This window comes from Megascapheus bottae, chromosome 19 (genome assembly GCF_031878675.1).
Source record: "Megascapheus bottae isolate mThoBot1 chromosome 19, mThoBot2.hap1, whole genome shotgun sequence".
Classification (NCBI taxonomy): Eukaryota; Metazoa; Chordata; class Mammalia; order Rodentia; family Geomyidae; genus Megascapheus; species Megascapheus bottae.
Genome location: NC_143527.1, coordinates 332,059 through 456,968, shown reverse-complemented (window position 1 = coordinate 456,968; position 124,910 = coordinate 332,059). Strand labels below are relative to the sequence as shown.

At 49.3% G+C, this 124,910-nt stretch overlaps 1 protein-coding gene and 1 pseudogene across 6 annotated transcripts; one reads left to right on the top strand and one right to left on the bottom strand.

The window, feature by feature from the left end:
* Window positions 1-56,839: 56,839 nt before the first annotated feature.
* Ctdp1 (CTD phosphatase 1) lies at window positions 56,840-114,723 on the top strand. Of its 6 annotated transcripts, none has more exons than XR_016538801.1 (14): window positions 56,840-57,272; window positions 66,221-66,304; window positions 66,946-67,039; window positions 69,310-69,438; window positions 72,402-72,552; window positions 75,044-75,134; window positions 77,316-77,482; window positions 78,475-79,509; window positions 81,121-81,262; window positions 82,168-82,377; window positions 89,324-89,486; window positions 104,332-104,519; window positions 108,155-108,400; window positions 113,880-113,957. XR_016538801.1 is itself a non-coding variant. In XM_090352945.1 (13 exons), exons 2-13 carry the CDS (start codon window positions 66,264-66,266, stop codon window positions 114,019-114,021), a joined length of 2,553 nt encoding a protein of 850 aa, XP_090209071.1. In that variant the 5' UTR covers window positions 56,840-57,006; window positions 66,221-66,263; the 3' UTR covers window positions 114,022-114,723. The 6 variants fall into 6 exon arrangements, 3 of the variants coding, with proteins under 3 accessions (XP_090209071.1, XP_090209069.1, XP_090209070.1); XR_016538802.1 differs by having other exon boundaries at window positions 108,155-108,391; window positions 113,880-113,953; XR_016538803.1 differs by lacking the exons at window positions 108,155-108,400; window positions 113,880-113,957 and adding an exon at window positions 103,309-103,550 and having other exon boundaries at window positions 104,332-104,417.
* Window positions 66,031-66,150, bottom strand: LOC150049535 (small nucleolar RNA SNORA40; annotated as a pseudogene).
* Window positions 114,724-124,910: the final 10,187 nt, after the last annotated feature.

The following is a 124,910-nucleotide window of genomic DNA, read 5'->3' as shown; positions in this document are numbered from 1 at the left end:
CCCTGCTCCCAGATCCCTGTCCTCCCAGCCCCCAGGGGCTGAGTCACCCCCACAGCCTTAGTGGGTCCCCGATAACCTACAGATGGGGACTCTGCAAAGGCAAATGTCCTGGGTGCTTCCGTGGAATGAAACATGGCTACAGCTTTGGCTCCTAGCTGTGAAGGCCCCACCTGTATCCTTAGATGTGATTGTCGTTGGGGTGCAAGATGGAGTCACATGGGCATCACCAGACCTGCGCATCTGGTCACACATTGGGGAAACTTCAGAAGTGATGGCTGGCCTCCATCCGCCCACTCATGCGTCTTCTGCTCAGTCCATTAGCCACCGTGTTCTGAATTCTGTTCGGATGGGACTGCTTTGACTCTAGGCAGGCTCCTTTAATGAGGGCCGGGACAAGCCCCCACGGGTTCCACACCCAGGAGACATGTCCCACCACACTCACAAGATCCAGCGGCAGGCTGGCGGCCCCCTCCGCAGAGAAGACCCAGAAGAGCCAAACACAGCTCCGTGGCAATGCAGGCAGAGCCCCTGGCATCAGCGGTAAGACAGGGCATGTGTACGTGCACGGGTGAGCAGAGCGAGGGGTGTGTAGGGGCTGGGGGGGTCAATGCCAGAGGCAGCACACGTGGGCACAGGCTGCATGCCCTGAGCATGGACATGACACTGGCTATGCTCTCCTAGGGTGTGTGTCTTCCTGTGGGGAGTGGCACCCACAGAGCCCTTGACTACACGGCACTGCCCAGCCCTACCCAACCCTCATCTCCCACCTGACCCTTCGCCGCTGGGACAGACACAGCTGGTGACAGAATGGGGCTGCCTCTGGCTCCATGCATGGAAGGACGCGCGCCACTGGCCTGGCCTACCTCAGCTCCTGCTCTGCTCACTCTAGCTTGCATCCAGGGTTTGTGCTACATTCTGTGTTCTTGGACTCCAGGAGCCCAGACCAGACCAATCAATCCAAGGCTAGGAAACAAGTCTTGTGGGTACACTGCACCCCACTCCCCACACGTCCCATTAGCCCACTGTATCGTATGAGCCCTCTGCACCCCAACTCCCCATATGCTCTGCCAGCCCACTGCCCACCTGCCTGTGTATTCTCTTCTTGATAAGAATCACACTGGTGTTTGATGCACAACTGCGCAGATGGAACGTCCCCACAAAGCCACCGTGAGGGGCGCTCACTGGGTCGTAATGCTCACTTTGCCCACACTCAGAGCCACCGCGGAGAAGGCGGAGAGACACACAGAACTCAGGCCGGGTCTCCGCCAACAGCCATTCAGGCTTTTGTAGTGAGAACCAGAAGACAGGTGAACTAAGTGCCAGCTTCACGTTTGCGGTCGGTGGCGCTCGTGCCTGTGCCGTGGCTCTGCACATCTCTCCATGGCGATGCGTGATGACCTCCACATCGTTCTTAGTGGCCCACCTTCCTAGGCTTGCGCTCCTCTCGCCTGTGTGTGGTGCTCCTCCTGCCTTGCCCTGGCGGTCCTCACTCTGTGCCTGTGAATCCCACACCTGTGCTGTGTGTAGTGAGTCACATCGGTGCTAGGTGGGGACGGAGTTTCCGCGGCTCACACCTAGGGAGGCTCCTCTACCACTGGGACCAGAGTGTCCTGGGTGTGGACCAGGTGACTCACGAGGGCAGTCACTGACTCACCTTCCTGGCACCTGCCCAGTCATGAGGAAGCTGGCCCGCCCCATCCAGCTCTCACCTGACTTGCTCTTCCAATGGACAGCACTGACTCTGGCTTTCCATGTCAAACAAGGGCTCGATAGCAAACTGTCACTCGAGTATTATTGCATCTGAATGAATACACAGGAATAAACCAACAAGTGAGTGCATGAAAACGTTAGTAGGCACTCTGGAAAGGAAGAGGGCACTCGAAGGCCTGTCTGCCCTAAGGGGCGCTGTGGGTGTCGGCAAACCCTGTGGGGTATTGTATAAACCTAGGCCAAGATTTCATTATAAGGTTTATTGTAAGAGCTCATGGTGGGTTCTCTTAAACAATAGGCCATGCTCCAAGAGAGCTTGGGTCCCTTCCTGACCCTTTGGGGGTCCTGTCCAACTCAAACCACTCTAGTCACCTAAGGCGAGGAGGGTCACATCCACAGCTGTGCTGCCAAGGTGTGCAGGATTACAACAGCATGCGGAATCATGGCGGCAAGCTCCCAGCACACAGCACATAGCACACATGTCTTCCGCACTATGCCACGGATGCCCCATGGGGACAGCTGGCATTGCTCTCTGCACCAGGTGCCCAGATGCTCCTGAACAGATACCTTGGAAATCACTATCAGATTGGGTGGCCCTGCGGCCTTGTGCCTACAGCTGAAAGTGATGAAGAATTTCACGTGGCTGCATGAGGACTCCAGAACTCCAAACCAGCCTCACGCCTCTGCCACCCTCCCGGGTCAGAGCTGCCCAGGCATCCCAGCACTCTCCTCCACTGCTGCAAGGTGTGATTAATGCCATCGTTGAGAGCAGAGGGTGGCATCTCCCCCAGGATGGCCACGCCATTGTCAAGCACCTGCACTGTTTGGTTTGAGAACAAACAATGGCTCCACATCCCAAACTGATGTGTGCCCACACCTTTCGATCGCTGGTGCCAGGCCAGACACACTTCATGTTTTTTCAAAGGCAACTGGGTAAATGAAGGCAAGTCGGCAATGTCCTTTCTCGGGGCCTTGTGTCTTCCGAGACAGACCTTTCTGAAATGCTACTTCTGGCACTAACTCGATCCTTTGTGAAGTTCCCTGAGATACCCAGGATTGAAGCGCTGCTTAAGCTCTGCCTTGTTCATTTTCCTAAATGCTAATGGAAAGCACATTTCAGACAAACCAACTTTCATCCACATGAACGCAGCGACATTTTCAGATTCATCCCATCCACATGGATGTGGCCACGTTTGCAGATTCCTTCCATCTACATGAATGTACCCATGTCTTCAGATTCGTTCCATCCACGTGGATGTGGCCATGCTTTCAGATTCCTTCCCATCAGAAGTTTCTGCTACCTGTGCTCATTTTTAAGGCAGGCTTTGTCCTGGAGCACTGCTGCTCCACTGCTGTGCTGCCAGGGTTTGCCATGACGTCAGTGGCTTCACCCTCTTCTCTTCCCTCCATTTCTTGGTTTTCTACAAAACAAAGCAAAACAAACAATCAAGATGCATTGTGTTCCTGCTCAGGCAATGGTCTGAGAGTGGCCTTGTAGCTGGCAGCTCCAGCAGAGGCCTGGACTGGTGGTGTGGTGGGGCCTTTTGAAGGCCAATGGACTGCAGTAGCTATGGGTCAGCCATGTGGTCATTTGATTGTCACATCCTTCGTGAGCTCAGGGCTTTTCCACTTGAGCTGTCTCCAGTACTATTCATTTATTTAGCTTTCTGATAGTGTTTCATGCTTTTACCCAGAACTGACCTTGTGCTACTACTGTCTTCCTACCTCTACCTCCTGAGGTATGTTCTACCATGCCTAGCTCTTGCACCCTTTTGAGAGAGTAGTTTCAGGAGCGTGGAGATGGGGATTATGTAGGCAGGGCAAGTTGTGCAGATCTACCCAGCCAAGCCGGGCCATCCCAGGCTCCTCCAGGCCACACCGGCCCTCTAGCTCTGGACAACTCCATTCTACAATGGGGTAGTTCTGGAGACTCATGGTTGGTGACATCAAGCCACCACATCTGAAAAGTCATTACTTGCCATTCCTGGAGGCAAGTGACAACTGGAATGCCATCCTGGAAGGCTGGGTTTGTCCCTTCAGGACTGTCGCAATGGAAGCAGGCAGTGCAGCCATCAGGCCTGCTGGGGGAGAGACTTTGAGAGCCGATCTGTGTTTCCTGGCCAGGTTGCACTTCCTGGGCTCAGATCTTCTGAGACAGGAGGCTGATGTGGCCTCTGCTGGGCCTCTGCTGGGCCCCGGTTCCCTCCCTAGAACCACCCAGAATCCTCTAGACTCAGCCAAAGGCCAGTCCTCCCCAACATGCTGCAACACAGGCCCCCACACAGGTTAGAGACTCCGTCCTATCGGGAGAAGCATGTTTACAGCTGAAAGTCCCCTAAGAAGCTGGCTAAAAGCATTTGAAGACCAAGAAGTACTATGCAAAATAAACACCCCTAATCCACGTGAGCCTAGGATCGAAGAGTTGGGATGGTGAAATATTTTGGCTAACTGGTGATTGACCAAAAAACTCTTTTTTGTTTTTTTTTTTTCATTCCTTGGGCCTGAACTCAGGGCCTGGGTACTTTTTGCTCAAGTCTAGCACCCTGTCACTTGAGCCACAGCACTACTCTAGCTTTTTCTGAGTATGTGGTACCGAGGAATCAAACCCAGGGCTTCGTGCATGCTAGACAAGCACGCTACCACTAGGCTATGCTCCTGGCCCTGAAAACTTTTTCTTTTACATCTTATAGAATTATATCCACTGTCCTCCTAAGTAAACAAAGCAGAGCACACAAAAGCTTGATTTCCAATTGCTAATGTCTTCTCCTGAAATCCCTAAAATCCAGCCAGGGATTGACCCAGGCTTTCTGATGGGTGACTCATGAGGTAGTGGTCCCAGCAGGTGTGTGGTGCACAAAGCAGGCACGGTGGAAGCAGAGTCCGGCTGGGCACCACCACAGAGCAGCCATGCTGAGCCCCAGAATGGCAAACCCCTGCGCCTGGGTCTGCATGAGGTTTCTGAAAGGCGAGCGAGGCTACCCTGTTGAGGGTTCCCACGTCTCAGCCAGATGCCAAGGTCAGCTCCCCGCTAGCCTCAGTCAGGCTGGCATGAGACTAGCAGCCACTACACAGTCCTACCACGTGGGCCTCTCTCATGTGGCAGCTGGCTTTCTAGCGCTGGATCGTGAGGGAGCACCCCGCAAGGAAAGGTAATCCTGGACCTGAGCTGTCCCTTAGTGGGGCCACTGCGCCTGTGACACCGGGCGGGAGCTGGTTAACAGAAAGTCTGCTGCTCCTGGGTGTCAGGCTCTGGGTGAAGGCTAATGGAGTCCCACCGACGTTCCTAATTACCTGTGAAATTGAGGATCTATTTTCAGACAAGACTCAAAAGCGATTCCACCAGAGGGGTTGAGGACACCTCCCCCCCATCCCCCCCCCCCCCCCGTCCACAGGAGGAGGCCTGCCTGCCCCGCAGCTTCAGAGGTGCTGTGCACAGCAGCAGCAGAGGAACACAGCTCTGCTGGGAGCCCGCACACCGCCATCGTGGCCGCAGCTGTGGACAGAAGCGGGCTGGGTCTGGCGCCTGCCACAGAGCCCACTGTGCAGCCCACTGCATGGTGGTGAACACGGGCCACATCTTGCAGCCGTGCAGGCGTGGTGACGTGCTGCACACCATTCTGTAGATAGCACCACCAAGTCCTGGCCTTCAGAAACCCACAGCCCTGCTGCAGCAGGGCACACACAGCACCCTGAGTGGGTTTTTAATTTAAGAGAAAAGGCAAAATGTACAAAAAGAAGAGAGGTGGGGGCTAGGTGAGCTGGTGCACACAGAGATGGAAAGATCATGGTTTGAGACCAGTGCTTCCCTCACCCCAGAAGTTACTGAGCTGCACCAAGAGCCGGTTCTGGTGGCTCACAAGTGTAATCCCAGCTGCAGGGGATCCCAGCTGGAGGTGGACGCATCTAAGTGACACCTCACAAACTAAAAGCCAGAGGGAAGGGAAGTGGCTCAGGAGATAGAGCACTTGCCTAGCAAGTGTGAAGCCTTGAGTCAGTCTCCAGGACAGCCAAGGAGAAGGAGGAGTGAGGGGAAGGAGGGAGGCAGAGGAGATGATGAGAGGAGAGGATGGGAAGAAATGGAAGAGGCATCTTAGGCCCCTCTCAAAACTTAAAATTTGGCTTTGCGACTTGTAAGAGGTGCTGCTGATGGTGACTGGCTTAGGGGAGACTGGGCTTTCAGCTCAATCTTATACCCAGGTCCTTATACCCAAAGTGGTGGCCTTTAGTAGCCCGTTGATTGGCTGTTTGCTGAACAGCTGATTAGTCTCAGAGGGACGAGCCCTCCCCGCAGGGCGCCCGGTGCCTGAACACCCACAGCCTCCCCACAGGACATCTGTGCAACCAGGAGCTCCATCAAAGGCCACCATTCCCTGACCGGGAGCCAGTGGCCAGGTCCCAGTCTCAGGGTCTGTTTCTGTTTGGTGTCACAGTGGACGGGTGAGGTGGGACAGGAGCATCCCCAGGACCAGAAGGCCAGACAGGACACAGGTGATGGCCAGGATGGCTGCACGTGGGAACCACTTCTCACCCGCAGCACGTGGCCTGGCTGCTCTCTGACCTGGAGGTGGGAGCAGCGGGAGACACCCAGGAACTTCCGAAGACCAGCCAGGTGAGGGGGGGTTGGAACCCTGAAGAGGCACTGAGTGTGTCCCCACTACGGGCAGCAGGGACTGCTGCACGCCACTCGCCACCATGGGCACTCAGCATCCCACCAGTGCCCCCTGGACAGCACACCACCCATGTGGTCCCTCCTGGTTGACAAAAAGGCCTGTCCCCATTTCTCCCCATTCACCTCAATGCATTCCGTGGGGCCTGCGGGGGCAGAGACGCCTCCTCCCTGATGGAGTCTGGTGGCTCTGCTCTGGCTGCGTCTACCTTTCGGAGATTTACTGCATTTGTCATGTGGTAGTAGTTCTTCTTCATGTTTTCAGAGGTCCTTGTTTTTCATAGACAAGTGTCAACGTTTATCATATTTACCAGCAAAACTGCACAACATCTTGGATTCATTTCAGATAGAGCAGGGAGAGAGCAGGCTGGTGAAACTGGATGGTCTTGAATCAAGTGGTGGAGCAGCCCAGAGTTAGAACCTGCCACCAGGCTACAGGCCCCACGCCGACCTCCTCTGCCTCTTTCAGAAAACCTTCAAGACAAGAGTTAGCGAGGCTCACCATGTGTCACAACGCGGCTTCCAGAAGAACCTCGGTCACCACAGGCTCGTCACATTCCCCTGCTCCTTGTGAGCTGGCACCCCGCTGCCCTTCCTCAGCTGGCCTGGATGTCCGCAGGGTGTGGACATCAGTGACCCTTGGTGTGTGCTGCTCTGCCTCACTATCCCTAGGTGCGGCCCTGCAAATCTGCATGCAACACACATCTGGTCTCCTTCTACAAGTGCTGCTATGTCATTGTTAGAGATCTGTTTTACGTAGGAAAAAAGCACCGTCTTAAAGCACAACCCTATGTGTTACTCTGTGTAGCTTAACGTGCAAATACACAACACCTTTGGTTAAGAGCATGTCTCACAGGCTTCAGGAATGTGTTTAGTGGTAATGAACTTTACTGCAAAAATATTACACATATGAGCACATACCTTCCTAGAACTCTCCTTTCATTTGTCCAGCCCTAGAGAAGCTGGGAGACATTTGTGAGGCTCAGGGTCCTTGTGCTCTGGTCCATAGACCATTCTGGAAGCAAGTTTCCATGACTCCAGTTTACTCTTTTCTTCCTCCAGTCCACAATGAGATGTACACGTGCATGCATGTCTGTGTGCGTGCATGTACATGTATGAGCCTGCCTGTGTCTGTGTGTGCACGTGCATGCATGTGTGTCTCTCGCATACTTGGAATATGGACAGGATGTGCTTTACTGGCAGCAGAAAAACAAAGGGATGAAGTTGGAATTGTTTGAGTTTTCAGTAGTTCAGCAACTTGAGACAGAAGAAAAAAGGAGATTCTAGCAGGCAGCCCACTTTCCACAGCCACACCTCAAGCTGTGGGCAGCTGTGGTCTGTCTGGTCACTGCCCACACTGCCGGCGAGTGACGGGCCACCCTCTGGCCAGGAAAAGCTACTGCTCTCTATTCCTAAAGGTTTTCTGTTTTGTTTTAGTTTTTTGTCACAGGAGTTTGGGGCTGTGACCTTCACCTTGCTCGGCAGGCAGAGGTCATTTGTTTGAGGAAGAGAGTAGCGAGTTCCTGGAACACCAGCCCCACAGAGAACGCAGGGCTCATCTTCCAAGTCCAGGCCGCGTGGGCCTCCGTGGGCCTCCGTGGGCCACGCCCCCACGTGCCAGGCATCCTTGTGAAGGTGGCCAAAGAGTCCACGCCTAAGAGTCCATCCCAGGAGATTCACCATACAGTCTGTGGGCTCTGGACCCGTGGCATCTAACCCCTTGTTTTTTGCCACTGTTAGAGGTTGTTTGGGGCCTTAGGGAAAGCATGTGGCATGCCACCCACCCCAGACCCCCAGTGAGTAGGACTCTGCTAGGGCAGCTTCTGGGGTCAGGAATGGGGACACCCAAGAGCCCCCCACAACCATAGCCCCCAGGTCCCCATGCTCTCTCCCAGGACTCCTGGGCTTGCTGGGCCACCCCCTGTTATGTTCTGCTATGAAGTCGGACAATGTCAGAATTCCTTCTTCTAAGCCATGCCTTTACAAACATTGTTGAAAAGGATCCCACCCCGGGAAGCCTGGCCAGCACGTACTTGCTGAGGTGGGACGCTGGATGTGGGAGCCCCGATGGAAACCCTGTTATGATAATAGAAATAGATAGTTCTGTTCCATTCTATTCCATTATTTTAAAATGCTAGTTAGAACTCATTAAATTGATTTCACAACCAGTTAATTGGCTGTGACCTGCAGTGTTCAGACTGCTCTGTCATCTGCCTCCTGGAAGCTGTGCTGAGGAAGCGGGCAGCCCCGACGCCAGGCTCCGGCTTGTTTCTGCCTCTCCTGCCTTCTTTCCCACCAGAGCCAGCATCTGCAGCACCCTAATTACCCGGCTGTGCAGGCATCCTGCTGCCCTCCCCCACCCTCCCAGCCACCCAGCCCTGATCCTGGAGCTCAGCAAGCAGCCTGCTCTGAGCCTGCCTGGCGGGGTCTGGAGGGGCCCGTGCCTGCCTTGCACAGAGTCCCGAGGGTCCCCAAAGCTCATCCTCCCCCAGAGCCCAACAGTGGGGTGAGAGAACGCAGCAGCAGAGCATTTCAGCCACATCCCAGGCCTAGAGCTGTGAGCGGTTTGGAGAACTCTTTTCATCTCACATTTTCCAAAGTGCATCATAGTACTTATGGAACCAAAAGGAAAATCAATGTTAAGATAAAGGTATTTTGGGTTTACAAAGGTACTGAGGTGTACTACTTCTTTACTTTTAGGTCCTATATTATTTTAGGCACTTCTAAGTACCTATATTTTATGGAATCATATTTGAAGCCAATTCAAATATGATAAAGTTCTATCTAAATTTCTGCATTTCCCTGTTTATAATTAAAATTAAAGAAAAAAAAGATAAAGGTAAAATGAGTTGCTTCCTCTGCAGGAAGGCATAGGGCTCAGGTGAGGAACAGGAAGAGCCCACAGTGAGCACTGGACAAGAGACAGGGCAGGGGTGGTCATATGCCTGGAAAGCCACGAAGGTGACCGCCGCCATTGCCTGAGCAGGCTCGGGGGGCCATCTGGCCATCGTCTGTCATGTGATGAGGGTCTCCACAGCCCACAGGCAGGATGGCTGAAACCCTGCTGGACTTGAGGTCTCGGGCTCCCGAGACTGGAGAGCAGTGTCTTCACAGTGGGGTGCTCCCAGAATTAGAGGATTGCTCCCCAACATGTGCTCTAGAAGGCCGGAGGAGGGGCTGCACGTGTGTCCAGCTGCACCCTGAGCCCGTGAGTCTCCACGTTTGATCCACAGACAGCTGGTAGGTTCTATTTCATCTACACGGCCCCTTCTGGCTCCAGCAACACTCAGAGTGGAAACACAGGTTAGGGGTTTAACCCCAGCATGGTTGGAAAGTAGAAATGAAACCTGGCAAGTGGTTGAACTAAACTGCAGACCTAATTGCTTTCACTTAAAACAATATTACAGCAAATGTGATCTTGTGTTTAACTTGGAGGGGCTCTCTGTTGGCAGCCCAGCTCTGCTCTGATTTCTCACAAGGGAGGCCTTGCCCTGAAGAAGGCTCACACAAAAACACTATAAAGTGAAGAACTCTGTGGGGTTTTCTTTTAGCTAAAAGAACCTTTTCAGATGGAGCGAATGGCCACTGCACAGCTGCTCTTGACCACGGGAGGGGCCGTGGATGCACTGACCCTGCTGAAGGCAGGGAGGGCTATCCCTGCACACCACAGCTGTGTGGGGCCCAGAGGCGGAAGACTGTGTGAAATCCACCAGGACAGTGAGTCGGGCAGGTCCTGGGAGGAGCTGGGAACTGCAGAATTGCACGTTCATTGAAGGATGATCCCTAACCATCTTCCTACACACTTCACAATTTCTGTGTTCACTCCCAAGTTGAGCTTTTCTCACAGTTGCCAAAACAGCTGTTCACACGGTAGAGATGGGGCCCTGGGGCCTGGGGCCCCTCCCAGCCGCCCACAGTGTGGCAGCAGCCCCAGTGCAACACCGGCTGGGGCCACATCTGGGTGCTGGGCTGGAGGTAAAATCCTTGTGGGTGAATGGGGGGGTCCTGGAGCCTCACACAGCTGACCCACTGTGTGGCCATGTGTCCTCTTAGAGAGAGAGAGACAGAGAGACTGAGACAGACAGAGACAGAGACAGAGGCAGAGGCAGAGAGACAGAGGCAGAGACAGACAGAGACTGAGGCAGACAGACAGAGGAGGGGGGAGGGAGAGAGAGGGAGACAGAGAGAGAGAGACAGAGTTGTTAACCTGGGACCTCTATTTTATTGGTATTCAGATTTCCAGTTTGGAAACACTTTTATGCATTCCAAGCATGTCAGTGATGGCTGAAAGATGGTGACAAATGCCAAGTGGGAAAGGAGAGGAAAAAAGATTTTCCAACATCCAAGACAATGCATTCTAGAAAACTGCAGCACACCTGAGGCCCCATGTGACCTCCAAAGGAAACAGCTTGCTTCACCTCCGTCAGTTTAACTGTGGCCCTGTGGAAAGGCCTGGGCACTGCCACAGGTGGCAGCTTTCCTGAGGGATGGACCAGGAGAGCAGGGCGGCTGGCTGGGCGGCTTTGTGGGGAGCTCCCTGCATGGGGAAGGCGTCCGATGGCCCACAGGGAGAAAACGGGAATGTGGGGAAGTGCTGTGCAGTCTCTGAGCTTCCTGAGGAGACCGCGGCACGCGTGCCTGGGTGAGGGGAGCTCAGGCTTTGTGTTTCCCGGCATAAATCTACACTGGGGGAGGGGCCCCGGCGGCACAGCGAGGCCTGAGCAGTGTGCCCAGCCCGGCCAGCACCCCTCCACCACAGGGAGCTGGTACAGTAACAGTAATGGCCATCCTTGGAAGCAGCTGAAAGCCATTTGGTCATATAAATTGAAATAAGAGGATGGTGAAAAATCCAAGCCTGCCTGCTGCCCCCTTCCCCAGCCGCACTCACAGCTCAGCAAGACAGCCACCCAAACAAAGCCAGCGCCTTGGCCTTGGCCGGCTGACAAGAGGAAAGAAAGGAGATTACTATAAGCCTCAGGTATTCTGGTGAGCTGAAAGCCGGCTGGGGAGAACTTGGGCGCCAGTGACACCTCCGGCTGGCAGCATTCTTGGCAGCCCATCTGCCAAGGGCATCCCAGAGAGCCAGCCGTGTCCACGGGCTGAGGGCCGCCAGCTGTGCAGAAGGCAAATGTAGCAGGGAGGCTCAGAGCATTGAAGGAACCCAGCTCTGCGCTCCACACATGCACGGAATCAGGCAGAGTCCCCATCCTTGCCCTGTGGGTCCTCCATGCACTAGTCCCTCCTAAAGTGACCGCTAAGAGATCAGTAGAGCGTGGATGGGGCTGGCTCCCAGAGGTCCATGCCAAGTGACTGCCGGGAAGGAGGGGAGGCAGCTGGAGCTGGCTGTCAGCTTGTGAGACCCAGGCCTACGCACAGCCCCCCTCTCCGGGTGAAGAACTCCTGGCTTGCCTGTCCCATGGTTAGGGAAGCTAGGGGTCCTGCACGGGTGTGGCATATGAGGCTGTGTGGCCAGGGGGAGCCCTGGGGGAGCCTTGGGAGGGACAAGAGTGATGGCCGTAATTCTGGTGGTGACAGTGATGGTGGTGATGGCAGCAGTGAGGGTAGGGAGGGTGGAGGTTGTGGTGATGGGAGTGAAGATGGTGAGGGTGGTGAGGATGTGGTTGTGGTGGTGGTAGTTATGATGGTCATGATGGCAATTGTAGTGGTGATAGTGGTGATGGATGATGATGGTGATGACCGTATTGGTGGTAATTGGTTGTGGTGATGATTATAGTTGTAATCGTTGTATAGTTGTAGCAATGGTGGTTTTGGTGGTGGTGATGGTGGTAGTTATGGCAGAGGTGTGAGGATGATGGTTGTGATGATGGTGGTTGTGGTGGTAGTTATGGCAGTGGTGATGATGGTGATGATGATGGTGGTTATGGTGATGATGGTGGTGATTGTGGTGATGATGATGGAGGTTGTGGTGATGATGATGGAGGTTGTGGTGATGATGGTGGTTGTATGATGGTGATGGTAGTTGTGGTGATGATGGTGGTGGTGATGGTAATGGTGGTGATGGTGATGATGATGGAGATTGTGGTGATGATGATGGTGGTGATGATGATGGAGGTTGTGGTGATGATGGTGGTTGTGGTGATGATGATGATGATGGTGATGGTGATGATGGTGGTGGTTGTGGTGATGGTGATGGTGGTTGTGGTGATGATGATGGAGGCTGTGGTGATGATGATGGTGGTGATGGTGATGGTGGTTGTGGTGATGATGATGGAGATTGTGGTGATGATGGTGGTGGTTGTGGTGATGGTGATGGTGGTTGTGGTGGTAGTTATGGCAGTGGTGATGATGATGGTGATGGTAGTTGTGGTGATGATGGTGGTGGTGATGATGATGGAGATTGTGGTGATGATGATGGAGATTGTGGTGATGGTGGTTGTGGTGATGATGATGGTGATGATGATGGTGATGGTGATGATGGTGGTGGTTGTGGTGATGATGATGGAGGTTGTGGTGATGATGATGGTGGTGATGGTGATGATGGTGGTCATTGTGGTGATGGTGATGGTGGTTGTGGTGATGATGATGGAGGTTGTGGTGATGATGGTGGTTGTATGATGATGATGGTGGTTGTGGTGGTAGTTATGGCGGTGGTGATGATGGTGATGGAGGTTGTGGTGATGATGATGGTGATGGTGATGGTGGTTGTGGTGGTAGTTATGGCAGTGGTGTTGATGGTAATGGTGGTTGTGGTGATGATGATGGAGGTTGTGGTGATGATGGTGGTTGTAGGATGATGATGGTGGTTGTGGTGGTAGTTATGGCAGAGGTGATGATGGTGATGGAGGTTGTGGTGATGATGATGGTGGTTGTGATGGTGATGGTGGTTGTGGTGATGATGGTGATGGAGGTTGTGGTGATGATGATGGTGGTTGTGATGGTGATGGTGGTTGTGGTGGTAGTTATGGCAGTGGTGGTGATGGTAATGGTGGTTGTGGTGATGATGATGGAGATTGTGGTGATGATGGTGGTTGTAGGATGATGATGGAGGTTGTGGTGGTAGTTATGGCAGTGGTGATGATGGTGATGGAGGTTGTGGTGATGATGATGGTGGTTGTGATGGTGATGGTGGTTGTGGTGGTAGTTATGGCAGTGGTGATGATGGTGATGGAGGTTGTGGTGATGATGATGGTGGTTGTGATGGTGATAGTTATGGCAGTGGTGATGATGGTGGTGGTTGGCTGTAGTGATGATGATGTTTGTGGTGGAGGTGATGGTGATATGGTAGTGTGGCAGTGGTGATGTTGATGGAGATAGTGGAAAAGGCCATAACAGTGGTTACAGTGGAAAGGCCTATTGGTTGAGCCTGGAAAAAGTCGGAGTCTCTGGTCCTCAGTGTGTTTGCTCATATTACTCCACGTACCATGTACCAGCCCTCTGCTGAGGGGCAGCACAGAGGACAGCCATCCTTTCCAGCCTTGGTTTCAGAGAAGAGGTACACTGTCCAGGACAGTCACCACCAACGCTGTGAGAACCGAACACACATGCACTGACAGAGACGACGAGCCGAGTGTATGAAATACATGCTGAAGCTAGTTATAAAGAAGGAATATAAAATTTCTAGTAAGGCTTATTCGTTATAGATTAAAATGATCATGTTTGATAGGTTGGGTTCGATAAAAATTAAATGTTAAAACATTTTATTTTTCTAATGTGGCAGCTAACACTTAAAATTACATGTGTGTTCCCCATTAGATTCTGTCATGTCAAACGTGTCTGGAAATCGGCTGGTTTACGGGAGTCAGGCCTGACCCCCAAATGTAAACACGTGTTAAGAGGAGTGCTCACGGGATTTGGGTCATAGGTTTGATCTTTGTTTTGTTTCCTCATTTTAAAAATCAGTAGCTAAAAAACCTGAGGTATCAAATGGTCTAGGGAGGATTTTTCTGTCTAGATGCAAGCCTTCTTCCTCCAGAGCTGTGAAAATCAAGCTCCTGTTGTTAGTGGAAGTTTGACATCACAGTCCCAAGTCCCCTCCTTCCTCCCTCAGACAAGGCGATGTCTATCCTGCCAGCACGAGACCATGACCCCCTCTTCACTGTCTTCTTAGGGAAAGCCAAGGGCTAGAAATGCACAGACGGACAGCAGAGGGCCACTCAGGCTCCTGTTCCGGCCTCTGAACCCCCAGTGGTGTATGAGAAGACGGGACTTAGGGAGGTAATAAAGTTGAGGGTATCATAAACAGGGTTAATGACATCATAAGAGGCACTGGAGGGCCTGTCTGTAAGACAGGAAGAGGCCTTCACTAGACCATGGAGCCACCACTCAGCAAACCAGAACTTACAGCCACCAAACCTGTGAAAAACACTTAAAAACCATGCACCCCTTAGCACTTTGCCACCACAGCAAGAAAAATTTGAGACCAGGCCAAGCAAGGGTCATGTGCTGAACTCTCAAGGGCTGGATTTCGACGGTTTGAACTCTCAGAATCTGGGAGAGTGTCCTCAACCAAGACAGTGCTTTCAGCAACACTGGCCACGGTATGGACTTTCCCACATGGTCAGCGGGTGACTTCCAGGTAGAGTGGCTGTTACATGGCCAGGGAGTTCTAAGACATGAGGTGTCTCAGGCCTCACTGGGCATTGAGTGAGTGATGGAGATGACCTGAAGACCAGACTCCTCTCAGGACATCGTGAGTAGGGGAGAGCTGGCCTGAGGACCACAGGCCTCACTGGGCATTGAGTGTGGGGGAGAGATGGCTTGCATTCCAGCTCTGGCTCCTCACTTTCCAGAACTGAGTCTTCAAGCCCCAATCCATGAAGCTAAGCTCTCCACTTGATGTAGCAAATGGAGGCTAATGAGCCTCTGTAGATAGAAGGGCAAGGGAGAGTCTGTGTCCCCATGGGAGCCAAATGGCAGCTCAGAAGAGGAGCCTGGAGGCCCGTGCCAAGCATAGCAGGTAATGGGGGCATAGAAATAAGCAAAGTGGTACAACCCCACCCCAGACAGAAAACAGGTGATAAGATTTAGTCACAGGACAGGGAGCCCAGGGCAGGAGCCAACAGATCACATCCAAAACGAAAGTTCATGATCCAGCCGGAGGCTTAGCTTAAGCACTTGGAGATAGAGTAGGTGCCTCTGGGGGAGGCACGCCTAGGCCTTTGTTCCTCCCTTACCAGTTTTCTCCATGCAGTTAAGGGGTGCATAATCACACATCTAACCTGACGACCCTCACCTAAGCCCAAAGCCAAGGGTAGGGGTGCAGGGAGCCCCTGATTATGAGACAGCCTTTCCTTCACAGAGTCGGGGAGGGGTGAAGGGGGTAGTACCCTCTCTGTGCCAGGTGGACTTCCCTGGAGCTGACGGAATGCGGGGTGAGGAGCTGTGTACTGCAGGGGTTGCCCCTGGGGAGTTGCACAGGGGTGCAGAGCCAGGGGCACTGCAGGGGGCGTGTCATGGCGGGGGCACTGCCGACAGGCCCAGCCCCAGAGCAGGTGCCAAGAGCACCAGAACAGCTGGCCCCAGGCTCCTCAGCCCCAGAACCGTCGTGTGCTCTGGGATGGACGAACCAACCACCATCCACAAAGCCCGCCCTGTGCTCCCAGGGCCAGGGGAGAGGTCTTGTATGAACAGTTAGGCAGAAGAAGTCAGGAATCTCTGGGAGCTGCAGAGTTCAAGTCCTCTGTCTCCAGCAACGCCTCAGCAGAGAGGCCACATCTGGGGAGAAGAGTGGCTACTGACTCTTGGGGGGGGGTCTGGAAAACAATTACGTGAACTTGAAGGGGCATTAAGCTCAGCAAGATCTTCTTGTTTCACCCTACTTCACTCGCTCTTGTGCGTTTAATGAATTTTCCAGTAAGACTGGAGTTTTAGGTTGCTCTGGGAGGTTTGGAGTCTGCTTTGTGATCTGCCTCTGTGAGGTGACTTGTGCCCTGAACACCAGTCCCACCCTACCCGCCCTCTGTGCCAGGCCCACCGAGCAGACCCTGGGCCTGGAGGATCGCCTTTTCCAGAGAGAATTAGGGAGTAAGAGAGCTGCAGATGGTGCTTAGGGGCTCCCACTGCCAGGACCCCACACGGGCAAGGAGCCCCACGGAGCCCCACGCAGGGTGCACAGAGACACCCCTTGCTGTGGCCATCCTCACAGCGCTCAGATACGCTGAGGCCTTGGAGGAAGGGAGACGACAGAACATCACCAGGTACAGCCCTGTCACCAAGCAGACAAAGAAGCCACCTCAGACGTGTCTGGGCCTGGGGGCAGGAGTGGGGAAGGTGTGCGTGAGGTGTCACAGAAATCACATGTTAGAATCCCTGTGTCAGCTACCTTCCCCCGCACCACAGCAGGCCCCGCAGCCTCCTGGCAGGCCAGGGGCTGCCTCCATGCAGAGAAAGCAGGAGCCCTGGGAAGGAGTGGGCTCCAGAAGGCTCCAGAAAGCTTAGCCAGGACACATGGCATGCCATCTTATCCTAAGGCACTGGCAGCCCTATGGGCTCATGCGTGGGGCAGTACTGCAGGACCATCCAAAAGACCCTTCCAAGCTGGTGCTCCAAGCAGCATGGCAGGATGGAGCCATGGAGGCACCTACAGGGGGCAGAGGTCACAGCCCTGAGCAGACGAGTGTGTTGACAGCCATTCCGCTTTTCTGTCGTTCGGAAGCACACAGCATTCTAGAGACCCTCCCCTCAGTGGCCCTCAGAGCTCACCTAGGCTTAGAACACTGCCCAAAACCATGGCTTGGGGTCTTGATGAAATCCTGTACACTGTGCTGTGAAGGGGTCCCTGGAAGACCTGCGTGCCAGACGTGCCATCGGTGGGACAGCAAGGCCGGGCCCCTCTGGGGAAGGCCTCGCCCCAGGTCTTGCCTGGCCTGGAGTTCAGCAGAGCGTGTGGAGCAGGATATCTTCCTCTGCGGTCCGAGAGCCGTGCTCTTGCTGATGGCCCTGGCTGCTGGCCTCGGAGGTAGTCTCAGATGTCCACAAGCAAGGCTGCCTCATTTCCAGCAGGACCTGGCCCCATGCCCAGGCTGCCAGGGCATAGAGAGGCCTTGAGTGGTCAGGTGCCAGGCCCTGCCGGCCACTCTGGGTTTGGGAGGCCTTTGTGGGTGCTTTCCCTGCAGGTTAGCCCTCCACACTCCCAGGTGACAGGGGTCCTTCCTGCCACCCTCTTCCTGCTCTTGGCCTGGGTCACAGGTTGCTAGTCCAACAGCCCAGCTTGGCCCCTCCAGCCAGCCAGCAAGGCAGCTCGTTCTACAGGTTCCAGAAACCCGAGCAGCCCAGGCACAGAGCCAGGTCTGTGGAGGGGCTCCCCGTGGAGCCGAGCCTGCCTCTGGCCTCTGAGCCTCACTGCAGGCTGTTGTGGGTGGACCAGGTGGCTCAGAGAAGAGAAGTGCAGGGAAAAGGCCCAGGGAGGCCACCGTGACCACTGCCAGTGAGCAAGTGCCAGCTTTCTCTGTTGAGCAAAGCTTCCTCCAGTGCCCGGGCCCTCCCTCCCCCAGAGACTGACAGCTGGAGGAGGCCACGTCACCAGCCTCACCAGAGTGACCAGCTTCTATTTTGTTCTCACCAGCACTCGTCTCCAGCCTTGCCCTCCACATTTTATGTAAACTCTGAGGTCCTGCTGGCTGAAAGCGAGTTCTGTGTTTCAGCAGCCCTGTGGCTTTTGGACTTAACAGACCTGAAATTAGTTCATGGCGACCCAGACACACATCACAGCTCAGAAACCACACGGGAGCTGTGCCGGCAAAGGCCGCTGCAGCCAGACTGAGATTTACAACGCTGACCCGGGCCTCGCCGGCCCCACGACAGCAAGTAAAGTGAGCTCCTGCTTACTCACCAGTTTGTTGGCAGCCGCTGGATTAGGAAATACATCAAAGGTCAGACAGTAGGAGTTCGTCTAGACGGGTCTATTTCGGATTTTACACTCACTCCATGTGTTTCTGTAGCAACCTTTGCAAACACTGATATTTCGGTCCTATCATAAAGAGCTTTGTTCTAGTATGCAACGTGTAACTTTCACCACATCCAGCATCTGCGTTTGGTGCAATGTCTTCAGCTCCCTTCACTTAGAGACCATCGGGGACAGTGGAGGGAGGCAGCCCTCCACCCTTCATTATTCCATGGAGGAGGGCGCCTTCCAAGGGCCAAGAAGCACACACAGAGCACCGCCGTGCCCTCTGAGCATAAGCAGAGCAGCGGGGGGGAGAGGTACACACTGGGGTCTCTGGTGCAGGACCCCGGAGTGTGCAGCATGCGGCCCCAGCTGCTGAGCCCGGGGGATGGGCACACACGGGGACATCAGTCAGACATTGTCATGACTGGGGAGGGCCGGGTTCTGAGGCTGAAGCCAGAAAAGCTGGTCCCCAGCATCGGCGTTGAGAATGGGGAAACCTATCCCCAGAGAACCACCAGCGCCGAAGAAAAGGCCCACGCAGAGCCTTCCAGAAGCCCTCGTTTCATTCCCATCACCAGCAAGGTGTAAGTGGGAATGCGTGTGGGAGTTCGGGCATGAATTGTGAGGATGTATATATCATACGTGCATGCAGCTATGTAGTGTGTACATACATGTGCATCTATGAGTGAGCGTGTATGGGTTTGAATGTGTCACCTGCACAGGTATGTGTGTGTACAATGCATAAATGTGCATGTGTGTGTTCACATGGGAGGTGTGTATACCTATGAGTATGAGTGCATGCACACATGGGCCTTGTCTTTGTGTGGGGGAATGTACCATACTGTGCGTCTGCTCATGGGTAGGTGTGCACCATGCATGCTCACACACTGCACAGGATACATAAACGGTGGTCTGCGTAGACAACATGGTGTGTGTCTGCGTCTGTACACGTGGGTCGCGTGGGTGGGTGTACATTAGTTTGGATGTAGTCATACGTGTATGTGTGTATATTGTGTTGCACATGGCACCTGTGTGAATATACATCTTGTGTGGATACATATATGGGCTTGTGTGGTATCTGTGCCTGTGTACAGTGTGCGCGTGTGGGTGAGTACACGCACGTCTTCGTATGTCCACATGTAATGTGTGTGTAGGAGTGCCCGTATGTATGCATGTTCGTATGTGTGGTGTGTAAATGTGTGTGCGCCATGCGTACATGTGTGAGCATATTTGGGTATACACACTGTGTTCATGTGTGCCTGTGCACATGTAGTGTGCACCATGTGGTGTAGGCATGTGTGTGTATGTGCAGATCTGTATTGTGCGCTGTACTGTGTGTGGTGTGTGCATCTGTGAACACGTGTACACTTGGGAGGTATCAGCACATGTGGATGCAGCTGCACTCACCATCCGAATTCCTCAAAGGAAACGTGGGCTCCTGTCCTTGCGTGGACCATTCCCCACCTCCATCCTTCTGCCAGGAGAGGGTACCAAGTGTCCATGTTAAATGCTCCTTCCCGCGCATGGCTGACATCCATCAGGCTCCCCCTGCCCCTGCCCCCGCCCCCGCCCCAGCCCCCACCCCCACCCACCCCTGCCCCTGCCCCTGCCTGGTTGTGGCCTGCTCAGAGCTGCTGCCCCAAGCCCTGGTGTGTCTGGGCCATCCTTCCCCCCCCCCCAGGGCAGTCTAGCGGCTGCTGGCCGAGGTGCTGCCACGCTGTGGAATGTGGCACCCCAACCCCCTCACTCATTCTGGGTAGGCTCTCTCCAAGACCACTTGAGACAGGGCGCACACACACACACACACACACACACACACACACACACACACACACACACACTGCACTCGACAGTCACATGCACACACTGCAATTAACACACACTCAGCATTTGGCACACATGCATGTCATCCAGCACACATACATACACGGCACTCGGTGCACACACACTGTATTCAGCATGGACACACACTTCACTCGGCACTCACGTGCACACTTTGCACTTGACAGATACATACACACACACATACTCTGCACTTGGCACACACAGTCTACATTCAGCATGTATATGCACGAGTGTGTGTGCGCACACACACACACACACACACACACACTGCGTGCACGCAACCTAGAGCATCAGGTCTGTGGGTGCATGCTTAGGCTCCTGGAACCCCCCAGTCCCTCCCTTCCTCTCAGAGGCTGCAGGCCTGCTCTTTCACCTTAGTGTCTCCAGAACCCAGTGGTTTGGGTTTCTTTCTTGAGTCGTGGGCTGCTGCCAGCAGCCGCCATGCACAAGCCTTGGGTTGGCTAGGGGCACAAAGGCAGCTCTGTTGGTACAGCCTGGGGCCGAGGCCCCAGCTGGCTCCAGAGGGGTCTGGCCCAGACCGGCGTTGGCAGGAGACTGCTGGCAGCCTCAGGTGCCAGCGGGAGCACTGAGGACGAGGGGCCTCAAGGCAGCGGGGTGAAGCGGGCCCCTGGTGCATTGGGGAGGGGCTGCCGGTTGGCTGCCAAGGGGCCCGGCATAGCAGCCTGTGCTAGAAGTCAGCCCATAGGAATAAATAAACAAGACTTTCTAATGGTTGTGCTTTCTTGCCCAGTGAGCTGAGCGGGGAGGGAGGGGAGGGAGGGGAGGGAGGGGAGGGAGGGCCCAGTGGGTGGGAGCGTAAACACCAGAGATATTTGATCAGCTCAAAAGCTAGCACAGCCCTGGCAGGCGCTTCCCAATTACCGCCTCAGCTCTGCGTCTCTCACTGTGTGGGCGCGGTGTCGTAATGGAATCCACCCCGTGTCTCTGCCACTAATTAGTAAATGGCCTTCGGCAACTTCCCTCTGCCTCAGTTTCCTTCTACAGGGGGAAGGTGACACTAGGGAATAGGCGGCCACCCTCCCCTCACTGCCCGCCCAATGCAAGTGAGGACTGGGAGTCTGCACAGTGCCATGGCAGCCAGGCTCTAGGGGTCCTGGACCCCTGGACAGGCATCTGACCGGCAAGGGGGGTCTGGGAGCCCCAGTCCTAATCTGCCCTGACCTCTGGAAGAGGGGGCTACTGTCAACCCCCCGCTGGAGGCCCCTAGAGTAGCTCTGCATCACCCCTCAGGGACTGTGAGGACACAGCCACGCCCACCATGCCGGAGAGAGGAAGAGCCCCATTCTCAGCAGGCTCCACCAGGCCTGGCTCTCACTAAGCCTGCCCTGCCCTTAACGTGAAGCCACGAAGTCGGGGTAGAATAAGGGGAGACCACACTTGGCAGTGGTCTCTGCAGGTCCTGCCCAGGGCCCGTGGGCACTGTCCCGCTCCTGCCCCTATGAAGTCACGGCCTCCAGCTCAACAAGATAGGGACATGCCTGGGTCCACCCCTGCACCAGGACCCCGCCGGCCAGGCTCCAGGACTCAACGACTCCCCTAACCGTGGGAACTTCCAAAGGAGCCCGGGGTGGGGGGTGAGTTAGTGTCTCCTGAGGAAAGCTGGTATGCAATCTCCTTATCCCATGACCAATTCAGCAACTGCATGCTGCCCTAGAAGCGTGTTCAAGGACACACGTGCTCATCCCTCTCCGTCCCAGCCCGCCGTGTCCCTGCCCTGCCTCGCACTCAACATGGGGACTCAGCAATCAGAGGCCTGTTCGCTGAGATAGAAACAGTTCTATAAGCGTCCTGCATGCCGTGTGATCAATTAAATGATAATGGAATATGTGGACACCACAGAGCATCCACTACACTCACAGAAGTGCGTGATGAAGGCCTCGTGCAGACCCCTGCCTGCCTTGGGGAGAAAGCCACGAGGACTCCGTCCTAGCTCAGGTCAAGCTGTGACTTGAGCGTGGCTCTGATGTCCTTGAACACCATTTTCTCCACACTAACAGATCCTTTCTGTGTGTGCTATGAGGCCTGATGAGCGGGCACAGTTGAGAGAGGTGTGATGTCCATGGCATCACTGCAGCTCAGGCACCGCCAGAACCATTTCAGGGTGGCAGGCTAAAGACCAGAGCCCAGGCCCACTTCGTAGCACCTGCCCCTGCCCCTGGGGGAGAGCTGTGTTGCTGACAACACAGATGGACAAATCCCTGAGGCACACACAGTTTCCTGGCCTGGCCTGAAGCTCACAGCCCTTCATTTCTGGTGCAAGGAGTCCACTTTATTACCAGATTCCTTTTCCTGAGGGCAGGAAGCAGGTGGGCAGGAGAGGAGTCCCACCGACCATAGGTAAATGAGGAAGCAGAGAGTTTGAGTCAGCAAAGTTTCTACGCAAAACATAAGAAACTGCAGTTATGAGAGCACTCGAGGTTAAAGCAAGCCTGCCTCCCGAGCCACCAGCGGCCTGCCCCTCTGGCCTCCGCAGGCTGGAGCTGAAAGAGGGAAATAAGAGCTCCTGAGCCCAGATGTAGCAAGTTGTATGTAGATAAAGAAATTCATACAAAACAGAAGACAGGAAAGCTAGCTTTCCAGGGGGAGTCCAGGGGAGAAAAGTTGCAGGGCAGTCGTTGTTGGGTGAAACCCTGTGGAGACACCCACTCCTAACCCGAGTCCAGCTGGCTGGCCCCCCTCTTAGCCAGACCCTCCCAGAAGGGAGGTGTGCAAGCCCATCTCTCTCCCACCCAGCTAGGGAAGCCTGTGAGGCCATAGCCCCCTAGGGCACCCGGGGGGAGACCTGGCTAGTGACTCCAGATGCACTAAAGACTCCTAGGGCCTAACCCTCAACCCAGCACACGTGCATTGAAAGCAAAAGCACAGCGTGAAGAGCCAAAACAGTTGAGTCATGGCAGGGAGGCTGGCTTGCCAAACAGGGACTGTAGCTAGCTGCTTAGAAGGAATAGGTAGAATAGATGGAGGCTGAAACACGGCAAACAGAAGAACCGAAAAGAATCACTGAGGACCACAACAGCACAACAGCAATGAAAACTGCCTTAGTAGGCTTAGACAAGACATGGGGGGAAATGTATAACTTGACTCATAGCATGGAAACCTCTACACCGAAAAGCAAAGGGGAAAAGCCTGACGGGCGCAGGGTGCAGGAGCTCTTCAGAGAATGTGTAAGACAATCACCCTGGGATTCCAGATGGAGAAGAAAAACAGAGAGACCTAAGAGGAATCTTGGAAACTGTAAAGACAGAGAATTTAATCATTAATGCCAAACATCAACATATGCATGAAGGAAGAAAACAATAAACAGGATGAATATAGGAAAAAAATTTATCTCTTATCACCTATCCACTAAAAAGAAAGAAAAAGGCAGACATATAACTCAAGTGATGGAGGGCTAGCTTTGAGCATAGAAGCTAAGGGACATCGCCCAGGCCTAGAGTTCAAAGCCTGGTTAGGGCGCACGCGTGCACACACACACACACACACACACACACACACACACACACACACCCCTTTTCAAATCAGAAAACACCGGCCCCATATGGATTACTAGTGAATTTTCCCTAGGACTAAGGAAGAAGTCATTATCTGCTAACTATAATACCTTTCAAAATATAGAAGAGAATAATTCCCACTGTAAGGACAGCATCATCTTAATACTAAAACCAGACACGGAAGAGCAAAAGAAAACTATAGACCAACATCGCTCATGGACATAGATGCAAAAGTTTTTCAAAATTCCACACTGTAGAATCACACACTACTAGCATGTAGGATTTGCCATAGGTATGCAGGCTCGTTCAGAATTCAATCCATCAGGGGGCAGGGTACGGGACCCATTCCTATAATCCTAGCAACTTGGGAGGCAGAGATTGGAGGGACTGCAGTTTAAAGACAGCCTGAGCAAAAACTCAGTAAGACACTCCCCCACATCTTAATCAATCAAAGCGGAGTGAAGTGGCCTATACCTGTGGTTCTAGCTATGTGGGAAGCATGCATGGGAGGGTATGGCCCCAACAACAACATCTTATCTGAAAACTAACAAAGGTAAAAGGGCTAAGTCTGGCTCACTGGTAGAGTGTCTGCTCGTCAAGTACAAAGCCCTGAGTTTAAACCCTACCACATACATACGAAAGAATCAATTGACTTGTCACTTCAACAAACTAATGAAGAAAAATCACGTATTTTTCTTTTCTTTTCTTTTCTTTTCTTTTTGCCAGGCCTGGGGCTTTGAACTCAGGGCCTGGGCACTGTCTCTGAGCTTCTTTTGCTCAAGGCTAGCACTCTACCACTTGAGCCACAGCGCCACTTTCAGCTTTTTCTGAGTATATGGTACTGAGGAATAGAACTCAGGGCTTCATGCGTGCTATGCAAGCACTCTACCACTAAGCTACGTTCCCAGCCCCAAAACCACATTCTCAAATCAATAGATACAGGATAAATACTTGACAAAATGCAATGGTAAAAACTCAGCAAATGGGGTCAGGAGTTTGGTCTAGTGGTAGAGTGCTTGCCTACCATGCACGAAGACCTGGGTTCGATTTCTTGGTACCACATACTTAGAAAAAGCCAGAAGTGGTGCTGAGGCTCAAGTGGTAGAGCTCTAGTCTTGAGAAAAATCCAAGGACAGTGCTCAGCCCCTGAGCCAGGCCCAGGACTGGTAAAAAAAAAAAAAAAACTCAGCAAATAAACAGTATATCATTTTTTTCAACTTGGTAAAGAAAATACACAAAGCCACAAACCAGGATAATGCTTAGTGGTGAAAACCTTAAAGCTTTTGCACCAAGACCAAGGGCAAGGCAAGGACGCCTGTCCATCAACCCCTGCAACACTGTGCCAGGAGTCCAAGCTGATACTACAGTAAAACAGTAGAAGGAGGCAAGTGAGACATTGATCAGGAAATAAAGCATCTTTGTTTATAGATTACTTGATTGTCTCTAGAAAATCTAAAACAATTGACTCAAAAGCTCCTAGAACTAACAAGTAATTACAACATAGTTGCAGGAAGCAAGGCTAATATACACAGTCAATTGCTTTCTTATTTAGTAGTGACAAAGAAGTGGAATTTAAAATAAATAAACACAATACTGCTCAATTATCCATCCACCATTCCATGGGTTAAATACTTAAGTATAAATCAGGCAAAATGTGTACAAAATCCATATGAGTACTCCAAAGGAAAGTAGGAAGGAGGGAGGGAGGATAGGAGGGAGCAAAGGAGAGAGAGAGAGCAAAGGAGAAGAACAGAGATGAAAACCTACCTCCAGGCTTACTGTTAGTACAGCACTGAATACAGTGTGGTATTGGTGAAAGAACAGACAAATGGATCAATTGAACACAAAGGAAAGCCCAGAGATAGGTGTGTACCGGTCTTAGAAAAAGGGACAAGGAATAATTAATTATGAAGGGAATCTAGATGATTAACACCACGGGTATTCACAATGAGACAAAGAATTCATCTGAACTTTGTAATTACTTACAACACTGGGCAGGCAATGTTGTTCAGTGGCACAGCATGTTCCTAGTATGTGTGGGTCCCTGAGGATGAGCCACAAAAAAGTTGCTGAATTATCAACTTTTGGTCTGTGAAAGCTAATGTCAAGAGAATGAGAAAGCAAGTCACAGTCTGGAATCAAATATTTGCAAAAGGCCTATCCGATAAATGATTGCTACCCAAAACACGTAGAACACAGCAATAAGAAAACAAACAACTCAATTAGAAAACAAGTCAGTGACAGTAACAGATATGTCTCCAAAGAGGATATACAAATGGCAAATACGCATAAATTGTGCCATATCACACATCACCAGGGAAATAAGAATTAAAACGAGACATCATCATATACTTGTTAGAATAGCCAAATCAAAAAGACTGGCAATGCCAGATGTTGGCAAGCAACAGGAATGCCACTCACTCTTGTGGGGATGCAACATGGTGCTGTCAACTTAGGAGGCAGATTGTTGGCGTCTTATAAAGCTAAACCCACACTTAGCATGTGACACAGGAATTGTGCACACAGTATTTTCCGAAAGAAGTTGAAAACTCATATCCATATAAAGACTGCACACATGTATCTAAGTGTCTGTGCCATCACTCACAGTAATCCCCCAAACCCAGAAGCAACCAAAAATGTCTCTCCTTGGGAGAATGGAAACACTATACTAGATTCTGAATCATATTCAGCACTAAAAAGAAAAGTAATCAGGCTGGGAGTTTCGCCATATGGTAGAGTGCTTGCCTAGCATGCACGAAGACCCAGGTTCGATTCCTCGCCACCACATACATAGAAAAAAGCCAGAAGTGGTGCTGAAGCTCAAGTGGTAGAGCACTAGCCTTGAGAAAGCCCAAGGAAAATGCTCAGGCCCTGAGTTCAAGGCCAGGGCTGGCAAAAAAAAAAAAAGTAATCAAGTCATGAAAGAACATGGAGGAAATTTAAATGCAAATTAGCAAGTTGAGAAGACTGTAATAAGACCAGAGTACATAACACTGGGGTGCAGTTCAGGACTAGAGTGTGGGCTGTGGACTAGAGTGTGGACTAGAATATAGACTAGAGTGTGGACTAGAGTATAGACTAGGGTGTGGACTGGAGTGTAGACTAGGGTGTGGGCTGGGGTCTACAGTGTGGGGCAACGCCTCACACACCCAGGACCCTGAGTTCTCTCACCATCACAAAGTAAAGAAAAAGAAGGGAGGGAGGAAAGAAGAGTGAAGTGAGAGAAAGAAGAAAAAGTAAGTGGAAAGAGGAGATGGAAGAAGGAAGATGAGAGGAGAATGATGAAGGAAATGGAGAGAGGGAAAGAATGGAAGAGTAAAGGGAGAGAGAAGAGCGGGTAAAAAGAAGTGAAGGGGGAAGAAAGGAGCTAGAGGAGGAAGAAGAGGAGGGAAGAAGGAAAAGGAGGAAGGGGGAGATGGAGAGTTCAAGAGGGAAGAAAGGAAGGGGAAAAAGATGGAGGGAGAGAGGGATGGAAGGGGGGAAGACTTGATAGCTGTCAGTGTAGGAACAGAAAAGAGATGATCGGGTGGGTGATTGGGAGGGTGAATGGGTAGGTGAATGGGTGGGTAAACTAGTAGATAAATAAGTGATTGGTAGATGAATGGGTCGATAAATGGGTAGGTGAATGGGTGCGCTAAGACCTCCATTTCCAACTTCCAGCTCTGGGGCCTCACCCACAGAAGCCTGTCTATGTGAACAGGTGTGGATGAAGAAAAACAATCTGAAAGCTAAACTGCTGTGAGGCTGGCCTTTTCTGACCTGGGGCCTCACCCCCACCTGCCATCTGTCACTGCACTCTGACACTGATGTGTCTGTCCAGAGGACAAGCCCTGTCTCCAGGGTGTGCAAGCAGGGCTGGGGGAGCAGGACTGAGGCAGCGACAAGGCCAGCTCTTGCTGCAGTTGGCAGGCACACCCAGGGAGCATGGCTGAGGTGGAACAGGACAGGATGTAGCCGAGACTCACCCTGCCTGCAGAGCAGTGAGACCTCTAACAGAGTGTAACCCAACCCTCTGCCTCTGTGTTTGGAAAGGAGGGCTGAGGGAGGGCGTGGAGAGTGAACCCTGGTCACAGTGGCCACATGAAGCCCTCAGGTGTTGCCGGGTGGAGGGAGAGCTCACAGCTGAGGTCCAGAGGTGTATGGGACCACCGGGAGGGAGAGGATTCTTACTCTGGGGTGCCAGGGCTACATTTTATTTACCACTCTGCAACTATCCAGCCTCTTTCTTAGGGAATCTGTCTCAAAAGGCTTATTTGTGAAATGCAGCGGGTGCTGTCTGGCCTCCCAGCAGACAGCACTAGCTGACCTGGAGGACAGAGTGGGTGCTCAGCCCTGTGGCTGCTAGATTTTAGGGAGAAGCCCCTCTGAGCAGCTCTCAGAGGTGAGGAGGACATGGGGACAAGGCCTTCCACCCCCCTCCATCGATCCTTAGTGGAAAGCAACCCTCTCCCAGGACACATAAGCTGATGGTGTCTGCTTCAGTGTTTTGTTTTTCAACTTTGAGCATTCCTTTTTTTTTTTTAAGGTCCAAGACTGAGACTAAACTCAGTACCTGATGCTTTTGCTCATTAGCTAGCACTTTGCCAACTGAACCATGTCTCCAACCCAACTTTGGAGAGTCTTTAAGGTCAAACTCCAGGGAGGAGGGAAATCAGCAGAAGATTCAAATTCAATTCAATTCAAAGGGGAGGGGGACTCCAGTCACTTCTGTAGCTGGAAAATCAACCCTCACAAAGGCAATGTTTTATTTGAACTATGCCTTGTTCTGAAAGAATTTCATTAAAGCAATTATATTTTAATAAACGTGGCTGTGATTATGGATGGCACTTCATTTCACAACAGAACCTGTGTGCTGTAGCAATTAGCAGCCGGAAAATTAGTAGCGTGGAGGCCAGTGGTGGGCCTGTGTGATGTTTTCATTACAGGGTTACAAATCATCCATTAATCTCCCACCAAACACACAGGAACATGCATGAATTCCTGACCTCAACGTAAGTTCTGTGAAGTTGCTCTAAGTAAACAGAAAAAGATGCCAGAGGAAGCATGTCAGTAGGTGATTTATGGTGTGAACTGATCACCTCCGTGTGACTAGAGGAACAATTCACCCTCAGAAGCCAGGCATCGGAGTCAAAATTCACCACTTAGTCGGCCCAGAGTCCAGCCTGGCCCCCTCCCAGTAGGTCAGTGCCCAGGATGGCCGGTCTGCACAAAGACAGTCTCCACCGGGACGGTCACCCTGTATACACGGTCAGTCTGCACGAGTATAGCCAGTCTGTTCGATCTGTCTGTCCAGAAGGGCTCTGCCTATGGATGGTCAGTCTCTCTCGGGACAGTTAGAATGTCCAAGGATGGTCAGCCCACTCAATGGCCCCAGAGCCCTCCACAACCCATGTCAGCACCCAGGACATGGCAGCCAGGAACACTGAAGCACAACGGGCCTCCAGTCTACACTGGAGGCAAGAAGGGGCCGGTTCAGGACCAGACCTGCATTAAATGACATGCCACCATGCCAAGAACACGTCCTGACCATGTGACACACACCCCACGCAAGCCAGCCCTGGGCCAGCCACGGGCCCGAGGTTAGGACAGGGGTCCAGGGTAGGAAAGGGTACCTAGTGTCATGAGTGTCTCAGCAAAAGCTGCCTCCCCTCCAGGAGTCAAAATGAGGCTCCTGCTTCCTCTCCTCACTAAGCCCACTGTGTTCTGGTCACCACAGAGCCAGACGCCTATGCAGGAGCTTGGGGCCTCCGCCCAGAAGTCCTCCTGGGCCTCAGTGGCCTTGGCTGGTCTGTCTGTGGGGGACCTGGCCTGGTTGCTGGGCCTTCTCCATGCTCCACGGGCCTCGGGCCCACCAGGGAGCTGGAAGGAGTTCACCCAGGGTCAATCCGCGGGAGTCAAGGGGCCGTTGGTTCAGAAGCAGCAGGGCTGTGGGAGGGAGAAAATATCATAATCTAATGAAGTTTCCCTTCTCTGGCCCCAGTGATCGCATGCTAACAGCTACTCTCTCTTAATTAAGCTCAGCTCCCCAATGCCTTAGACCACGCAACGTTAAAAGAAACAAGTATCTTTCCAAATTAGTTTTGTATCTAAGAATGATAAGAGAGCAAGCAAGGGTTGTATTAATTAACTTACGAGTTGGCTGTAGAACTCATTTGTGTCTCTTATTTGCTCTAAAGGGAGCCAGCATTTATAAAGCAGAGACCACTACGGACCCCCCTGGGAACTTTTCTGTGACTGCCCCATCACTCTGCACAACACCCTAGTGGCTGCCATGGGAAAGCAGAGGTCTCCAGCAAAGTCCTGCCTGAGGCCTGGACACAGACCCGGATCCCCATCCAAGCACATCTCACCCCGACCTGCTCCTTGTCTACCTTGTCTAGATCCATGCCAGCTGACTCCTGTTTGTCAGATCTCAACACTGGTGAAAGCAGAACTCTGAGACTGTCTACACGTGTGCTTTGGATTGAAAAAGCCAAGAGGAAAACAATACATGAACTAAAAATGGATAAACAACACAAAAAAGATGAGTATCTGAAAAAGCCTGCAAAACATGCTTTTCAAACGATGGACTTTTCAAAGCTCTGCATGTAAGATTTCCCTGGGCCTGAAAATGTGTTTGTACAGCTTCAGCCAAGAGGAGAGACAAGGACAAATACATTTCCTGGCCCTGATCAGATCACATTCCCAGCCTGCCTGGGGCTCTCATCCCTGGAAGGCTCCAGCCCTACAGGTGGCAGGAATGAGCTGCAGTGTTCTGTCACCTTTCTGTGCAGGGAGAGCCAGGGACAGCCCACTGGAGGATGACTGACGAGTGACCCTGCTCCTGTTTCAGGAGCCTCCTCCTTGCTGAGACCCCGAGCCCAAACTCAAACTCCTCCTGCTCCAATGCCGACCCATACAAGATAAAAAAAAAAAAAAGGCCCACCCAAGCAGAAACAACCCCATCTCCACACTGACCTCAGGACTGGTCATCTGGAAGAATAAAGAAGCAGACAGCTTCCCAAACCATAGGGAAAGCAGGACCAGGAGACCAACAGGTCTACAGCCACAGCCTCTGCTCATTATGGTAGGTGGCAGAATGAAATGACTCCAGAAGGCCAAGAGGAAAGGCCACAGTGGTCACTGCTGGAGACTCACTGTGCTCCCAAACTCAGCACTGGATGCCACCTGTGAGCTACAGGCTGAGTGGTCCGACCATGGAGATGCAATGAAGAAAGCAGGCAGGAATAGACAAAATACACAAGAGGAGAGGAGGAAGATGTCACCATGACAGTCACCAGGGGGCCTGGCTAGAAGCAGGGCTGGCACCGGGCAGAGTGACGGCCCAGACACAAAGACAGACAAATGGTATGTTGCACTGAGCGGAAGAGCAGCAACAGCATCAGTGATTCGTGGGGAGAGACCCAGGAAATTACACATGATGCCCTCTGTTGAAGATTTAAGCATCCTTTGGAAAGAAATGGCTTGCTATGCTTTGTGTCTCCTCCTGGAAATCCCTCAATTCCCACAAGTATCCGAGAAAGGAGAGAGCCTCAAGAGAGACAAGGAGGCATCCTGGGCGTGATGGCAGAGTAACCCCACAGCCAGAGACAGGGTCCTCCCTGTGACCTCACCCTGGACCACTGTTCTGGTGTCATGTGCTCTGGTTTACAACCTCTACAGGGTCTTCCAGAACCTTCCTCTCCGAGTCTGGGGCCAGTTGATTGGGGAAGGGCCCTGACTGGGAGACTACACCCTTGGCCAGGGGTCCAGGCCCTGAGTACTCGGCTTTCTTTCCTCAACGCTAGCCAAGTTCCCGAAGTGTCCCCTCCTTGCCAACACCATGAATACATGACCACTCCCACCCAGAAGTCCTTACCAGTGGTGAAAGAACTTAACGCTGCTTACCAAACAGGTGCTTTTCTCTTGTAGAGAAACAGAGTCTGAGTACTCTAAACCTAGATGCCAGGCGAGGCTGCCCCAGCGTCTGGGGGCTGGCACTCCTGCCCCTCCCCAGCTGTTTCCTTGCACCTACTGGTCTTTCTGCTCCACCTCCAGGGCTGCACTCTTCTTATCTCTGCTCCTCACTGGACACCCCGGTCATTTCACAGCACCAGAGGTGATCACACAGTATGGTGGTTTCAGGGGGCTGGGGAAGTCTTCCTCCGATATTTCAAAACACCAAGTCAGTTTTGCAAGGAACAAACATTGGGAACAAGGGGACCTGTTTGGGTAAATACCCGCCTACCGTAATGTACACAGCTCATGAGTCACCACGTGAAAAGTCCATGCCTGGGGCCTTGCTGTGTTTTCTGTTGTGTCTGTCTAATTACTTCCCTTGTGTTCTGTAAGCACAGCAAGCCATGCCTCCACAGCAACCACCAGGGTCTTTCTGCTGCTTACCCAGGCTCTATGGGCACGAGCTATCCCCAGCCTTGAGTGATACGAGAGCCCAGAGCTATAGGGACCCAGTACCCTCCACAGAATGATGACATTGCCCATTCCCACACCTGTGCTGAGGGGGCCCACAGAACCCCAGTTCTCTGGCAGCTTCATTTGGTGACCAGGGACTAGGACCACAGGTGTTAACAGAACCAGCCTGGAAAGCTCATTAAATGGTTTTCTATTCCATATGGTGGCTAATCCTGAAGAAATTGCCTTTATCAAGTTCTTGTACTGGCAAAGGGACTGTTCACAGTGATCTGGAAAAGCTTGCAAAAGGTGTTTTCCTCTTTTCCAACAAGAAAATCTGAGGGCACGTGGCCAGTCATTCTTCCATAGACACACAGACAGAATAGCCACAGCTCATAGAGTCTGGAAGGCTCCAGGCAGGACATGGAAGAGACTTCCCACTGAAGTCTGCTACCCATGTCAGCTAATTTTCGTATCACTGCGACAAATGTCTGACATAAACAATGCAAAGAGAGAAAGCCCCTCTGTCTCATCGTTGCAGTCCAGGGTTCGCTAGTGGGGGGTTTCTTGGCCCCATGCACTGGCAGAATATCATGGAGCTCCAGGAACCTGTGGGGGAAGAGGCTCTCACCTCTTGGCCCAGGAGAAACACATGAACTTGATCTAGGGAGACCCAATGTCCCCAGCAAGGCCCCACTGCCCCAGCTTTCCACCACTTCCCAGAGCAGCACATGCTGAGAGCCAAGCACTGCACACAGGAGTCACCAGCACACCTGACCTGTCCTGGCCCCCAAACACATCTGGAGATCTCACAGTACAGAAGGCATTCGCCCCTGGAAGTCTCAACAATTGTGACATTGTTCAAAAGTCTAAGTGTAGAGTTTCTACTGAAACTCAAGAAATCTCTCAGCTGTGAGTCAACCAAAGCTACACACCTCCACATGCCATATTAGATTCTCCCCATCCCATAGGGAGGAAGGGGGCTTGGCAACAGACCCAACAAGGCAGGACAAACCCTGGGCTCTTTGCCCAGCCTCTGCACACTGGTGCCTGTGGGCTCTAGCCACCTTCGGCAGCCCTGCCTCTGTGGACTTGCCAGGGACAGCCCATGTGGCCTTATTCTTGGCCAGCACCACTCATCCATCACCTCACCAAACATCATCCATTCACCTCTGTCGCTCATTGCTTGTGGCTCTCCTCACCAAATGTTCTAGGTTCCTGGCACCAATCTCCAGTATCTCCAATGTAGCCAAGCCTTCACTCTTAGCTTCATGCATCATCTCTGGGGACACCAACTCTGTCACCATCTGCCTAACCATTCAGGGCTTTCCCTGAAACCTTATTGCAGCCTCCATGACCCTACAAATCTTGCATACTTCATGCTAGCAAAGAATGCCATCATGTGCACGCTGCAAAGATCTTCTACCAGCCCAAGAGTAACGACCCAATAAGACATGGCTGCCACAGCCTCCAGTGCCTGCTCTGCTGCTGAATGAGGGGAAGGGGTCTCAAATTCAGCTCTCTGTGCACTGCCTTCTGAAATCGTTCAAAATAGTTTGCCTTATCATACCCTTGGGCTTGCAATAAGCAAGGGCTGGCCAGAGATGCCTCAACACATCTTACCCATGATGCAAAGTAACTGGTACATTTTTAATGGCACAAATGGCTTTTTATCAAACATACCCTCAATGCTTAAAGTGCAGCTTTAAAATCCTTATGCTCTATTTTTGTTTCCAGTCCTAATTATAAGATTGACTACAACCAGCCAGCAATAACCACATCACAGCCTGATGCTCTGCTGTCTTTAAATGTTCTCTGCCAAGTTAATTAGCCCATTACTCTGTATGTGTGTATGTAAGTGTGTATGTGTATGTGTTGGTCCTGAGGCTTAACTTAGGGCCTGGGCACTATCCCTGAACTTTCATGCTCAAGTCTAGTACTCCATTACTTGAGCCACAGCTCCACTTCTGGATTTCTGGTAGTTAGAGATAAGAGTCCCACAGGCTTTCCTGCCTAGACTGACTTCAAACTAATTCTCACATTTCAGCCCCTGAATAGGGAGAATTCAAGTCATGAGCTACCAGTACCCTGCTGGTCCATAGCTTTTGAATGCAGCCACATTCAAAGTCTCAAGACATGGACAAAATGTAAGTAAATCATTTCAAATTGTTTGCCAGAATGTAATGTGAATGGCATCTAGTCCAACTCACAGCTCTCATTTCCACTGGCAACTTCATTAGCACAGACTTTATTGTCTGAAATTCTATCACTGTTCTCATCCTCTGAGCACCCTCCAGGATTGACTGTTAATCTCTGCCTACGGCATGGTTGGCTGCCTCTGGCCTGCTCCTCCAAGCTCTCCCAGATTCTGCCTAAGTGTGTATTACCATGGTGGCAGAAGCACACCAAGGGTCTGCCTCGTGGCCCCTGAAGCAGATAGGGTTGAAGGGCTCGGGACCAGATATGTACTTCCAGGCACAGCCCAGAGGCCCACTTCCTCCGAGGGCCCCACTTCCCACAGCTCCCAAACAGTGCCCCCAGCCTGCGCCAGGCCAACACACCCACCTGTAGACCCTTGTACTCCAGCGGTGACAATACCAAAGACGCTATCCACGGTGACATTTAATGGGCTCACATGGTTTTTGTATTTCAAATAAATCAAGCCATGAACACTCTGCATGTCTTGGTTTTAGCCCTAGAACAGAACACTTGAGTAGATACAGGGTAGTTCTCCAGAGCTTCATAACTTCATGAAACAGATCAAGACCTGTTCATCAAAGCAGTTTGGATTTAACCAAGTTGTGTTCAGCGCCTGCCCCTCATGCAACCCAGAGCTGAAGGGAGGCCTGGAGGCCCCAGCCTCGAGGGTCTGTGACCTGTGGGGTGACCATCCTGCCCTCCATCAAGCCTCATCGGTGCCCCTCTTCCACACAGTAGGATGGAAGTCCTTGTTGCCTCTCACCCTGTCTCCCCCAAGCCCTGAATCTGACTGAGCAGGACTCAGCAGGATCCGCTGTGGAGTCATATCTAGGAGAGGCCAATAGAGGACACTGAGGAAACCCCCTGGACCAGAATGGCATCCAGGGTCTGAACTGTCATGGAAAGGCACAAGGACCCCTAGGGGCTCCTAACATCACTAAGCCAAGCACAGTCTCAGGGTGACACCGAACCAAAAGATGAAAAGCAAGATCAAGCGATTGCTGCTAAATGAAACCCTCGCTGAAGCCCACATGCTCTGGACTGTCAACAGAGGAGCAACATACACTCTTTGTTCTGTGACTACATGTGTAACTGTACTAGTTGTACAGCCGGGAATACAGTGGAAATCATAGCCTTGAAAGTCCTAACCAGGCCCAGTAAATTGGCATTTAGAGGGGGGTGGATTTTCTTTGCTAAATCTAGTCAAAATTCACTAGTTTATAGGATTTGCAGCTAAGTGACAGCTCTTGAGTGCTGCCATTGTCTTCCTGTGGGTGGAGATGACTGATTTCAGCTTATAGAGCCTGCACAGGAACGTAGTCTGACACTAAAGCTCCTCGTTCTCATTGAAGAATATTCCAGTGATAACAACTACATCATGCTTCAGAGAGCAAACATTTGTTGTAGTTCTAACTCAAGAGGCCAGCAACAAGTTATCTTATACACTTTTAATCTATTTCCTGGTTAGGGAGCTTTAAACTAAAAATATGGAACTCACAGAGGGCTCAGAAGCGGGACTTTCCTCATGTGAGTATCCAATGTCTCACCCGCCAAGAGCTATTTCTGGGAAAGGAGAAACAATCAACTCATCGAAAATACCCATGATTGATCCATGCTTCCCCTTTCAAAGAAAACCGGAAGTCCCCCTTCCCCATTCTTGCAGGTGCCAGGACACAAGGCTGGGTGTCTGCTGAGCGACCCCTCCCTGCCTGTGACAGGCCAGGCCAGGTGCTGGCGAGTCATTCCAGTCTCATTTCTGACAGCACAAGGCCCTGGTGGTCCAGGGTGGGAGATGTGAATTGGCACTCGAGTGGACTCTCCCTTCGCTCCAGGATTTGGTCAGCAAGGCCCAGTGAACCATAGGAGGGCTCCTGCAGGAAGGGAGGCCGCCCGCTCCCACACTGGCCCGCGTGCCACTCACCTCTCTCAGCCACACGGCCCTCGCCCACGTGCTGCGTCCGCTCTTTCACTTGTCTTTCACTTATCTGATAGGTTTCAGTTCATGTGATCTCTCTCATCTATTCTGGTTTGCTGGGGTTGACTCTGTTCAGCAAATGGACAGCCACCCCATGGCATCTGGTGAGTGGGATTCAGTGTGTTGCTCCTGGCTGACCCAGTCCTGGGGGCAGAGGCTGGGAGTGACACTGTGGCTCCTGTTTCTGGGTCTGTCGCTCACAGGATGTCATACAGACACAGTGGGACCCACTGAGGCTGAGTAAGGTAGCTGTGCAGCTGTCCATCAGCGCCACGCCTCATCCTTGAGGGGATGCGGCCTGAGAGCTAAGTATAACCATCTCGTCCGGTCACAACCATCAGGAGCCAGGCTTTTCCCACCCACTTCCAGTCTACCCTCAGGAGAAGCCCTGTGTTTAGGGCTCTAACAGGCAGGTGGCAGCTGGGTGTCCCCCGGAGCCCAGCCTGCCCAGGGGAAGCTGTGTGACAGCCGCCGGCCCATGTGCCCAGCTGGCTGGGGAGGCAGTGGCAGGGCTCTGCCACGCTCGATTTGCCCTGCAGTGAGTGCCCAGCCCAGGCTCTCATTTGTCACTTCCAAATAAGCAAGTGTCAGTCTTCCTGCTAGAATCGGGGCTTCTGCATCTCAGCCGTCACCTCTTTCTTCTGCCTGAAACACATCAGCCAAGAGATGGGGGGGGGGGTTTCCCTGAGTTTGCACTGGGTCAAGCTCACCGAAGGCCACAGCTTCCAAGCATCCAGGAGATAGGGGCACAGGGAAAACACTGGCAGGGCAGGGGTGACCACACCGGTACATCCAGGGCAGCCAGGGCAGCGGTGGGATCAGGCCCTGGCAAGCTAGGCAGCACAGCTTGTTAGCCTGCTACAGGTGTGCTTGTGGCACCGATATTAAAGCAGAGGCCAGAGGCCTGGCCCAGGAGCAAGTGTCACAGAGGCAATTCCCATGAGAGACACCCTTGAAACCAGCAGCAATGAACATGAGAAAGGGCCCAACAGGGGTCAGCCTTTACCATGCTGGCCTGGACGAGGACCCTTTGCCCTCCATCAGTGAAAGCGCAGACGGAGGGCAGCTGACCATTCCACTCCCCGTGGATGGCAGGCGGTCACAGTGCAGAAAGTCCCCTCCCAGCCACTTTCCCTGCCACACTTTCATGATGCCAAACCAGAGTATCCCCTTCAGAGTACTCAGGGCCACCTACAGCTCCCAGCACAGACTCAACCCCTACCAACACCCCCAGGGCTTCTGGGGGAAGATCCTCCACAGACATCTTTTCCGAAATAATGGATAATGGCTGGGCTGAACTAGGCTTAATGTCCTCAGAGGCCTGCAGAGTTGTTCCCTTCACAGCTTCTTGTCTGCCTGCGGCCCTGACCCACGCTGCACTTAGCCAGCCAAGTCCTGTGTAGCCTCACCGGGTGACTAACCCCGTGTCACTGGAGGGGAAGTGACCCTGCCTGGAAGTAGAGAAAAGGCTTCCCAGACAGGTGCCTTCCGGGTGGCTCCTCATGCCAGGCACCCAAGGGAGCTTGAGAAAGTCTGGGCAGAATAAAAGTCATAGAACCTTCTGGAACATAGCATAGTGCTCTGCAAAATATCTGGTACTGGGTTTGCTAAGCTGGGTAAAGATTGAGAAAAATACATTGACTTCAGATCTCTTCTAAAACCTAATCACAGGGTTTTACAAAAGAGAACAGTACAAGTAGTTATCAGAGAGCCAAGACAGCCAGGAAAGACAAGTGGGGCTGACAGTGAGGAGTTGAGAGGGGCCTCTCAGTGCAGGAAGCCAGAGCAGGAGTGGCAGGCACAGGGAGGCTGGGCAGGGCCGAGGGACATGCTGGCCCGGGGGACGCACACCAGGCTCTGTCAGAAGATCCCTCCCAGGCTTCTCTCACCACAGTTCATGTGCTTCACGGAACCCCATTGTCCCTGTTACTCTTTCTCATGTTGTTGGGGACTGGGGGCAGGAAAATTAACCTGCTGTCTTCAGACCTTGTTCAGCCATGGACCTGGCTTAGGAAGAGCACCACGTAGACTTGGCAGGGCTGCATGTCCTCCCTGAGCCACCCGGGCCACTGTTGAGGGCTGTGAGGAAGGGAGTCCACACAGAACACAAAGGCACAGTGCCCTCAGCCCCGGGCAGCCTCTCAGGGCCAGACCCTTTCCCAGATCCTGCCTCATGCACATGGCATGCACACAAAACGGTGCTGTCCTCTCAGCTGTGCGAAGGCCTCACCATCGAGGGCATCCCAGGCCAGCCACACTGAGCCCAAGGCAGGGAGGCAGCCATGCACGCCAAGCCCGCCATGGTGGGGCCAGAACACACACCGAGCCTGCCGCAGTGAGGCCACCACACACGCCGAGCCCACCATGCTGATCCCACCACAGCGAGACCAGCACGCACAGCAAGCCACACTGAACCCCCCGACAGGGAGGCCACCACACAGGCTGAGCCTGCCACAGTGAGGTCTCCACAGACGCCGAACCGCCACGCTGAGCCCCACAACAGGGAGGCTGGCACACATGCCAAGCACTTCAGTAAAGCCCAGCATATGCACTGATCTATGCCTCAGTTTCCCATTGGTAAGATGCAGGAAACCGGACAGGCTTTCACCCCAGGGGCACTGCCGCCTGACTCTGACTGCCCCAGCTGTGACTCCCTCAGAGCCCCAGCCAGTCCCAGCAGTATTTGCTGGCTGCTTCTGAATCTTTGGAGAGATTTTCACCACTGAACTCAGCAGGACTGCGCGTGGCTGGTCAAAGGTGAGTAGAGGTGTGCGGGGTGAAGGAGAGCTGCATGAGAAATGCCTGCATGAGAGGAAACTGCCCAAGCTGTTTCAGAAGTAAGTCTAGAACCCCAGGTGAAGTTTCTGCTTATGACTTTTCATAAAGGGAATGTTGTTGGATTCAGTTAATAAGTTTTAATAAAGCTTTTCATTAGTATTTGTGACCTTTAAACAACACAGAATTGAGAAGTCTTTTTAGCAGCATGACACTCCTGCAGGCTTGGGAATGAGGTCACCACAAACCACAGGCCTGACCATGCTCTAGATGCACCTGGCCTCCGAGGGTCAGGCTCCTGCAGGACCCAGGGGCTGTCGGATGTGGCTTGCTGACCACTTGGCTGGTCTGCTGGCCAAGGGCCATGGAGACACTCCTCATCTACTACCAAGCTTCAGCATTTCTCTCAGAAACCCTGAACAGGATGGTTGAATATCTTCACTCAACAGCTGACCCACAGAGTCCAGAGCCAAGGCCAGCTGGAGGTGCTCATCAGAGGGTGGGGGTGGGTGCCAAGAAGTCAGCCTGAAGACTAGGCCAAAGGCTACTCACACGAAGCTCTGCTAAAACACCGTTTAACATCCTCAGATAAATAAGGAATGTGCATTATATATAAAGTCCACGGTAATAACCAAAATGCCAGGGTGGAGGCATGGCTCAAGTGTCAGAGTGCCAGCCAAGCAAGTCATCTGAGTGTGCAAAGAACCCTGAATTTAAACCCCTGGCAATAATAATAATAATAATAAATAATGAACTAGAATATATCTACAATGTCACCACCTTGAGGTTACTAATGACATTTTGTGTATTTCCTTCCAGACATGTACACATGCATGTCTGTGTATGAGTTGTGTTGCGTATGTATGTCTGTGTTATCTCTGTGAGTTTAGTGTATACATGTGTCCCTTTCCGTGTGACGTGAGTTGTGTGTGAGTTATATGTGATTATGAGAGATGTGAGTTGTATGTATATGTAGCTGTGGATGTAAACATGTACATGCATGTGAATCATAGGCGTGAGAGTATACCTTATGGCTATGGATCCATGTGCATGTGAGTGTGCATGTATGTGAATATGTATGAATGTGAGCATGGGACTGCGAATGGCGTGAGTGTGGCTGTGCAGTGAGTGTGTGTCTGCATACAATTGGACAGGAGTCTGTATTATGTGGGCTTGTATGTGAGTGTGTAAGGGGTACACTAAGAGCATCTATGGGTGTGTGTTAATGAGAGTAAGCCTATGTGCGTGCGTGAGGGTGTGAGGAGTGCATGGGTATGGATGTGTATATGCACACGTGTGTGACTCATGCAATGTGGGCCTTTCATGTTGCGCACATGTATGTACATGTGCAGGAATGTGAGTATGCACATGCAATGTGGGCATATACACACAAGACATCGCACTGTCCAGGTCAGGTCACACAGTGCCACGTCTTCTCTCACACAGGTCGTGCTGGAGAGACAGCTGTGGATTCACACATAGCCTACAACAGTGTGTGTCAGCCACACAGCAAGTGTTTAATAATGTTTATATACTCAGTTTACACACGGCTGCACACTGTCTTTTCCACACAGTGGTGTGATACCATCCCATGGCACTGTGATCTTTGAAAACACAAACTTTAATCTAGTACTATTTTCTACATGCTGGGTATCCCCGCTGTCTGCTTTTACAATGACACCAGTGAAAGCCTTACATGTGAAGCCCAGTAGCCATGCACACTCATTCTCTCGGGATTAGTCCTGGAAGCCAGGTGGCAGGCAGAGGGCATGGACTTCATAGTCCAGGATTCGCCCTGAGGCTGGTCCCTGAGAGAAAGCTGGTCCCACAGAGATGAGTGACCACTGACCCCAAACCTCGGTCTGCGTGACCATCGCTTGTTCCAGGCAGGACCCAGGACTTCCTGAATCTCCAAGGTTGTTGGAACAGAGGACAGAATGGCACACTGGACCCCAGCTGGCCTCCCCAGGCCAAGTGGCATCTGGGCTAGCAGCTTTGTTCCCCTTCTCTCAACTCAGACACATCCAGGGGAATATCTAGGATTGACCATTGTCCTGTCCAGCAGTGGGGAGTGAAAAGGGAATGCTCTGCTACCTGTGACTTTTAAGGCTAAGGGACATCACTGGCCCATGAATCAGATCTCCAACACGTGGTCTTGCAGTGTGAAAACCAGCTAGATAGACAGTGCCCTGCAACTGCATGATGCAAGAAAGCCCAAACCAGGGCCAGGAGCATGGCCTAGTGGTAGATTGCTTGCCTAGCATGCACAAAGCCCTGGGCTTGATTCCTTGGTACCACATACACAGAAAAGGCTAGACGTGGTTCTATGGCTCAAGTAGTAGAGCACTACCCTTGAGAAAGCTCAAGGACAGTGTTCAGGCCTTGAGTTCAAGTGTCAGGGAAAGTAATAAAAAATGCCAAGGCCAGAGGAGCCATGCAGAGGCCTGCACTGTGCTCCATTCTGTAGAGAACCCAGCATTTGTACAGGCAGTGACCAGAGCACTGAACAGCCCAGCAATCACTTGGCCATCCTTCTGGGCCCAGGTCCTCTCCAATGGGCCCAGTCACAGCTTTAGCCACTGAACAAGCCTCACAAAGCATGTGCTGCTGATAATAGTGAGTAGCCTGGACTGTCCTGGGGCCACAGTGTGTCCTTACCCTGTGAGATAAACGGCCACCCAGGGCACAAGCCCCCAGGACAATCTTTGCTCCTCATCACAACCAAGCAACAAACAGCTGCTGATAAATGGCTTACCCTAGGCCAAAGCTGTGGCCTCCAAAAGAGAGGCCACACACCAGCAGGAAAGCCACAGCCTCCATCCCCTGGGAACTGACAGTGCATCAAGACTGGTCTTCTGCATGCTCAAATCAAAGCTAGCATTATCAGTGGCTTGGGAGGGCCGCTGGTCCTGAATGTGAATTTGACTCACCCCAAGTCAAAGCCTCAGAATCAGGTCTCCACTGTGCACATAGCAGCCATGGTGGGTCCGTGCCAGGTCGGGGGCCCAAGCACTTGCAACCATACTTTCTTTCCAGAGGCAGCCAGGATGGTGAAGACAAGCTGCCCCAAGAGACAACCTCATACTTCTGTTTTCAAATTGGAAACAGCATTACTGGCTCTAATTTTCTGTGAAATTAACCGACACTATTGCACTCCTCTAGTGCGTGAGCTGCCATCCTGTGGGCAACAAGGAAACAGGAGCCCAACAGGCGATTTCTGCTGGAAGATGCTCTATTCTCAAGGAGCGCCGTGGGCACAGGGCCCGCTGGGAGGAAGCACCATGCATGCGTGGGCACAGGGCCCACTGGGAGGAGGCAGCCTCCACTCAGGCCACTAGCTGGAGCAACCTTCTGCCCACACTTTTTATACAAGTGTGCAACTTTTTAACTGTGAAATAAGTACTATTCTCATTTATAACAGGGCTGTCTCTAAATAAGCCTTCCGCTAATAAATATCTCCACTTGCTGAAAGAAAGATGAGGGAAGAAAGAATGCAGAGAGAGAGAGAGCAGGGAAAATAGGAAAGGAGTGGGGGAGAGAAGAGAAGGGGAGGGGAGGGCAGAGGAGCGGAAAGGTCTGTGAAGCCTTGACTCTGTTCTGCCTTCTCCGGGGAGAAGCACTGCAGCCCCCCCTCGGCCTCACACCCATCCCAGCCCCCTTCCAGTCCGTGAGCCACCTACTGCTGTCTGTTGTCCAGCCCAGGCTGGGGGTTCCTGGCTTTCCACAGAGAGGGCCAGCCTCTAGCCTCTGGGCTCCACCCATTTCTCCGCAGCCTCTAGTCATGCTGCACCTCCTGCAGCTGCTCTTGTGTTCCCACACACAGCAATGGGGCCCAAGTTGTGTTGGGATGGCGGCCCTCTCAAATCCCTGTGACAACCTGATGTCCGCATGACGATCCTTCCCTGGCTCCAAGCTACTTCCAAGCCTCTGCGACATGTTATCAGAGTGGTCTGTGAGCTGTTGCTAAGATCAAGGAACCCTGGAGCCCAATAGCCAGCAGCAGCAAATGCTAGAGCCAGATAACAGCCTGAGCTGCCCCTACGGGCCAAGCCGTGACCCCAGAGCTCCTCCTGAGTGGAAGTGGATCTGCGGCTATCCACAGCCTCAAGGCTGCCATGTGCTGTTCCTGCTCCTCTGAAACTGTCCACGTATACCCTTGGGATTTCATGGTGGCCCTCTTGAGGGCCAGCCCCTCCTCACACTCAGCAAACAGTGACACGGATGTTATTGGAGGAATGCTGTAACTGCAGAATGCATGTCACCTTAAACACATAACTTTAAAGATCCAGTTGTGCCCCAGTGTGGTGACCGTAAGAAATGCAGGCCAGCAACACATGTTCACAGTGGTGTCACATCCGACATGCTCACTGTGGGGCAGGGGTGCACGTGCATGTCTTCCCACCTCTGACATGCTTGTGGTGGGGTGTGTTGTGTCTATGTGCTCTTACTTCTGACGTGCCCACATGGTGTGTGTGCAGGTGTGTGGGTTCCCACCTCTGACATGTGTGTGTGTGTGTGTGTGTGTGTGTGTGTGTGTGTGTGTGTGTACGCGCGCGCGTATGTGTTCCCACCTTTGGCATGCTCACTGTGTGGTTTCTGAAGATCCTTGCAGAGCTTTAGGTCTCTTTGACGCCTGACAAACCCAGCCATTGGCTTGATGATTCTCTAAGGCCAGGTGCTACACTTATCTAATTTATCCACTCATCCAGTTTCTCAACAAATGTTCCTAAAATGCTTTCATACCCGCCCCAGCACTCTAAACAGATGCTTAATAATAGGCCAGAACACCCCTTGATGTGACCGCACTGCATGCTACAGCTTGTCCACCGAAAGATGACGGCCAGTATGGGACTCCACCCCCAAACCTGCAGCCCAGCATACGAGGAGGCGTCCTGGGAGGCCCCACGACAGAGGTGGTGACTGCCTTGCCAGAAGACAGTCATGTCTGTGGATATGTGCAAGCAGGTGCAACTTTCTTTCTGGGATAAGAATAATTCTGAGAAAGTGTAATAAATTCAAAAAAAATCTATCCTTAGGAGACCCAAATTTAAACACCGCCTCTCTCTTAACCAGTTATGTTGATAACTCTCACGTAGCCAGCTGTGTGTACACAATAGCCCATGTACATATACATGTGCACATGTGTGTGCATGTATGTGAACACATAGAGGTGTCCTGTAGAAGGGGAGGCCCTTGAGGAAGATGGGGTAATCTCCTCACCCCTCCCAACCCTGCAGGTGTCTCAGCAGAGAGAAGATGGGAGAATACAAATCTCCAAGCTTCATCAGAGGGCAGCCATGTGTGGCCCAGAGCTCCTGGCAATGGCTCCTCCACTTCCACTGGCTCTGGTGGCACCAAAACTCTAGGCACACAGGCATGGCTCCCTAATTCCATAAGCTTCCCAACTGCAGTATCTGCACAAAGTTCCAAGTTATCAAAGAGAAGATCTTCCCCACACAGTTATCTGATGGTTTGAAGTAAATCGAAGCCTCCTGCCTCAGAGGTCTATGAGAAGAACAAATGAGGTCGACTTCTATCCCGAGTGGAAGTAAAGAATTCCTGAACATCATGTTAAGACACCAGTGTCTACTTGTTTCTGAGTTCTGGAACTGCTGCTCCAGCTCCCACTCCATGCTGCCACACACAAAATGTTTTTCCTTAGTTTTAAACCCAGTCCTTCCAAAAATAAGTCCTGAGTAGATCATGTGCCATTATGGGCTTGATTTCTATCTTCCTATTACATATTCAAATATATAATCAAGTTAACAAATAGAAAAGTAGTAGAATAAAATGCCACTCTGGAGCTCAGGATCAGGTATGTTCTGGGGACTTTTCAGGACACTTGCCCTTGGTGAGGAGTCTGTAGGTGCTTTTCTAGTCCTAAGATCTCAAAGCTGGGCCCCCTCTTGCACAGGCCTGATGGAGAAATGTCTCCATCTAGTGATCACTTCTTGCATTACATAAAGTTGCAAATTGCAGCCAGGATCCCTGACTTCCCTGGAATGATTTCAGAATAGGACAAGGGTGATGGTCATACAACCCTGTGGATGTTGAATGTCACTGTGTATTGAGAAGAGTAAATTATATAGAATAATTTCTATATAATTGTGGCCAAGTCCCCGTAGCTACTATCCCTAGCTACTCAGAAGACTGAAATCAGAAGATCAAGCCTCAAGGCCAGCTGAAGCAGAAAAGTTCACTAGACATTGTCCCCCAAATAACCAGCAAAAAAGAGGGCTAAAGTTGTGGGTCAGGTGGTAGAGTATCTACTGAGAAAGCAAGCTAAGCAAGATTGAGACTCTGAGTTCAAACCCCCAGTGCCAAAACAATATTGGGAAGGCTTTCAACAGAAACAGAGGTCTGGGGATATGGGTCAAATTGCAGAGAGTTTGCATGAGCAAGTATAAGGTTTTGCATTCAAATCTCAGCACAAAAAAAAAACAGGGCCAGGAGTTTGGCCTAGTGGTGGAATGTTTGCCAAGCATGCACAAAAGCCCAGGTTCAATTCCTCAGCACCACATAATAGGAAAGCTGTGGCTCCAGTGGTAGAGTGCTAGCCTAGAGGAAAGCCAAAGGACAGTGCTTAGGCCCTGAGTTTAAGTCCTCAGGACTGGCAAGAGAGAGGGAGGGAGGGAGAGGGGGAGGGAGGGAGGGAGAGAGAGAGAGGGTGGGGTGGGAGAGAGGGAGGAAAGTAGGGAGGGAGGGAGGGAGGGAGAGAGAGGGGGAGAGAGAGGGGGGAGGAAGGAAGGGAGGGAGTGGGAGGGAGAGGGGGGAGGGAGGGAAGAAGGGAGGGAGGCAGGGAGAGAGAGGGGTGGTGGTGGAGATCATGGTCCATGTCTTCTTAGTAGTGAAATTAAATGACCCGAACCCCAGTGAAACCTTTTCTTCATTTCATCTAGGGGTACAGAACCAATTCGTGTGTGCATGTGTATGTACACACGTGCACATGCATGTGTGCACATGCACACCACAATGTTTGCCAGGGACCCCTTTCCTAATATTTAACAAGTTGTTTCTTCTTGCTGCCACTTCCCCCGCGTGCTTGGGGCTGCAATTACACAGCTCTAGGATGTAAGCTGCATATGCCTCAACTCCTGCCCCAAATGGTGCTGGGGGGGTGGTTAAGCTATGATGTCTTATTCTAGGGGAGTAGGAAACATCTGCTTCTTGATGGAAGCCATGTGTTATTATAAGACACAACGTCAGGCACTTTAACATGATATATTCCTTACAATTACACTTACCAAACAGAAAACCACTGCAGAATTCCCACTAATGTTCTCATCACACACCAACTCAAGAGGCTTCCCCTGTGCCTTACGTGGGATTGATCAGTGCAATTATTTTGTAAAGGTCTTTGTCAGTGGATTCAAAATAACCAGAAACAATAATTATTATTATTTAGGATTCAACTGTTAATTTTCCAGTTGAGATGAAGCCTTAGCCACACACAGCTACAGGTGTGGGTAAAGAGGAAAACAAAGTTGTCTTCTAGGAGGGCTTCAGAGCAGTGAGGAGCAAGAGCCCATGCAAACATGTTGAGAATGCTAGCCCAGAGTCCCAGGGCCCACGTGACCCTTTGGTCTGCTGCACTGTGGTTCACCTCCCCACTCTGACCCCTCCTCCTTGTCTGTCACACAGAACAGGCTTTGCTGAGCCAGGCAGGAAGATGAAGCCTCACAGCATCTCAGGACAACTTGGAGGGCCATATCCACCCACAGCTCTGGCCAGGATCACTGGAACTGCTCTGCCTGCCTGTACTTCAGCTCGCCACTCCTCTGTGCAGCCTTGCTTCCTCACCATGCTCCCCACAGCTTAGATTCTAAGCACATCCCACCAGGAAACCTATGTGCAAGACAGCTAGACTACAATGCACCGAGAAAAAGAATCATCCAGCCAGAGGCCCTGAGATAGAGAGCTCAAGCAAAGAGATGAAAATAAAGGAAGCGGGAAAGTGAGAAGAGGGATACTGCTGGCAACTAGACTGGAAGTAAAGGCTTTGAAGGATTATTATTAGCCACCTTAAGAAAATTAAGATGGCATACAAAAATTCCTAGGAAGACAAAAATAATCACTCAAGGGGAAACAGAGAATCTAAATAAACCATAAAGAAAAAAAAAGTAACTCAAGGGGAAATAGAGAATCTGAATAAACCATAAAGAAAAATTCAGTTCCCAGTGGTTTCAATTGTAAATTCTATCTTATTTTTTTTGGGGGGGGGGGCCAGTCCTGGGCTTGAGCTCAGGGCCTGAGCACTGTTCTTGGACTTTCTCAAGGCTAGAGCTCTACCACTTGAGCCCCAGCACCACTTACAGCTTTTTTTTTTTCTGTGTATGTGGTGCCGAGGAATCGAACCCAGGTCTTCGTGCATGCTAGGCAAGCACTCTACCACTAGGCCAAACTCCCTGCCTAGCAAATATATTACCCAACTATTTCAGAAAAAGGATAAGGTAATACTTCTGAGGTCACCTATGAAGACAATATGACCTGATATCAATGGCTCTTAAGAACATAAACCCAAAACTCCCTAGAATTAACAAATCAATCTAATAGCATATAACAAAGATTATAAAACTTGGACAATTCAAATCTATCCATCCAAGATGATACAGGCTATTCTAACAAGTGAAAAATTATTCAATCTATGGATGTGGAATTGACAAAAATCAACTCCTATTCATGATCAACTCTTTTTTTTTTTTTTTTGCCAATCCTGGGCCTGAGCACTGTCCTTAGGCTTTCTCAAGGCCAGAGCTCTACCACTTGAGCCACAGCACCATTTCTGGCATTTTTCTTTTCTTTTCTTTTTTTTTTGGGGGGGGGCAGTCCTGGGTTTGGGCTCAGGGCCTGAGCACTGTGCTTGGGTTTGCTCAAGGCTAGAGCTTTAACCACTTGAGCCACAGCACCACTTCTAGCTTTTTTCTATGTATGTGGTACTAAGGACTTGAACCCGGGTCTTCATGCATGCTAGGCAAGCACTCTACCACTAGGCCAAATTCCTTGCCCCTCAGCTTTTTTCTGTGTATGTGGTACCAAGGAATCAAACCCAGGTCTTCATGCATGCTAGGCAAGCACTCTACCACTAGGCAAAACTTCCAGCCCCCTGATAAACTCTTGAAAAATAAGGAATAGAAAGGATCGAAGAAAACCAAATAGCAATAAAGGACTACTTTCAAAACCCATATTCACCAAAGAAAGAAAACGAAACAGAAATGCACACATTTTTAGAAACATACAAAATTGCCTAAACTGAACCAAGAAATAAAAACCCACTATACAAGCCAATAATGCGCAGCAAGATAAAGGAAGTAATCAGAAGTCTTCTAATAAGGAAAAGTCCAGGCCTAGATGAATTCACTGCTGAATTCTATAAGACTTTTAAAAATGAACAAATACCAGTACTCCTCAAGCTTTTCCATGAAATAGAAGCAGGGAGAGTAATCCCAAACTCCTTCTATGAACCAATATCATATTTATTCCCAAACCAGGTAAGGATCTAACAAAAATTTATCTGATGAACACAGATGCAAAGCTTCACAATAAAATACAGGATCCAGAAACAAAAAAAAAAAACATACGTTATGACCAAGTAGGCTTGGTTATAATGCAAAACTGGTGGGGCTGGGAGTTTGGCCTAGTGGTAGAGTGCTTGTCTAGCATGCACGAAGACCCGGGTTTGATTCCTCAGTACCCCACATACATAGCAAAAAGCCAGAAGTGGTGCTGAGGCTCAAGTGGTAGAGCTCTAGCCTTGAGAAAGTCCAAGGACAGTGTTCAAGCCCTGAGCTCAAGCCCAGGACTGCCAAAAAAAATGCAAAACTGGTTTAACATACGCAAATGAAGAAATGTAGTTCACCCTGTCAACAAAGCCAAGGTCAAGAACCACATGATCATCTCAATGGATACAGAAGAAGCCTTCAACAAACTACAACATTCATTCATGGTGAAAGCTTTGGAGAAACTAGGAATAGAAGGAATATTCCTTAGATCAATAAAAAAGACATATACAACAGACCAACAGCCAATATCATACTAAATGGGGAAAAAATTAAACCATTTCCCCTAAAATCAGGAATAAGGCAAGGATACCCACTCTGCACTCCTCTTCAGTATAGTTCTGGAATTCTTAGCCAGAACAATGAGGCAAGAAAAGGACACTGAAGGGTTCCACATAGGGAAAGAATAAACTATCCCTATTTGCAGATGACATGATCTTATACCTAAAGGACACAAGAAAACTCCACTCCTTAATTCCTAGAGCTAGCTAATCTACCATTTTGGCAACGTACCTGGGTTTGATTTTTCAGTACCACAGAAAAAGCCAGAGCATAAAAAAGCCCAGGGACAGTATCCAGGATCTGAGTTCAAGCCCCAGGACTGATAAAAAATAATAAAAGAGGATACCAGGAAATAGAGATCTTCCATGTTCGTGAATAGGTATAATCAATATTGTGAAAATAGCCATACTGCCAAAGATGAGATTCAATAACGTTCTTTACTGACATTGAAAAAAAACACCCCCCAAATCATATGGAATAACAAAAGACCTAGAATAGCCAAAGCAATTTTAGGCAAAGGAAGCAATGCAGGCAATATATCACAATACCAGATTTCAAGCTCTACTATGGAGCCATAACAAAAACAGCTTTGTATTGGCACATAAATAGATCAGTCTGTGGCTTTCCTTAGGTTGGTCTTGAACAGTATTTTTCTGCTTCCATGTCCTAAGTAGCTGGAATTATGACTTTAATGTGCAGAAATTTTTAAGCTTGATTAAGTCTCATTTGCCTACTTTTAATTTTGTTATCAGTGCATTTGTCATCATACATATCCATAGCTTAATGCCAAGTCTAAAACCATGAAGCTTTTCCTCTGATTTTTTTCTAGAAATATGGTAGTTTTAGGTGTTAAGTCTTCGGTACTTTGAACTAGTTCTCATAGTGTAAGAGAAGTGTCCTCACAGCTTGGGGCCACACGTTAGTCTATGAGACAAGTGAAGGACCGTAGTAGTCACAAAACATACAGATGAAACTCAAGGCTTGAGAAATAGGGCCTTCCCATCTTCCCAATAAAACAACGGATTCCTCTTGAAGTCCTTAGTCCTGGCTTTGATACCACTGACCCATGTCTGCTTATCAGTATATGATGCAGACTTGCAATCTAGGACAAAAAAACACAATCCAGCAAGGAAAGGGGGCAGAATCTTCTGCTGTTTGAAGACAATTCAAGTAAAGTAGATAAAAATAGAATTCACACTGAGCATCAGTGGCTCGTGCCTGCAATCCTAGCTACTCAGGAGGCTAAGATCTGAGGATCGCAGTTCAAAGCCAGTCCAGGCCGGAAAGGCCATGAAATTCACCTCCAATTAAGCACCAAAACAAGGAAGTGAAACTTGGGATCAAATAGTAGAGTGCTAGCCTTGCGTATAAACTCTCAGGGACCACTGCCCCGGCCAGTTAGAGTCCCCCACACCCTAGAACTCACAAGAGCTTGACCTTTAGCTCCCAATCAGGGCTAGGGAACCATTTTGCTGCCAAGGGCAATTTGGATATCTATAACAACATTCAAGTTGGTGGGACAAGCAAAGTTTCAAAATAAGGTATCTGTGAACAGCCAAGGAGAAGCACACATGTCTGTTTTCTCATGTACCACTGGCCTTGGGAGCTCATTAGCCAAACCTGAGTCTAGACCACAGTCAACTAAATCATATTTCTAACACCCACATCTAGAGAGCCAAACAGGAAAAGTTTCATATACATCTTTTCACAGCAAAATCTGACATGAATTGATGCCGGGTACGTCTGGCTTTTCTCATTACACTTTTGTATGTTGTAAAAATACTGATATTTCGTGAAGCTGCTGCCCAGGCTCTAGGTTTTTCCTAAAAATTCTAAATTTGGAAACCCATCCACTCCCAAGACTTTATAAGATCCTCCCTTTTCTGTCTCGGCATGAGGCGCGGAGGAGGATCTGGCGGGTAGGGTCGAGGGGCAATGGTCACGTCCTCTGACAGCGGAGGACCCACACACCTCATCACCGGGACTGACAGACTTGCTCAGCTCACTGCCGCCGGATCAGCCCGTGCTTTCACCTAACCACAGGACCTTGGTTCCAGCAGAGCCTTGGTGGCTGTTCGCCCAGAAGCGCCTCTTGCAGCTCAGCGGCAGTGGTCAGCTGCTGTGCAAGGCCAGCTCCACACAGGTGCCAGTGGCCCAAGGTGGGATCCCAGGGAGAGGGCCCAATGGTCTCCCTCGATGGCGATACAGGGTCTGGCCACTTCCCTGGCCTCCCCGGGCCCTGAGGGCCAAGAGCTGCCCTGAGGAGAGGCCCTGATGGCTGACACCCCAGACCCTGAGGAGAGGCCCTGATGGCTGACACCCCAGACCCTGAGGAGAGGCCCTGATGGCTGACACCCCAGACCCTGAGGAGAGGCCCTGATGGCTGACACCCCAGACCCTGAGGAGAGGCCCTGATGGCTGATACCCCAGACCCTGAGGAGAGAACCTGATGGCTGACACCCAGGACCCTGAGGAGAGGTCCTGATGGCTGACACCACCCTGAGGAGAGGCGCAGAAGGCTGACACCCCAGACCCTGAGGAAAGGCCCTGACCGCTGACATCCCAGACCCTGAGGAGAGGCCCTGATAGCTGAGCCCCCAGACCCTGAGGAGAGGCCCTGAAAGACATGGCCCCCAAGACCCTGAGGAGAGGCCCTGATGGCTGCCACCCCAGACCCTGAGGAGAGGCCCTCATGGCAGACACCCCAGACCCTGAGGAGATGGCTGACACCGTAGACCCTGAGGAGAGGCCCTGATGGCTGACAGCACCCTGAGGAGAAGCCGTGATTGCTGACACCCCAGACCCTGAGGAGAGGCCCTGATGGCTGAGCCCCCAGACCCTGAGGAGACGCCCTGATTGCTGAGCCCCCAGACCCTGAGGAGAGGCCCTGATGGCTGACACCCCAGACCCTGAGGAGAGGCCATGATGGCTGAGCCCCCAGACCCTGAGGAGAGGCCCTGATGGTTGAGCCCCCAGACCCTGAGGAGAGGACCTGATGGCTGAGCCCCCAGACCCTGAGGAGAGGCCCTGACGGCTGACACCCCAGACCCTGAGGAGAGGACCTGATGGCTGAGCCCCAGACCCTGAGGAGAGGCCCTGATGGCTGAGCCCCCAGACCCTGAGGAGAGGACCTGATGGCTGACACCCCAGACCCTGAGGAGAGGCCCTGATGGCTGATACCCCAGACCCTGAGGAGAGAACCTGATGGCTGACACCCAGGACCCTGAAGAGAGGTCCTGATGGCTGACACCACCCTGAGGAGAGGCGCTGAAGGCTGACACCCCAGACCCTGAGGAAAGGCCCTGACCGCTGACATCCCAGACCCTGAGGAGAGGCCCTGATAGCTGAGCCCCCAGACCCTGAGGAGAGGCCCTGAAAGACATGGCCCCCAAGACCCTGAGGAGAGGCCCTGATGGCTGCCACCCCAGACCCTGAGGAGAGGCCCTCATGGCAGACACCCCAGACCCTGAGGAGATGGCTGACACCGCAGACCCTGAGGAGAGGCCCTGATGGCTGACAGCACCCTGAGGAGAAGCCGTGATTGCTGACACCCCAGACCCTGAGGAGAGGCCCTGATGGCTGAGCCCCCAGACCCTGAGGAGAGGCCCTGACGGCTAAGCCTCCAGACCCTGAGGAGACGCCCTGATTGCTGAGCCCCCAGACCCTGAGGAGAGGCCCTGATGGCTGACACCCCAGACCCTGAGGAGAGGCCCTGATGGCTGAGCCCCCAGACCCTGAGGAGAGGCCCTGATGGTTGAGCCCCCAGACCCTGAGGAGAGGACCTGATGGCTGAGCCCCCAGACCCTGAGGAGAGGCCCTGACGGCTGACACCCCAGACCCTGAGGAGAGGACCTGATGGCTGAGCCCCAGACCCTGAGGAGAGGCCCTGATGGCTGAGCCCCCAGACCCTGATGAGAGGACCTGATGGCTGAGCCCCAGACCCTGAGGAGAGGACCTGATGGCTGAGACCCCAGATCCTGAGGAGAGGCCCTGATGGCTGAGCGCCCAGACCCTGAGGAGAGGCCCTGATGGCTGACACCCCAGACCCTGAGGAGAGGCCCTGACGGCTGACACCCCAGACCCCGAGGAGAGTACCTGATGGCTGAGCCCCCAGACTCTGAGGAGAGGCCCTGATGGCTGACACCCCAGACCCTGAGGAGAGGCCCTGATGGCTGACACCCCAGACCCTGAGGAGAGGACCTGATGGCTGAGCCCCAGACCCTGAGGAGAGGCCCTGATGGTTGAGCCCCCAGACCCTGAGGAGAGGACCTGATGGCCATGGCCCCCAGACCCTGAGGAGAGGCCCTGACGGCTGACACCCCAGACTCTGAGGAGAGGCCCTGATGGCTGACACCCCAGACCCCGAGGAGAGGCCCTGACGGCTGACACCCCAGACCCCGAGGAGAGGCCCTGATGGCTGACAGCCCAGACCCCGAGGAGAGGCCCTGATGGCTGACACCCCAGACCCTGAGGAGAGGCCCTGACGGCTGAGCCCCCAGACCCTGAGGAGAGGCCCTGACGGCTGACACCCCAGACCCTGAGGAGAGGCCCTGACGGCTGACACCCCAGACCCTGAGGAGAGGCCCTGACGGCTGACACCCCAGACCCTGAGGAGAGGCCCTGATGGCTGAGCCCCAGACCCTGAGGAGAGGCCCTGACGGCTGACACCCCAGACCCTGAGGAGAGGCCCTGACGGCTGACACCCCAGACCCTGAGGAGAGGCCCTGATGGCTGACACCCCAGACCCTGAGGAGAGGCCCTGATGGCTGAGCCCCCAGACCCTGAGGAGAGGACCTGACGGTTGACACCCCAGACCCTGAGGAGAGGCCCTGACGGCTGACACCCCAGACCCTGAGGAGAGGCCCTGATGGCTGACAGCCCAGACCCTGAGGAGAGGCCCTGATGGCTGACACCCCAGACCCTGAGGAGAGGCCCTGACGGCTGAGCCCCAGACCCTGAGGAGAGGCCCTGACGGCTGACACCCCAGACCCTGAGGAGAGGCCCTGACGGCTGACACCCCAGACCCTGAGGAGAGGCCCTGATGGCTGAGCCCCCAGACCCTGAGGAGAGGCCCTGACGGCTGACACCCCAGACCCTGAGGAGAGGCCCTGATGGCTGAGCCCCCAGACCCTGAGGAGAGGCCCTGATGGCTGAGCCCCCAGACCCTGAGGAGAGGCCCTGATGGCTGAGCCCCCAGACCCTGAGGATAGGCCCTGATGGCTGAGCCCCCAGACCCTGAGGAGAGGACCTGAAGGTTGAGCCCCCAGACTCTGACGAGAGGACCTGATGGTTGAGCCCCCAGACCCTGAGGAGAGGACCTGATGGCTGACACCCCAGACCCTGAGGAGATGGCAGACACCCTGAGGAGAGGACCTGATGGCTGAGCCCCCAGACCCTGAGGAGAGGCCCTGATGGCTGACAGCCCAGACCCTGAGGAGAGGCCCTGATGGCTGACACCCCAGACCCTGAGGAGAGGCCCTGATGGCTGAGCCCCCAGACCCTGAGGAGAGGCCCTGGCGGCTGACACCCCAGACCCTGAGGAGATGGCAGACACCCTGAGGAGAGGACCTGATGGCTGAGCCCCCAGACCCTGAGGAGAGGCCCTGACGGCTGACACCCCAGACCCTGTGGAGAGGCCTGATGGCCATGGCCCCCAGACCCTGAGGAGAGGCCCTGATGGCTGAGGCCACAGACCCTGAGGATAGGCCCTGATGGCTGAGCCCCCAGACCCTGAGGATAGGCCCTGATGGCTGAGCCCCCAGACCCTGAGGATAGGCCCTGATGGCTGAGCCCCCAGACCCTGAGGAGAGGACCTGATGGCTGAGCCCCCAGACCCTGAGGAGAGGACCTGATGGCTGAGCCCCCAGACCCTGAGGATAGGCCCTGATGGCTGAGCCCCCAGACCCTGAGGAGAGGACCTGATGGCTGAGCCCCAGACCCTGAGGAGAGGCCCTGACGGCTGACACCCCAGACCCTGAGGAGATGGCAGACACCCTGAGGAGAGGCCCTGATGGCTGAGCCCCCAGACCCTGAGGAGAGGACCTGATGGCTGAGCCCCAGACCCTGAGGAGAGGCCCTGACGGCTGACACCCCAGACCCTGAGGAGATGGCAGACACCCTGAGGAGAGGCCCTGATGGCTGAGCCCCCAGACCCTGAGGATAGGCCCTGATGGCTGAGCCCCCAGACCCTGAGGAGAGGACCTGATGGCTGAGCCCCCAGACCCTGAGGAGAGGACCTGATGGCTGAGCCCCCAGACCCTGAGGATAGGCCCTGATGGCTGAGCCCCCAGACCCTGAGGAGAGGCCCTGATGGTTGACACCCCAGACCCTGAGGAGAGGACCTGATGGCTGAGCCCCAGACCCTGAGGAGAGGCCCTGACGGCTGAGCCCCCAGACCCTGAGGAGATGGCAGACACCCTGAGGAGAGGCCCTGACGGCTGACACCCCAGACCCTGAGGAGATGGCAGACACCCTGAGGAGAGGCCCTGATGGCTGAGCCCCCAGACCCTGAGGATAGGCCCTGATGGCTGAGCCCCCAGACCCTGAGGAGAGGCCCTGACGGCTGACACCCCAGACTCTGAGGAGAGGCCCTGACGGCTGACACCCCAGACCCTGAGGAGAGGCCCTGATGGCTGACACCCCAGACCCTGAGGAGAGGACCTGATGGCTGACACCCCAGACCCTGAGGAGATGGCAGACACCCTGAGGAGAGGACCTGATGGCTGAGCCCCCAGACCCTGAGGAGAGGCCCTGATGGCTGAGCCCCCAGACCCTGAGGAGAGGCCCTGACGGCTGACACCCCAGACTCTGAGGAGAGGCCCTGACGGCTGACACCCCAGACCCTGAGGAGAGGCCCTGATGGCTGACACCCCAGACCCTGAGGAGAGGACCTGATGGCTGACACCCCAGACCCTGAGGAGATGGCAGACACCCTGAGGAGAGGACCTGATGGCTGAGCCCCCAGACCCTGAGGAGAGGCCCTGATGGCTGAGCCCCCAGACCCTGAGGAGAGGCCCTGACGGCTGACACCCCAGACTCTGAGGAGAGGCCCTGACGGCTGACACCCCAGACCCTGAGGAGAGGCCCTGATGGCTGACACCCCAGACCCTGAGGAGAGGACCTGATGGCTGACACCCCAGACCCTGAGGAGATGGCAGACACCCTGAGGAGAGGACCTGATGGCTGAGCCCCCAGACCCTGAGGAGAGGACCTGATGGCTGAGCCCCCAGACCCTGAGGAGAGGCCCTGAGGGCTGACACCCCAGACTCTGAGGAGAGGCCCTGATGGCTGACACCCCAGACCCTGAGGAGAGGACCTGATGGCTGACACCCAGAACCTGAGGAGAGGCCCTGATGGCTGAGCCCCCAGACCCTGAGGAGAGGCCCTGATGGCCATGGCCCGCGGCGCCCCGCTGCTCGCTGTCTCAAGCTGATGCACTGAACAAGGCTAGGAAGCTAGCGCTGGCCGCCAGGGCGCATAGGCTGAGGGCCGGGATGCGCGCCGAGCGCCGAGGACGCGCGCTGAGCGCAGGCGTCAGGGGGCTCCTGTCGCGACCCGTAGTCTCGCACGTCAGCCCCGCACTGGACGATGGGAGCGGCCGCGCCTGCCGGGACTGGTAGTCTAGAGACGTCACAACGCGGGGTGCGCCGAAAGTCGGCGACAAAGCCCCGCGTCCCCGCCGGGATTCTCCCGGACTCAAGCTCTGAGCCCCGCCCCGCGGGGCGGCCCAGCGCGCGAGCCCCTCTGTTTACCTGAGGCCCAAGAGCGCGCACGCACGCACACGCGCGAAGGCACGTCCCGCCCCGCTCCGCTGACGTCACCACGCCTCCCGGAAGCGGGCGCCCTGAGTGGCGGGTGAAGCCGGTGTCGGAGCGCCAAGCGCAGCCAGCGTCTCCGCCGCCCGCGGTGGGCGCCGCGCCCGGAGCGCCCGCCGAGCCGCCGCCCGTCCGCTGGTCTCCTCTGCGATGGAGGTGCCGTCCGTCGCCCGCGTTCCTGCCGAGGGCGCCCCGACGGCTGCCGTCGCTGAGGTGCGCTGCCCGGGCCCCGCACCGCTGCGCCTGCTGGAGTGGAGGGTGGCGACGGGCGCGGCCGTGCGCATCGGCTCCGTGCTGGCCGTGTGCGAGGCCGCCGCCGCCGCCGCCGCCTCCGCCGCGCAGCCCTCCGGGCCCGCCCCGGCCCGCGCGGCCTCCGGGGGCCGTGTGCGCGCCGCGCGGGCCGAGCGCCGGCTCAAGTCGGAGCGCGCCGGCGTGGTGCGAGAGCTGTGCGCGCAGCCGGGCCAGGTGGTGGCCCCCGGGTGAGTGCGGGGCGCGGGGCTGGGGCCGCGGGGCGCGGGGCTGGGGACGCGGGAGGGCCCCGGCCGCGCCGGGCCGTGGCCGCCGTGGCTGCACCAACCCTGAGACGTCGTGAGCCGCCCGCAGACGCTCCCCTTGGGAAGGCCGCGCCTTTCCCGCGCCGGGCAGGTGTGTCCACCTTCTCAGACAGCGTGGCGGGCCGCCTGCCGCCTCCCCGGGCCGGGTCCCGCCTCGCTCTAAAGTGCACCCTGGCGCGGGCACGTTTTGAACCCTCGTAAAGCGCGGAGAAACGCGGTTGTAAAACCCGGTTGGCCTGCTGCTTAGCCGAGTCGCGACGCGCTGCCCGGCGGCCCGCGAGTGGATTTGACGGTGCTGCACGCCGAGCTCGGGTTGGTTCGTGGACCTGTGTTGTTCACGCAGCGGGGGGCCGTGGCTTTGGTCTGTGTGTGATCTCGAGCCCGGAGTGCTGTCTTTCATGATTAAGGCCAACCGTCCACCGCTTACGGTAGGTAGCACGAGTCCACGTCTAGCTCTTTGGTGATCATTGGAGATCACAGTCTCACAGACTTTCTTTCCTGGGCTGGCTTGAAAACAGCATCCTCAGATCTCAGCCTCCTGAGAGTGTGGTTTTGACCCATAAGAAGTAGAAGCTGCAGGGAGAAACTGCCTCCACCTACAGCCGTTGGTCCTAGAGCTGTCCCCAGGGAGGTACATCATCTTTGTAGGCTGTCTGTGCTCGCCCTCCATTGGTGGCCCCTATTCTGCCTTCCTTTAGTTGACACTGCCTTGCCTTTGTTTAGTCATCATAGACTTAAAGTACCCCTCCTCACTCTCCTGGCTCCACTTCCAGATGGAGATGGTTTTGTACGTCTTAGGATAACCCTGGGTTCTTGGTCTGTGGATCAGGCACCAGTTCTTCCTATTGAATGCTGGAGGCTGGGATTTTTTTGTTTGTTTTGTGTTTTGGTGATGTCCTGGGGCTTGAACTACGGAACTATCTCTGAGGTTTTTTGCTTATGGATGGAAGCTCTACTGCTCGAGCCACAGCTCCATTTCTGGCTTTCTGGTAGTTAGCTGGAAATATGTCTCATGGTCTTTCTGCCTGGGCTAACGAATCATGATGCTCAGATCTCATCCTCCTGAGTAGCTAGATTTCAGGAGTGATTCCCTGGCACCCAGCTAAAAGCTGACTGGGACTAGAGCCTGTGAAGAGGCAGTCCACATTGCTTTCTTTCTTTTAATCGGTCATAGGGCTTGAACTCAGTGCCCTCCCTGAGCTCTTCAGCTCAAGGCTACCGCCCTACTCCTTGAGCCACAGCACCACTTCTGGTTTTCTAGTGATTAATTGGAGATAAGAGTCTCATGGACTTTTGTGCCGGAGATGTCTTAGAACCAAGATCCTTAGATCTCAGCCTCCTGAGTAGCTAGGATTACAGGCATGAGCCCCTTGCCTGGCTACACACTGCTTTCTTTAGAAGGACAAGTCAGGAGCTTGGCTAACATTGTCTGTACTGATAGTCACTGCCCACAGGTCAGAAAAGTTACTTTGTGGCTGTTTATAATGAGGAATACTCAGGCTGAGGTTGAGAGGATTAGGATTTAATATCAGCACACGCAAATACTCACAAGACCTCATCGGCTGAGTAAAAAGCATAAACAGGAAGATCTTGGTCCATACAGACCCAGGCATAAGCATGAGACCCTATCCCACCAATAGCTAAAGCAAAAAGGGCTAGGGTCATGGCCCAAGTGACACAGTGCCTGCTTAGCATGCGAGCCCCACAACCAACCAAAATAACAATAATAATAACCAGGGTAAAAAGGGACTGGAGATGTCTCTTAAGAGCACAGGAGTTAGAACACCTGTCTTCTAAGCCTAAGACCCAGAGTCCTAGTTCTGCAAAAAAAAGGCAAGAAAATCACTGAACAGATTTTGCATTTATTTATTTATTTGCCAGTCCTGGGGCTTGACCTGGTCACTGTCATTGGGCTTTCTCTAGGCTAGCGCTCACTTCCAGCCTTTTCTGTATGTGCAGTACCAAGGAATTGAACCCAGGGCTTTGTGCATGCTAGGCAAGCGTTCTACCATTAGGTCTCGCTCCCATCGTCCTCAACAGTCTTCAGAAGCAAATGTCAGAGAAACTGTAAAATTCACTCAGGATAGACTACATCCTAGGAATAGCTCCTGGATCAAAGTTCTAAAGTTAGGTATTGAGGTATATAAAGTTCTGAATATATTTACTTCTGTGCATTAAAATAATCGCCTTCAGAAGTCTTGCTTTGGAAATAAGAACATGTTTTCATTTTAATATCAGGACTTGATAAATATCAGGACTGTTTACTTGGATGATTATATCCCTTCCTATTCACATTTATAATGATAAAAGATTACTCATTTAAAAAGGCATTCGTATTTAGAACTAAGGGATTTTCCACATTGTTTAATTGAACTCATTAAGTTTAATATGTTTTGCTGTTTGGCTTTGAGGCAGGGTCTTGATGTGTGTACCTCAGGTTGGTCTTGAATGTATGTATTTGTATAGCTCAATCTGGTCTTGGATTCTAGATCTTCCTGCTCCAATCTCTTAAGTGCTGTGATTACAGACGTGAACCACCACTCTCAGCTTTCCAGTTTTATTCAACAGTAAACATTCATGAATTTTAGTTCCTTAGAGTTTTACATACATACATGACTCACATTTGTTGCAGACTGCAAGGTGTGCCTCTGATTTAGTCGTCTTTGTTTGTTTATAGTGGTATGGAGTTTGAACTTGGTTCCTGGCTTGCTAGGCTTACTTGCTTGGTTACATTCTACCACTTGAGCCACACATCCAGTCTGACTTTTTGCTGATTATCTTGAAATACAGTCTTGAAGACTTTTAAGCACAGGCTGGCTTCAAACTAATCTTTTGGATCTCAGCCTTTCATGTAGTTAGGTTTACAGGCTTGAACCAGTGGGATCAGGCTACTAATTTAAACTTTTAAATAAAAGGACTTTGAGCTGGGAACTGGTGGCTCATGCCTATAATCCTAGCTACTCAGGAGTCTGACATCTGAGAATCATGGATGAAAGCCAGCAACGGCAGGAAAGTCTATGAGACTCTCATCTCTACTAAACTACTAAAAAAGCCTTAAGTGGAGGTGTGACTCAAGGAATAGAGCACAGTGCCCCAGCCCTGAGTTTGAGCTTCAGTATTGGCACAGAGAGACAGCAACAGAGAGAGGCTGGGCACTGGTGGCTCATGCCTGTAATCCTAGCTACTCAGGAGGCTGAGATCAGAGAATCTCTGTTCAAAGCCATCTCAGGCACAAAAGTCTGTGAGACTCTTATCTGCAGTTAACCACCAGAAAACCTAAAGTGGCACCCTTGTGGCTCAAAGTGGTAGAGCAGTAGCCCTGAGCTAAAGAGCTCAGGGACAGCACCCAGGCCCAGAGTTCAAGCCCAATGACCAACTAAATAAAGAAATAAAATGATTCTTGAAGGCTGAGGTCTGAGGATCAGAGTTTGAGGCCAGACAAAAGACTCTTATCTCTCCAGTTAACCAGCTGAAAGCCAGAACTCCAAGTGTGCCTCTGCAGTTGAGCACCAGCCTTAAGCTAAAAAGTCAAGTGAAAACAGGAAGCCCTGAGTTCAAGCCCAATACTGCCACAAAAAAAAAAAAAAAAAAAAAAAAAACCTGGAAGGAAGGAGAGAGGAAGAAAGGGACAATTGACTTTGAATCAGATAGGCTTTGAAGCACATTCGCCTAAAGACGGTACATAGTTTAAGAATTGTATGTAAAATATCAAACTTATGTCAATTCCCTTATTTTCTTTAAAACTAATTTTAAAGTGAATTAAGTGGAATCATCAAGTGGAAGAATGAGTGAATCAGGTGTGCGTGTGTGTGTGTATGTGTGTGTGTGTGTTTAAAAATAATACACCACATATACAGGAAAAAAGAAGCCAGATGTGGTACTGTGGCTCAAGTGGTAGAGCAGTAGCCTTGAGAAAGCCCAAGGACAGTGCCCAGGACCTGAGTTCAAACCCTTGGACTGGCAAAAAAAAAAAAAGTACACCAACATTGATTTTATATTTGGGGCATGAAATTAACATTATTCAAAAATTTAAAGCATTGTGAATCTACTGAAAGTCTTTTAAAGAAGTCATTTGGTGTGTAGCAGACATGTTTGCTTTCTATAGACTTTCAGAGATCTGTCTGCCTCTGTAGTATTGATACTTTTGTATGCCCGCTGGCAGTAAAAGGGTTTCCCATCCCACTTAGCTGATTAGGTGTGGCATGTAGCAGCTTTGTAAGGCTCCAGGTGTTTACTCGTGGCTGTTAAAAATCTGAGGTGGGCGCTGCTCTCCATGTCTTTATAGAACTCTTTGTGCAGCAGAGGGCAATATGACAGCTGGACCATGCATGTGATTCCCATACACTTAGGGTAGCTCAGAGGAAGGTGTTTCATGTAGAGCTGTCCCTCTGTAGATTTCTCTGATCACTTTGGGCGTTGGACTTGGTGTTCTTGTTTTCGTTGTTCTCTGGATGTTTTACATTTGTAGCCACTGCCAGAGCCTGCCCCATCTAGGTAATTCAGGCTCAGTTTCCTGAGCCATGCTGACACAGTGGCAGCCTCTCTGGCTGCAAGTTGTTATCTTAAATGGGCAGTTCCCTTCAGCACTCCTTGTGCTTGTAGTTATATGTATATATATTCAGGGCAAGTACATTGTCTTCAGGTTTTTAGCCCCTGTTATGAATTGGATAGGACCTGTCCTCCAAAAAAGGATTACGTGTCAAGGACTGAGTCCTCAGCTAGTAGTACTATAGTAGTACAGTTTAGAGATGATTAGGTCATGAGTGGGTTAAATTCATCAATAGATTAACCTACAATTAGTTGGTTAATCTGGACTGGGCTGTTAGAAAGGGGAGTGATGGAGGAAGTCACTGATGGTGTGCCTTTGAAAGGTACATTCTTGTCACTGACCCTTCCCACCTTCTTTCTCTCTGCTTCTGGGCCATCAGGAGGTGAGCTGCTCTACTCTAGTATTGTCTTCCTGCCATGATGCTCTGTCTTACCACAGAACCCCACAAGGGGGCAAGCAACCATGGAACCTAGAGCCATAAGTCAAAAAAAAACCTCCCTTATGTTGGCTTGCTAGGGTATTTGGTCTCAGTGACAGAAAGTAGTTTCAGACTGAGAGAAAAGTTGCAAGAAGAATATAAAGAATTCCTATATATGCTTCACCTAGTTTAGCAATTGCCTTCTTTGTCTTACCTTTTCTTATTCATTTTTGTCTGAAGAGTTGGATGTTAAATTATAATGAATGTCTCTTCAGGGGAAGTCAGATTGTACATCAGTTTCCCAAAACCAAAGCTACTGGCTTGTATTACCACTGTGCAGTCACCAATATCAGAAATTAACGTCCACATAGGTGTATTTTCTGGTTTGCAAACTTCCTTGGTTTTCCTAATGATTTCAAAAGCAACCCCCCCCCCCCAGGTTGTATTCTGTTATAGTTTATGACTTAGTTCTTCTATGCTTCCTTTCTTCCTTGTGGCATTATTGGCAGATTTGTTTCATAGAATGTCCCTTGGCTAGATGGTGGGTAGGCAGGTAAGTAGACAGATGGCAGAGCAGTGGGGTCCTTTCAAAAGGCTTGTGACCTCAGTTCATCTCATCTTCTGTGATTCAGAATGGTCAAGTTCCTGTTATACAGGGTTAGCTATCCTGACAGAATACTCTATTAATTTGTAGATACCTTACTTTCTCACTAAACTTTGACCCCTGCCTCTTCACAGTGGTTGGCAAGGCTGTACCTCTGAGGTTTTTCAAAGCTTGTGCAGGATATATGAGAGCCCGCTGCTCTGGACTGCCATGGAGTGGTACCTGGCTCTTAGTTTCTGGGTACAGGCCCAGGCCAGGACTCTCCTGCATCTCCCTAGGCTCCAGAAGCCCTAGACATTGGGACTTGAGATGCTTGTTGACTAAACATGGGCAACATGTGGATTTTGCTTGACCTTCAGCAGAAACTTATCAAGAACATTGTGTGGCCTTTTAGACTGGGAAATTATCCTACTCTGTTGACAGAAGATGCTGTTATTTTGAGAGGGAATGTTGTTGTATATCCCAGGCTGGCCTTGAATCCGTCTGCTTCAGCCTCAATACTGGGATTACAGGCTTGTGACAGCACCCGGGAGTGTTAGGTTTTTAATGACCATTTTTACCTTAGAGTGGAGACCATAGCATCATTGTTCTACTTATCTAGCTAAATTCTTTCTATTCTATCTAGCTATCTAGCTATTTATCTAGATTTGCTAGACTTTAGGTCTGATGGGCTCCTCCTTGGATTCTAGCGTGTCTTTGTTCTCTACCTTAAGGAACTTTTATGGTGTTTTTTTTTCTTGCCTTTTTCTGAGTAAGCTGGCTGGTTTTGTGTAGGTGTAAGCATCAGAAGCATTTAGAGATTTTCTGTGGCCTTATGGTGCGTTCTTCAAGGCACCAGGTGACAAAGGCATGGCTTCATGAGGTTACTTGAAGTTGAGCTTAAACTTGATAAAGGTTTTTATTATATTTTAATGTTTTTATGAATGCAGACTTTTGTCATCTTTAACCTTTACAAGTAAAAGGTATCTTCTTAACCCTTTTCAAGAATAGGGAATCCAGGAATTGGGGTGAGAGATGTAGAAAGTCCAGGGGTTCTGTACTGTGAGCTCCTTAAGTTAGCACTGCACATAGGCCCCTGCAGAGGGCATGCTTCTGGAGGAATGCTCTTGGATCTGGTCCCAAGAGAGTCACAATTTCCTGGTTGACTGATGTTATTTACCACAGGGGATAGATATTTCCCAAATACAAAAGCACTGTGGTGCTTTTAGCTGGTGATAAACAGGGACAACTTACACGCTGGCCCTCCATCTTCATCTCCTGTCTTTGCTACAGTTTCCTGCCTGGGCATATGTAACATTCTGGGCTAGGTGACTGTGCTGTCCTGTGGAGTGTTGGGCAGCCACCTTGACTTCCCCCTTGTGTGACATCTAGGAATGTCTATAGACACTGTCCTGTGTTTCAGAGGAGCAAGTTTATACATAATCTAGAGTCAAAACTCTCACATAGTCAGATGTCAGAAGCTCAGGACAGACACCTTGTAGCATACATTATGACTTCAGTTTGGCTGCACAGGCTTGCCAGACGTCTGGCAAGCCTTGCTTCTTCCCTAACATTCTTCTTCCTTGCTTGTGAAGACCCAGTGCTACTTTACATTACATGCTGAAACACCCTTCTTGTTCAGGTAGTGTGAGCCATCTGCATTGGCTTGACTCCTATTCAAGTGACATGTGAACCTTGCAGGTAGGAAGGTTCATATCAGCTGTTCAGTTTATACCAGTTTCTGAAACTGAGCATTTTGCCAGAGGGAGCATGATGTGCAGAGAGGAAGTGTGGCACAGCTTGGTGTCTGGCTTGTGCTCTGATGAAGGACCAGCCAAGCTCACTGGGGTATGTGGCCCTGTAGTCTTGTTCTTGAAGCAGACCTGTCCTCTGGAGCAGACAAGGGATGTGGAGAGCAGTAGGTGATGCTCATAGGTGGGCGTCACATGGTAGTGGGCAGGGAGGAGTCTTTTGTGAGTCTGACCTTATGCCAACCAGGTAGAAGCTGGATAATTCACAGCGGGCAGGTTGGGAGGAGCCCACATGTGGCACGTCTGGTGTGGCAAGTGTGGCTTGTGTGGGAGCCGGGGAGATGCTGATGAGTACTCTCAAGCAGAATTCAGCAGGTACATCTGCAGAAATTGGTGAGCTGGTTGTGAAGTTTGCATAGAAAGAAGCCCAGACTTTCGACTTTATGTATACTGGCTCCCTGGTTTTGCCTGTGTTGCTGGCTAGTCATGTCCAGCACTTTTCTGTATTTCTCCTGTCAGCCTACAAGAGCCTGGCATGTGCCCATAACTGAGTGCAGGGTGGCATTCACACAGGGCTACAGTAGATTGGTGCTCTCCCTATCCAGACCTTTCTCTTCTCACCCAATACAGAGTGAACCCTCCAACAAGAGAGTCTGAATCTGCCAGACCATTAAGGGGTTGTATCTGATAGATTTTTCCTAGAAGCTGAGCCATTAAGCATCCCACATGTCATTTAAAGGTGATCCAGTGCTAACCTGGACACGCTATCTAGTACTCTTGAGTGCAAGCCAATATCCCCTAATTCTGCAGCCTTGAGGTTTGTCCCCAGTAACCCTCCTTCCTAGACTTCTATCAGGTAACTAGTGGTGGGCTCTATGAAGGAGAATAGCTTGTGTTTGTATTAGAACTAAGGAGCTGGATGTGGGCCTATAGATAGTTTAGCACTTGGGAGGCTGAGGCAGAATAATTACAATTTCTAGGCCATCTTGGGCTACATCTTGTCTTAAAGGAAAAAAAAAGACTAAGGAATAGAAAAGATGAAACTCTGCCAGAAATGCAAATAAATCACATATATAGTCACACATATAATTTATGTATTTTGAGGCTATTTTTATGTTACATCCTTAATATTTTCAACTCATCTATGCGGCAGAATTTGTTTTATGTGAGCAGAGTCCCTGGTAGGCGAGGAAACGTGTCTAGAGTTGAGCCAGAATTAGGTAGAACTGGCACAGTTCTAAGCTGGGGTCCTCTCACACCATAATACACCAGAAGTTTTTTGCTTTGTTTTGTTTTGTTTTTAGCTTTTACATCAACTTTATTCTCAGAGCCAACTTGTGAGTTAACAAACCTCCACATTGCCAACTGTTTGTTGTAAGAATCATATTCCTTCTTACGTGTACCAGAATCTCATATTCAGCAATGAGTTCTGGGCTGCAAAAGAGGATTTACAGTTTGCACATGTCTGTAAAGCTTTGTTACAAAAGAAAGACACACATACAAGTGTTATACACCAGAAGATCTTTTTAACTGTTGTTCCCTTTGTAATTGCTTTCATCTCTTGTTTTTTAGGGCACTTCTGGTGAGATTGGAAGGATGTAGCCACCCTGTTGTCATGAAGGGCCTGTGTGCTGAGTGTGGCCAAGACCTAACCCAGTGAGTACCTTTAGAGCAGGGCACAGCCTTCAGCTCCAGTAGGTTGCACTGTGACACAGAGGCAGCGGGCCTCAAGCCAGTGGTTTACTTTATAATGTGTGAGTATGTTTGGGAACCCTGGGGCTTGAACTCATAATCTCAGCTTCAACCCTGAGCTTTTGTGCTCAAGGCTAGCTCTACCACTTCCAGCTTTTTTTGCATTTAATTGGAGATAAGAGTCTCATGGACTTTCCTGCATTGGCTGGCTTTGACTCATGATTCCTAGATCTCAGTCTCTTAAAAGGGATACAGCCATGAGCCACTGGCCTCCACAGCTCCAGAGGTTCACTTTTTATTCCTTCATTTCTGAAAGCCTCTGTAATGCTGAATTCTCTGCTCAGGTGTGGTAGGAGAATGCATTGGGCTGAGATTTGCATTCCTCCTCTGAAAGTGGCAGGGATTTGACACTCAGGCTCAGCTGATTGAGCTGACAACATTTCTTGGCTGTTTTCATGCTGTGGAGGACATTCTCATGGCTTCTAGAAGAGAATTCTGTGCTAAGATAGTCATAAGTGTCATTTCCAGCACTGACTGGAAGCCTGTCTTCAGGATTAGACATACCTCCTGTATACATTAACCACACACTCTTCTTGCATCCAAAGGCTGCAGAGTAAGAATGGAAAGCAGCAGATACCTCTGTCCACAGCAACAGTGTCCATGGTCCACAGTGTGCCGGAGCTAATGGTGAGCTCCGAGGTAAGTAGGCAGCTGGCCACTGACTTATGTAAGGGATTGCCATCGTTTCTGTGTAGGAGCAGCTCTGGTCTGAGTGCAGCTCATGTGGAATGCTACTTTCCTGAAAATGTAGAGGCTATCCTGGCTCCTTTTTCCTTCATAAATCTTCCTGAGTACCTAAGTACCTCATGGCTCCTGAATTGAATGTTGATGACCCTTCTTGTAATGCCAGTTCTGCTACCAGCCTTGGAAGAGGATTCCCCCTGGAAGTAATGTGATGGTCACCTGAGCTTGGAAACTTTGGCAGTCATGCTCCACTAAGTACATATGCAGAGCAGGGGACTGGCAAGCATGAAAGTACTGGTGCTCTCTGAATTATCCTTGGGGCTCACACTGCTTTAGGGAGCAGTGAAGCTGGAGACAGTGAGGATAGGGTCCAGGCATCATCTGCAGTGCTATTACCAGAGCTTGGGGGAACAGCAGAACCAGGAGAGAAGACTATCTGAGAAGCAGCACTCAGAACATAAGGTCTTGTCTTTTCCAGTATTTTGAAACTTACCCTGACAACTGGTATTTGCATAGATCAGGTCTGCTGGGGAGGGGCAACCCAGGAACAGCCAGAACCATCCTTTACTAGCCAGGCATAGAGCTCCATGATAAGTAGTATTTTGTCTGAGTTGTAAGAGTGTTTCAGGTTGTATGTTTTTTGTAAATCAGGAGAATGTTTTTCATTGTTAGGATTGTATTACTTTATGCTTATACATGATGTTATCTATCAGCTTCCCTCTATTTTTTTTTGTACGCTAGAAAGCTTTACTTCTGTTTTGTTCTGAATTACTAACATGTGTGTGTGTGTGTTTGTGTGTGTGTTTGTGTGTGTAAGTGTAAAACCTAGAAGTTTGGAGATAGAAAGGAAAGAAACTTCATTTTTCTTGCCATAATAGCACCACTGGCTGTTTCTGCACACACCAGTCATAAGTGAATGTAACAGAAGTTCTCCTGTCGAACCTAATCAGACCAGGTAGATGAATAAGTGAATGGCAGTTAAAGTAGAAAACAAAATAATGATGTACTCTCTGAAGTGCTTTATTTCACAGGACACTCTATGGCCTCTGGCGGGAGGTTGGGCAGTTGTTCCTTCTCAGGCAAGAGTCCTCCATTAGGCTTTTTTTTTTTTTAATTGTAATAGAAGAGTTACATTATATTCTCCAGATAGAAGGTGCATTACTTCACATACATTGATACCCTTTCTCATGTCTTGGTCCCCATTTCCCTCCCCCCCACCCCCACCTCTCATCTTGTCTTCCTACCTTCCCTATCCAATTTCAAACAACCAGATATGCATATATCCAATATATCAGATAAAGTGAAATACTGTAACAATATGAGACAACAAAGGGACAGCAAAAGAGATGAGAGATAACATAGTACATTAAGGACAACAATCACTCATTATATGGCTTTTGTTTCTATATCCTAGAGGTCCTTTCATTTAGCGTCATTCTGTATGGCCTTATGTATCTAGGTTTTGCTCTATTGCAAATCTCTGCTTAGGAGAGCCCAAGGTTTCTACTGATTATGACAAATGAGGGAAACCATTGAGTCTAAGTTCCTTTGAGTCTGGCTTACTTCACTTAATATGATTTTTTCTAAGTCTTTCCAGTTCCTTACAGATGGGGCGATGTCGTTCTTTCTGACAGCAGCGTTAGGCTTTAAGGGCAGGTGATGCTATTGAGTATCTCCAAGGTTCCGTTAGACTCTGCAAGGTGAAGTGGCAGCCAGTGGCCCAGCGCCTGAAGGACTCCAAGCTGGTCATCATGGCACTCTGCCTCGCCCTTATGAGGTGGTTTGCAGTTGTCCAACACTTTTGGACGAACTTGTTTTCTTCATTAATTTTTCAGCTTTTATTGAGGCCTCCATTATTCAGCTGAAATTTTGTAGAATCAACTATTTTCCCCTTCTCATTAGTTTGCATAGTTAACTAAATTACAAAAATTGTTGCAAGTTGGACTGCTATGAACAGGTTTGGGCCAGGTAGAACTATGTGTGTCACATTGGTTAATGGAAAGTAGGCTGACTGGTGTGCAAAATCAGCTGTAGATTTTTTTTTTTATGAGTAAGTTTTCAGTAAGCTGTAGATTTTTATTGTGTGCTATCAGCCACTGTAGGACTACATAGTTGATATTGGTTAGGTATGTGTGTGTAACATCTTTGCTTTATCTTAATCTTTATTTTATTTTGAATCCAAACTCCCTACTTTGTTATTTTTCTTTTCTACGTTTTCACTTTAGCAAGCTGAAGAGCTAGCAAGAGAAGATCAGCAACGACTGCATCGGAATAGAAAACTCGTACTCATGGTAGATTTGGACCAAACCCTTATCCACACGACCGAGCAACACTGTCCCCAGATGTCAAACAAAGTGAGTGATTCCCATGATGGCTCTCCAGAAGTCTCAGATCCCACGACTCCATTCAGAAGTACATCATTTTATTTTTTCAGTGATTTCTGTGGCTCCGCTGGAGCTCAGAAATAGACTAATGGGCACATTATGAGCCTAGGCTGTGCCAGTGATACCTTAAGCCCCCTCTCACTGTCCTCATTAGAGCCTTTTGTATGAGGTCTACACTCCCTGGTGGCAGTCAGAGGGTATAAGGGTTTGGAGACCTTTGAAGACTGCACCTATGAGGTGCTGACACACAAGGCGTGTCACTGTAGGACATCTGGGGAAGATGTGCTGATTTGGTGCCTTGTGTCTGAGTACCCTAATTAATAATATACCTGAGTCTGTGTCTAAGAGAACCTGGGTCTGAGGTGAAGGTAGAGTCAGTGTTTATGCACAAGTAGAATTCATCAGGGATATGTGGTGAGGAGGAAAGGAGCTGAGGTAAAACCCCGTTCAGGTTCACATAAACTTCCCCAGTGTTTAACCATGTCCTTGCAGTGGAACTTTAGAAGCAATGTTGAGTCAGAGTTGAGCTTTGGGAGCAAAAGGATCTTCATGCTTGTGACAGACATCTGTATATAAATCCTGTGCTCACATGTGCTATCACTAACCAGAAAGACCTTGTCAGTGTTAGGGCCTGGCACCATGTCTACATCTGTAATGCCAGCTATTTGGGAGTTAAAAGTTGGGAGTATCTCAGTTCAAGGCCAGGCCAGGCAAAAAGTTAGTGAGACCTCCATCTCAATAAAAGCTTCTGAGCATGCAGGAAGTCTAGATGGGTGTCAGCTCAACTATGCACAAGGTCTGTATGGGAGTGTCATTGTACCGAGAGCCAGCCCTGGTGGAGATGAGAAACTCTATTTGAAATATAACAAAAGTGATTTTTGAAAAAAGGTGAGAGATAGGGACATGGCCCAAATGGTAGAGCAAGCACACAGCCCTGAGTTTAAACCCTAGTACTGCCAACCCACCTTACCCCAGCCCAGCCCCAACAAAGTTAGCTGTTGGACAGGTGAAGCCTGTACTTACTTTAGATCTTATCTCAGATGCAGCTTTGCAGATGTCCTCTGACAGAAAAGTGAGTCCCTTGTTGTGGATACTGGAATGTAGGCCTCAGAGTCCAGGGCCCAGGACCTGGCTCTGGTGCTGACATGGGGAAGGTCTGGGGAAAACTAATGATAGCTGCATAAAGTTTTTCTAAGTTGGCCTAAACAAAACAAGGAACCTTTAATGTGAGGTTTGTTGTTGTTGTTTGTTTGTTGTTTGTTATAATGGACTTTGAACTCAAGACTTGGCAGGCCTTCTTTACCCAAGAGATGATACTCTAGCCACTTCACTTTTTTTTTTTTTTTTTTTTTTTACCAGTCCTGGGCTTGAGCTCAGGGCCTGAGCACTGTCCTTGGACTTTCTCAAGGCTAGAGCTCTACCACTTGAGCCTCAGCACCACTTCCGGCTTTTTTCTACGTATGTGGTACCGAGGAATTGAACCCGGGTCTTCATGCATGCTAGGCAAGCACTTTAACCACTAGGCCAAACTCCTGGCCTCACTTCACTTCTTTTTGCTTTCATTATTTTTTTTTTTTATAGAATCTCAAAGTTTTCCCTGGTCAGCCTGGACCTCGATCCCCCTATTTACTGTTCCCACATTACTGGAATGATAGTCCTGCTGCCCCACACCCAGCTTTTATTGGTTGAAGTTGACTCTTCCTTGTAGCATGGACACATAGATCCTCCCAAGCTCTGCTTTCTAGTAGCTGGAATGACAGGTTTGAGCCACACCCCCCAAGCATGAGTTTATGGCAAGAGTTCAGTCTCCATGTTGTAGTTTACATTTTAGTTATAATAGTTACCTGTGTTTCATAGGACCTTACAGCACAATATACTGGCTTTTTTGGCGATATAAATTGTTACTGAATATTTTCATATTCCCTTCATAACAACTACTGTGCATATTGAACATTTTGAAGGCACAGGACTTTCCAAAGATACTTTCCTCATCCCTGCATATTTGCTATGGCTGTTTCTTTTATTGTGCCTTTGAAGTTAGACTTTTAAGTTAGACAGTTTAACTGTCTAATAATATTTTTTTCTTTTTCTTTTTTTATTGTGATTAATAGAAGGGTTACATTATATTCACCAGATAGAAGGTGCATAACTTCACGATGTCTAGTAATATTTATTAGACGGTTAGAACCAGCCAGCTCTCGTTTGAGGATGATCCAGAAGATCACGGTGTCCGCAGGCAGGGTCATTTGGACCTCAGCAGTGCTCTGCTAGTAGCAGTGCTGCTAGGTAGAAAGACTACTGTAGTCATTACCACTGCAGTCGTCTGAGGTCCTAAAAAGTGTGGTTACCATAGGTAGTAATTGGGTGGTTGATGTAGTTATGTGGGTAGTTGCTAGTTTCTAGAGGTAGGGCTCATAAGGTATAGATATGGGTAGTTATGGAGTAGCTGTCATACTTATAGGCAGATGTAATGGGTAGCTACCATAGTTATAATTATGAGGGGCAGTTCTTACAGGCTGTTACTATCAGGAATACTTAGCATAGTACTTTAGTGCATAACAGTTATGGAGGTCACTAGGCCATTCCCACACCTTACTTGGAATGTGTAGGTAGTGGGTGTTGTGTGCCCTCACCTTAAGGTTCTTGCATCACCCCCTTTTTTTTTTTTTTTTTTTTGCCAGTCCTGGCACTGTCCTTGGACTTTCTCAAGGCTAGAGCTCTACCACTTGAGCCTCAGCACCACCTCCAGCTTTTTTCTATGTATGTGGTACCAAGGAACCGAACCCGGGTCTTCGTGCATGCTAGGCAAGCACTGTACCACTAGGCCAAACTCCCGGCCCGCATCATCCTTTCTGAGGGGCCGTACCCTCCCTCAGGTGCTGCCGGGGTAGCTCATCCACGACCTTTTCTTACGTTCTCACTATTCTTCATAGGGTATCTTCCACTTCCAGCTGGGCCGGGGCGAGCCAATGCTGCACACCCGACTTCGGCCTCACTGCAGGGACTTCTTGGAGAAGATTGCCAAGCTATACGAGCTGCACGTCTTCACTTTTGGCAGCCGGCTATATGCACACACAATTGCAGGTGAGGCAACAAGGAACAGTGGATCATGTTTCCTATCTTCAGGACGTTTTCTTGAAAACTAGGAATAGCGTGAGAACTCAGTCTTCAGGTTGGTGGCTGACAGGGAGTCAGTGGGTGAGAGATTCTGCTGTGGCATCCGCTGGGTAGACTGCCACATGTTTATGGACCAGTTTGGAAATCTTGGAACCATGAGTAGGTGGAAAGATAGAAACTTTATATGCATACTTATTTTTTAAATCATTCACCGCCTGGAGCTCTGCTGTATTGTGTTTGTAACCTGTGACTCAACCTCTGGGATTTGCTGTTTGTCCTCTTGGTATATACATTATATATATATATATATATATATATATATATATATATATATATATATATATATACATCTGTGCTAGCTTTGGTGCCCAGCAGGTGGTCGCACTGACAAGGACAGGGCAGAATGTGATGAATGAAACATTCCAGTTATAGGAGGTCTTTGACACTTCATTTCTAAGTTAAAAATATCATAAGAAGGGGCCGGGAGTTTGGCCTAGTGGTTAAAGTGCTTGCCTAGCATGCATGAAGACCCGGGTTCGATTCCTCGGTACCACATACATAGAAAAAAGCCGGAAGAGGTGCTGAGGCTCAAGTGGTAGAGCACTAGCCTTGAGAAAGTCCAAGGACAGTGCTCAGACCCTGAGCTCAAGCCCCCAAAAAAAACCATAAGATATGTAAAATGGGGGAAATATCCCTTACTGTCAATATGTCCACCTACTGGGAAGGGGCATGGGAAACAAGAAGATACTGGGGAATGAAAAGTATCAAAATACACTACATGTCTGTGTGCATGTGCGCGCACGTGTGTGTGTGTGTGTGTGTGTGTGTGTGTACATATTATATATGTATGAAACAAAAATAATGAAACCTACTACATGCTATTTAAAAAGGGAATGTTAGCAGAATATAATAGAGGAGATAAATATAAATAGAGGAGATACATTTGTTCAAAATGTATATGGTACATCTGTAAAATTACCATAGTGGCACTCCTTGTACTATCAGTGTATGGTATGTAATGGTGGAAAGTAATTGCTATGACTTCCTAAGTAACCTCCTTTATAGTAGGTGAGAAGTATAGTATCTTCACTTTTCCTTCCATGGAGAAGAAATAATTTCTTGACATATGAGGTTTCAGTTTCCTGTAGCTAATACTAAAAGTCAACAATTCATCAGTTTGGGGTGTGTGTATCTGTGTATGTGTGTGTGTTTTCCCAGCCAATGCAGACTTTTTTTTTTTTACCTAAGCTGGCTTCAAGTCACAATCGTTTGAGCTCAGCCTTTGAGTAGCTAGGATAACAGGCATGAGCTCTCAGAACCTGGCAATAACTCCTAAGTTTTCAACTATCACTGAATGCCATGATGAAATCTCACACTGTCTCACATGTTTCTCCTGGGATGTAAATCATCACCCCATGTTATGCTCATGATCCTCCTATTGGTCACTTAATTCTTGTCTTAGATATTAGATCCATTGTCCCATTGGTGAAGTACTTGCATTCCAGTAGGCTTTGATTTTACTTAATGGCCCCAAAGCCAAGTGATGCCAAAGAGAAGCCAAAAGTGCTTACTTTGAGTCTCATCACAGAAAGACCAATGGGTAGAATGGAATAAAGTATTTGTGATACCACTTCCCTGTAACTTCTATTGGAGTATCATTGTGGTCATTTTATTATTAATCTCCTACAGTACCTACTTTGTAAATTTAAGTTTTATCATACTGTGCTATAATATATATGGGATTTAGTACTCAAAGTTTCAGAAACATACTCCCTGTAGACTAGGGGTAAAGTTGTATGTTTTTGAGTTTAAGAAAGATAGCTTAGTGGATAGCATTCCATAAACTGTTAGTAAATGTCCTCAGCTATATGTAAGAGTGATATCCTGCCGGCATGTTGGCTCATGCCTGTAATCCTAGCTACTCAGGAGGCTGAGATCTGAGGATCGCAATTCAAAATCAGCCTGGGCACTAAAGTCTGTGAGACTTATCTCTAATTAACCACTAGAAAACCAGAAGTGGAGCTGTGGCTCAAGGAATAGGGAGGTAGCCTTGATCTGAAAAGCTCAGGGACAATACCCAGGCCCAGAGTACAAGTCCCATGACCAAAAAAAAAAAAAGATACCCTATCTCACTGGTTTAGGGAAGATCTTGTTAGTCATGATGCAAAATAATTCACTCTAATACTTAGACTATATAAATATAGAACCAGAGGCACTACTTTATGAGAAGACAGTGATAAGTTATTTCCTTGAGAAAGGAATATCTTATAGTTTTATCTTAGCTAGGCAATGATACTATCAATTGTTAGAAACCAATGGCATCATAGATTTCAAACCTTATTCCTTTGTGAGTAATTCCAGTCTATGTAAGAGAAAAGAAATCTGAGGGAGCAGATTTCCCCCACCTGAAACATGCTATATGGACATAGTGTGACATTGTTTCCATTTCTTTCTACAGGCTTTTTAGACCCTGAGAAGAAGCTTTTTTCTCACCGAATATTGTCAAGGGATGAATGTATTGACCCATTTTCTAAAACAGGAAACCTTAAGTATGTACCTGGTTATATCTATTGCTGAAGTAGATTATTATTCACTTCTACTTAAAAAAATCAAACTTTGAGGATGAAAGTACTAATTCTGTACGTACCATTTTCCAACAATTTTCATTGTTAACTATGGGTATTTAGAAAATCCTTTTTTTTTCTTATTGTCAGGGTAATGTATAGAGGGCTTACATTTACATTTGCCAGATAGTAGGTGTATTACTTCTCACACATTGATACCCCTTCTCATGTTTTTGTCTACATTTACCTCCCCCTGCCCTGTCCCAATCATGTTGTTTTCCCCTCTTCCAATTCCTATTTCAAGTAAATATATATGCAATAAACCAGGTAACAAAGTCAGTTATATGAGATTAACCAAAGGGCAACAAAAGAGAAGAGAAATAACATAGTACATTAAGAACAACAATCACAAAGATAAACCTCTTGTTTTCATATTCTAGAGATCCTTTCATTTAGTCTTATCCTATATGACCTATGTACCTAGGTTGTGAGCTATTGTAATCCTCTGCTAAGAGAGTCCTAGATATGTACTAATTATTACAAATGAGAGAAACTATGGAGCTTATGTTCCTTTGGGTCTGGCTTACTTCACTTAATAGGATTTTTTTCCAAGTCTAGAAAGTCTATTTTTAATCCATACTCCCTCCTCCTTTGGTGTGGGTCCTGCCTAGCTAGCTGTTTGAGCTCTGAGGTACCCAGTTCCCATCTGCTGCCCACACCAGCCTCTCCTTTCAGCAGGGCTGCTCAGCCTGTGACTCGCTCTTGAATAGGTCTCTGTTTCTGCTGAAGATGATACATCAGTCCTCCTGCCCTGTACTTTGTGTAGTAGCACATGCTTGATGCTCGCCAGCATTGCCTTGGCATTGTGTACCCGTGGGCCTCCTATTTCCCCACCAGGCCTAGGGGATGAGGCCTTAGATTCCATGTTTGTACAATGATCTTTGGGCAACTCGGGGGGCACAAAGACTGGAGGTATATTGAGATCCCCTACAGTTGTCTAGTCATAAAGCCATTGCCTATTTCCTCTAACTGTTCCTGGAGTAGCTGGGAGAGCTGAGGATTTGATCCTTGGAACAGGGCGGCCTAGGGAAGAAGATAGTACATAGGAAGCTTAGCATGGTGATGGTGATTGTCAGAGCTTCCAGCTAGCCTGGAGCTCTGCATCCTGAGCCAAAAATATAATGTCACGTGTTGGCCTTATATTTTCTTAGGAACACGCATAATATTTATTCTGCTAATCATTTATAGAATCCTCTTAAGCTAAATGACCTTATATAACCCATATTTTTGCCTGTTTAGGTTCTTCCTTTCCATTAGCTCTCTACTCCCTTGATACCACCTTTACGTTTTGTGACAAGGCTGGCTCCTCCCTACTCCTGTGAAATTCCTCACCTTCTACTGGAAGGGCTGTGCTCACCTTCACGCTATCATGCTGTATCCCCTGCAGCACAGTCCCTGCATGATCTGTGCCATGTGCCACAGCAGTTCACTACAGGGTAGCTTAGCAGGTACCACTGGAGGTACCACTCCTTTTTTAGATTAGAGAGAGAATTCCTTTTTTGCTAGCTAGCATTGGAGCAACAGATTGGTAAGGACAAAAGAAAGAAGATATAACTGAAAATTGTGAGAATGTTCTTGAATAAACAGGAGGTTCGGGAGCAGTGGTGTACACAGATACAGCTGAAGATCTGCTTGGAACATGCAGCTCTCAGATAACTCTGCCTTGATTGGACCAAGACCGATTCATTCTAAAGAACTAAGTTTTCATAAGATTGAGTTCTGACCTGAACTAGTTACTAGCTGGTCCTTTAGGGATGTATTCTGATTCTTCTGTTTGTTTTCTTGTGGTACTATTGGTAAGCACACCTAGGACTTTGGTGCATATTAGGCAAGCTCTCTGCCACTGAGCTATATCCCTAGCTTCTCCTTATTTTTTTAAATTATTAATTTTGAGAGAATCAAAAACAGTGAAGAAAAATGTTAGTATTTCTCTGGAGACAAGGTTTGATATGAGCTAAGGAAAAGCCCTCCATTGGCATCTTTCTGGTGAATCTGCTCTCGTGTGTATATAGATGGGAGTTGCAAACTGTTCTGTTTAGTGAAATAAAAAGATGTTATTGACACCTATGATGCAATATTTTATGTAAACCACATTTTTACTTGTAGAAATCTCTTTCCTTGTGGCGACTCAATGGTTTGCATTATTGATGACCGAGAAGATGTCTGGAAGTTTGCCCCAAACCTGATCACCGTGAAGAAGTATGTGTACTTCCCAGGCACAGGCGATGTAAATGCACCTCCTGGGTCCCGGGAACCTCAGGCACGAAGGAAAGGTGAGCCATCTATGCAGTGTTGCAAGGAGAAGCTACTTCAGCAGCTAGCTCTTTATTTCTCATCTCAGTTTTTGCTGGCATAAATTCAAGAGTCACTTTGTATTTGTTTACTTTTGTGTTTCAGTTTTAGAGGCTGTTGGTGATATTGAAAAGCAGGATATTTAAAAATGATACTTAACTATTTTGCTGTTTAAGATTACAGGCTGCTGTGGAGTATACCTGTTACAACATTTCATCCGTTTATCTTAAAAAATGCAACCCAGAAAACTAGAACATTACTGAGAGAGTGAGGTGTGGGATTTAATGCCTCCATTTGAAATAACTAGCCTTAGAACATGGAGACTCCACGGTTACACCCTGCAGGGATCCATGGAACCATGTCTGTACCATGCAAACATGAACCAAAGTCTGTCTTCAGTAAACTTCAGTTTTGGTTTCTAGGGTTTCTGATGATCTTTAGTTTTTTCTTTTGCTTTTGTTTTGGCCTTTTTCCTCATCTGGCACTGTTAAGCCATGCCTCCTGCCCAGCTTTTTGCTTGTTTATGGAAGATAGAGCCTCACAGACTTTACTGCCTGGGCTACCTTTGAACTTGAACATTTGGATATCAGCTTTCTGGATAGCTGAGGATTACAGATGTTAGCTAATGATGTCCAACTTGATCTTTAGATTAAAAAAATATATATTATATAACCATATAATTACTGCTGTAGTCACTAAAATAGAACATAGAGGTCAGGAGAATGTAGAACTGAAGAGCCTTCCTGCAGAAGATAGTGAGGACACTGTGAAGGAAGCATTGTTTGGTCAGGCCTGACAAACCACATTAGTATATAGGTTCCACACATGGCCACAAACCTGGTATGTGTTTACTTTGTGGCTCTTGACAACTGCAGCTTCCCAAAGCCTGAAGGTAGAGGAAGGTACTGCTTTAGTTTTGAAATTTGCTCAACATTAAGTAATAAATGACTTTTCCTTTTGTGTACACATTTAGTAAATTCTTCTAAAGGTGCCGATGCCCTGGAACCAGTACCCCCTGTGAAAGACCCTGAGGAAGGCAAACCTGTTCCCGGGGTAGAGCAGAGCAATGGTCTTGGGAAGCCCTTCCGCGAACTCAATGGTGGTGAATCCATGCCAGGGTTTTCTCCTAGTAAAGCGGATGAGAGGGAGCCCTGTCCCCTCACCCGGACCCCCTCTGCCAGCAGCCCAGGTAGCCAGGAACTGGGAGGTACTCCAGAGCCCCAGATGTCTGGTGAACAGACAGATCGGACCTCATCAAGGGCACAGCTTGCTCAGGGCAGGTCTGGCCCAGACTTGGATTTTGATTTGTCTAGTGACAGCGACAGCAGTGAGTCAGAAGGTCAGAAGTCTTCCTCCTCTGATGGGGAAAGTGAGAAGAGAGGCCAAAAAAAGTCTAGAGTCACCCAAGATGGAGTAAGAGTCCCACAGCCAGGAGTTTCCCCTGAGGACAGTAGAGCAAGACCTCCAGGTGCTGGGTCCCTGGGAGAGACTGGGCCCAGTGTCCACCTTCATGACAAAGGGCCAGACCTGGACATGCAAGATGAGGCAGAGCGGGATGGCCTCTGTGGCCTGGGAAATGGCTGTGTGGACCGGAAGGAGGCTGAGACTGAGTCACAGAACAGTGAGCAGTCAGGGGTCACCGCAGGTGAGTCCCTGGACCAGAGCATGGGGGAGGAGGAGGAGGAGGACACAGATGATGACGACCATCTGATACACCTGGAGGAGATCCTTGTGCGAGTCCACACCGACTACTACACAAAATATGACAAGTTCCTCAACAAGGAACTGGAGGAAGCACCAGATATACGCAAGATTGTACCAGAACTCAAGAGCAAGGTGCTGGCCGATGTGGCAGTAATATTCAGTGGGATGCACCCAACAAACTTCCCAGTTGAGAAGACCCGGGAGCACTACCACGCCACATCTCTGGGAGCCAAGGTCCTCACCCAGCTGGTGCTGAGCCCGGATGCCCCTGACAGGGCCACCCACCTCATCGCGGCACGGGCTGGTGAGTGCCCCCCTCCAGTCCCCTCACAGGTGGGACACAGGCCTGCCTGGGCTTGATCGTGATCCCTCTCTGGGGTTAGTTAGCATTACTGTTTAGTTTCATGGTACATTTTCAGAATTGTTTTTTTCAGAAACGTGACTTTCTAAGAACAGGTTTATAATTGTCTATTAGTGGAATATGCACACTGTTTACCTCCATTTGATGTCTTGGGTTTCTTGAACTGGGACTGGAGACTCAGTGGTTGTGTTACCCTGGAAAAATGAGTTCAGAGGAGTCAGTACCTCAAGTATAAAAACAGACTAACCCTCTGAGATAGAAAACCAAGTACAAGATTTCAACTTACTATAGGTTGATCTGTCATCTCTGCACAGTAGCATCTTCCCTAGGTAGTATACACCTCGGTCATTTCTGCAACTTCAGCCAGAACTCTCCTATTCCAGGCAAGTAGTAGATGAGTCTTGGAAGAATGTTAAAAAGCTAATACCTAATCTTTTAATGTGCCTCAGAAGCAGTTTGATGTTTTGTGAATAAAGATCATTCGGACTAGTCTAGGTACTGCTGTCCTGTTGCTGTTTCTCCTATACCACATTCAGTGAATTGTGTATTCACCCAACTTAGATCTCTGTTGTGGTTCCCTGAGCCCCACAAAGGTTGGTTCCAGAGCATTTAACAAATGGCCATGTAAGGCTCCCACTGGAGTATGTGTGTTAGAGTTAGAGGCAGCTCTCTGGGACATGAGGACCTTTATTCCTGGATTTGGGGTTGTGCAGGTCAGCTCCTTTCTTGGTTACTTGTCAGGTATATGTGTGCTGACCAGTGACTCATCAGCCCAAATCTCTCCCTTGCCTGCTTCAGAAACTGTTCCTGTTGTGGACAAGAGCTGCACTCACTACTTTTGTGCTTTTCTTCTTATGATATCATGGGGTGGGAAGGCTCACTGCTAGCCTTTGCCTATGAAGGGAATGACTGCTGAGGACATCATTGAAAGGGTTGTACCTGACCACCTCATAGCATGAGTTCCCTGTGAAGTGTATGTAGACTAGCACAGGACAAGGGTCAGCTGAGTTCATCAAGTAATCACCTGACAGAGGGGTGGGCATGAGCCCTCCATGGGGACCTCAAGAGTACTGGGAAGACTGAAAGTGAAGCTGTGCCAGGCAGAGATTAGATCTTCCCAGGCTGGAGACAGGGCCAGCTCAAGTGCAGAAGCAGGACCAGGAAGCCCCCAAAGTCCTGTAGGAGATAGTTCCCCCAAGATAGGACAGTGGTAGTGGCAGTGGCACTGGAAAAACCCAAATGTAAGTCAGTTTTGGGAACATTCATAGGACTCAGAGATAGAGGTAGGTCCTCAGATTCCAGGCAAGAAAGGGTCTTAGAATATTTAGAAGTATTACTTGTACTGGCACATGTTTAGGGCCAGAAATCCTGCTGATGAGGCTCTATCCCTGATGATGGAGAGTGAGAATGGAGCAAATGTCTGTGAGTTCGGTCTCACAGCTTTGTCCTATGAAGCAGTGCCCAGTCCTTCCTGGGATATTTTTGCCAATGTGTCTGTGTCTTAGACACTTGTGCCTTGGTGCTACAGATCAACCTGACTTGTGATCTCCACAGGCACCGAGAAGGTACGCCAGGCACAGGAGTGCCAACACTTACATGTGGTCAACCCTGACTGGCTGTGGAGCTGCCTGGAGCGCTGGGACAAGGTGGAGGAACAGCTCTTCCCACTCACAGATGATGACACCCGGCCACATAGGTAGGCACCTTCTCCCTACAGACCTGCCAGGTGGTTCAGGCCCATGCCATGGCATTCCCTCCCCAGATGGTTCCCTAGCAGCTGGCATGAGGATACCCCTGGCTGTGATGAGAGATACTCCTGGAGCTCAAGCAGGGCTATCATCTCCATGACAGCTCTGGTACACAAGTAGGAAAAAGCTCAGTTTCAGGAGGAGGAGCCTCATCATTGGCAAATGTCCTTCTAGGATCTAAGCCACCCAGCCCTTGTGGCCGCAGCATTCTTGTGGCCTTCTGCCCTTTCCCACAGGAAAATAACCCTGAAACTTCCATGGAATCAAAGATGAGCGCCTAGGAAGCCTGTGTATTATAAGTCACTATTCACACCCAGAGAACTGCCTTTAAATACCCTTGGATGTTACTTTTGATAGTCTTTTGTACATTTATGGGAAGATTCATGTGTAATCAAGCCAAGTGGCAACCAGCAAGAGCTCCTCCCTGGTTCTTGTCAGCCATCTGAGGGTTGTGTCTAGGGTTTAGCCTGTGATGTCAGCAGCTGAGGATAAGAGAATTGAGATAGTCCAGATGAGTTGGAATGCCCCAGGCCCGGGGAGCCTCGTCCCCAGTCTGTACAGTCCACTAGCAAAACAGGAATGATCATTTCTCTGTGGTGTGTACATGTGTTAGCCCCGCACATATTCTGAAATCAGGAATTTCAGCATGAGGCACTAGATCAAGAACTGGGGGCACTCTTGACTCAGGCCCAGCAGTAGTCACTGGGTATCCTTGTGCATATGTCTCTTTCTGACGTCCATGCTCCCTCTGTTGTTGTGCCCATCTTTCATCCCATGTCCCTGGGTCCCTGTGCTGTAGATCAGTGTTATTGCCGCTTACAGCCCTCTTACCCTCTCTCTCCTCATCTGACAGGGAGAAAAGCCCTGCTGCCTTCCCTGACAGGCAGCATATGCTTCCGGCAGCCTTGTTCCACCCCACACCTGTCCACCCCAAGGTCCAGCCTGGCCCTGAGGTTCGGATCTATGACTCCCACACGGGCAAGCTTATCAGGACAGGCGCCCAGGGCCATGCACCCATGCCTCCCAGTGGTCTGTCTGTCCATGGGGACCCCTCCTCCTTCAGGTATGTGACATAGCACATAAGAGCTCTTCTTGTTGATAAGACAGGTGCCTAAAGTGTTAAACTTTGGTTGTGTAGTCCTGTTAAAGTGGCCATGTCCACCTATAGTGTAGGTGAGTGATACCAGGGTGATATTCTGGAGTCTGCTTTGGTCTTGTGTCTCACCTTGGCTTCCAGAAGTAAAAACCAGGCAACCCTTGATTTAGCAATTTCCTGCATGACCCCACTCCTCCTCAGGATGTTCCATGCTCTCTGAGTGGTTGGAAGATGCCATTGGGCTGTCCAGCCAAGGTCTCTGAGGCTCTCCAAGGTGCACTCTCCAGCTCTGGCCTTCACAGGTGCATCCTGGGCCGCCTTACCCCGTTCCTGTGTGCTCAGCAGACGCAGGTGTTGAAAGGTCATGAAGGTCAGTCTCTGTGTGGATGTGGGTCAGCTGCTCAGATTCCATTTTAGAAAATTGCTTTTCATGTACTTTTTATCCTTTTTTTCCCCCTTTGCACTTACTAGTGCTCTACCTCTGAGTCACACTTCCACCCATTTTTCACTGCTTACTTTTAGAAGAGGGTCTTCCTGACTGACACACGCCTGAGTAGTGAGTCTGACTTGATTTTTCTCATTGTTGCTGGGACAGCAGAGTCACAGCACCATATGCAGCTTCCCTCCACAGAGGAGTTTCATGGACTTGGCTGCCTGGTCTGGCTTCATACGGCTCTCTCAGTCTTGGTCTACTCAGGTAAACTGGGTTGGATTACAGCTGTGAACCCCTACACACAGCTTCACAGACGATTTTAAACTTTTGCCATGGTCCCATAACAGAAACCATGTATAAAAACCTAGGTAAATACCTGGTGCTGGTGGCTCACACCTGTAATCCTAGCTACTCAGGAGGCTTAGTTCTGAGGAACATAGTTTAAAGCCAACCCAGGAAGGAAAAAACCTATTGAGGTTCCTTGTCTCCAATTAATCAATCATCAAAAAGGCCAGAAGTAGAGCTATAGATCAAATAGAAGAGCAACTTTGAGCAAAAAGAAGCTCAGGGACAGCACGTAGGCCCTGTGTTCAAGCCACAGAATGACCCAGGCACACACAAACACAAACAGGTAAAACAATGTGGTGTTAGCTCCAAAACAGGCAACACATTGGCCAAGAAAAACAATAGTTAGGATCTGTGTTCCTCGAACTCTTACATGGGATGTAGAAGTGGTAGGACAGTAGAAAGAGCAGATGTGGTCTTAAGAACCAGCGGGAGGCCTGGGGTCTAGGAGCCTGTACTTTCAGGCTTTCCAGGTACACCGCTCTTGAGGAGGTAGCTCATAAGAGAAGAAACCACACGCACACTCACATTCATACATCATGGACAGGAGTAGAGCTGTCCATTAATTCAATATCCAATGCTGACTGTCAATTCAAGGATGAAGTATGCTGACATTTTTCTAAAGGACACATAAATGGGTTCAATATTTGGAAATGTGAGCTCTGGTGATATTTATTTTAATAAGAGTGCCTGTCCTTTGACCTGGTCCTACTTTGAGAATCATATCCTGAAAATGAGCAGTGCTAACTTAGGGGTTTAGGGACAGGAAAGGCCCATGGGGCTTTGGTGTAATGAACTAGCTGTTACTTTTCTTGCTGAAAATAACCACAAAAGCTATACTCAGAAAGCTTGTGTGGAGCCAGCCAGGCTATGCTCAGTTACTGAAAAGACTTGGGGAAGTTGAGGCCACCACAGCCTCTGGGACTTGACAATAGAAATCCAGAGAGTAAGTGACCACTGTTGTGGTAAGCTGTGTGTGCCTCAAGGTACTGGAAAGTAGCAGCCAGGAGCAGCCATGGAGGGAGTGGTCACCACAGTAATGTGAGTCACCATGTTCCTTGAGGTAGAAGGCGGGTAAAAGAGGTCAAAAGGTGGAAAGTTTAAAGCAGGACTCAGGAAGGGAACTCAGTCCTGGGGTCTCTGTCCCTTCAGAATTGAGGTACACCTCTTCTAAAACACTGGGGACCCCTGTCAGAGTTCGATAGAAGTCCTGTTATATGAGCATGGCAGCTGAAATCCCAGTCACCTCACACCCTGGAGGTCAGAGGTTGGGACTGGAGGTTCTAGGCCTTCATCTTGTGGCCAGCCCCACCTTGAAGCCGTCTCTTACTCTGGAGGTTTCATGATGTTAGTACTCATGTCAGGAGCAAAGTACACCACGGAACTCGCACTTTAAACACTTACATTTCAGTGGTCAGGTGGTTCACATTCTTGTCAGCTGTGTTGTACAGTGTCTTATAACCTGTTAAGTAGAAAATGATGGCAGGAAAGAACTTGGTTCTAAGCTGCGTAGGAAACCCTGCTTCTAGGCTCTAAAGTCACCTCAAAGTCTGTGTGTTAGGTGCGTACAAGCAAACCTGTGCAGAGTCTGCTCTCCATGCTGCAGAAACCAGCTCACAATTTTTTAGTCTTTCAAGATACAGGATAAGAAGGAAGTCTGATGCCGGGTATGTAGCCCACGCCTGTAATCCTAGCTACTCAGGAGGCTGAGATCTAAGGATCAAGGTTCAAAGCCAGCCCAGGCACAAAAGGACCTGAGACTCTTATCTCCAGTTAACCTCTAGAAAACGGGAAGTGGGGCTTGGCTCAAGGGTAAGTCGGTAGCCTTGAGCCGAAGAGCTCAGGGACAGCACCCAGGCCCAGGGGTAGGACAGTAGCCTTGAGCTGAAGAGCTCAAGGACAGCGCCCAGGCCGAGTTCAAGCCCCATGACCCACCAAAAAATAAATAAGTCTAAAAGCAATTTGCATGTGGTAGGCTGCCGGAGCCTGCCGGCATCAAACCAGGATTCCTGAAATAGGTGGCAGGGATTGGAAAAAATAGAAGAGAGACAAACAGATGGGGTTTGGGAGCTCTGCAGCCCAGGTAAAGACTACAGCCCAGTTTATTTCCAACTCAAGGCTTATATCCTTTCTTGAAACCAGGGAACTGCCAGGTGTTACACTCAGATGGTAAATCAGGGAACTGTATGGAGTTACATTCATATGGTAAATCTCAGATCAGTTAAACAGAACAAGGCCAAAAAACAATAAGGCAATAAAGCAGTTATCTGATGCACATCAAAGTACAGTTTGGTTCCACTCTGGCTCCCAACAGTAGGCTAAGTAAAGTCAAGCACCTCATTTTCCTTGAATGGATAATGAGTGGCGGCAGTGTATTCTGAAATGTGCAGCCATAGCTTGGTCCCAAGCAGTTATAGGATCTGGTGCCTTGCTGTGCTGTACCATGCTGGGACACACTCATTCTAGTAAGCAGATTCAAAGTAACAAGATGCTGATTTCTTTAGTTATTTAGGTACACAGAGGATCATAATTTCTGTCATACACCTGTATGTATTTTGTGATGAAAAGTAGCGCAGTGGATGTCCTTACATCTTATCCCAGGAGTTGGAGGCAGGGCTCAGTTGGTAGAAGGCCAGCCAGAGAGAGAAAGCAGCAAGGTAGAGTTCCAAAAGAAGAAGAAAAAAAGTAACTTAACATCTCATCCCAGTCTAGTTTATCATGCAGGCTTCCAGATAACATTTCGTTTATACTGAGTGAACTGTACCATTGCTCTCATTAACTTGATGCATGCCTAAAATTAACGGTAGTCAAGTTGCCCTGTGTGATTTAGGTTCAGTGGTTTTGTTGGATGGTGAGAGACCCTGTCAGTTCCCATTGTAGTCAGACCAGCAGTAATGAAGAGCATCTCCAGAACCCCCAGTAGCTACTCTGCATCCTTGATGCAATGAGACCTTATACCCCCACCAGACGCTCCAACATGATCATGTGGCCTGCTATTCCTGCCCTCCTACAGCAACTTGGACACTACTTCATCTCTCAGAGGCCCTGTGCTTGCTGTGTAGTCTGAGAATTGACCCTCCCCCTCCTGTGGAATAGCACCAAGCCCCATTCTGTGTTCTGGAACCCTGCATAGACCTATTATGACCAGGCACTTGGTGTCCTAGGCAGTAACAGCTGCCCTCCGTGCTCATTCTCACCTAAGCTGGGAAACTGTAAGTTTGCGTGTCTCTTCCTGTTCTACATGCCTCACACACTGTTGGCCTTGAGTAGGCTAGTGGTGGCCAATTCTCTGTTTCCCTTCAGTTAAAGATGTGTTGATGCTCATGTGAGGGTCCAGATTGGTAGTTCTTTTGAGTTTAGCAGTTGAGAAATGTCCTGTCTTCCTTATCTCTGTGCGTTTCATGGGCAGTTCCTGCCCTGTCCCCTGGCAGAAGTGAGAAAGATTTTCTCTCACTGCTTCCAGGGCTCTTCTTTGTCTACTTAATTTGGTCATAGTGTACCCTGTAGGTTTGGAGAGTCTGTCCTGTTTATGGTTCAGGCAGCTTCTTGGGTCAGGTTTATACTTTATCCTAGATTTTAGGTGTCCCTAGCCATTACTATTGAGTTCTCTCTGCCTTTGGCATGGCTGAATGATTTGTTAGCTCATGTGTCCTTAATGTTATGTTTATTGTTCCACATTAGTCTGCTTTCTTGGTTGTTCAGGCAGGATGATTGCTGTTAGGTCTGTAAGTTCACAGACCTTTTTCCTTCTTGTTTCCTCCATTTTGTTATTAAGCCCAACCTTTTGCTTTTTTTCCCCCCATAAATTTTTGAACTTTAAGATTTCCATTTGGATCTTTCGTCTTGTTCCTTTGCTAAGGCTTGATCTTTGCTGGTTGTCCTTCCCATCCACCCAGATAGATCTTCCTAGTTTCTATGTGTTGGGTGATTCTGATCAAAACCTGGTCATGTCTTCACATCCTGAAATACCTGGGTCTTCTGTCTTAACTGAGTCTTTCTGTTCCATGGCAGCACAGAAGTGGAGGCAGCATTTTGCTCCTGGTTCCCCACAGCCTGTGCTGACACTGAAATGAGAAGGGCCTGGGGTGTTGCTATCACCTGCTGGCAGCAGTGAGGGTTCACCTTTACTAAATCCTCACTTCCCACTGGATATATCCCCGGTATGGTAGGGGAGGGTCTTGTTGCCTTGGGGAAAGGCACATGTAGTCAAACTCCCTTTTTTCTCCCGTCTCCATTTTACTCCAGGTTTCCCTGAACACCAACGAGAGGCCAACATTGGGTCTTCGTAAATGTTTGGTTGGAATGGAGTAGTTATTATCTGGAAAGACCTTAAATATTCATTAATTATTTACATAATCACATTTACTTTTTTTGTGGGTGGGGATGTGGGGAGTGTGTGTGGGTCATGTGGCTTGAACTCGGCCTGGGCGCTGTCCTTGAGCTCTTCGTCTCAAGGCTACCATCCTACCCTGAGCCAAGCCCCACTTCCTGTTTTCTAGAGGTTAATTGGATATGAGTCCCAGGTTCTTTTGTGCCTAGGTTGGCTTTGAACCTTAATCCTCAGATCTCAGCCTCCTGAGGAGCTAGGATTACAGACGTGAGTCATCGGCCCGGCTTCACATTTACATTTACCCTCTATTCCTCTTCCCCATCTTTTTGGCAGTAATTGGGGTTTGGAGTCAAGGCTTTGTATTTGCTAGGCTTTTCTTTGTGTGTGTGTGTGCGCGTGTGCGTGCGTGTGTGTGTGCGTGTGTGTGTGCGTGTGTGTGTGTGTGTGTGTGTGTGCATGTGTGCGCGTGCGTGCTTTTTCCTGCTCATTGTTGGATTTTTGGAGCTTTGTGTGTGTGGGAGGTGGATGAGAATGGAGAGTGATGGTGCCCAGTTGGTGGCACTGCTCTGTCCACGTGCATACTCATGTAGTGGCTCTGTACTACACTCAGTTTTGACAAGGATAGAAATACAGGATGCACCTTTCAAAAAGTAGATTTCTGGGTAGAAAGAATTGTACTTGGCCTTATTAGATAATAGTAATTTTAGCTTTGGCTTAGTACCCTGTCTTTTTCACAGTGAAGAGGTCTTACTGCTTTCCTTGCCGTGTCTGTCGTCACTCAGTCTGTGGCTCGGCAGGCAGTCTAACGCTCTGGGCCTCTTCACCTCTCGCCCTTACCCACCCAGAACGAGCCAGCTACTAGGATAGTTGTCTGGTGGAAGATATGTACCAGTTTCACAACATTTACCTTAATTGCTGGTTCTTACAAATAATGACTAAAATAAATTCAATGAGATTTGACATATCTCAATGCGTATAAAGAGGACAAAACAATTTCATACAGAACTGAAATTTATTTTGCATGCTCTTGATCACTGCTGATGTACTGCCACTTAAGCCACTATACCTCCAGTCTGCATTTTCTGCTTGATTGGAGATTGAGTCTTAGAATGTTCTGCCTGGGCTTACTTCAAACTTGAGTCCTCCAGGTCTCAGCCTCCTGCGTTGCTAGGATTACAGAATGAGCCACCAATACTTGGCTTTGAACTGGGATTTTATGATAGGAAAGTTCGTATAGCATAAGCATGTTGGTAATCTCAGGAGCAGCCTTGAGCCAATTTGGTTCTTGCTAGCTGATTGATGATAGCCAATTTAACAAAGCTGTGCACACACAATGCAACATGTCTTTCCTGTTCTTTTGAGCAGATTTACTTTATCCACTTAATTCACCATTGCATGTTTGGGTTCTACTTGAGCCCTAGATGAAAGTGTCATCTTTGTTTTGCTTTCTTTTATTCTGTGGCTCTCTAGTCTTAATACTTCCAGATTGTTTCTAGGAAATCAGTCCTCAGTTTGCACTCAGATCAATGCAGGTGGACATCCCATGGGCAGGGTGGTTTGTTGTTAAAAGGTGAATGCTAGCCTTCACAGGACGCTGGGACCTGGCCTCGGGTGCTGGGGGGTGGGGAACGGCAGTACTCTGAGTGCTAAACAAGCAGTTAATGATTGTACAATCAACAGAACATCTATCTTTCTATACATACATCCTCTGCGTGTTGCCTGTTCCTACAGTCGGTGTTCTGATGCAGTGCTAAAAGGTACAATCAGACTGTTTTCCTCACACAGAACTATGAAATTCCTTTCAGAGCTGTTCAGCCACTTCAGCAGCAGATGTTTGGTGAAGAGCTGCCCAGTGGTGGAGATGGGGAGCAGCCTGGCCCTGCTAGAAGAAAACGACAGCCCAGTATGTCAGAGACGATGCCACTGTACACTCTTTGTAAGGAGGACTTAGAGAGTATGGATAAAGAGGTGAGCAAGCAAAGCTCTGCACAAGACCAGGCTACGGTGGGGAAAAGGGCATGCTTCCAGCCCCATAGCCCATCTGTAAGAAGCACTGAAGACTGATGCACTAGTTAGCATATGGCAGTTAAAACTGGGGTAGATAGGTGTATCATGAGCTAGCACCTGTGATTTCCCAAGTTCTCTGTTGAAAGGACCATAGCATTATTTAATTGATGGTTCTGGTAACCACGGCTCGAGGTTAAGGCTGCATTCTTGTGGTCAGCTTTGGCTACTGTTCCCCTCATGCTCCTCAAGGACACAACTGTGTTTGACTGTGGTGACAAGCAGCATTTCTGGGGTCTGGTGCTGCATAGGACAGCCCTGCCCCGGCCCGGCCCGGCCCGGCCCAGGGAATCGTCTCTCTAGAAAGTCCACAGAGTTCACATTGAGAAGCCCACAGTTAAACGTAGGTGCACATAAAAACCATAACCAGTAATTTCTACTTCTACTAAAGAGGCTTTGGGTATTTGCATGCAGTTAGTTTTTCCAAATGTTTGATTTTCTAATAACAATATCACGACTCAGCATCTACTTTGAACTGTGGCATAAATATAGAAGGGATTAAAACAAAACGGAACTGAAAATAATTTTATAAGTCCATTTTATCATCTGTCCCCTGGCTGTTATCATATGACTTGATGCTCATGTGAAAGTGCATGACTGTGTATACTTTAACTTACTTGCTTATCCTCTAGAACCTCCAGCCAGCCTTCTGGTGGGAAGTTGAATGTCCGCTTGTCAGGTTCTGGCTGTTTTCTATGTAGTGCATGCATTCTGTGCTATCATTGCTTGGCAGACTGCTTTGCAAGGCTCACTGCTGAGCCTTGTGTCAAGTGTGAGTATGCCCTAATAAGCCACAACAGTCTTGAGTTCCAGCCGGTCTTGGTGGACAAAAGACACCCTCCTCATAAAACTCCACTTTCCTGTACCAGTAGAGCTGCTACAGGCATTATCTGTTTTATTGATGGTAGAGTGGTTGTACTCAAGAGGAAAAACACAGTTTTTATTTATTTTCAGCAGTAGAAGGAAATTTTAAACTGTATTCAGGATAGAATCTCATCACTTATATTTTTTCATATCTCAGATGAAAATTAAACCTTTTTTTCATAGATATGCAAAACTTCCCTATTTGCCATTTTTCAGTCCTCCTGAACATTAGGGGTTTTTGTTTGTTTCATGAAAATGTTTTCTCTAAAAAGTTTTCCTTGGAAAAGCACTATAACACATACATGTAATCAGCTACTCTGAATGCAGAAATAGGAAAGATCATGGTTTGAAGTAAGCCCAGGTAAAAAAGTTACCAGAACCCCCATTTCAGCAAATAAGCTGGCATGCAGTACATGTCTGTAATCATGGCTATGTGGGAAGCTGTAGGTAGAAGGGTCATGGTGCATGGCCAGCTATCCACAGAAACGAAAGACCAAAACATAACTAATGAGGCCGGGCACCCCTGGCTCACAGGTACTCAGGGTGCTGAGATCTGAGATGAGATAAAGTCTGTGAGAGTCTTATCCCCAATCAATCACCAGAAAACTGGAAGTGGCTCAAGTGGTAGAGCTGAAGAACTCAGGGACAATGAGCAGGCCCAGAGTTCAAGCCCGACAACTGACAAAAAATAGTCATGCAAAAGAGGGGTGGGGTGGAGGCATGACTCAAGTGGTACATCCCTGTCTAGCCCGGAGTTCAAAACTGCAAAAAAAAAAAAAAAGTTTTTCCTGGCCTGGTCCTTGCCCTTTTGCCCTTAAGCCCAGGCAGCTTTATCTGGAAGTACTAGCCACTCTACACCGGGCATACTGGTCCCTTTTCACCTGGCCACCTCTGTCCAGCTGCACTGCCACCTAGTTTGGCTTCATGATTGGCTGCTGAGGGTCTGTAGCATAAATGGTCCCCCTTGGTCACATAGCAGCCTTGGCAGTGGTTCTGACTCACCCTATATCAGAGAGGAAATGGAAGTCTTAAATCACATGTCAACTTTAAATCATGGGAAAATCTATTCCTTTACTTTCAGAAATAAAAACTAACATTAAACTTTAGCCTGGGCTTCTCAGGAGCAAGTGGTACCTAACCAGAGAAAGACTCCAGCTGCTTCACTGGATTCAGGATGCTGCCAGGTAGAGGGGTGTGTAGCTGGAGGCTCCATGTACCATGTACACCTGTATTCTGCTTCATTCCTGTGGATGCTGTCCCCTCAGTGGTCCACAGTGGGCCAGGCTTGCCCAAATTCAAACCGTACACAACCTCAGGGAAGTGCTTCTGCCCCCTCAGTGCTACTGTGGGCTGATTCAAGGCCCCTCCTCCCTCAGGCATCCTTTCCTGGGGCTTGTTTGGGGACATGGTAGGGCAGGCACTGAGCAGTTGACCTGTATTCAGGAGGAAGTGGGCAGATGGCACTCAGACCTAAGCACCAGCCACTCAGGTACAGGCCTGGGACCCGTTAGAGTCTGCCATAACAGAATCTTCATCTCTCACATTTGCATGACCATCTGTGTTCAGGCTTAGTCAGCCTCTGGCCTTCTGACGAGGATGACGGCCACCCTCATTTAGGTGACCTAACATTACCAAGCACATCTGCAAGGACCTCATTTCCAAATGAGATCACCGTCACCAGGACCCCCAGCATTATCTTTAGTGGAATGTAGTTCAGCCTTCTCCATCAACAGCACCTGATTAAAGCTGAGTGCATTGTCTTCCTTTTTGCCAGAAACACACACATATATACATATCTGCCTGTTATCACCTTAAATGTCCCTGGGAAAGAATCTCTTGGCCAGGCAGGATGGTTCATGACTGTAATCACCTACACAGGAGGCGTTAGGTAGGAGGATCATGGTCTGAGATCCAACCAAGGCAAAATAGGAAACCCTACCTGAAAAAATAATTAAAGCTAAAAGAAAAGAAAAAAAGAAAGGGGGTTGAAGTCATGCTCAGTTAAGAGAGCACCAGCCAGTGAATGAAAGCTTTAGGTACTGAGTTCAAGTCCCAATCTCAGACCAAAAAAAGCATGGAGGCATTTCTCAAGTAGTAGAGTACCTAGCAGGCACAAGCCTTTGAGCCCAAACCCCACATGCTTCCAAAAGAAAAGCACTCTGCTTTCTATCGTGGGTGGTTTTTAATTCTTCTATTATAATGTAAATCCATTTAAATATCTATCTGCATTTACAGTGTCTCTTAATAAGTATTTGGTTTCTGGTCCAGCCTACACGGGGATACCTTTTTATTTACAAGTTTATTTACCTCTTGAGCCAGCTGAGTAGGTTGTGCATTTTCTCTACTAGGTAGAAAAACAGATTCCTTTGTCTGGTGCCACCTTTGTCTGGTGACTGTTTGTTTGCTCCTTTCCCAAGTCCTCTGCAGGACCAGAGGTGGTGCTGGAGGCAAATTGCCTGGAACAATCAGAAGGCAAGTTCTTGCATTTTCATTTGCTGTTCAAAATCCCTTGGAGCATTTCAGGCTAGTCCTCTATCACTAGTATGAACAAGTGCATACCCAGACCCCTGCCCCCTTTCTTCTAATGGGCTTTCATATTCCCCCATCCCCCAGCAGCACAGGCTAATGTGATCTGTTCCAGCACTTTAGCCCCATACTTCCCCTGTGCTGCTGGTCTTTTTTTCTTTTTCTTTTTGTGTGTGTGTGTGTGTGTGTGTGTGTGTGTGTGTGTGTGTGTGTGTGTGTGTGTGTGTAGTTGTGAGGCTTGGACTCTGGGCCTGGGCACTGTCCCTAAGCTCTTCAGCTCAAGGCTACCAACCTGCCCCCTTGAGCCACAGCACCATTTCTGGTTTTCTGGTGGTTAATTGGAGATAAGAATCTCATAGACTTGGGCTGGGAGTTTGGCCTAGTGGTTAAAGTGCTTGCCTAGCATGCATGAAGACCCGGGTTCAATTCCTCGGTACCACATACATAGAAAAAAGCCAGAAGTGGTGCTGAGGCTCAAGTGGTAGAGTTCTAGCCTTGAGAAAGTCCAAGGACAGTGCTTAGGCCCTGAGCTCAAGCCCAGGACTGGCAAAAAAAAAAAAAAAAAAAAGAATCTCATAGACTTTAGTGCCCGGGATGGCTTTGAACCTTGATCCTCAGATCTCAGCCTCCTGAGTAGTTAGGATTACAGGTGTGACCCTCTGTGTCCAGTGATGTTGGTCTTCTTTCTTTCATCTGTTCAGTGTTGACTGGGGGATAAGGATTCTTAGAAGTGAGTTCTCCCTTTGCCAATTCTCCCAAATTTCACAAGCAAGGTCCCCGTCCTATCCCTCTTCTCCCATTCCCAGTCTGATGACTTTCTTACCCTCAGGTCCAGCTCTCATGGAGGCCTAAGCATTATTCCATTTGACTAGGAAAAGAGGTGCCACCTCCATACCTCTCAGAGTTCTGAAGGAACCATTCTCCATTCATATCCATAGAATACTTCACATTGCCTAAAAAACAAGGTAGAGAACACATATTGCGGACATGTGAACAGTTGATTTGCATAAACCATTCACATTTCTACAGTGTATGAACAATTAGGGAAAATCTTGTACTTTTTATTTGGACTGCTTTTGAATTCTACATTAAATATATAGAGAAGTTATAATTCTGATGACCTGGTAAAGTGCCCTCAGGCAAGGTCAGCCTGGAGAAAGGTGCAGGGCCACTTTCAGGCTAGCTGTCTAAGCAGGATCAAGTGAGCTTGGCAGTTACTCATGTGGACCATCCTGTCACTGAGTAGCGCTGGCTAACTAGATGACCAAGATTGCATAGGCTTTGCCACTGACACCTCAGCCCTAGGCATGGGTTGGACCCTGTAAGTCTTCAGCAGAGCTATGAGTTCTGCAAATGTTGTCAGCTGACAGACTTCTCACAAGCAAAGATAAGCTTTGGTTTCTTCATCCCCAGGGCAGAATGGCCCTATGGATCCACTATTCAATGCCATATACCATGCCAGGAGCACTCAGCTGCCTACAGTCTGGGCACAGCTGTAGCCAATCCCTTGTTTTCCTGTAAAGCAGAATGCATTCCTCAAAACCCAGCTAGGGAACAGAAACAGTACTGGAGACCCTCGTGTTTCCTGTGGTTTTTAATGTACAATGCAACAACCCTGGTTACTGTAGCCAGAGTTAACAGTTGGGGTTAAGTGCTAACATGCCCCTCCCCTGATCTGGAGAACTGAAAGACGGCTGTCCTCCACATATCCCTCTGCCACAATCCAGTGTACAGAGTAGCTTCCTCAAAGCTAATCTGAAGGAGAAGGCATCCTGGCTGTGGGGTCAGCTTTTCTCTTCTGGTCCTCACAGCAGGAGCAGTGAGGGACCAGCACCCCCATTGCATTGGGTTGTGTTGAGCTTTATGTGCAACCACTGCAGTTTTGAATTGCAAGCTGGTGGCTGTGAAATTCAAAGAACACACGGAAGATGAATTCCATGTGAGAAATGTTTATACATCTTGTACACATTGGGACATAAATGCTTGTTATATCGTGGTGGTCTAGAGGCTAGGCTTGGAGGAACTGCCACCTGTACAGTATGCCAAGGAACATCCAAGCACACCAGTAAATGAGCTGCTTTGCCTGTCCTTATTGCTGAACGTGGTGATGCTTCCCCCATGTTTCCCTTCCTGTTCTTTAATTATTGCAGATTGCTTGGTGGGGCATTTGTCAAACTTGTGAACACTGCATATCCCTATGTATGTGGAAATAGGACAGGAGTCCCTGCTGAAGCAGAACAGCTGTCATCCATAACAAGGATGAGGGATTTTGCCTTCTCCATCTGTTCATGGCATAGCTCCTCACTATCTGATTCAAGAAGCTAGAACATGTGTTCTATCTTGATTTACAGGCAGATTTTTCTTTCCATTGAATGATAAAGTGTCTTCTGCATGCGTTCCTTAGCAGATTCTCTGCTGAAGACATCTACATTAAATATAGTTGTTTCCATGACCAGAGATCGACGTGCATCACTTACTGGGTTCACAGGCCCACCCAAGTACTCTCCTTCACCCCTGGCTTTGCAGATTCCAGCAACTGAAACATACGGTGGCTTCCTCTGTTGTCATCAACCCTGGCAGTGCAGTTTCCAGGTAGAGGGAGCTCCACTGGCAGGCTGTGTCCTGTCATTCAGCAGTTTTTCAGGGTGATTCTCAGTGGCCTACACTGTTACTGTTCAGCCCCATGGGTCCCACTACAAAGTCAGAAGCACTTTTGGCCTGTTTCTTCTTTGAGCCTGGCTGAAGGCAGAATATGAGCATCGTCTCAGTGCCCTGAGCAGCGGGTATGGAAGTTTTGAAAGAGAATCCTTTAAAATCTTTGATTTTTACAGAGTTATGTAAGTATAAACAAGTGTTAAGAAGGATCATCTGCAAGTTGCTTTTGTCCCCGTGCACATAGGAGCGCCAGAGGTGGGCAGTGGGTGTAGGTAGACAGAGCAGCAGCAGGGACACCTTTCCTTGGGAATCTCAAACCACATGCCGTGTCTATTGTCAGGCACTAGTTTCACTGTATGGCCTCTTCTCCCAGGGTATAAATGAGGTTGGTTTTCTTGATTCTGTCCTGAAGATGGAACACAGAGCCTCTCATATGCCACACTCTTGATCTACTACTTAGCCACACTCCAACCAAGATTGTTTACCTGATCGCTTAGTGGGTTTGCTTTTATTGAAGCTATTTAGGATCCACTTGAGCTACAGGGTTAGTGAGTTTGTGCCTAGTTTCTGTTTGTATGAGTTAAGGCTCATCAAAGGAAGTGGAAAGTCTGAGGCATGTGTATATTACCTGCTTAGTTCATGATCTGCTTGGTATAAGCGAAGTTAAGGTGGTAACTGACACATCTAAGGAAGCTGCAAACCCCGCAGAGCCAGTGTTTCCTCTGGGCAGTTTCAGTGTATGGCCTTGAGGCTCCAGGAGGGCCTAGTGACAGTGTTCTTAGTGTGTGATCCCTACACCAGTGCCTAGCAAGGGTTTGGGGCTACTGCAAGAAATTTCTCCACATAATACTTTCCTCACTTTGACCCATGTCCTGTTCACATATAGACTCCACGAGACACTCCCTTTGCTACAGACAGATCACCTGGTAGCTAATACATTTTCAGTAAAAAGGTACATTTCCATTGATCCCAAAATGTTAGAATGAGGCACATTTGTTCCAGGAGCTGTGAAAGACCCTGCAGTGTTGTCCTGATTGTTGTTTTGATGTATGTTTGGGGGTTTTTTTGTTTTTTTTTTTTATTTTTTGCCAGTCCTGGGCTTGAGCTCAGGGCCTGAGCACTGTCCTTGGACTTTCTCAAGGCTAGAGCTCTACCACTTGAGCTTCAGCACCACTTCTGCCTTTTTTTTTTTTTTCTATGTATTTGGTGCCGAGGAATCGAACCCGGGTCTTCATGCATGCTAGGCAAGCACTCTACCACTAGACCAAACTCCTGGCCCCTTGATGTATGTTTTTATTGTTGAGATGGTTAGGTTAATAGTTCAATTAGGACAAAAGTGATTTTCTGTGCTGTTATTTTTAGGACATTTCCATTTCCCTGAGCTCTTATAACACTGTTTGATCAGTAGTTAACACGTGCACAGCCAGGGATTGCTGAGCAGGATCTGTGGGCACCTGCTTTAAGGCAAGGCAGTTACCACTCCCTTGCACTCAGCACATACTGGCTAAGAACTCTGTGCAGGAATTTGTAGCTGGGGGCAAGGAGATGGGTAGCTGTAATGAATGCATCATACTCTGCTCAAGAAACCTTTAGCCTCAGGAAAGTCAAGGCAAAGTGATACCACAAGAAATGTACTGTCGGGCCAAAGTGTGCAGGACAGAGATACTTGTGGTATAGCCTCCTTCCCTGCTTTGTCCCCAGCACAGCTAAGATGCAATGGAAAAATGTACTTGCACATCTCTAGGCCATCAGGTGATTTGTGTGTACTCTCAGGTCTGCTGTGAGTATGTCGTATATTTCCTGTGTGCATAACCATTCATCCATCTGTGGCCTTACTTCCACTTTCTTTCCTTTCTATTTTAACCTGCTTCCTTTCACTAGCTCTTTAGAAATCAATGTATTTTTTTTTTAAACCATTCTGTCAATCCTTACCGTCCATCGCCTTGAGGTTGATAAGAACTTGTTATCAGAGACCTGAGAGTAAAAGCTCCCCTATTGACCAGCCTCAGCTAAGGAGACAAGTGGTATGAAATGGGAAAGTGAGGCTGTAGAAGTAAGGGTGACAGAGGAGACAGAAAGCGCACATAGTAGAGTAGTCTTGGGTAAGCTGTGGTCTGGTTGAGCGCCATCGCATCTCATCCCGGAAGACCCCGTGTGCGGCACTAGCAAGGAGGGTTGCCTTTGAGGCTTGCTGTTTTAGTAACTTGAGACAATCTGGGGAGGCAGTGTTTCAACAACCAGAGGAGCAGCAGTGGCGCTGACTAGACAGTGATTTAGTCCTCTTAGGGTTAGGGCATTCTTAGGCTCCCTGGAACAAGATACTGTGCCAGCGACAGCCTTCATCATTATGTCCCTGAAAATCTTGAAAATATCTTACTCTTATCTGGGTCCTTCAGCCTTGTGGGGAGAGACTAATCAGCTTTAGATGACTATTCCTGATTAACATATATATGAGCAGACAGGCAGGAACCTGATCCAAAGCTTGAGGAAGCGAAGGAGAGGGGTGTAAAATGAAGGTGTAGGTGCTACACTTCGCTCTGGCTTCTGGTTGACTAACGTCTGCTGGCCTAAGTAAATACCAACTGGTGATATTCCTAAAATACATCTGGTAAATAAGATTTCACATCAAGCACTGGTGGTGGCTTACCCCTGTAACCGTAGCTCCTCAAGAGGCTGAGACCTGAGGATAGAGGCTCATAGCCATCCTGGGCGGGAAAGTGGAGGTGTGGCTCAGGAGGTAGAGTGCAAGCCTTAAGTGAAAGAGCTAAAGGACAATGCTCAAGTACAAGCACCACAAAAATAGAAAAATAATCCCTTTGGGGAGGGGTGACAATAGTGGTAGCTTCCAGGCTGGCCAAGGTGAAGACGAAGAAGCCCAGTGGCCAGGTCTGAGTGTAACACATGGTGCTCACATGGGTGAGCAGGGTAAGGCCTCTGGCCGGACAGTGGAGAGAGGCTGAAAGCAGAGCAGTGGCAAGTCTGCAGTCTCCCAGCTCCACGTTGGGTAGCAGGACTGCAGTTTTGTTTGGAGATAGTGTTTATCTTCCTGACATTGTTCTGAAGCCAGCACAGCACTTAAAACTCAGAGCCTCACCTCTGGCCACATGAACCCAAGCTTTTGTGTGGTACAGCAAGGCATGAGAGGTGCAGTTGCACACTAATCCTCCTAGTGTTGCTGGTATGGTTCCAGACCCAGAACTGCAGGTGCTCAGACTGCGAGGGAGAGAACTAGAGGCTCACCCAAGATCTCAGGTATGAACCAGTACCCCGAGACCTGACCCTGGAAGAGAGTTGTTGCTGGAGAATGTGGGCCAGGGATCTGCCAGTGTCACAGAGGACAAAGAGGGCTGCAAGTCAGTGCTGTCCAAAGAGAAGCAGAGCGTTACTAGCCACAGAGGCAAGACTAATACCACCCCGAGGAGACCCAACATGGGCACCATCAGACAAAAACTTAATGTCATTAACTTGGCCTTCTGTAGTAAAAGGGCACCCATCCTCAAGGGACCAGAAGCTAGAGTGAAGAACCAATTTCAAAACTGAAAGTACAGTGAATGTGGCAGACAGAACGATGAATGCCTTAGTAGATATGGAGGAGGCTCAGTAGACCAGGTAACATACGTGAAGTCAGACTCAGACCAACTGACCCACACAGCAACTAGGAAACGGCCTGGAGGAAAAAGGACCAAGACCTCCAGGCAATACCGACAGTCCATCCTTTGTTATGGACTCCTGGAGGGAGTGGGACAGGAAAAGTTTATGAAATGGCACCTGGAAACTTGCAGACTGTGGTATAAGACAGACTTTCAGCTTCCCCCAGTGCAGACTGTCCAGGGGTAGAGTTGGTTGAATGGAGCCATACTTTGTTAGCCTTTGATCTGACTCCTTTTGGATGTACTTTTTGGTAGTTTCGGGAGACAGGAGTGGGGTGATTGAGCAGCATCTAGAAGAGTGAGTGGCAGCTATCTTCAGCCTTTTTTTTCGGGAGAGTCAGACCACACACCTCCCTTTATGTTCCGTGATTCTGATTCCATGTGGTCACTGAGCAAAGGTGACCTAGGTTGTCTGCCACATGACTTTGTCCATTGCACACTGTCTTGAGCAAATGACAACTAATTTGTACATGTTTTGGGCTTCTGGTGTTCCAAGGAAAAAATTAGTGTTGGAGAGTCCTGTTTCTCACAGTTTTGGTTCTGTTTTAGGAAATAGGCTCTCATTTATGTGATAAAACTTCCGATTTATGTGTAGATGATTAATAGTACTACCTTTAAATAAAAACAGACTACCAAAGTACTTGAAAGTGACATTTTAGTATTACAGTAATGAGATGACACCTACCTTGTCATTCATTTCCCTATTCCCTTGCTCTGTAATCAGTATATTTGAACAGCTGTTTTGAATGAGAGAAGGGAGCTAAAATCAAGATCAAATAGTCCCCTGGGAGTTGGATGACAAGGTTGTGTCTTTGAGGACCTGTAATCTACTGGTAGCATGATGTTAGTGAGAACTGGAGGTAAACAACTTACTTGTAGTTTGTGAGAATTGTCTCTTGATACCTATGTGTGTGTTAGAGCTGATGTATATATACTTTTTTTTTTTTAATAAATTCAGCTTCAGTAAGTTCAGACATCTGGTAGTATGTCAGCATCTTTATGAAAGTAGTGAAAGGATAAGAGTCTGTCTAAGAAACCAAAAAACCAGGTCCCTACCTATGACTTTGGGCCATTTACTGGTATGGTTAAGTTCAAAATCTGTGTCAGCTTGTAGCCTTTGCCACAAGCATAATCAGGTCTTACAGAATTGTACAGGTTAACCAAGATCATTGAGAATAAGTTGTTTTTGTAAACTGTATTATCCATGTAGCAGAAATGATTTAGTCACTTTGTATCAACCAAGCCTAGAGTAGAGTGTGTCTAGGAATGATAAAACACAAAACACTCCTGTTTTTTTGTTGTTGCTGTTGTATTTGTTTGTTTGTTTTTGTCCGGTACTGGAGCTTGAACTCAGGGCCTGAGCCCTGGTCCCTGAACTTTTTTGCCCAAGGCTAATATTCTACTACTTGAAATACAGTGCCACTTTCAGCCTTTTCTGTTTATGTGCTAAGGAGTCAAACCCAGGGCTTTGGTACATGCTAGGCAAGCACTCGGCCACTAAGCCACATCCTAGCCCCTAAAACTTTCTTCTTAAATCATAGATTTGCACTTGACTTTGTTTTTCTTTACAAGTCACTATCTAGTGAAATCTCTCACTTTCGCCTTGGCTTTTTAGTATTCATCTCCTGCAAGAAAGAGAGTTGTCCTGCTTCATAAAAGGTATGCAACCATCTCACTCGGATACTTAATTCCATGAGAGCATGTGGTCTGCATAAGTCATTTTCAGAACATATGTGCTACCCACAACCAGCATCTGTGCCATGATTTAAATCCTGCCGAAAGGCAGTTTCTGGATGCCTCAAATCTGTTTTCCAAGTTTGGACTCTTTTCACATGTCACTGAAGTTCCTCTCTGGTCTTCAAAGTTTTCTGTTCATAAAAATAGCTTAATTAGTTGATATTCTGCTTGAAAATACAATTCAGTCACTGTAATGGTTTTCTGTTCTGCATAACAAGTATAAGCTGAATGGTACAGAAGGACCCTCTGTTGTCCGTGTTTCACATTTCCAGGATCAGGAGCTACTGAGTACAGGAAGTGAGGTTCTACACATATGTTTCAGGAACCTTCTCAGCATACCTTGTTCTTCCCAGGATCTGGGCCATCCTCCCAGCTCACCTGTATTGACAGGTTGACTTCTTGTAGCTGTAGAACCAGAAAGGGTCCTCAAATTATAGGACTGCCACCAAACTTCTGCAAGGGCAGAACCTCCTGTGGCAAGACCAGTGCCAGGAGTGATAAGGTACCCTCCTCCTGTCACACCTGCCCGTGGAGTGGGCCCCCTCTTAACTATAAGTGCTCAGGGTTCCTGCTCTCCTCCAGGTGCCTACCACAAGTGGGATGTCCACACAAGTTATTCCCAGATCAAGCAGTGTTATGTTCTTAAATGTGTAGGCCCCTGTTGACTGAGAAAAATCTACCTAGTCAGGGAAAAGGAAGAATTATGTATGTTGGTGACACATTAGGGTTGCAATCTGGTAGGCACAATTCAGGTAATCTTGAAAATATTTTAAGGTTTTGCAATGTGGTGTCTACGTAGCTTAACTACACATGTCAGAAATTGCAACTGATGATGGGAAGTGGCACTGTGGCTCAAAGTAGTAGAGCACTAGCCTTGAGCTGAAGAGGTCAGGACAGTACCAAGGCCCAGAATTCAAGCCCCATGAACAACAAAAAAAAAGAAATTGCAACTGATGAGCATAGTGATGAACTGTGACATAAGAAGAGGACTTGAGTACAGATGCAGGACGTAAGGAGATGGCCAAAGCGCAGCATCTGGTCCTGTTGTCCCCCTAAAAGCTTCTACACATTTGTCCCTTGCTAGTCTCAGCCTGCCTGGCCAGAGATGGTCCTCAGATCTGCTAAATCCCCCCACACATGCTCTTCTTACTCAACAGGGAATAGAGAAAGCAAGTGCTGGGCCAGAAGCATGGCCTAGTGGTAGAAGAACAGAAAGCCAAGTGCCGCGTCCCCAGATGCTGCCCAGCCTCCTCTCCTCATCACCTCACCTTCTGCTCCTGTGTGTCCTGCCTCTTCCCAACTCTTTTTCTTCCCATTTCTTCCTTCCGTGTGCCCTCTCACTCTCTAGGTAGAAAGCTGTATTATATGTATTAGTTCTCCCAGATTCTATCTCGAAACTGATGGAAACATAGCTGTTTTATGTGTAGATAAGTGTCACCCGTTGATCACCAGGGTTGATTTGGCTCATCTGGCTAGCTAGACAGGTGTCCCCTTCCTCCTTCCCCTCTCCATGTGCATCCTTCCCAAAGCTGTATGCTCAGGGGACGAGGAGACCATCCCCGATAGAGAAGGGTGGTCTTCAGTCAAGGGTATACAAGCATCTGCACTCCCCTGCTAGAACCTCCGAACAAGCCCTCAAGTAGTTCATTATAGGTTACTGTTTCAAAAAGTAGCTATCCTTTTTTGTAAAAGAAAGCCTTTTGAAAGGTAGATGCCATTCCCTGACAGACACTTACATGAGTTAGGCACAAGGGCGGGAATAGATGTAAGCATTTAGGTGGAGGTAAGTTCACATGCAGTGCTTTTTCAGTTTTGCTCTGCCTATACTAAGTGTTCCTCTGAATCAGCCAGGTAACAGAGCCAGTGCATGTAGGTCCAGCTGCATGCACTAGTGCTGGTGAAGATATTTGAGATCCTTCTGGGCTCAGGATTTGGGGAGCAGCCACCAGAGAAGAGTCCCTCAAGACCCCTGTGTGGCCATTACTGTTCCTCCTATCTCAGGGACTCTGTGGCTCTCTGTCACACAGACAGCCTCTGAGCCCCAGCCCCAAAGAGCTTAGAGCAGGGCTATGCTCTGGGGAGGTGAGCCCTGAAGGAGATGCCCGTCAAGACCCTTGGTGGGCACCATTAATAGATGAGGACCAACTCACTGGTCATCCCTCTCCCCATGTGTGTGCCTTTCTGCACCTCCCCAGCCCATCTCTGTGCAGCACAGGACAGGAGCAGAGAGCTTTAGTTCAGGGACCAGAATGATGAGTCCAGTCCCTGATCCTGTTCTTGCTTCTTCTGCACAGGGCTGACTGCCTCCTGCATGGGTGTGGAGGTACAGGTGGCCCTCCAGCAGTGCTGGGCCACAGTAAGGTTCCATGAATACCCGCTTCCTGGTGACCTGTGTCCTGCACCTGCCCACCACCTCCTCATCCTCAGTCCTTGCGATTAGAAGTGCCAGGCAGAGCTGGGTACCAGTGACTTATGCCTGTAATCCTAGCTACTTGGGAGGCAGAGATCAGAGGATCAGAGTGTGAGGCCAACCCAGGTAAAAATTCATAAGACCTCGTCTCAGCCAACAGCCAGCCCAGCAGTATACATCTGTTACACCAGCTACCTGGAAACCATAAATAAGGAATTGCAGTCCAGGTTGACTCAACCAAAAAACAAGACCATATAATAAAAATAATCAGAGAAAAACAATTGGATATGTGGCTCCAGCAATAGAGGGCCTGCTAAGCAAGTGTGAAACCAAGTTTAAACTCCAGTAACCACGAAAAAGAAAAAACCAACAGCGTTGTCAGGCCTATCACCACTACCACCCCCCACATACACACACAAACACCTAACTATTGAGGCATCACCTTGTGACATGTCCCAAACCTAATGTAAGATGGAAAGAAAGTACGTGGACAGCCCTCAGGTGGCCACCCTCTAAGGCAGCTGCATCCCGGGCTCTGGGAAAGGCGTTCCTGCTTCTTCATGGAGAGCCACACACAGGTCTGGGGTTCACTGAGCCAGAGAATTTTAAGCAAACACCCTGTGTTCACATAAAACCTACCAGCACAGAACACTGGAACAGAAGCCTGTGGGCAAGAAGCCATTGCCCCTCCCCTAGGTCTCCACTCTGCACCCAGCAAGGGTCTCTGCATGTCCATGTTGCCCCCATTTTTCAAGTAGAAAGCAAAAGCAAACTTCTAGCCCTTGAAGCACAGTGCTGAGAAGTTCCCCTTACCTGAGAATAGCCAAGCTGCTGCCCTCCTAGGGGGTGGCAGGTCACACAGCTCTTGCAGAAGGCTGCAAGCCACTGACTTTCTGCCATTTGTCAGGTTGATGACATCCTTGGTGAGGGCAGCGATGACAGTGACAGTGAGAAGAAACAGCCAGATGAGCAGGACGGCGAGCGAGACAAAGGTCCTCGGCCCAGGAAGCCCAAGGCCTCGGGAGCCCCGCAGGAGCAGCCTCTGGGGTCACCTTCACCCCGGGAGAAGAGTACTACAGGGATCCGTGGGCCCAGGTGAGGGAAGAGAGGAGCACTGCAGGGATCCGTGGGCCCTGGTGAGGGAGGGAGATCCTGGGGTTGCGGGGGAAGATAAGGGAGAGGAGTACTGCAGGAATCTGTGGACCCGAGGGAGGGAGGCAGGGGTGTGGAGATAAGGGAGAGGAGTACTACAGGCCTCCTTGGGCCCAGGTGAGGGAGGGAGGCCCTGTGGAGACGGGCGGGGGGGGGGGTGTAAGGAAGAATGATAATATTGTCAAGGTCTGAATGTCACTGGGCTTGCTTCAGGATATCTGTCTCATTCGTAGGCAAGTGGGGTGTAGGAAAAATGTGCTAGCGTCTCAAGTGTCCTTGGGGCACTCCAAGCATTACATTCTGGGGAACCTAGTTTCTTAAAGTGTGTTTTAGTGTCTGTGTCTCTTGGGCAGGTCTGACTCCCCCTTCAGTCACCATCTGTGTGGATGGCAATGACAGTACCATTGTAGGCAGCTGGCAACACACAGGTGTTACCTCAACCTGCTTTCCTCAACACCTGTCGGCCTGTGCTGTGGCCACTGCCACATACTTGTGGTCATCTCAGGTATTTGACCTTTAGAGATGATGTCACGGGAGCTTGTGTGCCTTACCCCTCTCACATGCGCATGTTTGCCACAGGTGAAGTTCCACGTGTAGACTCACGGTGATGCTGTGTGTACAGCCTCAAAGTAGATGACCCCCCACTGGCAGGTCAGACGGGAAAACTCAGCTGATACTCTGAATAACATGAAGTACGTCACAGGGCCTCAATGTATATGCCATCAGAGTGGTTGGTCAGCCTTTTTTACATGACAGAATTATCACATTTCTGCGGCGGCGTTCCTCTGTGTAGGGATAGTTAGGGCTGTTGTGCGTTCCTAGCCTGAGGATAATCCATGTTTCCTGTGGGTTTTGGCTTTTTTTTTTTTTTTTGTATAAATCTTACTAAACTAAGATGTACTTATTTTACTAAAAATAAGACGGGGACCTAAATCTTTTAACAAATGCTAACTAGTAATCCTTTGGCAATTTATTAAATAGTATTCATCACTGATTTGAAGCAAAATGTGTACCTTGGCCTTTCCTGGACTTTCTCTTTTGTTCTCTTGGTGTTTCTGTGTGCTTCTCTTAAATATATGTGTGGCATATATTCCAAATAAGCTTTTGTTTCTAAATGTTTATTTTATATAGCTAAACATGCATAAACTCCAAAAGGACTAGAATGAAAAATACTAGTGCCCTGTCCCCCCATCACCCACACAGCCTTGTCAGTCCTCCCCCCAGAGGGAACTATGTCAGTTCTCATATAACTACGGGCTGAATGCCTGCAGCCCACATTTAGGCTATTCTTGCGTTCTTGCTTTGGTAGAAAGGTACTAAAGTTAACTTTTCTTTCCTCAGTCCTGCCAATGCAATAATTTTGGGATTTAGATTATATAGTTATGCAACTTTTATTTGACAGTGATTGTTTTATTGAATTTAGTAAGGCCACTGTGATTGTATTTGCTCTCTCAAATGTCTTACCAAGATTTGCCAGTCATCTCATCTTGTATTTGCTTGGAATTCTTCCTGTCTGTCCCTCTACCCCCTGTTACCACACTCATTGGCTCTGTGGCACCCCCTTCCCAAGTCTGACCCCTCTCTGCCATGGGAATAGCTTCTCCTGCTTTTCTGGTATTTCCCTATTTGCTTCATTTTTTTGCAAGTTTTCTAGGAAAGTATGGAGGCTGGGTACACAGTGGCTTATGTCTACCTCTTGAATAAGAGCTGGGCTCAGTGTCTCACTCCTGTAATCCTAGGTACTCAGGAGACTGAGATCTGAGGATCAAGGTTCAAAGCCAGCCTGGGCACTAAAGTCCATGAGACTCTTATCTCCAGTTAACCATTAGAAAATGGGGAGTGGTACTGTGCTCCAGGGATAGGGTGGTAGCCTTGAGCTGAAGCGCTCAAGGACAATGCCCAAGCCCAGAGTTCAAGCCCCAAGACCCATCAAAAACAAAAAAAAGAGGTGGATATCCAGACATCTCAATTTGAGCCAGTCAGGCAAAAAAGTTGCTGAGACCCCTACCCCTACTAACAAGTTGTCATCCCAGCTACATGGAGGTTTTAGCTAGAAAGTTTACCATCTAAGATCAGCCACAGGCTACAATAGGAGACCTATCTGAAGAAACAAAACTGAAGCAAAAAGGGCTGGGGGTAGAGCGCTTGCTTAGCAAGCACAGGCCCTGAGCTGAGGGATGGGAGGGGGGAACGTATGTACTTCCGTGCCTGTGTGCCCATCTCTGAAGCAGTCTTTATGTTGTGGGTGTGTCTGGTAGGCAGCAGGAGACAGAGCTTGAGTACAAGCTTCCACTGACTCCTGGTCTCAGTGAGAGCTGAGGTGGTGCACCTCACTCACGCTTGTTTCTTGTTTCCATAACATCCCAGATACCTCATCTAAGAAAGTTTCATCTTAACTTAGCCTGGGGGGCCCTCAGTTTGCAGTGAAATGTGTGTACATCCTGAGTGCCTGATTTAGAACTTGGTTTCCAATGCCTTCGCTTACCTTCCTGCTGTCCTAGTGTCCTCCTCTGACAGCAATGTCAACAAGCACTGAAGCCTCCACCACGCAGGCGAAGCGCAGGACAGTGCCTATTGTAAAGCACTTCCTTGGTGTCTTGCATGGGATTAGTTCACTCCTCATCCGGCCTGGCTCTGTTCTGGTAAAGAAGAGCAGGTCAGAAGGGTGTGGTTGAGTCACACAGCCCACTTTCACCAGATGCATAGGTCCGTAGTGCTCCGTTGGTGAGGGTGACTCCGGGGGAGTTGATGCTCACTAAGGCTTAGCAAGCAGTTGGGGCTTCTGTCAGTTGTTCACCAGTCAGAACAAGGTTGAGGTTTCTGTTGGAGACCATTATCTCCATGTTCACAGGTCAGGACAAGGTCAGGACAGCTGTCAGTGTTCAGTCGGGATGAGGTTGGGGCTTCTGTCAGTGTTCACCAGTCAGGATGACTTTGCAGCCTTGTGGAGAGATTTAACTACTGTCGGGCCATCATAAGGCGCGGTCTTCCCATGTGTGTGGTTATGTGATGTTTGCTGGGTTGTGTCTTCGTCTCTGGACAGATACTCCCTGGACAGAGGTCCAGGGAGACTTGGGGAGAGGGCAAGGAAGGTTTAGCCCCTTTAGACCTCCAGGATAGAGAGAGTTGTGAGTGCTCCAGTTGTCTGCATGCTGATAGCTCACCATGTGCTGCAGAGGCTGTGGCATGTCTTAGCCATCCATCCTAAAGATCCCACTAGATCCCATGGGGATGCTGCTGACAGACACCTCTTCCTTGGTGGCTGCTGCCTCTCCCTGCTGTGGAAAGTGGGCATGACCCAGTCCAAGAGCCACCAGCTACTTGGGAATTCAGCACAACAGTTCATGTCCCTGCTGCCTGGTTATATCAAGTTATCTTGCATGGCTAAATGGAATTCATAGATATCCAGGACAGCAGTTAGAAAAGAACCTTGGCTTTCGGGCTGGAGGGGGCAGCTGTGACATGTCCAGAGGGAGCAGTAGGCTGGTGAGGTTCTGGTCCCAGCTCTGCTGCTTGCTCACTGGGCTCACCAAGCAAATCACCAACTGCTCTGCATCTGCTCTGCATCTCCATTTCAGCACCGCGTGGTGAGAGCAAGTCAGCCTCCAGCCTAGAAGTTGTCCAAGTTGTCGTGAATGCTCTCAGCAAACCCACCCGGTATGGCCAGAAGAGCTCGTGTCCGGCTGGCCTGGGCTGTGGAATCGGACACAGGAGTCGTGGGGCATTGAAGATCAAGCGGCCCCCGGGCGTGCCCAGCCATGGTTGGATTTACAGTGACCAGGCCTGTCTGTTCACTGGCTCCTCCACAAGGAGAGGTCACTGCTGTCAGTGCTATTTGACTTTGTTTTATGCAGTTAGCTCTGATGATTTTGTAACTTGAGAGCAGAAGAGCAAAGCACTCCACAGGCTGTGGCAGAACCTGTTTGCTTTATGCAGTTGTTTATAGAACTCCCACTCCCAAGACCTGAACTACCATCCACGGTAGTTCTTACAGAGAAGCCACAGGGCCCGCCATCTCCTGTGTCAACTTTTTATGTGCTGCCACTAGGAAGTGTTCACATCCAGCACCAGGAGCTGGGAGAGTGGAGGCATGCATGCTTACATGCATAGCCTGTCAGCTGTGGACTTTGTGCTTCTTGGGTTTGGGGTTCTCCTTTCCCTGCTTAGAAAGCTAGAGAATGTAGTTTTCTGGTGTAATTTTTTTGTGTGTGTTTGTTTATGGATAATAGGACTAGAAGAGTTTTTGAAAATTTTTAAACTAATATATTTCAAGTTATATGTATCAACTAAGTATGTTTTGAGGTTTTTGTTTGAACGCAAAGAACATTTAGATTTCCTAGCCCTTCTTTCCCTGTGTGTGGCATGCATCCTGACAGATCCATGTGGTCTTTTCTGGTTGGCAGTAGACCTCTCCTCTCTTGCCAAGTCATCCCACCCAGCTGCTCTGCAGACCCTTACCACCACCTGAAGGTGAAATGGCTCTACCAGAGGAGGGAGGGAGTGTACAGTCTTCCTTGTCTACCCAGAGCAGTCGATTCTTCTCTCGGATGAGCAAGCAAAAGCCCATAGTACATAGCCCTTTCACTCCCTCCACCTGTCTCTTAAGGTGCAGTACCAGACTTTTATACTTCAAGAATGTCTGCCACTCAGCAGTACCACCTGTACCACCATTTGTCAATGACCCTGGGAACCAGTGTGGCACACGAGAATGCTCTGCCACATGGAGCTTACCTTTCTGAGCCAGTCGTTTTCCTACAGATTATTGTTGGCAGGTGAATCATGGCTCTCGGTAGGCGCCTTTGAAATACAATGTATTTCTCCATGACAGTCTTAGAGTTGGTAGAGAAGTGTGAAAGTGACAGTGTAACTCCATGTGCAGGTTCTGCCCCAGCATCCTGAAGGCATGTGTTCAGCAGCAGCCAGGTTGGCTGGGGCCAAGTCTGCTCTCCCTTTCAGGAGGAAAATATCAGTTCCAGCTCTTACATGTAGGCATGCCCCACTTTTAAAAAGATACATAAAATGTTGGTTTTAACTATGATGATTAACTTGGAAAGATAATTTTTTTTCTTTTTGCCTGTCCTGGAGCTTGAACTCTTGGCCTAGGTGATGTCCCTGAGCCACAGCACCACGTCTGGCTCTCTCTTAGTAGTTTATTGGCGATAACACCATGATCCTCAAACCTCAGCCTCCTGCATTGCTACAATTTACAGGCATGAGCCACCAATGCCTAACAGAAAGATAGTCTTTTTTTTTTTTTTTTTTTTGCCAGTCCTGGGCTTGAGCTCAGGGCCTAAGCACTGTCCTTGGACTTTCTCAAGGCCAGAGCTCTACCACTTGAGCCTCAGCACTATTTCCAACTTTTTTCTATGTATGTGGTACCGAGGAATCAAACCTGGGTCTTCGTGCATGCTAGGCAAGCACTTTAACCACTAGGCCAAACTCCCGGCCCCAGAAAGATATTCTTTAGAAGACTAAATACTTCATAAACTTGAGACTAAATACTTCCTAAAACTGCACTCTGAAAACTTGCTAATTTGATGGAAAACATTGGTTTGTATATCTCAGTAGCTCCACATACTACAAGTAGGTTCAGCACAGAGAAATATTGTAAAAAACTGAAAGTCAAAGGTAAGAGAGTCTGAAAGCAGCAAGAGGAAGAAGCCTTCTGGGAAGCAGAAGCCCAAGGACTGGGTGGTAGAGGCCTGAGGTTCAGCCCTCCCAGATTGCCCATATGTATTTCCTTTCAGAGGTGAGCACAGGCTCTCAAAATACACCATGGATCTCTTCCCAGTAATATGAACACTGTCAGGGTGAGAGCTGTGGCCCAGCAATAGTCTGGACCCAGAAGACCAGAGAGCTTTTATAGCTTCCTGAACATAAATACGTTGAAAAAAGATTTCTGAGCACCAGCACATCTTTAAGGCAGCCTCTAATAGTGGAGCACAAAGCTCAATGACACACCTGAAACAGGTCTTATTGTTCAGTAAGAAGCTGCTGTGTGAAGGAAGATAGGTTTTCATAATTGCTCCTCCTTTTTGTGTGTTTTGTGGAAGGGGAGGGTCTCACCTTGAACTCTGGACCCTCCTGCCTTCCCCTCTCCCCACCCCCAGTTCTAAGATTACAGACATTCACCATCATGTCTGGCTATAATTACCCATCTTTAAGTGAGACAACATGGAGCCATGGCTTCTTCTCTGACTTAGCAGGGACAGCATGTTGAAGTGTTGGCTGAGAGCCTGCTGAAGGGTCCAGGCTGCATACAGATCTGGTGTGGGAATGAAAGCCCATGTGAGGCTCATGCCAGGTCTGCTGGGCATTGCCTTCCTGTTCATCCATCCCACTAGAGTGGAATGTGGAAAAAGGTACGAGGCACCGTAAGTCACACAGTATCTTGTCCCTTCCGTCTTGGCACTTTCAGTACACAGGCCAGAGACCCCTTCTCCCCCCCCCCCCCCCCAGAAAAAAGAACCCATCCATTTGATCCACTCATGACATGGTTCTCCTATGACTTGTCCCATTGTGCCCGACATTGTATCTACACTTGGACCTGCCCGATGATGACCTTACGGCTATAACCTTGTCTTCCTCTCTAATGAGAGGCTCCAGGGGCTGGGCTTGCTTCAGCATTGAAGTGATGAGTGCCTGCCACTAATCCAGCCTGGTCCTTCAACGTGCACAGACCCATCATACACAGCTAGACCTGGACCGTGGACACTGCTGGATTTTTCTCTTTGCCAGACCACATAGATTGTGACCAGAAATTAGAAAAACATGCATGCTTTATAAACTGCTGGTCCTCATTGATTAGATGCTTACGTAAGACAACGTGTAGGTTTGTTAAAATACTGTCATTCTTTATTGTTTCGGATAGTAAGTTTTAGGCATAATCTGTGTGCTGTGAAAATACTGTTCAGAAAAACAAATAACAAGGAAATTTACATGTATTATTCATATTTGCATTCTTTATTCCACATTGAACTAGACATGATTTAAATTTTTCCAAACTTAAATCTGTTAATGTTTCTTTATGGAGCTGTGCAGCTAGCTGTTAAAGCAAAATATAAATATTTCATGTTATGCTAAGCTGGTATCTATTATATATTACCATGGCCCACAGCTGTTTCTAATTTTGAGGTAATTTTTAATGCTAAAATGTAATCACAACTTTAAGGATACTCCAACATCATTTAAACAAGAATGAAGATTGTGTTGTTCTCAGTAAAGCTCTTCCTGTTCTCATTACACATTGAGGACTAAGTTGGGTGTGGTGCTGCATTCCTATAATCCTAGCACTTCCTGAGTTTAAGTACAGCCTTGGTTACATAGTGAGACTGTGTCTCCTAACAGGAAATGAGGTTGTATGGCTCTTTACACGAGGGATTAACCCCAGGGTCCTGGGCCTGCTGGCCCTCCATTGTCATGAGCCGGGCGCAGTGGCGGCTCATGCCTGTAATCCTAGCTACTCAAGAGAAGAAAGTGAAAATTAGAAGTATTTAGGGGTTATAGATGAGATTTAATTGAAGCTCCACAAGTACAGATAGTAGAGCTTACAAAGAATGCATTCTAGAGTCTAGTGTGTGTCGTGCTAACCCTTGTCCTGCATCCAGGTCATCACCAGCTGTTCTCTGCATGCACTGAGATCTATCTGTAACACACTCCTCCCCTCGGGGGCCTTTGCTTCCTAGACAGTGTGCTGCAGGTAGATGTGTTCACTGTTTGCAGACATTGCTCAGCCTAGCTCCAAAGATCATCAGGGTTGTCCCCAGGTCAGGCACCTGCTCTACCCAGCTCTGGCAGGGGTGCTAATGCCTGCTCATGAGCCCAGTTTGCCCCCTTCTACCTCTTCATGCTTACTGTCTGTCTGGGATTTCATTTGCTTTGTTCTGCTGAGGAGTGTTTGAGTTGTAGTGCCATCTGTCTGGGAATTCTAGTGTTTGCAACTTCATGGTCTGTTTTACTAAACAAATATTCATTTTAAAAAGCCAACTGCATCTTTTGAGGCGGTTTCTTCTTTTGCTTCAAATTTTTTTAACCATAGGTTCGTGTGTACATTTGAGTTGTAGGTCTTTGTGTGTGTATTTCTGTGTCCAGTTTTCTGTCCCACAGATAGTGCTTACAGCTGTTTGATGTCTAAATTCAGAAATCCACTCATTATAAGCTGACACCTATGTCTGTCTCCTGACATCCTAGCTACACTGGAAGACTGGAAGTAGATCTGTGGTTCAACTGGTAGAGCTCTAGCCTTGGTGTGTGTGTGGCGGGGAGGGGGGGGGGGCGGGAAAACTTAAGGATAGCACCAGGCCCTGAGTTGAAGCCCCAGTTCCAGCACAAAAAGAAAAAGGAAGGAACTTAACTTTGTGACTATGAGATACACAGTGAATTTTTGGTCATACTAAAAGTACAGGCCGTAAAACAAAAGATAACATCTGCTTTGTCCTGAGAAGCTGTTAAAGGAATGAAAAGACCACCCACAGACTAGGGAGGAATATGCAGTAGATTCCAGTCTTCAGGTTCTCTGGGGGCAGAGTTGATCTGCTATGCTCAGTAATTAACATACAGAGGCACTCACTACTTGGGTGAAGAACTGGTCCTTGTTTTAGTTCATTTATTAAAGCCATTTCTGAGAACTTCCTGGGAACATTATTAACCTTACGTGAGCAGCTGGTGCCAACAGGTCCCCTGTTAGTGTGAGGCTTTTGATTAGTCAGTCACTAGGTGTGAAAATTGAACTATTTTCACTGATAGAGTTTGAAACTTTCAGTAACACAGCTCTGGAAATTTATCCCAACACAACTGACTAAAGGCAGAAACTCCTTGCAGTTCTCTGCCACTTGAAATACAGTCATTTTTTTTTTCCAGTTAGCTACTGTCCACAATAGCTTGGAATGGAGACATGAAAGCTTGTGTCATCACATGCTGGTTCTAATCTTCCATCCTGACAAGCCAAGGCCTTCCCCACCTGCAGGTGGGCACAGCCCTGAGTATGGTCACACTCTTGCTCTTCCAGCCATATTTTGTTGTTGTTGTAACTACTAGCATTATAACGTTTACCATCTACCCAATACTCTCATGGCCCTTGTATGTGCTTAAAGGTTGAGTTGGTCTCTGCCTGTACACAGGCATCCACCACACCTTCTAATGTGGATGGAGCCTGGACTGACCCCTGGTGAAGGGCCCCCACTGTGCCAATCCTCTGGAGCGTGTGCTCCTTGCATTGAGCCCAGAGGCTGTTGGTAAAGGACAGTGCTGAGCTACAGACTGGCCTCAGCCAGCGTTTCACAATGGTTTTGCTTCTCTTTTCAGAGGCCACAAGAGGAAGCTGAATGAGGAGGATGCTGCGAGTGAGTCCAGCAAGGAGTCCAGCAACGAGGATGAGGAGGGCAGTAGCTCCGAGGCAGATGAGATGGCTGCAGCACTTGAGGCTGAGCTGAATGACCTCATGTGATGGGCCTGCAGACATGGCCCCCGTTCACCCTGTGCCAGCCCATGCATGGCTCGGGTCCCTTTTCTCCAGAAAGATATATATTTTGCAGAGCTCCACAAACAGAAACACATTATTTTGCAGAAATAGGTGTTTTTAAAAAGTTTAACTATAGGAAAGTCTACTTTTTTAAGTGACAGTGTTACAGGGGGTCGGTGTGCCACGCCAAAGAGCTCAGCAGAGCCTTGCATAGCAAGATGGGTATGCAGTTTGTTGTTGCATAGTAAGGGGTTTGGGGAGTTCCCTTTAAATGCCACAGCATATTATTTGGGCTAAAGACTGGGGGATCTGACAAGACATAGAACAATGTAGCAAGAACCTGGCATCTTATCCTGCATTTTTGTAACTGAAGCTATCAGAATTTTGAAGGATTTTTAAATGAAACAGAGCAATGTACATTTGTACAGAACATCAAGGACAGGCCCAGAAGGCCCGGCCACCCTCCTGTCCCTCAGAGGACCTGCAGGTGACCTGGGGCTTCGGCGTGGCTCCCCTAGCCTGGGCTACCAGCAGCAGTGACCATCCACCTTGGGTGACTTGATGACATGGGGCCTCCCTATTCTTGGGTGGCTTTGTGCTTTAAGAGATCTGATGTAAAGTTTTTGTATATTTCATATTTGAACCCACCAAGCAGATTCTTTCATTTAATAAAGATCCTTTTTGTAAGTTTTCTTCTCCAGTGCATTGTAGCAGAGCAGGCTCTTTCTAGGTTCTTTCTTGCCTAATCCAGCTCAGGAGCTGGACATCGTATTGGGTGAGGTGACGGTGTTTGAGCAGGGTTTCTTGAAGGAGCTTGCAGCATGACATAGAGCAGAGAGTTCATTCACTCACAATCCTCTATGCTTGCCAGCATAGCTCTGGTAGTGCCAGCACATTTCCTGTACCTCCTCGTGGAGTCTATGCCCTCACCCTCTCAGATACTTGCAGTTCCCGGGTGGCTTCCTCTCCTCAGCCTCTGCCAGTGTGCCGTGTGCCGCAGGCCCCCATAGATCCTCATAGGTCCTCGCTGATCCCTACAGGGCCCCGCAGATCCCACAAGTCCACCCAGACAGAATTGAACCAAAGTCCTGAGCAAGGGCTTGGGCCACCAGGAAGCAACATCTTGCCAGAGACCACACACACATCTTCATCTCCTGCTTCTCCATCACCACTCCTCAGTAAAAGAGTGTCTCACCTTTTCACCAGCCAAAAAAATGGATGCAGTCCCAGAAGACCAGGGTGACCTCCTGTACCACGTATCACCCTGGACCAGGCCCACAAGCCACCCTAGCAGACCTGGCCCGCCCACCACAGGTGGGCCCTTGCAGCTTCTCCAGAGTGGAACTGACAAGTACAGGAGTCTGCTCCACAGCCTTCCATGTCAGAAATGTGCCCCCTGAGAACAGTAAGTACATTAGAGTCTGATAATTGCACCGATGTACTGATTTTGAGGACATAAAAATAGGTTCCTGGCCTGTTTGACAGGGCAAGGAGAATGTGTGGGTGTCGTGTTCCCGGAGGCAGCCATAGAATGATCATGAAGAGCTGCTCTAAAGGTGCAGCGCTCCCGACTCCTGCAGGAGGGACGTCATGCTGGCTCCTGCCGGGTCGGGTCCAGCCCTGCGCGTGCAGAGCTGCTACTCCTACCCTACCTCCCTTGATCCTTCAAGTGGCAGTTACAAGAACCTCCCTTGATTGCTGTTACAGCAAACCCTTTCAAATGTCAGCAAGGTTGACTCGGCCAGCCTGGAGGAGAAAGTATGTCCTGTGCTCCCCAGTGCTGGAGTGTGGGCCTTCACTGTTGGGCAGCTTCTCACAAGAGGGTCTACCTGGGGCCACCATGTCCCTGCCCTACATTTCATTTCCTGAGAGTACCAGAGGACAGAGAAGGCAGCTTTGTTGCTTTAAGGTACTTCACCTCTCCTCTTGATTTAAAAGCAGGGACCTGGACCAGTATATTGGGGTCCCACTACTTAGACTCGTGAATACTAATCTTTTCTGGGCCATACAGAATTACCAATACAAGCAGAATGTCACCAGCCGCAGAGAAGGAGCATGTTTGTCTGTCCTGTCATGTACCTTCCCATCTCAGCTCTGTAGCAGATTATTTCCTGCATGGCAGTGCCTCTCCAGATATCCAACCAGGTGACAGCCAGGTTCCATCCTACATAGTAATGAATCACCCTGCTGGTGTAGCAGCTGAGTGAGCCCTCAGAGGGCAGGGGCACTCAGTGCTATTGGCTGCATGTGTTGTGGTCTCTTTCTCAGTGACTGGATTTACCTGTCATTGAAGGACAGAGGCAGCACCTATGTGCAAAGGCCAGTGGGCCTCGAGGATGTGTTGGGGCTCAGCTCTGCATAAGAACTTCTTCCTGGGTCTGGGGGTTTGGCCTAGTGGTTAAAGTGCTTGCCTAGCATGCATGAAGACCTGGGTTCGATTCCTTGGTACCACATACATAGAAAAAAGCCAGAAGTGGTGCTGAGGCTCAAGTGGTAGAGCTCTAGCCTTGAGAAAGTCCAAGGACAGTGCTCAGGCCCTGAGCTCAAGCCCAGGACTGGCAAAAAAAAAAACAAAAAAACTTCTTCCTTCCAGCTGGCCATGTTACTGTATTCCTCACCCAAGCTGCTGTGGCCAGGAGAGCAGGATCCTCCACTGATCTCACTTCTATCTGATGGACCCACAGGAGCTGACTTTACAGGCTTGAGGTATGGGGAGGTGGGCAGGAGACTGCAGGAGTGCCAGGCAGAGGAAATGGAGTAGAAGCTATGCGTGTCCAGACAGTTTGTATCACTTAGCATCAGAAGTGCAGGACCTAGAAAGCAGAGCATAGCCCAGAAGGGCCCAGCATGCATTCACTCCCAGTACAGGAACCACTCTGCAACACCACCACGAAGAGACCCTGTGTTGCCCTGCGTGGGAGCCTCAGGGCAGACCTTGGGCCCCATGATGATTTCCCAGGAGCTCTCCAGATTCTAGATTCTAGAACTCAGTGGAGCCAGTGACTCTCAGAAACACAGGTGCTGTGAGTCCGTTGCACACACACACACACACACAGGGCACCTGTAAGGGTCAGTATTCCTTGGTCTAAATATTCATCTTCAATGTCAGCAACCAACCCACAATTCAGTGGCACAAAATCAGGTAGAGCTGCCTCCATCCCAGACCCCAGAGCTGTCTAGGCAGGAAATACAGACTCCATCCTGAGCTCATCCAGGCTCCTGAGACAGCCCTCGGAGGAAGCTGAGCTGCCACCCCAGCCCTCTATTCCATTAGGCCTATCTGAAGCTCCACTAGGGCATGGCAGTGAACAGCACAGAGCCAGGAGTTGCTGGCCACAGCTGCAGAAATAGCAGGTTTGCTGCTGGAGGAGGTAGTGCCCTGCCATTTCCATGGGGCCAAAGACTTGGTCACTGAAAGCACAAGACCAAAAACATCTGTGTGTTTTCTGACCACTTATGCCCCTCTGCTCATCTTCCCTGCTGCTCTCCAAACTGGCCAAATTCAAAAATGGTCTCTGTACTTTCTTGGTTGGAAAACATCTAAAGGAAGGTGTTCCTGGAATCAGCCATGCACAGCTTGTATTTACCACACCACGTTCCCCATTCTGGGCTGTGCTTCTCAAAGGAAGTGTGAATACAGGAAGCAAAATAGCAGTGGGGGAGACGGCAGCCCATGCTCCAACTCTTAGCCCACATACCTGTCCCTTTGTGACAATCAACAAGGTCAAAGCATCCTCTTCCCTGCCAGGAAAGGCCCAGGCTGAGTCCCTGCCCTCTCATTCCCACTAGACTAGTGCTCATCATGTCCCTGAGTTCCTAAGGTCCGAAGCCAGGATCTTGCCTGCATTTTAGCTCTGTGCCATGTACCAAAGGCAAGACAAGTTGCCCTCCAAGACACACACACACCTGGAACTACATGCTCACCTCTGCAACTGAGGTAACTTCTATGGTGGGTCCAGCAGGACTGGAATCATCCATGTGGAAATGCACATCCCCCAGTCCTCTGGGTAATCCCAGAGTATGCTGGCAAGGACATGGTCAGAGTCAGGTCTGTGCCTGCAAAGGGACTATCAGTTCTAGTCACACTCCCTAAAGATGAAGGAATGTAGAGGAGGCTAAGGAAGATGGCAGAAGTATAGCTGAGCTCTAACTGAGCTCTCTCCAAAAAACTAGTTTTAGCATCTCAGCAAAAAAATCAATGGCTGAAGAGTCACAGCGAATGAGCCATAATAGCATAGAGATTTTGACTAGGGAGGAAAAATGCAGGCAGCCTGCGGAAGAAGACAGATTGGAGCCCACCACCACCAGGGGCCACAGTAACACGAGACAGATCAGGATAAAGGCACCAGGGACAGTGTGCAGCACCAATGGGAGGACCAGAAAAGGAAATCAAGGAAGTGGCGCTGAGGTTCATGGGGTAGAGCAGTAGCCTTGAGCTGAAGAGCTCAGGGACAGCGCCCAAGCCCAGAGTTCAAGTCCCACGACCAACCAAAAGAAAAAAGAAATGGAAATCCACATCCTGCTGGTTCCTGAAGGCCCCAGATCCTAGACAGCTTGTTAAACAGAAGGAAAGCATGAGCACCCCTTACTCATCACAGAACAGCTTATAGAAGGGACACACAAAGAATGCCATCTTTGCACTGACTGCCAGAGCGGCCAGCAGATAACTTAGGCCTGAGAAGCAATGACAGTGGCACCATCTTTCAGCAGAGCTGAGCTGTGAGAGTCAGCTCCATCCAGGAGGAGGAAGCATGCACTGGCATGCACTGCTGGTGGTGAGATCTGACACTCAGGTATTGACTCTACCTGTCCAGAAGACTTCGGTCTAGGTACCTCAAGGGAGTGACGGTGGGCTATCCATCTGTGGTGGCTGTTGCTGGCAGCATGGAATCTCCATGGAATCTTCCTGCCACCATAGAGCCAGAGCCCCCCTAGAAGGGACAGCTCTGTCCAATCATGAACTCGTGACCTACTGTGCTTGCTGCTTCCTCTGGCCATCACCCAGCTGCTGGAGTCCAGGATGACTTCCAAGTCCCCTGGTCTCATTTAAGAGGCCTGCCGGAAGGGGGTTCCCATGTGTTTAGGCCCATGAAGTCACCTCTGGGCACTAGAGTAGAACCCACAGAGGCCTCACAACTGCTGGGGCAGAGCCCCCACCAGGCAGGCAGGGGTCTGTCAGGACCCGTCAACCACCACATGCAAGGAGCAGGAAGGGCCTGGTCCAGTCTGCCAGTGAGAGTATCTGAGATGAGAAGCACAGTAATGGATTAAATGCATACTGAATACAACATGAGTCATACATGTATATTTATAGTTTTCCACAGTCACCGAAAAAGATAGGAGTAGAAACCCACACGCATATGAACTTCGATTTTGTTTGCATATATTACATGATAAGTACAAATGTACATTTTGAACAACACTGTTTCTGCGCCCTGCCCCAAATGGCACAGTGCAGACTGTTACCTTATCCACAGGAATGGGTCATCACCCTTGGAAAGTGGCGGGAGGTTGATCAGCTCCCGGGAGCTCATGGGGCAGAGAGCTGGGCTCACGCCTCTCCCCTCCCACCCAGGGCAGAGCGGCCACTGCAGCACCACAAACTCCTTTCCACTGTGAACCACACTTTTCAAATGCCACGTGAATCGGCCCTTCTCAGACTCTAGCCCAGCAGCGGTGTAGGTGTTGGGCCACCGTGCAGGCCTGTGTCAACAGCTGACCTGGGGGCACAGAGGCCCCTTTTATGAAGCTGCTGCAGGACAGCAGCTAACTCTTGGCCCTCACCACATCTACAGGAGGAGCAGGCTGAGAACCAACATGCACACGAAGTCGGGAAAGTGAGTGGCCAGATTTGGGATGGGGGGCCTCCCAGAGATGGAGGCCGGGGGGTCCGACTCCGTACACCCATAAGACACACTGCCAGGGACTGCAAGCAGGAGCTGCCACGGCACAAGGCTGCAGGAGCAGCATCTCCACTGACCTGCAACTGTGGGAGTTGGGGGAGGAGGGCAGCCCCATGCAGAGTGAGGGCAGAGGAGCCACTTCGGGTAATCACAAGGTCTCCCCAGCGCAGAGTGAGCTGCCAACAGCAGACCAGACCTGTGGTGTGAGGCTGACAGCAAGTGCAAGTGAGACCAGCAGCAAGAACAGGCGGGCAGCAGCTGAGGAAAGGGGTTTGGCCCATTATCAGTTCAAAGCCCGCTTACCTGCTAGAGATGTAGGGAGATGTGTGAAAAGGAAACAGTCTGGCAGAAAATACCTGCCAAGACAGAATTCCATACATTTAGCAAATATTTGTTGCATATCTGTTGTTGGAACTATGGTAGAAGCCAGAGAAGAGTAAATAAGAAAGCAACCACATGGATGGGAACTGTGGTGTTCTCAGACCCACAAGCAGGGCTGCACCTTGGAAACCGAGACCCACCTAGCCTCAGTTTAGGTAGAGAGGAGCTTGTTATCTCTTAGGGCTGAAAAACCAATCTAGACATGGAAGGAGTAAGGCTGCGCCTCAGGTGCAGCTGATCTGGGAGCCCAGTTGCAGATGTTGTCTCTGTCATTCTACACTGACCCCTTCATTTCTTCCTCCATCCTGTGAGATCCCCCAGAAGCCCAAGCTGTGGGACTGGGGGAAGAGCACGGCTCCTGCCAGCATGAACTCTCAGAATGCTGAGAGCTTCCTTACTCAAACTTCTATCCTGGTGTAGGCCGAGTCCACCCCAAACTTTCTCAAAGCTTGGAGATGGACAAAAACCTTTGCAAATTGTAAGTCATTTACTGCTGACATCTACTTCTTAAGATACAGAAGTTATTTGTCACGAGTAAGATTATACTACATGATTGGTGCTTGGGACTTCAAGGATATGGTGACCTCACTCTCTACGCCCCTGTACCTTACTTGATAAATGCCTTGTAAAATGGAGCTGTGGTACCTGAAGCTGGCGCAAGGCTTCAGGCCACTGGTGCCTCCAACCCAATGCCAGGGTCTGGTGGCCCTTACTGCCTCATCCCCATCTCCCAGAGGGGAACAAAGCCGCCAGACTCACATGCCATGCCTCACCTGCTGGGGGAACAATTTGCACCCTCATTTGTGGTTTGAAAAATCGATTGTCTCAGCTTTGACTGGAATCCCTCCATGAAGCTGAGTCCCGAGAGTGCTGATACTATAAGATATTCATTTAAAGATAGAAAAACAATTGGATGTGGAAATGGAATGAGGTAAGTTGAAGGGATGGCTGGAGGTAGGAGAGGGGGAGAATGGTGAAAGGAGTGGCACTGATCAAGATGCACTGTGCTCACAAACTGACATGTTGAATTTAGTCCTTTATTCCACTACTTAACGATATCCCCCCCCCCACCGTCCTGGGCTGAACCTCAGAGCCTGGGCACTGTCCATGAACTTCTTTTGCTCAAGACTAGCACTTTACCACTTGAGCCACAGTGTGTGTGGTACTAAAGAATCAAACCCAGGGCTTCATGTATGCTAGATAAGCACTCTGCCACTAAGCCACATTCCCCACCCCATTAAGGACAATTTAAAAAAAAAAGAAAGAAAGAAAATAAAAATGATTGGCTCCTTCACTATGCATGACTCAGATTCAAGGTCAGAGGAGGCCCTGAGAGGAAGAAATGAAGGTGGAGCATTACCAAAGGAAAGGTGTAGCTGGAAACAGAAGTCTGGCCTTCCTTGTGCACCCAGAGCCTGTGTCCCCCAAGACAATACAGACACCACTGAAGCCTGGCTGAACCTGCTTGGGGCAGCAAATCCAGGTGATGGGAGAGAAGATAGAGGAAAACACTTAACAGTGCCTTCAGTTTCAGCACTGAGGCAGATAACATTCCACAACAATGTCTCCAGTCTCAGCACTGCAGTCAGTCTAGGCAGGCAGGCCTGGCCTCTAAGGAGCTCTTCATTATGACCCCCTTTGCAGGCAATGCCCTTGGGCTGTGCTCCCACAGCTGGGGGAAGCCAAGCCTGCAGACCTAACACCCCACTGCCCAGGCTGTGTGAGCAGATTGCCCTCAGCTGAATGGGACAGCTCTGCTTCAGCTAAGACTAGATACATGTTTCACCCTGAGGGAACCCGAGGCCTCTGAAGCATAGGTAACAGCCCAGGCCAGGACTGAGTCTGGTCAGGGGCCGAAGGACTCTTGGTCTACCTTCCACTGCATGGAGTGTGACCACACTGCAGGGGTTCAAGGCAGTTTGCTGGCCACATACAAGGACCTCTCTCCTGGCCTCTGCTTCTCCTGGCCTCTACTTCTCAGCAACTATCTTCTGCAAGACCTGGTGTTACTCTTGCTCACGTGGACTGTGGTGTTTCCTTCTAAAATCCAAATTCACACTTTTATAACGTGGCCAGAGTCCAATTTGACAAAAACATCTTACAGCTAGCGGCATTTGATATTCTTCCCTCACCAGCAAATGTTTCTCTAATTGCTCCGCCAGGCTGGATGAGGGAGGCTCGGGGGAGCCTTCAATCAGGTCTGTACCTGTTTGGAAAGCTGTGGGATATCTTTTTATTTTTGGTCCTAGTAATCGCTGGCTTGTAAGTGTTAAGGATGAGGAATTTTCCAGTTACTCCACAGCAACTACAGGACAATTGAAGAGAGTCACTGCTAAAATTGTGTCCTGTGCCCTCCTGCTGTGTGGCTTTTTTTTATTATTCTTTTATGGAAATCAGCCTCTGCAGCCCAGAATAAATATTTCAAGAATGACACCTTAAATTAGCTGAACCTTTTCCTCTAAATGTCCTGAAGGTCACAGCTTCTGTGTGTGTGTGTGTGTGTGTGTGTGTGTGTGTGTGTGTGTGTGTGTGTGTGTGTGTACCAGTCCTGGGGCTTGAACTCAGGATCTGGACACTATCCCTGAGCTTTTTTGCTTAAGGCTAGCACTCCACCACTTGAGGCATAGCTTCATTTCTAGCTTTCTGGTGGTTAAAAGACAAGAGTCTCGGAGAGGGGGAGGGTAATGGGTACCAAGACATGTGAAAGGGTATCAATGTATGTGAATTAATGCACCTTCTATCTGGCAGATATCATGTAACCCTTTTATTATTAATTACAGTATATATATATATATATATATATATATATATATATATATAAAGAGTCTCGGAGACATTCCTGCCTAGGCTGGCTTTGAACTGCAGTCCTCAGATCTCAGCCTCCTGAGTAGCTAGGATTAGGTGCTTTGAGCCACCAACACATGCCTAAGACAACTTTTAATGTTTCTTCAAACAGCAATCTCCTAAAAAGCTACTTATCAATTCTTATCTCACTGTCCAACTAGCAAAATTTTACATTTAAAGTAAACAGAGTCAGTTGCCCAGTACCAAGAAAGAACTTGCCCTTTTTTTCTTTTTGGTCAGTCATGGGGCTTGAACTCTGGGCCTGGGCGCTGTCCCTGAGCTCTTCGGCTCAAGGCTACCACCCTACCCTGGAGCCAAGCCCCACTTCCCGTTTTCTGGAGGTTAATTGGAGATAAGAGACTCAGTCCTTTTGTGCCCGGCTGGCTTTGAACCTTGGTCCTCAGATGTCAGTCTCCTGAGTAGGAGGATGACAGGCGTGAGCCACCGCACACGGCCTAGAACTTATTCTTTTGATTCCTCCTGTGATGATGTAATCACCCACTTCTAATAGTGAGTGGAAAGGCAGGCAGTAGGAGAGGGGAGACGCAGCAGGCAGCAACCTGCCTGCATCCCCCAAGGATGCGGGAACCCCGGGTGCTGTTGCCCATGGAGATGGTGTCACACAAGGCTGCCTCGTGGAAGCCGCTGCCACGTGATAGGGCATGGGATGACTCACCCAGGATGGCATCATACAGGAGGTGTCCACTGCCCACTGTTGCCATCCCTGCTCCATCCATCGATCAAGAAACAGCTGGAGCAGATGTGTCTTTGGTACCCAGGGTCGTCATCAGAGCGACTTCCCTTCGGCAGGCTGCATCTGCTGGGCTTGTGAGCCACGTCCACCAGCCATGGCCGTGGCACTCTCTGAAGTAACCAGTGACGGTTCGTGGTCCACCTAAATGCAGAGCCCACGCCTGGGTGTGGTGTTAGATGCTGTGACAGAACAAGACGAGGTGAGGAGTTACGTATGGGAGCACACATGCATGCACATGTGGGCCTACAATCATGCATGTGGGAGCACGTGCACACATGCATATGCACGTGCAGACAAAGATACGTCCACCTGCGCTGTGTGAGAGCTATGGTCAGCCACAAGGTCGTGGCTGTGGGTGGAGCACAAGTTGGCAGTGGCAGTTATTTAAGAATATTTTCACTGCATTCTGAATGGCATTGCAGATGGCTACAGTGCTAATTACACAGGCAATAGACTGCCCACCGCGGGTCTGGGAAAGTCCTGTCCTGGCCCCTGTGAGCTAAGGGGCTCTTAAGGTTGCTGTGAGACCTGAACTCTGCAGCATTTTTTTATGAGGCAGCTGACTCACAAGAGGTCTCCAGCACTCACTTCCCCTGTCAGTTTATTTCTCCTTCAAGGCTTGAAAATGGACTGACCAAGAGAGCCAGATGACCCAGCTTCATGCTCAGCAAGAGAGTAGCGCAGGCCAGGCCTGACAACCACACAGCGGCCCCTAATCTCTGCTCAGTCCATACTGAGGTGGGGGAGATGCCTCTCACACTCAAATTCAACTTACTCAGCAGGTTGGCACTTTGCAAACTGGGGCACAGACTTGGAGAAGAGTATCTCTATGCGTGACATTTCTCAGCACTTTGTAGAAGCAAGCGAAAGGTAGTTGAGAAAATTGGCAAGCCATGGATGTGGCGGGCAAAGGTTACTGGGAAGGCAGATCCGAGCCCCAGCAGCCAGACAGGAGTGTGAGTGAGAGCAGGAAGACGGGAGAGACTAAAGCG

Bases quoted from the DNA above. Each gene is read 5' to 3' on its own strand.
- Ctdp1 (XM_090352943.1), top strand. From the start codon at position 56,944: ATGGAGGTGCCGTCCGTCGCCCGCGTTCCTGCCGAGGGCGCCCCGACG. The intron at 67,040-69,309 runs GTAAGTAGGCAG...TTTTCACTTTAG, and splicing joins AGCTAATGGTGAGCTCCGAG to CAAGCTGAAGAGCTAGCAAG. The intron at 69,439-72,401 runs GTGAGTGATTCC...TATTCTTCATAG, and splicing joins GTCCCCAGATGTCAAACAAA to GGTATCTTCCACTTCCAGCT.